The sequence below is a fragment of the Bos indicus x Bos taurus genome, chromosome 10 (genome assembly GCF_003369695.1).
Source record: "Bos indicus x Bos taurus breed Angus x Brahman F1 hybrid chromosome 10, Bos_hybrid_MaternalHap_v2.0, whole genome shotgun sequence".
NCBI lineage: Eukaryota > Metazoa > Chordata > Mammalia > Artiodactyla > Bovidae > Bos > Bos indicus x Bos taurus.
In genome coordinates this window covers 62,763,690-62,907,868 of record NC_040085.1, presented here as the reverse complement: position 1 = coordinate 62,907,868, position 144,179 = coordinate 62,763,690, and the positions used below count along the sequence as shown (strand labels likewise).

The 144,179-nt window shown below is 40.2% G+C and overlaps 1 protein-coding gene across 1 annotated transcript; it reads right to left on the bottom strand.

The window, feature by feature from the left end:
- Window positions 1-23,802: 23,802 nt before the first annotated feature.
- On the bottom strand, window positions 23,803-97,012 carry TMEM260 (transmembrane protein 260). The gene is given in 17 exon segments (XM_027554189.1): window positions 23,803-27,279; window positions 31,133-31,223; window positions 32,680-32,733; window positions 34,460-34,636; window positions 39,392-39,540; window positions 42,648-42,819; window positions 45,151-45,320; window positions 47,781-47,895; window positions 49,718-49,801; window positions 57,570-57,610; window positions 59,399-59,578; window positions 63,187-63,300; window positions 64,452-64,629; window positions 85,989-86,140; window positions 86,872-86,903; window positions 96,739-96,865; window positions 96,867-97,012. Coding segments are annotated over 17 exon segments (2,124 nt in total). The 5' UTR covers window positions 96,900-97,012; the 3' UTR covers window positions 23,803-27,024.
- Window positions 97,013-144,179: the final 47,167 nt, after the last annotated feature.

The following is a 144,179-nucleotide window of genomic DNA, read 5'->3' as shown; positions in this document are numbered from 1 at the left end:
TCAGCTCTCTGAACCCTCACATCCACATCTGAAAAGCAAGGTGGTCGACACCTGTAACAGGGATTCTCTTTGAAGTGTGAGATTGCCGGGACTATGAACACCACTGCTTGTTTAAGAAAATTCTTCTTAACAACACACTTGTATTAGTTCTATAACATAAACTTTCATTGAACATGAAACTAAAGGGCTAGGACAAGATATGCTCTAAGATCCAGAGGAGACGGTGTGTATTATTGTAGATGTGACCAGGTAAAGACAGTTTGGTAGCCGGGGAAGCCTGCAAGCTTTGTAATGACCATGACAGGATAGGATCTGAAATGTGATCGTAAGATAATCAGATGAAATGGGGCCCCAAACACCTAGATTCTATTAAGACCTGATTCCCACTCATTGGATAACCATATGACCAACTCAGCTCCCTCCCCTAAGCTGCTGGCGGCACCATGAAATGGGATTCTAGGGGGAAGGGAAGCAACCAGCATTCTGTCTTGATTTGGAGAATGACTCCTATTGTTCAGGCTAGATAAATCTAGCCTAAACAATAGGAGTCTTGCGCTTTGGGTTTGCTTGCACTTGGAAAATGGTGACCTGCCTCCCAGCAGCTTTAGTCGCGATACCCTGTGCCCTACTGGTCCAAGGTACTCTCCCTGGTACCTCTGCTTTTCTTCCCAACTCATGCCCATGCCCTTTCACCAAAAGGTCACTAACAGGTTTCACTTAGTAGTTCTGCATTTCAGACCTGGCTGCGTATCAGGAGCACCTGGGTAGTGAGTTAATAACACAGATTCCTGACTCCTGTCCCAGGCAGTTCTTCAGTAGATCTGGAGGGACCCAGACGTCAGCACGGATTATGAAGCACTCCAGGTGCTTTGGATGCCACCAGGCCAGTACAGTGATAACCACTGTGACACACTGCCAGAGGATGTTTTTAGGGGTTCCCAGGTACAGTGATCCAGGCCTGAAAACACAGCCACACATGGGCAAACCATCCAGACAGGTGACCCTAACAGTAATCTCAACCTGCCAACACACCATCCACAGGTGGGTGTTAGTGATGGCAACTCCATGTGGGTCAGGGTGTTTTGGCAATACTGAGGGTGCCTCTCCCCTGCCCTGGACACAGTGTACATCTCCCCTCGGGCCTCCCCCTTCCACCCCAGTGGCAAGTTAACACAGATGGAACAAACTTCCAAAAACAGAACAGCTCTGCGGGAAGCATTCTTGGCTATGGGAGAATTCAGTCCAATTTGCCACCAATATCAAGGCTGGCTTTTGATTATGTTGATGACAAAGACTGTAAACAAAACAGCCTTTCTTTACTAATTAATTCCCTTCGAAGAACTCTAAAGATCTTTAATTACACAGTTTGAAAAGCAGCGGTTACCCAATCGGGCTGATCAGCCTGTGCACTCCTCTCTCTGCCCACCCGAAAGAAATATTTTGTTTTCCCTGCTTCACACACCTAGGATGGGTTTGCAGTAAATCCTGTCAACTAAACGCCTGACAAAAGTGCTCTGATGTCAGGTATAAAGAATGCCACCTACAGCTTAATGTTTGAAAAAAAATTTCTGAGGGCTGCAAACAATGAAGGTTTTTGTCTTCTTAATGCCCAGTATGCAATCGAGTGGAAATGCTACTTCCATCTGTAATCTACAAATGAAATTAAAGTTGTTGAAAGACACAGGGTAAACCAGAAGCCTTTGTTTCTTTGCAGAACAGGAAAAATTTAAACCACTAAATGTTTTAGCAGATTTACTAAATTTCCAATTAAATCATGAAATCTATGATTGCAAAGCTTGGTGAGAGCTGTCTGCTCTACCAACCTCCCCCCCACCCCAGCATACATATGATATCACAAATTAAACTATTCCCCCATATTTAGCTTCTTTCTGTCCTGCCTGTGGGGAAACTGAGGGGCAGAATGGGGCACACAAGCTTGAAGGGGAATGTGGCCAGCACAGCAGTGTTTGAGGGCATGGCCCAGGTCGGTCTTTGGGGAAAAAAAACAGCAGTTTGCCCCATGTGAGGGTTCCAGGGCCTCCAGCTGGTGGAGGCAGCCTGGTTGGAGCAGAGAGTTCATTGGTGGAGAGGGAGTCAGATCTGCTATACAAGAGCACCCTCTGCCAGTTGGCACAGAGGGCTGGCTGGAAAGACCTGCGGTCCAGAGTTGGGGGTGGGGCTGCTGGAGGGCACTGGACTCTGCTTACAAAGCTGGCGGGGCTGGGGGACCAGGCAGGAAAGAGATTCTATCTTCAAAACTAGACAGAGCGCTCACCTCTGAAACAATAGCTGGTGTAGGCAAGGGTGATGCTGATTTTTCCAAGGGCTCTCCACATTAATCCGCCCCACCAAATGCAGCCACTAGGAGCCTGAATGGTCCTCCAGACACCCATTCAGGAGAAAATGACGGGTGATTTTTGCCCTTGTCTTGGGAGATCTCCCGTGAGCACCGCTGCTCTGGCTGACATGTGTTTGTAAAGATAAAACACCAGGCTACTTTGGGGGCCCTCCCAGGCTGCTACAAAGAGCAAGTGGTGCCAACTTGGCCTCTGCATGGCTTTTTAGAATTGAGTTGTTAATTTTTTTTTTAATATGCACCTCTTTCTGAAAAAGGATTTGAAGCAACATATAATAAAGGCAAACACAATAAGGTCATTCAACTAAAATTAGAAAAGCAAAGTGGTGGAAAGAAAGAAGAAGCAAGCATTGACTGTGAAATGTAATACAGTTACTGTGATTTAGCATCAGATTAGGCTTTGAGCTTCCTGGCAGCCATGGCAAAAAGGGACATTCAATTAGTCCATACAACCTACTAGAAGAGCAATTCTCCAAGAGAGGTATGCTTTTTTCTTGGCATTAAGTTTCTTGTAGAAGACTTGGTGGAGGAACTCTGAAAACATACAGTATGTTTGACAGTCTAGATGTGGAAGGGTAGAGCAATAAACAAGCAGGCAAAGTCCTACTGTAGGGGTATGATCTAACAGGACACTAGAAAAGAGCTTGGCATCCTCAGAGGGGTGGGGGGGATAGCAGGCGAGTTCTCTTTAGCTTAGTTGCTAAATAAGGTGCTAAAACAGATGCAATGTTTTCAGATGTAAGTCTCAGAAATCCCACCTCACTCTGGCCTAAATAATAAAGAAATGTGATTTCTTTGGTTCAGCTGCTCAGTCATGCTTTCCCTGTGCTACACCAGCATCACCATCGGCTCCATCCTCAGGCTGATAGCAATATGGATGCCGCAGCTCTGGGAGTCACACATTCAGGACAACCTTCACAGCAAGGCAGGAGATCATTTCTTCCTGTGACTTTCACTTAGGATGGAGGGAATTTTTTATTGCTGCTGTCCCCATCCCATTCAACAGACTTCCTTTTTCATCTTACTGGCCAGAATTGGCCCACATGCCCATTCTTGATTCAGTCCTGGCAAGGGGGATAGGGACACCCATAGACCAAGTAGGCCACTCCTATAGTTCTTGGCCAGGTGGGGAAGGAGGATTCTTGATCAAAATTGGGGTTGTGTTAGGTAAGAAAACGGGCAGGAGATTAATGGTTGCTGGAGTAGACAGCTAACACTGCCATTTTGGTCTTTAAATGCCCCTCCCTGGATGTCAAGATTGGTGTAGGTGAATAGTTATCAAGGCTGTTGGAAGGTCTGTCTGCTTGGTTTTCTCAGAAAAAGAGCATCCTTACTATTTTTGAGTCAAATTTAACGTTTCCCATACCTTCTGCCTTTACTTACTTCTCTCAGGTCTTTGCTCCCACTTGTATACATTAAAAAAAAAAAAAAAAAACCTGACTGCTCTTTTTCCATCCAATTTTACTCAGATAATAATCCATCTTCCATACTGGTAGAACAATCTTCTTAAAAAATAAATGTACTTTAGGACTCCCTGGTGGCTCAGTGATGAAGAATCTGTCTGCCAATGCAAAAGACACGGTTTCTGTTCTTGGTCCTGGAAGATCCCACAGGCTGTGGAGCAACTAAGCCCGTGTGTCACAACTATTGAGCCTGTGCTCTAGAGTCTGGGAGCCGCAACCCCTGAGCCCATGCAACCACGAAGCCCATGTGCCCTACAGCCCGTGCTCAACCGCAAGAGAATCACTGAAAAGAGAAACCTGTGCACCTTAACTGGACAGCAGTCCCACTTGCTGCAACTAAAGAAAAGTCTGAGCAACCGCAAAGACCCGGCACAGCCAAAAATAAAGAAATAAAATTATTGACAAATAAAATAGATGCACTCTATTACTCCTTTGTTTAGCAACTTCTTCGACTTCCTATCATCTACCACACAACATCAACAATCTTTGCATTAGCACATAAAAATGAAATACTTAGGTATACATTTAACAAATGTGTACAAGATCTGTATGGGGAAAGCAAAAAACTCTGATGCAAGAAATCACAGAAGCTCTAACTCAGTAAATTGAGAAATATTTAATGGCTCAAATATTTCCTAGCCTCATGGCTAGGAAAGCTCAATATTGTCAAGATGTGAATTCTTCCCAACTTGATCTATAGAGATTTAATGCAATTCCTATCAAAACCCCAACAACTGAATATTAACAAACTGATTAGAAACGTTGTATAGAAAGGCAAAAGACTTGGAAGAGTCAATGTAATATTCAAGAAGAGTTTTGAGGACTGATTCTCCCTATGTGTCAGATCCATCAAAGTCCCTATCTTAGAGAAGCCCATAGTCTATCGGAGAAACAACAATTCAAACACCTTAATAAATATTTCACTAAAGAATTCAGCTACTTTGTCTTGCTGATTGTAGTCCACAGGGTCAGAACTCTCCTTGCAGTTATGGGATGGCTTCTGAAAGCTTCCCTGTTTTCTTCAGATGGTGATGTTGCCACTACCTGATAGTAGAGAGATGAAATGGCTATTGCAATATTAACTGCCATGTGTATTTCCAATGTATTTTTCCACGTAAGTAGTGTGCCCATTCTACAGGGTAGCAAAAGAGACTCAGAGAAGTTCAGGAATTTGTGTAAGGTTGTTCTACCAGAAGACAGCAGAGCTGGTATTCAAACTCGGGGCTTCAGAAGGATGAACAGAATTCCTACCACCTGCTGGTGGCTTCAACCCACACAGAGACCCGCTTAGCTGGTATGTGAGAAGGGAGGACGGCATCATGAGTTGCCTGGGCTCAGAGCTCATGCTCTTGATCACATGCCACCTGCCAGCTCCTCACCCAGGACTAGTGCTCCTGGAAGAGGTGCCTGGAGACGCAGACCAGGAGCTGGAGTGGGCAGTCCCGACTCCATCCTCATAACCAGGGAAATGCATGGTCATCTCAAGAAAGCAAACGGATTATGGTGGTAAGATGTAAAAGTGCTTTGGGTAACAGCCTTAGTGAGGAATGTTTGAAGGCTCAGCATGGTTCATTGACCTCTGGAAATACCTCAGGTTACAATAAAATTACACCTGTCATTCTGAATGTGTAGGTAGAGAGCTATGTGGGAAGCTTTCTGCCAGTCTCTGAAGGCAAAGAAAGGGGATGGAGCCAGAAAGCAGCTCTGGGTGGGGTGTCCCTATGTAGAGACCATGGAACTGTGGACGTTGGGGATTTCCTGCCTCTGTCTCCAGCAGTGAGAGGGAGGAAGGCAGTGTCTACCTTATCAAGTACAGGGCCTGAGCCTGAATGGCCTGGGGGCCGTGGGACAACATTGAATGAACTGTGTACCTCTAAATGGAACTCTGAGAGGAAGGGCAGCAGCATACGAATGATTTAACAAAGGAAGAAGTGTTGTGATGCTGAGGTCTTTTTATCTTTCCTGCTGCTACTGCTGCTGCTAAGTCGATTCAGTCGTGTCCGACTCTGTGCGACCCCATAAACGGCAGCCCTCCAGGCTCCACCATCCCTGGGATTCTCCAGGCAAGAGTACTGGAGTGGGTTGCCATTTCCTTCTCCAATGCATGAAAGTGAAAAGTGAAAGTGAAGTCTCTCAGTCGTGTCCTAGTGACCTCATGGACTGCAGCCTACCAGGCTCCTCTGTCCATGGGATGTTCCAGGCAAGAGTACTGGAGTGGGTTGCCATTGCCTTCTCTGTTATCTTTCCTGGTATTTATCAAATTCCAGAACATGCAGAGCAATGTTAAGAGGTGACCCTGTGATGGGGACTTTCCATTACTACCAGGCTCTGAGGGCTCCAAACTTTCCAAAGGGATCTGTATGCTAAGCAACTGAGGCTCCAATGTGCGCTGTCTGAAAACATTTAGGAAAGATTGAGAGAGATGAAATACTTCTTCCTTTCTCTAAAGTAGGGATAAATTGAAGGTCAAGTTGAAGATCAAGCCTATGTTAACAGGTCCTAAAAGGATAGTCCATGATTGCTACAGGTAGGAGTGAAGAGGGCAGTGCAAGGGTTGATGCAGCCCCACCCAGCATGGGGACCCCTCCTATCATCCTGGGAGGTGCCGAGGACAGAGGATCCGGGGACTGTCTGGCAGTGGGGAAATTGCTAGATCATCTCAAAGATCCCCTTTCAAGTCTTGGCTGAGACATGCTAACAGGGGAAGCAGGCTGTAGGATGGCCAGGGGCTCTTCTTGTATCTTCAATACTTGACTGCCCTTTGGAGGGCAAATACCACCATGCATGACCGGGAGAAAAAACATAAAGGAGAGGCCCTTCTACCCCAGATATTTCTCTAACCTCATCTCATCCTCATTCCCCGATAATGTTCAAATTCCTGTGGTTGGCACGCCAAACCTTTCAGGAAATGGCTGCAACGAACCACTCCGTGCTATCTCCCTGCTACTTCAGTTCTCACTCCTGCGTGGGCATCACACAGACCTTATCCCCTAAACACAGCACATTCCTTCAAGCTTCTGTGCCTTTATCCATGCTGTCCTCTCAGCCTGGACCACCTCACTCTCTCTTACGGTTCAGTTTAGTTCAGTCACTCAGTTGTGTCTGACTCTTTGCGACCCCATGAATCGCAGCACACCAGGCCTCCCTGTCCATCACCAACTCCCGGAGTTCACTCAGACTCACGTCCATCAAGTCAGTGATGCCATCCAGCCATCTCATCCTCTGTCATCCCCTTCTCTTGCCCCCAATCCCTCCCAGAGTCTTTTCCAATGAGTCAACTCTTCGAATGAGGTGGCCAAAGTATTGGAGTTTCAGCTTTAGCATCAGTCCTTCCAATGAACACCCAGGACTGATCTCCTTTAGGATAGATTGGTTGGACCTCCTTGCAATCCAAGGGACTCTCAAGAGTCTTCTCCAACACCACAGTTCAAAAGCATCAATTCTTCAGTGCTCAGCTTTCTTCACAGTCCAACTCTCACATCCATACATGACCACTGGAAAAACCATAGCCTTGACTAATCGGACCTTTGTTGGCAAAGTAATGTCTCTGCTTTTGGATATGCTATCTAGGTTGGTTACAACTTTCCTTCCAAGGAGAAAGCGTCTTTTAATTTCATGGCTGCAGTCACCATCTGCAGTGATTTTGGAGCCCAAAAAAATAAAGTCTGACACTGTTTCCACTGTTTCCCCATCTATTTCCCATGAAGTGATGGGACCAGATGCCGTAATCTTAATTTTCTGAATGTTGAGCTTTAAGCCAACTTTTTCACTCTCCTCTTTCACTTTCATCAAGAGGTTTTTTAGTTCCTCTTCACTTTCTGCCATAAGGGTGGTGTCATCTGCATAGGTAGCCCCAGATCAGCCAGCTCTGCCTCTGGAAAGCCTTCCATTTCTTCTAAACTGGAGTGGTGCACTTCTGTGAACTCTCCATGCCCACCCCCAGGGCAGCATTTATTGCATTGCGATTACCCGTCACCCCATCTGTTTTTGTACTCCACTGGAGACTCGGCAGGGGCAGCACTCTCCCAGGTTTCCAATAGGCACGCAACTCCTGGTAGGAGGCCAATCACGTATTAGTTGGTTGACAAATGGAGGCTGAAAAGAGCAAATATTTGCTTAGTAAATGTGTAAACAAAACGTATTCATAATTCCAGTCACTATATTTAAGTTCCTATGTGATTAAGTTTTTGTTGTTGTTGTTTGATTGGGCTACACTGGGTCTTAGTTGCAGCATGAAGGATCTTTTTGAAAATAAATTTTTAAATTTAATGAATTTATTTTTGACTCTGCTGTGTCTTTGTTGCTGCGTAGACTTTTCTCTAGTTGTGGCACACGGGCTTCTTCTTGTAGTGGCTTCTCTTGCTGCAGAGCACGGGCGCTCGGGCACATGGGCTACAGGCGTATTTGACCATATTGACTCCAGTAATCATCCGTGTCTCTTCTCAGTCTGATTTCTTGGAGACTTGTCCAAATCATCTGCTAAACTCCTGTCTGCATATCCTCCCTCTGACTCATTCTTCCGCACTGAAAGTGGACTGTCGCCTCTACCATCTCGAGGCTACCATTCTTTGTCCGCTTCCTCTCAGTCGTGTTTGACTGTGGATCCCTCCCTCTGTGGAATGCTCTGTATCCTTGGTGGTTTGATACCATACCAGCTGTTGCCTCCTAGTCTCCTTTGAGGATACCACTCTCTTTGTCGTTCTCTTGAAGGTTCATGTTTCATGCGACTTGGTCCTAACCCCCTTTCTCTCTAACTTTATGCCCTGCTCATGGGAGATCACATCCATTCCAGGAGCTCTATATATCTATTATCTATCTACCTAACTATCTGTCAGTGGCTTCCAATCCTCATCAGCCCAGAACTCACTCCTTAGTGCCAGACCCACAGACTGAAGTCTTAATGGAATCTTATTCCTTTATCCAACAAACATTTTACTGAGCACCTCTTATCTGCCAGACATTGTTGCAGGTGCTGGATATATGTAGTGAACAGAACAGACAGAAAGTCTTGCCCTCATGAAACAAATATCTTACTAGACAAGTCAGAGAGTAAATTAACCAGGAAAATAAATAGTATGTGGAAACCACAGGCTTCCCTGGTGTCTCAGTAGTTAGGAATCTGCCTGCCAATGCAAGTGATATGGTTTTGATCCCTGATTCAGGAATATCCCCTGAAGAAGGGAATGGCAATCCACTCCAGCATTCTTGCCTGGGAAATCCCATGGACAGAGGAACCTGGTGGGTTACAGTCCATGGGGTTGCAATGAGTTGGACATGACTGAGCAACTGATGCATACACAAACATGAGAGCCACCGGAAAGTGGTTAGCAGAGAAGGGATGTCAGCTGCTCAAGTATCTAAAGGCTCAACCTGGCTGCTGTGTTACAAACAGACTGGGGGAGGTGGGGAGGCAGAAACAGGGGTGCCAGTTAGCTGACCTCTACCTTTGAATGGCGCACAGGCACCTCAGACTCAGAAATCCAAAAGTAAACATTCCCCAAACTTGCTCTTCCTCCCATGCTCTGCAGTTCAGTGAAGGACAACTGAATCCACCAAGGACTGGGGTGGGAACCAGGGATTTCTGACCACTCCTGCCCCTTCCCCTCATATCTAACTAGTTACAAATCCTCTTTTTTCTAGCTTATGAGTGCTTCATTCATTCCTTCATTCATTATTTCATTCGGTTACCAGATGTTTACTGAAACTTATATTTCAGGCCAATAAGGGGAGGTAAGCAATCAGATGTGTTCCCTGCCCTCTTGGAGCTTTGAGTTTACTATGAGTTTACTATGTTGAGTTTACTATGGGAAATAAATAATGCAAACAAAAGTAAGCCAATACTCACATGACTTCCTCTCATGATAAGGACTATAAAAAAAAAAAAAAAACTTGTTTCAACAAAGAAGAAAAATATGAGAGAAAAACTTAGATGTTGGCCAGTGAAGAGCCCCACAGGGAAGGCTAAAAGGGCTAAAAGGGATGGGTCATGTGAGAATGGCGCCGTAGCAAAAGGCACAGACTGGGAGGCTGAAAACAACAGAATTTTATTCTCTCCAAGTTCTGGAGGCTAGAGGTCAGAAACCAAGGTATCAGCAGGGCCATGCTCCCTCCAAAGGCTCTAAGGAAGAATTTTTCCTTGCCTCTTCCTATTGCTTTTGTCCACAGTCCTTGGCCTATAGACACACCACTCCAACTTCTGCCTCCATCTTCACAGGGTCTCATTCCCTCCATATCTGTATCTTTATATGCCTCTTCTTTTAAGAAACCAGTCACTGGATTTAGGGCCCACTTTTACCCAATATGACTTAATCTTAGTTAATTACATCTACAAAGACCCTACTTCCAAATAAGGTCACATCTTGACATTCTGGGTGGACAAGAATTTTAGGGCCCAAAATTTGGGGACATGATTCAACCCAATACAAATGGCAGGATCTTTTCCAGGCAGGTGGAGTAGCTTTCACACAGGCCCTGCATGGAGAAAGATGCTTGGAGTGTTTGGGGCCAGTATGGCTGAAGTAGGCATAAGGAGCAGAATAGATCCAGAGAAGCTTGGAGTGAGAGACAAAGCCAGATCACAGAGGAAAGGGGGCGGGGAAAGGGAGAGAGAGAGGGAAAGCCTGAGGCACCAATGATATGGAAGAGAAGTCCAAAGGATCAGCATCCTGGACAAGGTGGCCAGAACAGGATGTCACAGTTGGGACAGGGTTGGTTTGTGATAGCAGGAAGGTTCAAAAGTGGAGAAGGGGAAGACGGGCAGAGGCAGGTGAGTGTGATGGTGAGGAAAAGAGAAATCCTTTCTAATGGCTCCTTTGTGCATAACTAAACAGGAGATAGCTGGAAGGTGGAGGAAAGGGAGCTGGAGTTTGGAGGAGAGAAGAAACTTGTGATGGTTGTCTTGGGGACAGGGAAATCAAGCTTACCAGGATGGGTAGGCAGAGTTAAGAGCCTTTTCCATTAAAAAAAAAAAAAAAAAAAACGTTTTCCAGGTTCAAGGTTCTCTTGTATATGCCCATTTCTCTGCCTTTCCACAGTCACTTCCCCAGCTTTGGCCACATTATCACCACTCTGTGACTGTGACCGCATCCATCCGACGGGTTTCTCCTTCCTACCTTTCCCCTACTCCAGTCTGTTCCCAACATCGCTGTCACTCTGATCATGCTACACTCACATGGCATCACGCCCCAGTGTGGAATTCTTTTTAATAGTTTCCCATCGCCCTAACATACAACCTTAACTCCTCCATCTGAGTCTTCAGCTCCTTCATGGACTGGTCCGCTCTTGCTTCACATTCATCTTGCCACTTTCATTTCAAATTCTGCATTTCAAATATCCAGAGTTACTATAAATTCCTTGAATGTGCTACACACTCTGAGACTTTGCACTCACCATTCCTTCTTCCTGAAATTCTCTTTCCCCTCTGTTCGCCCCTCCTCTCCTGTCTGCCTGGCTAACTCTTCTCCCCTTTCAGTGGTCCGCTCCTCCTGCAGTTTTCATCTGTCATTCACCCACTCTGAGTTTGGGTAGGTTTCCTGCATAACCCTCTATGCTTCCCTTTTCTTTTTCTTCAAAAGCAGATACCATATAACAATGTAATTGCTTCCTTATTTCTATTTGGCTCTCATAAAACAACCTCCCTAAAGTACCACGCCTATGTTTTTCATGTTGCTTTCTGCATAGTATTTTTTTAAAAAACTATTAAAAAGGTAAATAAATGAAAATATTAAGATGAATTAACGTTTGTGCTGAAGGTTGTGAGTAACTCAAAGCTTTCGAGCAGATGACTGCTTCCCCTCAAGGCACGACAATGCAACTGAACTGCATGCTGGTGACATCAGGGAACCGCACTCTGCATGGCCATTGCAGCTCAGCTTCCTGTCTCACGCTCTGGTTCTCAGTTGGACTCCTGACTTTCCATCACAAATTGCATGCGGCTTTGTAAGGGTTCCCCACAGGATAATCTCTGCTGTGTCTTTTTGCTCTTTCCACCTCCTCCTGCAATCTGTGGTCTCTGTTATTTGGTTATAGGTTATGCTTTTCTTTATAAGTGGTCTTCCGGCTTCTTAAAGCCTTGGGACAGTGTGTGTATTGTAGTCTCTTGGGTCATTGGATTTTGAGTTCTCAGAAATTCTTTTTTTAAGCTGCTTTTTTCCTGTAGCAAAAACAGCTTTGTCCTCGTTCTAACTCTTGAGTGGTACTTCCTGCTCTGCCTCCCAGCAGTGGCCCAAGGATATACTCCCACTCATGCCCAAGTTGTCCTCAGATGGCTTCTCAAGTGACAATGGAAAAGAAATACAACGTGCATTTCTCTGTGATCGGCAGGCTTTCTGATCTTGTTGGAGGCATGTTGATTCCACTACTGCATGCAGATGGACCGTGACCAGTTTACATCTTTAACCCATTCCACTGATGATGCAAGAGTTTCTTTTCTCAGTTGTAGACTTCACAACAGGGGAGTCCACACCAGTTCCTGTGCCATTACTAGATGAAATAGGCTACCGTTTGCCCTTCTGCCCCATCTTCTAATAATGTACTGCTTACCATGTTCCAGATATCACATAAACAGATACAGTGTACTGACCTTTGTGGATTCCTCTATTGGTAGGATAGAGGAAATAAAAGAATTCCCATCCCCTCTTTCTTTGTGTGTTGATCTCAATACCTGTACATTCTTGTTGGGACAATCCTGCTTTATGAATTTGTCCGTTTCAGAACGCACATTTAATTTTGGCTCAGAAGAAACCATTTTCTCTTGTGTAGAGTTTGTAAATAAGCCTTTTCCAAAAAAGCATGTTTTCAGCACTGTAGTCTGTTTGAAATGTAGCAGACATAGCATATTGATGTTTGACATTTACTCCACTGCCTTCTGGAATGCCCTCCATACTGCAGAGGACGGGAAATGAGAACTATGTTTCCAGACACCAACCTTGCAGCTGGGGTTCTGGGACTGAGCTCTGTCCAGCCAGTCAGATGCACGAGGTTTGGAAGGCAGGAGTGAGACACAGCCCTCACTTCTGCTCTTTTCACTGGGAAGCATGGTCACTCACGTTCAGTTTCACTGTGTCTGACTGCTGCTCTGCGTGTTTAAAGCTGTGGTTGGTCAGTTGTTTCTGGTGTGGATTCTAGTGGACACTTGGGTGGTTCTGGTTGCAGCAGATACACGGGCTTCCTAACCATGATGGCTCCCCGATGGCAGCAGCGGTGTTATGGTTCTGGGGTTGGGGCAAGACATAGCTCGCTGCTCTGCCGGAGAGCTTCCTGGTGGTAGAGGCTGCAGCTCTGTTGGTGACCCGGCTCTGCAGAGCAGTGTTGAAGTCATCCTAGAAAGGATCAACCTAGAGCCTGTCTCTACTAATTTGTGAGCTATTTAATGTCATGTACTAAGTTCCTTTCTGCTGAAGCTAGTTGGAATGGATTCTGAATTTTGCGAGGGGACTCTGACTGATATACCAATGGGAGCAGTTATTTGCAATATTAAACATAGCTTCTGCTTAGAAAGATTTTAGGGCGAGAGAAGCAGCTAAGAAGAGAGGCAAGAATCAGGCTTTTTGTTGGCAGCTGCAGCTATGTAGGAACCAAATCGAGGCTCTTGCTGTTTTGGGTTTGTATATATCTCTCTGTGCCAATAGGGTTTTGAGTGATGGATGGGTGGGGTACAGAGCTCTGGAAACCCTAACTTTCAAATTAAATTGAATTTATCCTGAAGCTCACCCCCAAATGTATAAGCTTTCAGGTCGAATTCTCCTGCCACAACCTTTCTAATGATGAGCAGCTCCTCCCATTCTCTCCCAGTCATCTCTCTCTTTCCTCCTCTCCCCTCCTGCAGGAGTTCTTCAGCACCTCCACCTAGTCACCCCGCTCTCTCTCTCTCACACACAAGGGAGGACTCCATTTGTAGAAACAGATGATATAAATGACAAAGTTTCCGAGGACAAATGATACAAGATCTGCAGTAGAGTTTGCTCCTGGGAGAAAGGATCGTTCTTCCTACATGAAGAGCATGAGGAAGGGGAGGAAGTAAATGATGCGGCAAAGAGAGTTAACAAGAGCAGGTCTAGGAGCAGGCAAGCCACTCTTCCTCTTATCTTAGGTTCAGGTTCTGTTTCTCTGCAATTTTAAGATTAGGCAATACCTGCTCAGGGTACAAAATTCAAAGCAAAAAAATAAAGGGCACATAACAAGTCTCCTGCCACCCTGGAGCCCAGACTCCTGGTTCCCCACTCAGAGGCCAGCTCTGTGGATTCTTCTCATTAGGGCACCTCTGATCTGGGGGTGGCACGGAAACCTCCAAAATGGTGCGGGAAAGCTCTGGGGTGAGGGAGGTGAGGAGGAAGCTCCGTGTTGGAGGCAAGGAGGGGTGATGACAACCAGGATTCCACACCCAGCCGACTGGTGCCTGGCGGAGATCCGATCCCACAGTGTGGACAGGGCACCTGCGGCTGCCCCCTCCCAGCCGCCCGATCCTCAGGAAATAGCCCAATTCCCTGGCAGGAGGCTGGCCTGTGACTTTTTCTTTTTAGCGTTATTGTCTGTTAGGCTATTTTTTTTAATGTTGTGGTTTATTCCCACAGCTTTCCCTTCAGCTGAAAATTTGAGTGCTTCTGGATGAATGTTTGTTTATATATGTCATGCTGCTGTCCTTTCAGGGCCAAATACGTGCATCTGAGGCAGGAGACCATGTTTGTTTTTTAAACTAAGTGGAACTGCCAAGCACCCTCCCCTAGATTATGGAAAGTTACCCTATCAGGAGTTTACAGAAGAAAAATCTCTGCCAGTTACAGCAGGTATTGAGAAAGAAGGAGGGAGGGAATGAGACAGAGACAGAAAACCTGAATAATCCTTGGCAATTCTGAGTGTGACACAGGATTCTCTTCTTTCTTAGCAATTCTGTGCCTCGTTTCTGATAATTTTAGGGTCTGCTATGTCTCTTGCTATGAGAATTAGCATCAGCAGCTTTCAAAATGACTTACCAGTTAACCCCTCCAGAAATCTTAAGACATTATTCTTTTCTTCTCCAAATTTCCCATCCCTAAGCCTTCTAATTCTCCTTCAAATTTCCATCTGTAAAGTTAATACAATCCAATAAGAAAATAATGTGCTCTTGAGACGTTGACATGCTCAGAGCCATTTTATCCTGCCCTAAAGCCTGGAAAGTTTGAATTTTCCTTAGGATAAAAAAGTAAGAAATAATAGAATAATTCACTGTACTGTAACAATTAAATCCAGCAATTTAACATTATGCATTGGTAAATATAAAGCTCACAACGACCCGAAGTCTCCCATGTATTGAACAGACAAAAACAAAGTTATAAATCTAAACCTCCTATTCTGAACCACATTCCTAAATGTAAATAAGCATCCAAGCATGCTGCTACATATCTTTAGAGAAGCAATTACAAACAAGCCTTATCAGTCGCTAAGTCACCAACGCACACAACGCTTATCTGCTATGCCCTCTACTGGATAGAGTACACAAAGCAAGTCACATTATTTCCAATTAATTTTTGGCATCCTCTCTCCGCATCTGTTTTAGGAATGCAAGGCGTGAAATTTATAGTAGCAGGTTTAATATTCCAGCCAGCCAAAATTATTTTGCTACAAGGACTTACCTTCGGTAGAATATTTTGGGCTGGCACATTTTTTTTTAAATGCATAGATTGCTTCTCCTCTTCTTGCAACCCACTGTCCCAACTCTCAAGCTGTCACCAAACTCAGTACGTGGCAGGAATAATTTCATGCTGAGTAAAATGTGTTTAATTTCACATCCTGTAAGAATAATTACTTAGCATAATGCCATTTAAAATGTATTTCTATCTGCAAATGCTAATGAAGCTACAAAAACCTGAATCATTTTTGGAAAGAATTAGGGAATTAAGGGTGCTTCGCCTTCAGTCCCTCTTCTCCCGGAGAAGGACCGCCTGAAGAGAGAAACCCGGACCACAGGAGTAATCCGAGGCGAGACCCTGCTGTCTTCAAACTGGGTTTGAGTCCAGTGGCTTTTCAGGGAAATTAATCCCACAGACCTCTCCTGAGCTCCCCCAAGGTGCTGAACCAGAGCTGCAGGCTCCCTGTTGATGCCCAGTCCTCACCCAGGTCCCAATGGACGGCCCCTAGAAGGGGGCTCAGGCTCAGGGCCAGTGAGGACCACCTACCCAAATGGCAGGTCTTTGGTCTTTGCCCTTAAAAATCTTGTCCCTTTGATCATCAGTGCGCCCAAGTAGTAAAGACCATTGTGTTAGATATTGCATGTCTTGAGGTTTAAAGCTTTCAATAAGGAATGAAATGACAAGGACTAAAATAAAAAAGGAGCACGTTGCCTTAAAAATGTTCTTTAAATTCTTTTATTGTGAAATCATCTTAGAATTATAGAAAAGTTGCAAAAATAGCTCAGAGAGTTCCTGTGTATCTGTCCCTCAACTTCACCTAATTTAATATCTAACATGACTTCAGGGGCTTCCCTGGTGGCTCAGTGGTAAAGAATCTGCTTGCAATGCAGGAGCCACAAAACATGCTGGTTCGATCCCTGGATCAGGAAGATCGCCTGGAGGAGGGTATGGCAACCCACTCCAGTATTCTTGCCTGGAGAATTCCATGGACAAAAGAGCCTGGTGGGCTATAGTCCATAGGGTCCCAAAGAGTCGGACACAGCTGAAGCAACTTGGCACATGTGACCGCAGTACAACAAAACCAAAAACCTGACATTAGTGCAATATTATTAACTACACGGCAGACTTGGGTTCAGATTCACTAGTGTTTCCACTAATACTTCCGTTCTAGAATCCAACCCAGGATCCCACATTCCATTTAGTTGTCACAACTCCTTAGTCCCCTTCAATCTGTGTCATGCTCTTGGTCTCTCCTTGTCTTTCAAACTGTGACACTTTTGAAGTGTCCTGGTCAGGTATTTTGCAGTGTCCTTCCATTTGGGCTTGGGTGCTGTTTTCTTGTGACCACACTGAAGTTATACATTTTGGGCAAAACTGCCATGGAAGTGCTGGCTCCTTCCCATTGCTTTGTGGATGAAGGACCTGTTCTCTTCCAGCAGTGGAGTGAAGCAATAGCATGTGCTGAGGGCCCAAGGGAGCCACTGCACCTCTTAGAACCTGGGGGTGGGTCCCAGGGAGTCAGGCATTGAGTCTAAAAGCACTCAGCATGCTTCTGTTACCTGACTTCTCCCTTCTTGGTTACCAAGCTAGCAATGCAGAAGTGAGGTTTCTTCTGTGTAGGCAGACAGCACTAGAGTTTTTTTTTAATCCAGTACTGTTGAGATCGGCAGAAAAAACAAGGTGTGGCCAAGGAGGGCTGAGTATTCTGGACTCTAGGCGGAAAAGAGGTGTGGGGAGAGGAGGACCAAGGGAAAGTGTGGGGAGAGGGACTGCTCTGCAGTCCAGTGCAGCCGTGTCTGGGTTCATCAGTGCTCTCTATGTCCTAAGAATGAGACTTGGACATCTAAATGGGTGGGAAGCTTGTTAAACTATGTTGAAGCGGTGGTGGTAAACATTTTTCAACCAGCATTTGTAACAGTGAGAGATTTGCTCTGTTGGGTTAAATGTAGTGGTGGTGCCCAAGGATCCTCTGTAGATTTTCTGCTTGCATTTGGTTTTCTCCCTCTCTAGATTGGAAGCTCCCTAGGGGACGGGCTCCTGTCTCTCTGGTTCCTACCTCTCCCCACTCCTCACCTCTCACCCCACCCTCAGCCCCACTGAAAACCTATTATCCAGGCCTGGAACACTGTAGGAACTCAAAAAGTGATTATGGATGAAATGAATTTTTAAAAATGAGTTGTAAAGCAGTGAGTGGATGAGGTCCTCATTTAGGAAACACCCTGATGGGCACTCCACTCCTTCCTTATTGGAAGTCTGTGGCTCTGGCCCCAAGATTCATTTCTTCATCTGTTCTGCACTTCTTGGTTACACTCTTAAAATTACCAGGTTTCCTTATAATTTAAATGACACATTTGTAATTATTATAAAATGACACATTGTAATTTAAATGGAATTGCTTTTCAGATGCATGTTTACTGAGAACTTTTTAATTATTCAGGAGAGAAGCAAAGCAACAGGAGGCTTTGAAGACTTGTCCTTGGTGTGTAGTGGGGATGAGCTCTGGTATTCGCGTGCATTAATGAGGACCCGCAGCACTATGAGCAGTTGCTCTGCGCTGGGTCATCTTCAGTGCATGCCGTCTATATCAGCCCATTTCGTCCTCACAGACACACCATGCGGTAAGTGTGCTATGACCCCCTTCTACAGATGAGGACGATAAGGCATGCAGACACTTGCACTAAGTCATCCAGCTCCAGAGTGCAGAGCTGGGAGTCCAGCCCTATCCACTGGGTGTTCTAATGCTGTCTAAAAAAGGCCTGTGCTTTCTGGAATAGCCTGTCTCCTGGACAGGTGAATGGAAGAGTTGGGAAAGACTAGGTTTCTGCTCTTTCAGGCACAAGTGTGCCCATGTGTGTGTATGCCCGTGTGTATGTGTGTGCGTGCGCTGCTTCATGCAGGCAAGGAGATCTTGAGTTGTCCCTCCTTCTGTGGGAGGTCCCAGTGAGTTCTTGCAGAGATTGCACACCACTGAGGGAGCTTTCAGATGAGAGCAAGGTATTTGTTCAGGTATTTCTTTAATCCAGCAGCACTATAATAAAAAAGAACATAAAATATCTATCTTACAAAATTTCAAGCAGGTCACATTTTTCACAAGATAGTTACTATTAATAAGCACAATTATTATGAAATCTCATGAAATTGCTTTAAAATAAAGTTCTAGTTTTGATTCTTATATGCTGCTGCTGCTAAGTTGCTTCAGTCGTGTCCGACTCTGTGCGACCCCATAGACGGCAGCCCACCAGGCTCTGCCGTCCCTGGGATTCTCCAGGCAAGAACACTGGAGTGGGTTGCCATTTTCTTCTCCAATGCATGAAAGTGAAAAGTGAAAGTGAAGTCGCTCAGTCGTGTCCGACTCTTTGTGACCCCATGGACTGCAGCCTACCAGGCTCCTCCGCCCATGGGATTTTCCAGGCAAGAGTGCTGGAGTTGGGTGCCGTTGCCTTCTCTGTGATTCATATATAGGCTCCCATATTTACCTTTGGACTTCCCTGGTAGCACAGCTGGTAAAGAATCTGCCTGCAATGCAGGAGACCCCGGTTGGATTCCTGGGTCGGGAAGATCTGCTGGAGAAGTGATAGGCTACCCACTCCAGTATTCTTGGGCTTCCCTGGTGACTCAGCTGGTAAAGAATCTGCCTGCAATGTGGGAGACCTAGGTTCAGTCCCTGGGTTGGGAAGATCTCATGGAGAAGGGAAAGGCTACCCATTCCAGTATTCTGGCCTGGAGAATTCCATGCACTGTATACTCCATGGGGTCTCAGAGAGTCAGACATGAGTGAGCGACTTTCACTTTCACATTATCTTATACAATTAGCTCATAGTTTTCAACAAGTTTAGGTTCTGTAGATCAACTATTTCATTGTTCACAAGGGGATATGTGAAAGGAGAAAAGTATTGTCACATAAATTCATGCAGCATGGCTTGTGTGGTCACATCAGGAGTCTTCGTCTTATGAGCACCACTAAATGTATTTGCCTGCCAAAGATGAAAAGCCAGACTACTTCCAATACTGACAGTAAATGCAGAAATGAAGCCATTCAATGGATATTAAATGGAATTACTTGTTATGACAATAATTATTATTGTTATCATTTTTACAAATCACATACATGACTTCAGAGCCAAATTTGAAATAAATCATCTAGACACTGAATTGGTAAGGCTCATAATTAGGAAACCAGATATTTAGTTCTTCGGAGAGGCTTCTGACCTCATGGACATTGGTTTTTAATAGATTGGCTGAACCAAATAGAACAATCATGAACACTGACTCTAGCTGGTTTTAGTTTCTGGGAGGAAAAGTCTAATTCCCAATGAACACTCCAGTGCAGATAGGACATAGTTCCTCCTGCAAAACATAGAAATACTATTCTGTTTTGAACCCTGCATATGAGCAGGAAGGAATATATAACGTACTGGGACATTTTTCAAATGGAACTTTCAGTAGCTGATTCAGCTGGAATGTAATTTATGCTAATAAGTTCCTGGGTTTCAAAGTGACTTTTTCTTATCACACTAAAACCTTTTAATTTGGATATATATTCCTAAGTCCAGAATGGTAGAAAAATTCTCTATCAAAAGCCAGGGATACAACTGGCCTGGTGTAAAAAGGAAGGAAAAAAAAAAAAAAGAAATTATATTCCAGAATTTTGGAGGAGGGCAAGAAAGAAGTTCGATGTATGGCTTTTAAACAATTTCCTACGACATAGTTCTTGATTTCACACACCATTTACCGCAGGAAAAGTTTATCACAATTTTAATATGACTGCATAATTTGGGGATTTCAGTGTGACACAGAGTTGAGAGTAGAATGTAACTAGTTTCATTTAACTGTGATGGAAGAAGGGAAAGTATACCAGATTGGGCCAAGAAGCGTGTGCTCTGGCTCCTATCTAGGTTAGTCGCACTAGTTACATTAGATGATCCCTTCCCCAATCTTCTTGGCATTAACATTCAATAAATTTGGATAAATTCTCTGAGTCCAGTGGCTTTCAGATTTATCCCTTACTGTGATCCACAATAAGAAGTACATTGTATATTATGACCTAGTTCACCTACCTTTATAGATTTGTATGTAAATGTTATATCTATATCTCACTATATTAATATCACTCATAGTAAGATATGCTGGACATAAACCACACATACATATATGTGAAATGAAACAAAGTTTTATAAAACAATAGTTACTCTCCTTACCTCTGGTGCATTATGATATCTTTTATTCTATTTCATTAAGAAAAAGCTTGTCAGTTTCCACTAAACTGACTTTATGACCCAGTTTGACAGTCACCTTAACACACAGAATTGGTGACGGTCATATCACCTTAACTAGGCAGTCCTGCACGCTGAAGAACTGCCTCCAGTTGAATGCAGATAACTGCAGAACTCTGATTCCCGAAAGAGAAATTTAAAAATTCTGTACATACCAGTCTACATATTGAAGGAATACGCTCTAATTTTAGTGAAAAATTATGACACACTAAATAAAAACAATGCCTAACTACTGCTAAGTCACTGCTAAGTCACTTCAGTCGTGTCCGACTCTGTGCGACCCCATAGACGGCAGCTCACCAGGCTCCCCCATCCCTGGGATTCTCCAGGCAAGAACACTGGAGTGGGTTGCCAATTCCTTCTCCAATGCATGAAAGTGAAAAGTGAAAGTGAAGTCGCTCAGTCTTGTCCGACTCTTAGCGACCCCATGGACTGCAGCCTACCAGGCTCCTCTTTTCCTGGGGTTTTCCAGGCAAGAGTACTGGAGTGGGGTGCCATTGCCTTCTCCAATGCCTAACTACAAGTACTCTCTATTAAGCTCTGCATAACTGAACTTTGGTTTTTCATTTTTCTATAAGCGAAATTATTTTTGAAACTTCTTTTCACCTGTTAGATTGGCTTTTAACTCTTCAAGCAGAGGAATCTAGTGTTTTGATAAATGAGTCATCTTTTTTTTAAAATTAATTTTTATTGGAGTATAGTTGTTTTACAATATGGTGTTAATCATCTTCTGTTTATAAACAACACTTTTAAAAGTTCCTGTGGCTTATGCCAGAATATTTTAAAAGAGCCTTTGATTTTTTTTAAATATTAACTTTTAAAAGCACTGTTAATAATAAAACACTTATAGGGAATTCCCTGGTGGTCCCATGGTTAAGACTCTGTGCTTCTACTGCAGGGGGGCCTGAGTTCGATTCCTAGTCAGAGAGCTAAAATTCTGCAAGCTATGTGGTGCAGCCAAAAAAAATTATACAATGCTTTCCTTCTACTTTCAAAACCCATTTGGGGGAAAATACCATAACAAGATTTTAGTCCTTGCATCTTTTACCCTGTCCTCTAATCCTCTGTTGCAGTTTTGTTAGAATGCCAGGGATTTCTTGTGTCTCAGACAGTACACAAGGATGTGGGGTAATAAGTGATTCATTTAGGTTCCTTCACACTACAGTCTAAGGGAGGGAAAATTGAGTCTAACTTCCCAAGCATTGTTCCCTCTGTGACTTTAGTCACACTTTAGTTATTTAGTTGCTAAGTTGTGTCCGACCCTTGGAAACCCCATGGACTGTAGCCCTTCAGGCTCCTTTGTCCATGGAATTTCCCAGGCAAGAATACTGGAGTAGCTTGCCATTTCCTTCTCCAGCGGATCTTCCTGACCCAGGGTTTGAAACTGTGTCTCCTGCATTAGCAGGCAGATTCCTTACCATGGAGCCACAAGGGAAGCCCCTTTAGTCACACATACTTATGCATATAAGTGACAACCACAGGTATTAAGGGTATTTCCAATGGTTCAACCATTAGGGAATATTTTATTTATATGAGAAAAGCTCCGGAAAGATTTTCTTTAAAAGGTTACATTATTTTAAAAAAACTCCTTAAACATGTATTTATTTGGCTGTGTTGGGTCATAGTTGAGACACTCAAGACCTTTCGTTGCGTCGTGTCATCTTTTCCAGGCGTGGCACCTGGGCTAAGTTGTTCTGCAGCATGTGGGAATCGTAGTTCCTCCACCAGGGATTGAACTTGCGTCCCCTGCATTGGAAAGTGGATTCTTAACCACTAGACCACCAGGGAAGTCCCCAAATAACTCCGTTTCAGATCACATTTCTAAAACAGAAGATGGTTATGGTTTGCATATTTTAAAAAAGGACAATCTCCATTTACTAGTTTATCATATGTAATATATAAAGAACTTGCCAATATAAAAATTATACCTCATCTATTCTTACCATCTCATACGACTTATAACAAATTCTAAACAACATTCTGAATGGGTTAAAACTTAGATATGGCTTATTTCTATTTATCTTTTATTAGACCTTTGTTTAACATAAACCTCATCTAATGGCACCAAAAAGACCTGTGACTACTTGGGTGCTCTGTGAAATTGGAGCATGTGGATGGCAACGTGGTCCATTTATTTGCCTTTGTGTTCGATTTATATCTTGAAACTTTCTTATCAACTTTTAAAAAATCATCACATTATCTGTGCTATTGAAAATTAACCCTCACCAATAGCACTTGGGATCAGTGGAAAAGATCCAGATAATTCCATTTACAGGGCAACAATTTCAGGCTCTATGTTTACAGTTTTGGAACCTCTACCTGTCTCTCCCCACCATCTTTTTTTTTTTTTTTTTGCAATATGATACAAACTAATCTTTCCAGTATATGCAAATATATACTACATTGTTGAAGAGCAATCAGAATTTTTTCTTAAGAAAAATCCCTTTCTCAAGATATATTCCGATTAGTTTACTTTCCAATATCCAGGTAAGCACATCGTGCTATTCCTGAGGCTTTTTTTTATCGTCCACGCTGATCCAAATCAAACAGACCTTTAGAGTGTGCTGACAATGACGTCTTCATTGAATATGATCGCTGCTGAGCTTCAGCTCCCTGTTTGCTCTGTAAGTCTGTGCCAAGATCTTGGCCTTTAGATGTTCCCAGAATCCCTGGAAACATCAGTTATTTGTTTCTAAGTGTAAGTCTTAGGATGGGCTTGCATCCACAACAAGATATGAGGATGAACAAAGCAGTGTGAATCTCCTACTGGGTTAGACTTTCTTTACCGTTTTACCACAGGGCTCAGAGCCAGTTAGAAGAACAGAATTTTAAGTATTATTCCTCACTGGTGCTTTCACAAAATATACCAGAATTAAAACAGAATAAAAGGATTTGCTTTAATAGGATCCATTTTTTTCAATCTTTGGTATTAACGTTTTTCTTAAATGTTAAAAGTATTAATATTTCTAAATTCTGAAAGATATTGATGGGAACTCTGAAAAATGACTCACATTGTTTAACTTTCAAAATACGAATTTAAAAAACTACTCTTCATATCCTAGTCTGATGTCTTAAAGAAATCAGCAGGGTATCATACAATAATCCTAACACTCAAAAAGAGCTTTATTTAAGTATCATAAAGGGTATAAACATCCTGGTGCTATCATTAGAAATTACTAAGAATGCAGGCAGAAATAACATTTCACTTCTATTAGAAGACTTCAAAATAGGACACAGGTCATTGATTCCCTTCTCTTTTGGCTACATTTTGAATCACAGAACAAAGGCATTAAAAAAAACAAATGGATCCTTTGGAAAAACAAAGAAGAAAGTCAACAGCAAGAAGCAAGTATATCTCCCATCAGCGGCAACAGGGCTGGGGAGGTTTGTTAGCGAACATGGAAGCCACTACCCCCTTCTCCACTGGCCCTCTGGTGTGTGCCAGCCTTAGTGCTGGGCAGGAGGGCACTGCAGCCTGTGGAGAGGCAGACAGTGCTTCTGGCTCCAACTTGCTCCTTAGGCCAAAGTCCAGGCAGGAGTTGGCCTTGTGGGGTTCCTGTCATCCTGCCAACCCATGGCACTCCAGGGACACTGCTAGGGGAATGCTGGCCAAATCCTGCATGAGAAGTCACCTTCTTCACATTCTCTTCCATGTCAGGGGTTAGACTGAAGGAAACCCCTTCTGTCAGGTTTTATGGTGTTTGTGCACTAGCCCAGGAGAAGGAAGGGAAAGAAAAGAAAGCAAATGGTTTAACCTCACAAAATAGAAAGAATTCTTCAAAGTAGTTGATCTTGGAATGAAGCCCAACATCCCCAAATCTCAGCTCAGTTTGCTCTTTTGCCATTCACTGCTGGTTTTTAGAAATTTAAATAATTATGACCCCATCTACAGTGGGCCATCGTATCACTGCTTTCTCAAAGAGAGTGGTCCAAAGTCACAGTTGCACAAATACAGAATAATCTAGGCAGCATCTGACAACAGTCAATATGCAAAGCATATTCAGATGTATATGAGGCATCATAGCGTGGACAGACATTTAAAATGCAGATATTTAAAGAGGCCCTCATTTGCCATACTTATGGCCATAAGTAGGAAATATTACTCCAAAACAAGATGTGTGGGTAGATGCTGAAATGAACATTTACATATTATTCCGTATACAGAATATAGATTTCAAAAACCAACGTGATCATCTCACACACACACAGTGTCTCTTCTGAAAAAATAAAGACAGTGCATTTCCAGGGAATGAGTATATGAATTTTACTGCACTGTTTAAAAAGAAAAGTAGAAATCATAATCTTACATAATTCCTTCAAATGGATCAACTGAGACAATTTCTCAATGCTTCCTTAAATTTTTACACCACACTGAACTCCAACAGGTTTTTTGTTTTAAGGTAAACCAGGTTTTTGGTTCTTCCCTGTGGAGAAGTTACTTTCAAGTCAGTGAAAGTTCTTGGCCCATGATTAAAAGTCTTTGCCAATTAGTACTCAACAACTTCAATTCATTTTTTTCTGGTTCAAGATGAGTAGGAGCCTAATAAGGCTGTGATAAAAGGGCAAAAGGCACTGAGAGCCAAAAGCGGATTAATGAGCTCCTCCATTTATTTGTCTTCCTAACAGCTGAACTGTTACAACTATTGACACTCTTCAAAAGGTTCCGCTCTGAACCCTGTCCAGGCGCTGCAGGCTCCGATGGACATCTTCAAATCCAGAGAATGGAGGGGCAAGGGCTTCCCCTGTGTGGTGCCAAAACCAACAAAGCCCCATGGATCAGGTAATGAAACTTCAGCTTTTCCCCCTTTGAGATTTATTTACTGGCAGCTGACAAGGGGCAAATTCAGCTCGAATTGTGCAGTCAAGGCCCTGTCAAGCTTTTAGAGGCACCCTTGTCTTGAAGCACCTTCATGACTGGCATTTCACTCAAAAGCCCTCGGCACTGGCCCTTAACAGCTTATGACATCACAAAGGACACTCCAGACAGATGCCTACATGGCATCCTGCAGCATTTTAAAAGAGAATTAGTGGTTTTAATTATGGTCGTAGTATGAAAGGGAACCATGCAAGCTCCACAGGAGACCTTTGATCAGACCCTTTCGCTAGTACAATGCCACGGAACTGTGACTATTCCTGGTAAGGGGCCTTTTCTTGCTGAATGACTCACCAGTGATCTTTGAATGCAGACAAGCTTCTAGCCCTCCCTCTTCATTAGTGAGCATTTCTATACAGGGGCCTATATAGTGCTTGGAGTTTAGGAGCTATACAATTGGGGGAAAAGAATCCCTACAGATTCAGGCCTCTACTTAGGAAGTGCTGAAGGACTCTGAGTGACTTTATTCATTAAAACAGGTTGCTATTAATTAACTGTCATAATAAAATAAAGAACTATTATTTGCATTTCTTACTATGTTCTCTTTAGTAATATGTATAAAAGATGCTTGTAACAGAAATGAATTTATTGAACCACTTCCCCACACCCCTGAACCCCCACTGCCCCCCCTTTTGGCAGCAGGAAGCCTCCTAATTATTGGGTCCAGATTTATGAGTCCAAATAGAAGTAAAACATGAATATAAAATTAATTAAGGAAAGACAAAATCCTTTTTACTTGCCAGTTTAAGCAACTGAAAAAAAAAAAGCAAACAATTAGCTTTACTTTTTTAGTGATTTCAGAGAATGATCGAACACAATAAAACCTTAACTTTTTTCCAAAATATCATCTGGTTGGTATTTAGTTTGAAGTGTGAGATTATGTAACAACTACAGCTACTCAAAAAAAAAAAAAAGAAAGAAAACCAATGCCCCCCCCATCCCCCGTACCCCAAACAGTACTCTAGCTTGAAGTGTAACAAGATTTATTAAAAAAAATAATAATAATTTCATTTCTGGGAGCCAGAGAATGTCTTTGGTCTGGTATTAATATTTTAAGAATTTAATTTTAATACCAATCCCAATAAGCAGGGCCCTTAAGATTCATGGTCGATATTTTAAGTATATGAAAATAGTTCATTCTTTGCTAGAATTTAATCAAGCAAGTCATTTGATGAAAGGTTGTGTAAGTAGGAAGATTTTTCAAAATATTCTCACTGAAATGCTAATTCAGTAACACAGGCTAAATAGAATTTGTGGAAATAGCACATCTCAGTTTCTAACTCCGCCGTAAAACAGTACCGTTACTGTTTTACTTATAACACCATGTTACTTATATCTGGGAGATGACCTAGTCTTCCGTTTTTTAATGCCATTTCTTTTCTTGGAGGAAAAACTTTTGGACTTGGGAATTTTGGAAGCTGAAAGCTGAGCCGGTTTTTCACAGTTTGCTGTCTCAGCCATTTTTCATATTTCTCAGACTTCGTAGTTCCTTTCTTAGGTGCTTTAGAGCAACTGAAATATCGGCCAGCTGGGGATCATTCTGGGCCTTGCGAGTGTAGAGACGGAAGTGTCTGATGGTTTCAGATAACAAGACTTCAGGGTCTGCACTTCTTTCCTGAAGGCGCAGCATCCGTTCACAGGAGATGGCGTAGTTCTTGTGCCAATTCACCGGGTGTTCCTTTCGTAAATAGACAATCTCCTTATAAAGCTGGAAGACAGCAAGAATACTGACATTCCATTGTTATCCCTTGACTTTTTAAAAAAGACTAGAAAACACAAAGGAATTAATAACACAGGGAAAAATAAATGCAAGCAGCCTGTAGTAAAAATCTAATCGTTGCTAGGCCATGCAGAAAATGCAAGGATGATACTGTAATTATTACAGTAGCAGGAGGCAAATGCATTTCATATAAAGCTGTTTCTGGGGTTTTTTGGATGTTGCGGAGGGAACTTTAGACGCACTGGGTCAGGACAGAATGCTCTTCCTCCAGAGAGATGTTCTGGGAAAGGGATTTGGTTCTAATTCATGGAAAGCTATTTACTCAACAGGCAGAAAGGTTGAAACTCTAAATTTAGCTATTAAAGAAAAAGTAACTTTCTTTAGAAAACTGCGTGGAAAAAGAACTTGAAGAAATTTCAATTTTGTCCCTCATTTTTACATAAAATTCTCTCTACATTATAAACAACAGTATTAACAATAGTAGCAATAGAAAACCTCTAACAAATCCAGCATCCAACAGGCTGGGCATAATATAATTTAAGTGACATCCTTAAAGTGAGATGTTGAAAATCTCCAGTGTCCTAAAATAACAATTTTCATAGTTAAAACTCTGCCCCCAGGAATTCAGAATTTTGTCTTTCAATATCAGATATAGTGTTGATTGGATAGAATTAGAATCTTTAATATTGAGTTTTCTAGAGGAAAAAGATAAAAAATTAACAAATAAACCAAAAAAGTAGATGCAAATCTACAAAACAATATTATGCTTGCTTATTGGGGAATTTCACAACCTTCTTGGGGATTATCAAATTGAAGTCAAATCCACAGGCACAGGACAAGTAATGATGCTTTCTCCAGGGACAAGGGCTTTTTGAATTAGAACTATACTCATTACATCATTCGTTGAAAGGGACCCAATTATATTATCTGTTTCCCCAACTCCTACTCTAGAGTAGACAAATGCATATCCAGTCTTTTTCAAAACAACATCCCCATGAAAAATTCCCCAATCTGTATTTTTTATGTCATTTTGATATTTAATAACTCTTAGTCCCGAAGTTGCCTTTTAAAGCTATTTTCCCTTTGCCTTCACTCCATAAAATAGGAAAGAGTCACCTCGTACTTTTCATAGACTTCAAAGCTATTAAGTCAGCATTTTATTTTCTTGGTAAAATGTCCAAAGCTTCTCTACTTTTTCTCATAGTCTTTTTTATTTTCCCTATCTGCTGCTCCTCTTCCTGAGCCTCCCTCCAATGAGGGACATGTGTAAAATGCATGGCAGGCTGCCCTGCACAAAGTCGGTGCTCAGGAACTGCTCAGGTTGTTTTCTTAGCCGTTTTCAAAATCCTGATTAGATTTTGCAGTGCAAGATGGATGCCAGCAACTCAGTAAGCACTTTCCAATGGCTCAAGAGAATAAGAGGCTCACTCACGACCTCCCTGCTACGTCTTCGGACATCAGAACAGCCATACTACCCTTTTCTAAAACACTCTGATCCTGGTGTCTCATCAGCTCATTCTGGATGGGCCATTAGTCACATGTGCTGTATCTTAAGAAGCTAACAGTCATTTTTCATCATGTGGGAATTGTATTTCCTCCTCTAAGCGTGAATCTTTGTGACACTAAGTTCAGTGGAACATATTCCAGTTTGGGGGGCATCTTCAGTGTATCAACTGTATTCCTAAAGATAACAGATCATTCTTGCTTTCCCAGTACACCTGAACTTAATGTTCTGGATAACTATTGAGCAGGACAATGTAAATAATAACAAAAATATCTTCTATACCTAACAAGAATGTTCTTGAAAAACCTGTGCGAGGACGTGATTTGTGTTGACTCATCAAGTATTTGAGCTCCTTTGTCTTGCAAATGATGTCACATACCTGGAGACACACGTGAAGGAGATACCTATAGACTATGTTACAGACTTGTGTTCACTGAACAGAGTAATGCCTGCAGGCCCAAAGGGACAATAAATCCATGAATTGGCTTTAGTGGTGGGCTAACGACTGACCACGGAACAGATCACTGATGAGAACATAAAACAGTACTAAGTCTCGGATTCCTCCCAACTAAATACGACTTGTTTTTCACAGAATCACAGGGTATTAGAGATGAAATGGATCTGACATGGCCAGGATGTGAGAGATTATCTATAAAATTTACAATCCACTTTTTTTTTTGAAAGAAAAAATAGAAAGGCCCACAGTTAACAGAGAATGGTGGAGCAGGCCTTGAACAGGGACTCCCTGACTGCCAGTCAGAACTCCAGAACACTGCTTCCTGTATCTAGTCCCTGGCTGTCCTTGATGGGCACCTCGGAGGTGTCCACCTCTATCCCTGTGGTTTCCTGCACCACATGTGTCTGGCTGGCTTCCTCTGATCTTTCAAGATGACACTGCAGTGACATCTCCTGTGGCAGCTTTCCCTCCCTTCTGCGCCAGCTTTCCCTCCCTTCTGTGCCACCTCTCCCCAGGAGGCTGTGCTCATATGCCTCTCACTGTCCCGTGGCACCCCTGCACAGCTCTTGTATTTCTCACTACTAACAGGACTTTATCTTATATCTCCCTCTCTGGCGTGTGCCCATTTGACAGCAGGGCCAATGCCTGATCATCTCCATCACAGTATTTGGTACAGACTGGGTGCTCCATAAATGCTCTGTGAGTAAATGAATACATGAGTAAACCATGGACCAATAAGCACACAACTGAGGAGTAAAAGCTGTCACACTAATTGGACACCATGCTATTTTGACTCAGTCCCAAACAAATGCCTTGGCTGAGTAGATCCACAGCAGCCCAGAGACAGCATAAATAATCACTTGCTAGACATACAGCTCCTGGGCTCCGTTCTCACTGGGTTTTGCCAGGATGTCTGTTTCCTATACTGCAGGCTCCAAGACCATCTCAGAAGGCGGGGAAGAGGCCAGTGCTATAAACCACAGAAAAGCAGGGCCTTGTTAACACAGTGCTACAGCAAAGCAAGCCTCTGGTCTGTACCCTCGTTCCCATCACAGAGGACCAGCTAAGCAAGAGCCTTAGCGTGCCTGGCTGTCTGGCTTCCTGGGGTTATTCTCCACGACCCTTTCTCTCTCTCATGAAATCTCAACCAGCCATGGTCCGATCGTTTCAAGTGTTGCCAGGGTCATGACTTTTGTATAGAGGGCGACCCATCAGAACTGCTTTTTAAGAAAATAAAGCCATCATCTTAGTTTCCTATTACTGTTGTAACAAATCAGCACAAATGTAGTGGTTAAAACAGCAGTTAAAACAATATAAATGTATCATATATTTCTAGAGGCTCTAGAATCTGTTTGGTTTTTTTTTTTTTTTTTGCCTTTTCTAGCTTTCAGAGGCTGCCTGCACTTCCTAACTTGTGGCCCCTTCCTCCATCTTTCAGGCCAGCTACCTGGCAATCTTCAAATCTCTTTCTGACCTCTGCTTGCAATGCCATGTCTCCTTCTCTGACTCTGACCTTCCTGCCTCCTTCTTCTAGGGACCCCTGTGATTATATTAGGCCCACCTGGATAATCTAGGATAATCTCCCCACCTCAGGATCCTTAATCACACCTGCAATGTGCCCTTTGCCGTGTAAGGCCACATATTCACAAGTTCTGGAGATGAGGACATGAACTTCTTACATTATTTTGTCAACCACGGTCATTTACTTTAAATATTATTTGAGAGACACATGACTGTTTTTCCATTTGTACTGATTTATAATGCCAAATAAAGCTGGAAACAAAAAAAGTAAAAACTCTGTGATACACTCTCTTTACATCCCAAACAGTCACCACTACCCTCCCACCAAATGTATTTATATATGTAAAAGTGCAACATACGTTATAGGCGTGAGTGTAGAGTTGAGCTTTCACATTTGAAGGCAAACTTGCACTTTCTGCCAGGTTAAAGATGAAGAACGGTGTTTTCATCCTGGGAGTGGGAGGGTGTTCACATCAATTTCACATTCAAAACTAAATCGGCCAGACTTTTCCATTGATGAGGATCATACAGAACCCTTTATCGTATTCTTTTCACTTCTTTCATATTCACAGAAGTTTACTCTGAACCAACAGTAGCCCTCCCCCACCCCAAGACGCTGCATTCTGTTCATCATCACTGTTGTGCATCACCTTCCCTCCAGATGTACATCTTCACTGTGCAAGAGCAGCTGGGAGGGGAGACTTGCTGAGTCTGTCAGCACATCCCCGAAGATACCCATCACGACGGCTCATGCCGTGTGTGACCAGTTCTTCAAAGGTGGCTGGACTCTTTGACCACATGAACTCATCCGAATTGTATTCAGCACTCCAATTAAATCAATACCTGCCCGAATAATGACCTGCTTTCTTCATGTGATTTCTCCCCAAGCTTTCCCACACTGTCACACTGAAGAATCGTGCAAACATTTGGTATATCTTTGATTAGTCCCTCAAAGCAAGTATTTGTTCTTATAACCGGGTTGATAACTTGAAATATGCAATTTTCTGACATTTCCAAAACACTACTACAAACACTTTTTTGTAATTGTTATTTTGTCAAGAACCATATTTCTTGACAATTAAAAAAAAATCCTCTTTAAACATATTACACCCTAACTCAATTTCTGGTGCACTCAGCCCCTGGCCCAGAGTGGGCATCAATCCATTTTTCCTAGAGGAAGTACTTCATACTTGGTACCCCTGTCTGCGCCACTTAGGCCTTTTACATTTTAGGCCAAAGTCTGTTAGTTAGTGTTAGGTATTTTGAATATTTTAAAATAATGGCAGGAACACAGAGAGACAAGAGCATCACTGTGAAGTGTTCATTTCACATAGGAACAGGGAAGTCCAGCATCTAGCACGTGAACAGTCAAATCTCTTGGAATATGTCTGTCTGCTCCACTGACAATAGGAACTGTGTTGTATTCCAATGTGTAGCCTCCAAGCCTAGCACGGTGCCTGGTTTCTAGGAAGTTTTCAATAAGTGCTTAAATAACTAACTAGCACATTACACATGGGACAGGGTGGTAATTATCAATCTCTCCTTAATCAATTACACTGACTTTGGTTTAGTGGAGGCGGGAGAGCACAGGAGTGATGAATGTTCCAGTCAGAGAGAGGTGAATTTTGGACTCTATTGGTAGAGCTGTGCGGCCTACAAGTAACCTCTCTGCCTTCAGTTCGTTCTTTTTGTAAAATGGGGTAAGATTGACTTCTCCACAGGTTGTTGTATGGATGAAATGAGATTATGCCTTAGTAACAATTAGTACAATGCCCCAAACAAAATAATCGCTCATAAATATTACTTTTATTATCACCATGCCCCACTGCTCCCCAAATGAAAACTGCCACAAGCTACTTCTACTACATTAAAAGTAGACTGCAAACTGAAAGTATAAGTTAGTCACCTTGCTTGCCACATCTCTTCATTGGCCACAGATTCCCAGGAAGAAGGATCAAACCTGTAGTTAGAAGAAAATGGTAACATTTTCCTGCCAGTTACCTTTATTATTACGGACATGTCATTTTTGTTTTATAATCTTACAAGGCAAATAAAATAGGTTGCATCTTGAAGAACAGATAGAGACCAAAGTAACAAACTTATTTCCTTAGAAATATTTGATGGTTAGGAATCTGAGGTTTTGGTAAATGCATTTGTAATTTGCATGATGAGCCCCACTGCCTCACAGGAGCACACTAAAGCTCAGTGGGAAGAGGCTGGAGGCTTCCCGAGAGCTGTCAGGCGGGCAATGGGGTAGGGGTGAGGCCTGGGTCCTTCTGTGGGCACAGCTGAAAGCCATAGAGCTGTGAGAAGAGGGGACTCCTGGCTTTGATAAATCGTTGTTGGAGCTAGGATGCTGCTCAAAGAGCACTGGCTAAACCGTTTGCCGATTTTTTCCCACTTAATTAAAATTTCTCTTAGCATGTATCTACTTTGACAAAATGGAGGCAGTGAGTGATGCTGTGTATCTGTACTGTCATCGGCTGTTTGGAGAACAGGGGATTTTCCAGCTTTTCCTCACAATGGTCACAGAGTACTTTGATATACAACTACTTATCCAGCTCTGGCTGGAGCACAGCAGTGGGGTCTGTTTGCTCATATCGACTCAGAAATCTTCGGTACCATTTGTTCATATGATTTTGAGTGTTGCTCTTGAATACAGGCTTATAGCTCAGTTGGTAAAGAATCTGCCTGCAATGAAGGAGACCCCAGTTTGATTCCTGAGTCAGGAAGATCCTCTGGAGAAGGGATAGGCTACCCACTCCAGAAGTCTTGGGCTTCCCTTGTGGCTCAGCTGGTAAAGAATCTGCCTGCAATGCGGGAGACCTGGGTTCGATCCTTGGGTTGGGAAGATTCTCTGGAGAAGGGAACAGTTACCCACTTGAATTATAAGCAGTAATTATCTAATCTTTGCATAATTCATTATTTAATTTAAAAAATAGGCAATAGAGAGCCTATCTTTAGATGGTGACTCATTTTCCATATGGGAGAGAGTCAACTATAGGTAGAGATGCTTCCAGGAAGACTAATCAAAACAACAGAACGAGGCTAACGGCAAACAGTTGTGAAGAAAAAGTTACTTAAATCCCAGTCTTCCTACAGAGAAGTGATCTGCCATTCTTTTTTTTTTTTTTCTTGTTTTGGCCACACCATGTGGCATGTGGGATCTTAGTTCTCTGACCAGGGATGGAACCTGAGCCCTTTGCTGTGGAAGTGGGGAGTCTTAACCACTGGACCACCAGGGAAGTCCCTGATCTGCCATTCTTGAAGAAAACAAATAAAAGTGACAAGTTTATGTGGGTGGAGACTATTAGGGACAACAGAATGAGCTTTAAAGCTCTGCTTCAGTTCACGAATCTCTCCCACTTTTAGGGTCTGAGGTACAGGATGACGGACCATGTGGCATTACAAGAGCTGGATGTGGATGGTGGCACATATCTAACTATGTGGTGCCCACTTAACCATCACTGCCTTTCCTCCACCTCTCCATTGTTCTTCGAGCCTGAGGACAAGAAATATAAGTTCTCCTTCTCTATCACGGTACTCTGTGGGCAGCAAATAGCAATATTAACTACTAATAAAAAACAAAAAAAAATCTAAAAAATTAAAAGGCATTTCAAAATTCAGTGAGTTTTTTAGGCACACAAAACAGCTACACACTGATGGCAAACAACTGCCCTCCATACCTTCCATAGCTTTCAGTCCAGTTGTAGATATTTCTCGTAAGTTTAATCCACTCCTCAGGGTTGAATACAATCTCTGAAGAAACTAATTTGTCACAAGAACCCCATGGCCAAAGTGAATAATTCTTTTTCCAGGTTGGGTCGCCTTCGTGAATTCCTATGCAAACAAACGTTTCTTTTCTATTGAAGACAGAAAAATATGTATTATCAGCTTAAGGTTCTAAATGCCAAATACATATAACTCAGGAAGGGTCATTTTTTACTCTAAACCTCAGTTACCAATAAACTATTTGTGAACATTTTGGTTTCTTTAAATCTCTGCCAGTAGATTGCTTTAAATTTATATTAGTGGGGGAAAAAAGCTGTCTGGAGATTGAAGGGAAGCACACAGACATAAATAATAAAACCTACCTGTTTTTGACACAGAAATCAAAAGAAATCAGGTGGGGACAAAGGGACAAACACAAGGAAAGAGTCTGTGGTTCTGTCTCATGTGTAAATAGACATATTATTTGCTACCTTCTAAATTTTATAGGTGGAAACATGTCTTCGTATTAGTAGTACTACTAATACTAGTAGTCTTTCTGTCCTCCAATTTCCATTGCATTTTACTTTTAATCTCTTTTAGCATTATTTTATTGAACCTACGATTTTCATTTACAAATCCTTCTGAGTAGCCCAGAAGTAGCCTGAGGATAGGCTCTTTATCTCTAAATTAATTCTGAAATCTAAACATGGAACAACTATCTGAAGACTCTGAACAGTAAATGGTAGAAAGAAGATTGAGGGAAGAAAGCAGAATTCTGAGTTCCACCAAATCCGTGGTGAGTTTACTCCTGTTCATCTTCCAGGATTACCTGGCCTGAACTCAAGGAAGCCTGAAACCCAAAATACATACCAAGTGAGAACAAAAAGATCTCAAGAGAAGCCTTCCTCTTGCTTTTTTCCTGACTCCAAGGAGCAGGAAAAGGAACTTGTAAGGATTGAAAGAGCAGAGGAAATCCCCAGAACTTTTTCCTTTCCCTCTTTCCCTGGGCACCAGACAGCACTGTGCCAGCAGCAGAAGCAGCAGCACAGTGGCAGCTGGGCAGGTTCCTGCAACTCTGTGGAAGTGGACGCTGCTCGCTAACCAGAGGAGCCGTGGTTCCAAAGATTGGGAGCAAACTCCCATTACTCCTCCACTGGATGGGCTTCATACAATTTTAGAAAGACAGAATGTGTGTCAATGAACTTGAAGCTAGATCAAGAGAAATTGTATAATTTAAACAAAGAGGAAAAAATACTGAAAGTATAGAGTCTTAGGTACCTGTGGAACAATATCAAAAGGTCTAACACTGGAGTCATCAGAATCCCAGAAGAAGAGAAAAAAGGTGGAGCAGGAAAAGTACTTAAAGAAATAACGTCAGAAAACTTCCAACTTTTGTGAAAGACATAATCGTTTAGATTCACGAAACTTAGTAAATCCCAAGCAGGTTAAACTCAAAGAAATTCATGCCCAGATACATCATAATCAAATTGCTTAAAATTAAAGACAAAAAATCTTGAAAGCAGTCAGAGAAAAACAACACATTTCACACAAGGGAAACAATGATTTGAATAACTGCAGATTTCTCAACAGAAGCCATGCATGGCAAAAGGATATAAAATAACACTGTTAAAGTGATGAGAGAAAAAAAAGAACTATCCAACCCAGAATTACATATCCAGAAATATCCTTCAAAAATGAAGGTGAAATAAAGACTTTTTTGGGTAAAGAAAGACTAAGAGAATTCACTGCTAACAGTCTTGTTCTGAAAGAAATGCTAAAGGACTAACTTCAGAAGGGAGAAAAATGATACAAGATGGAAAGCTCGAACACCAGGATTGAAGGAAGAGCAACAGATCTGGTAAATATCTGAACAGATATCTAAGACTACTTTTTCTCTTAAATTAAAAAAACATATGTTGAAAACAAAAATTATCACATGTCTAATATAACATGTTTGACAACACAATCAAAAGTGGAGTAAAGGAGCTTACACGCCAGTAAGATTTCTACAGTTCACTTGAAGTAGTAAATTGGTTTAGTCACTAAGAGATGTCCGACTCTTGTGACCCATGGACTATTGCCCGCCAGGCTTCTCCATCCCTGGGATTTTCCAGGCAAGAGTACTGGAGTGGTTTGTCATTTCCTTCTCCAAAAGTAATAAATAGATTGTGATAGTTAAATATGTCTGTATACTGTAATTCTAAGAGCAACCACTGAAAAAAATTTACCAAGAGACACAGTAACATGGAATGCTAAAAAAAAATCAAATTATCCAAAAGAAAGCAGGAAGGGAAACAGTGGAATGAAAAACAGAAGACCAAACGGAAAACAAGTAATAAAGGGATAGATGTACATCTAAAACATGTCAATATTTACATTAATGCAAATGGTCTGGATATAAATGAAATGATAGACAAATTGTCAGAATGGATAATAAAACAAGAGTCAAATATGTGCTATCTACAAGAAACCCACTTTAAACATGACGTAGGTGGCTAAAAGCATAAGAAAAAAAAAAGATATGCCATGAAAACCCTAATCAAATTAAAACCAGTCAAAAACCCCAGAAGTATTTTTCTTTTTGTAAATACAGAAAAAGGTGCAAATGCAATTAAATGAAGAAAGAATATAAATGTTTTCAACAAATGATATTAGGACAAATAACATTCATAGGCAAAAATATCTTTGTTCTAAGCAAGCCCCTTGTAAAAATTAACTCAAAAGTGATTTTTGATCTGAGATATAAAACATAAAACTGTAAAAATCTTAGAAGAAAACATGAGATAATCTTTGTGACCTGGCATTAGGCAAGAGTTGTTTGACAGGAGATCAAAAAGTATGATCCATAAAAGAGAAATATGATAATTGGATTTCATCAAAATAAAAATTACCTGCAAAAGACACTTTGAAGAGAACAAAAAGACTAGGAAAAAATATCACATGTTTAATAAAAGATTTGCATCTAGAATAGACACAGAACTCTCAAAACTCAATAGTAAGAAAACAAACAATCCAATAAATCCAATAATCCCACTCCTAGGTATGAAAACATATTCATACACAAACCTGTACATGAATGTTTATAGCAGCTCTATTCACAAATAACTGGAAACAGCCCAAATGTCCTTGAATAGATGAATGGATAAACTGCAGTACGTCTATACAAAGGAATATTACTCAGTAACAAAAAGGAATAAACTATTGATACACAACAATAACTTGGAAGGATCTCAGAGGCATTTTGCTAAAGTAAGGGATGCTAGTATCAAAAAGTCACATACTTTATGAGTCCATTTATATGACATTCTGGAAAAGGTAAAACTACAGTAACAGAAGAGGCCTGGCGTGCTGCGATTCATGGGGTCGCAAAGAGCTGGACACGACTGAGAGACTGATCTGATCTGATAGTAACAGAGGATAGATCCGTGGTTCTGAGGGCTAGGGGTCTGGGCACAGTATAACAACAAAGGAGCAGAAAAAGGGAGTTTCTGGGGTCATGGATTTGTTTTGTATCCTAACTGTTCTATCTACTTGGCAAATTCTTTCTTAGTCTTTGAGTCTCCAAAGTTCATCCATACCAGTATTATCATGCTTACCAGCTGATACTATAACTTATCTGTTTCACATTTAAGGCATCACTTGACATCTGTCTCAAAGATGGTAACAGCAGGGATCACACCCATCCATCTGCAGCTAGTACAGGTGTTGGGACATTTTTAATACCCAAAGTTTATTAAATAAATGCTGAATGAATGCCCCTCGGCAGAATTAATTGCTTCCTCATCCATGGTCCCAGAACATTTGGCTTACACTGTCAATTAAGTCATCCATTTAGTAAACACACATTGAACATTTACTGTGTCTTACACTTTACAAGGCTTTGTTAGTACAGAGCTTACACCATTATGGCTAACTGTATTCATATCTATGTATATATACAACTAGATTGTAGTCTACTTAAATCTGGAACTGAGTCTCACTTTATTGCCTAATACAAACGGATAGATAGTAGGTTCAATTAGTGTTTAAGACGTTCAATTAAATAAACTGCACCAAAAATGCCTATTTGGAGATGTTGTTAATATTTTATTCCAAAATAGAACAATTAATTATTACTCCACAGCACATTTATACCTATTACCTTCATATGACTTCATGAGCCACAGTAAACTTCAGGCTCTGAACACCAAAGTACCACTTCATTATGTTCTTAGTAAGGGACAGTTTAACTTTGGAATTTATAAAAATTTCTGAAATCCTCTTTATAAGAGAATAGAAATTATGAAATAAGTTTGCTTCTTCAGGCTCTGGACAATCCCAAGCATTTCAGGGACAGGAAAAATATTCAACAGTATACCACTGAAGGAGTTATTTATTCTTGACCTTAACTATGAATAATTTTATGTTCTGAAGTATAGAATTCACAATTCTCATATGTTATCTCAGTCAGCATAACTGTAGGTGTTTTTCTTATTTATAAAAATGCCTTATCCTTTAGAAAAAAATCCTTGAGCTATTTTTATATAGTGATTATTCCCAGAAAACATTTGCATTAAACTTAAAAGGGGGCCATGGTGTTGATCAGGGGGAAACTATAATTGCTTGCGATCTACCTGCAATGATTTCAAGTAGGCAGGCACATCTCCAATTTCTCTGAATTGTACTAAGATCTTATTTGCTATTCTTGCTAATCTGTCTTTATTTTTCCTTTACCCAGAACAATAACATTTATTTCTGCCTGGTCTCATTTATGCACAGATATTCAATTTAATTACAAAGATAATCTCACCGGTGACAGGGAAATAGGTATAGAAAATTGGTCTTTTGGATGAAGCACAGCTGCTACATAAACAATTTTAGAAAAGCTTAAGATTTTAGAAAAGCTATTATATGAAAAGAATGCTTACTGTTTATTTACTTCAAGAAAATGATAAAGATTAAATGTGACCATTCCACTAGGTAATATTCCTTCTACAGGATTCCACCGGTTCCCAGGAAACTTGACGCCTGGTAAATGCTTTGCCATCTTGGGTAGATACCACTCATAAGTCATCATCTGCCAGAAAGATAACATGTGATATCATGCTTTTAATATGTTTCTTTAAAAAGAACCAAGTTTATCAAGGATGGTGAAAAAGTTACCAAATGTGGAGTTACTCATTAAATATAAACATAATTGAAAAATACATACAAATGCAACCAAGGTATGTGCCACTATTCTTCTAATGACTCAGACCTTAGATTTTATGTCTTAAGTTATAATTATCAGCTATCAATAAAATCAGCACCTAGTTTATGACCAGAAGGACCTCCTGTTCTTATACCTAGGGAGTGTACTGAACTTTGAGAACCAGCTTAAGCATCACTTCCACTAGGATGTCCTCCCCAGTTTTCACAGCAGAACAAGATGCTCCTGTAGCACGATGTACCTACCTTGATTATAGCTTCTAGCCTATTCCTCACTAGACTGAGAGCTCCTATAGGAAAGAGACTGTATCTTTTCACCTCCTTGCCTCTGCACCTAGCACAATGCCTGGCACAGAATAGTTCCCAAACTATGTTTGCTGAAGCTGAAATGCCTTTTTGATGGCCAGACTAGACAACCTAGGCAAAATAAAGAGATGTGTCATTACTCTGTTCTTTCATTCATTCATTCAGAAAACAAAAACAAGTAGTGCTTGACCTACAGTGAAGAAGATATAATCCCTGCCCTTGAGAAGTTCAATCACATAACCTAGGCGTCAAAGTTAAAAACCCCTTGGCTAATAATCTGAATTTATTAATAGCTCCAAGTTAATTACATGTCCTTACATATTCTTTTGGTTAAAATAAATCATTAGTATTAATTTTTTTTAATTCTATACTTAATGTATACTTCATCCTACAATTTTATATGTACAAATTTCAGTTTTTAAAGAAGACTTCATTAAAGTTTGGATATCATCACTTGAGCAATTATGTTTATGTTTTACCTGTCTCTACAAGTCATTTAAATAGAAGTGACAAATTAATTTTAATCTAAGTATGTAGAGGGTGCTTCCCTGGTGGCTCAGTGGTAAAAAATCCACCTGCAATGCAGGAGACATGGGTTTGATCCCTGCATTGGGAAGATCCCCGGGAGGAGGACATGGTAACCCACTTCAGTATTCTTGCCTGGAGAATTCTATGGACCGAGGAGCCTGGCAGGATGCAATCCACAGCGCTGAAAAGAATCGGACACGACTTAGCTACTGAACCACAACATATTGGAAATACTCAAAAAATACTTACTGAATTAGAGTTTATTTCCCAATAAGTTTCAGTATTTGAGAATCAAAAGTCAAAGTCAAAGTCGCTCAGTCATGTCCGACCCTTTGTGACCCCATGGACTATACAGTCTCTCCAGGCCAGAATACTGGAGTGGATTCCCTTCTCCAGGGAATCTTCCCAACCCAGGAATTGAACCGGGGTCTCCTGCATTGCGGGCAGATTTTTTACCAACTGAGCTATAAGGGAAGCCCCTATTTGAGAATAGTAACATTCATTAAATAACCACTTTGTACTAGGACCTTACTGTTTCTCATTCAATTCTCATAATAACCTTAGGTGAGAATAATTATTTCTGATACTGTTGATTGCCCACTCAACAGCCAATCCTTCTTTTCAGCTAACACAATCCTGGTTTTAATCAGGGAGTTACAGTCATTCTCCTTTGCTAGTGAGTAGTTTTTGGAGTAGTCATGTGACCCAATACTGGTTAGTGGGGCCTGAATAAAGGTCTGGCAGGGGCATCTGGGGCACATGTTATTCCCAATACAGACAGAGAGAGAGAGAGAGAGAGAGAGAACTCAGAAGAAGCACTTTGCATGCAATGTTTGGAACCAGGCATCCTTCAATTCAAGAGACCTGCAGAAAAGCTACCCTAGAACACGGCCATCATGGAACTGCCTGTATTATCAATCCTAAAAGCTCCTTTCTCCAGACTACTTGTTTTGTGAGATTAAAAATCCCATAGTTTAAGCTACTCTTAGCGATTTTGTTTCTTACATTCAAAAGCATCCTAACTTACTTATCTAATGATTATTTCCATTTTATAGACAGGGAAACAGAAGTTCTGAAAGGAAAACTCTTTAGCCCTAAGTCATACATCCAGGAAGTGAGAGGATAAGGATGTGAACTCAGGTTGAATTAACTTTGAAATCCAAGCTTCTCAACCATAGTACCTGTATTTAAAATCATGGTATACCATATTATTAACAAATGATCTAGCTTTTGTCAGATTCTAGATCATTTTAATCAAGACCAAATGAATCATTAGTGTACATGACATAAATGCACACTGCTTATAAAAATGTGTGATTTTCAAATTTCCCTATATTTGCAAATCTGTTTAAAGTGTTGTCAAAATTTTTAATTATTTATTAATTGAATGAAATTTATTCAATAAGTATTGTTTTTTCAAAAAATTTTTAAAATCAGTATTGCCTATAATTTGCTCAATCAAACTAATAGTACTTTTTCGAGGTTAAGAATTTCTCTTTTCCTGATGACTGTTCTAAAAAGAGTAGAGATAGATTTGTTCTCTTTAACTATTTATGGCTTAAACAATAAATCCTATAGTTTAAATACATTTTTTTTAGTTCCAGAAGATTGTTTTAATAGACCTTGAAATTTTCACAAGTCCTTTCCTAACATACTTTTGTCATAATATCTACAAAATTTACAAATTCTATAACAGAATTGTGGTTAATAATTTCTATTTTGAGTGAAATGTTTACTTACTTGCAGTATGACTTATTTTATAGTCAGCCTAATTTATTTTAATCTCTGGACCAGGGGGCAGTGTTAATTTGAATGGCTGAGCTGATTGGATGTAAAAGAACAATTTAAAAATAAATTTACAACACAGTATTGTCATGGTCTGCCATGTGAACTAGAGACCTAGGATGTTGTTTGAATCTGAGACATATTAATTCTTAAAACACTCAGTTTAAAAAACAAAGAAGAAACACATGACTTATCCTATTAGTTACAATAAAGGAAAGAATGTGATATATATTTTACCTCAGAGTGATCATGAAAACTGTACTCATGCACTGTTAAAAAAAAGAAATAGTTCTTTAAAATACACATTTTAAAACAATTGCTACTACTATATTTTAAGTATATTTCTCACATACTTACTTCCTGATCCACTAATGAAATATCTGGCCTCAGTCCCTCACAATAATGCATGTAACGGAGAGAATTCCCTGGCAGATCTCCTCTGAGTAAGATAATTGCATCACGAGGCATGGAGGATAGAAGGTTCTTTGCAAATTTATCGATCACATAGTTGGTCCTTTGGTCACAAATGCTAAATAAAAGGATTTAAAAATATTAAAATAGCAACACATTGTTTTGGTTTTAATAAGACTAGGCTTATTCCCCACTCCATTCCTTTCCCATTATACAATCTACACTTAGTGTTTTAAATATTCTAACATATCTTCTAAGAGGACACATATATTTCAAAGGGAACACTACTAACTGGAGAAAAAATGTAGAACTAATTGTGCTAGTGAAAAAAATCAGCGTACTGCTTTACTTCTGGAATTTATAATCATTTCCATAAAAAGGGAACAAGTTAGTACTCAATAATGAGTACATTTTACCCCTAAAAACATATTCACTTTCACTAAGAAGAAGTAAGGTGTCTAATTCCACTTGGAGTATAACGTAATTTCATGTTAATTCCATTTAGTTCAAAGGGATTTTCAGAAACGCAAAAGGAAATTTGCCAGTTTCTGGCATACATTTGCACATTTGTCTGACTCTCTTACATGTAGAGGTTGATCCTTTCTACCACTTCCCTGGACCACTGGCTCTCTGTGTTCCTCTCTCCCTTCTAGACTGAAGCTGATTATCACTAGGGGATGAGCCCAATGAGAAAGAAGGGAAGGAATAATTTGCTGAGATATTTACTTCTCTTCAGCCATTATTTACTGTTGCCAACAATAGCAGTATAGCTCTTTTCGATGATGAAGTGGACTTTATAACTTCAAAGGAAAAACTGGCATGAATTCTCAGAGCCTTCCACAAAAAAAGAAAATGAATACAAGAGAGAAAAAGCATCAAATAACTGAACAAGTAATGTCCTTCCTCTTATTATCAGGTCCATTACATGTAACGGTGATAAGAAACACAGCCTAAAGTTGAATCATTGAGTTAGCATCACAAAGCAAATTAATACTTCCAGGAACAAATACTATCCCTGCCTTTGTAACTGATGATGCAAATGTTTCCTACTGTGATGCCCTACTTTGCAGGGTGATGCCTCACCTTTTGCCACCCAGCAAAGTTCCATTCACCTGGGGGCAAAAAAGAATCCAAATCAAACCAAGCCACCCAGTCTGTGCAGGCATCCCTGGTGTGGAAACTGAGTTGCCCTGAAGACCTGAGCCAGGAGAAGAATGGGATAAAAGAGGGGTGGGAAACACACTATGGGCCTGGCAAACCCTTCCCGAGCCAGTTATGGAGTTGTATCAGGAATCTGCCTCCCCTTCCCGAGCCAGCTGTGGAGTTGTATCAGGAATCTGCCTCCCCTTCCCGAGCCAGCTGTGGAGTTGTATCAGGAATCTGCCTCCCCTTCCCACAAGGCCTCCTGGTGACACAGAGTCCCTAGCATGGCTGCTCCTCAGCATTATAAAGTACCAATCAAATCTCACTATAACAAAACTCCAGCAGACTCTTCCACTTCTGTAAAGTCTATTCAATATTACTGCAAATAAATGAATTATCATCTAAGTCTTTACATCTTTTATGTTTGACTGACATTTACATTATAATGGTCATTAAGCAGATTTTGAAAAATACAAACAACACTAATAATGCATAAGGGTTAAGAAACTTTCAGAACTTTGAATATTCAAAATATTTAATATACACTACTACAGAATATACTAGATAAGGGCCAAGGATTACTCAAAAGATAAATTCTTTGAAGCACAAAGTGAATTATTTTAGGGCATACAAAAAAAGCCCAAATTGGGACTTCCCTGCCAGTCCATGAGATGGTTGGATGGCATCAATGACTCCATGGACATGAGTTTGAGCAAGCTCCAGGAGTTGGTGATGGACAGGGAAGCCTTGTCTGCTACAGTCCATGGGGTCACAAAGAGTCAGACACGACTAAGCGACTGAACTTAACTGCCAGTCCATTGGTTAAGACTCTGTGCTTCTACACAGAGACTGCAGGTTTGATCCCTGGTTGGGGAACTAAGATCCCACAAGCCTAGTGGTATGGCAAAAACAAACAAAAGCAAGACTTCAAATGTCTTTACTCTCCATCTAAGTGGTATTTTAGATCATGGAATTTTACATATACGCCACAGAGCTTGCTCAAACTCATGTCCATGGAGTCACTGATGCCATCCGAGAGTCTACAAAGTAGCTCTAGGATCCCTTTTAGTGGAAAATACACAGGTAGTTTACACGCACCACTTGAACGCCTGTTTGCAATGCCCTGAAACTACATATCACTCATGCTGAGATTCTTATTCAAAAGTTTAACAACCACTGCATTCAGATCAAGCTATCTCACTTTGAAAGCTAGTGGAAGGTAAAGATAAAACAAAGCCCTAGAATCTAAATATCCCAACTGCCTCTGGCTGGAAAGCTACTTTTCATAAAAATAACCATGTATTACCTATAGTTAGAATATATTTGGCAAGTTACAAAAAGAATTGCTGAAAGCCATTCCAGATACTGAAGCCCGTTGGTGTTGAGCACTCGGTTACTCTCAGATACAAGGGCAGCCAAACCGATGCCAGCAAGGACAGCCACCACTGCATTGCTCTGCATCCAGAATCGTTCCACCTGTGAACGAGGCATGGGAACAGTGCGTCCAACTGACTGTTTTATGTAATCAATCAGGTATTTATATATCTTAAAAATATACTGCATGCATCTAGTTGCTTATGCCTGTGTCATTTATGTCTTCTTAACTGACTTCCCCAACTCAACTCCACGTGACTTGATTTTTCCATTTTCAAGCATTCTTCCTTCCCTGTCTGACATGTGGATCTCCCTTTTTGGATCCACAAAGTCTTTTCTATACTGCATACTTAATCTTGAATTCTTTATCCTAATGTGCAAAGTTGAAGAGGTGGAGAAATGCTTTTGCTTAACTCCTGATGTTTCCTTCCATGAGAAGCCCCACCAGTATAACACTCTTTCCCTTCACTTATTTCTCCTAGAAGGACTGTAGGGACTGAGCTGACTGGACAGTTTGGGAGTTGGGCCTGAAGAGCTCTCCTCTTTCCTCTCTCTTTCTCTTGGAAGTGAGTTGCCCACAGGAAGTACTTGTCCAGGGGCAGACTCTGGGGTGAGGTGAACTGGGGAGCAAAGAGGCCCATCCTGAGCAGCACTGCTTGTGACTAGACTGTTCAGGGATACAGGATGAGAAGGCTCCAGTGCCCACAGGTATTAACCACATTCTCCAACCCCATCGTTATTGGTAACAAAGGTGATTCTCCCACCCAATGTACTGGTTTATCTTGTTCTCAACTGATTCAGAACTCAGGTACTCAAGGTATTATTCATCAGGTCTCTCGGAAATATACACACATGGTTGGTTTTGGCTGCTATCTACATTTACATAGGTTCTGTTATAAGGAGAAGAAATACTCTAATCTCAGATATCGTAGTCAGGGAAAATTGAAATATACTTCCTGTTTTGCACAGGTGTGGACTGGTGAGGTAAGAAAATAAGGGAATATGTTGGTAGAGACCCTAAGCACAACCCATATTTCTTTGCTATTTAAAAAAGTTCCAGAAGAAATGTGAAAAAGAAAGTGAAAGTGTTAGTCACTCAGTGGTGTCCGACTCTTTGCGATCCCATGGACTGTAGCCCACCAGACTCCTCTGTCCATGGGATTCTCCAAGCAAGAATACTGGAGTGCGTTGCCATGCCCTCCTCCAGGGGATCTTCCCAACCCAGGGATTGAACTCATGTCTGCTGCATTGCAGGCAGATTCTTTACCAACTGAGCCACCAGGGAGGCTCAATCCCCTAAAACATTAAATTTAAATACAATTTCCAACTTCTCATCCTTCAACATGTAAAAAACCATTGAAAACACTATAACTAAACCAGAAAGGCATATCCCTAAGACAGTCTTATTAGAAACCTAAACTTCAGGATACTGCTCAGTAGCCATAGCCATTGTATAACCAAATACCACCAACATCCCCCTCTAAAAAAATTAAAAACACCATTAATCCTAAAAAAGAACCACCAAAATTCAATACAATACCACAACCAACACCACCACTTACAATTAACGTGAAAGTGAAAGTGAAAGTGAAGTCGCTCAGTCATGTCTGACTCTTTGCGACCCCGTGGACTGTAGCCTACCAGGCTCCTTAGTCCATGGGATTCTCCAGGCAAGAATACTGGAGTGAGTTGCTATTTCCTTCTCTACAATTAACATGAGCCCCCCATAAATAGGTGAAGAAAACTCCACAAAACCAATCACAAAAATAGTACTTAAATATGATGGATGTTATCATTATTCTTACATGGAATTTACCACAAGTAATGATATGAAAAACCATCATTGTTATTCAACTATAAGAACACTAATGACCATCATTCAGAATCACACCCACTAATAAAAATCATCAACAATGCATTCATTGATCTCCCCACACCATTAAACATTTTCATCAAGCTATTTTAAAAAATTCCAGAAGAAATGTAGTGGTTCCTATTAACATATCTCCAAGCACACATATAAAATGACTAACTTAAATCTACCTTACATTTATTTTTCTATTTAACTATTGTGCTAATGAAACAATGCTTTCCGCCCCCCCCAAAAGAGGCCTTAGCCTTACTTATTCAATAATTTAATTTTGATTTGTGATCATGTATACACAATATCAGGGCTTCACTGATAGCTCAGTTGGTAAAAAATCCACCTGCAATGCAGGAGACCCCGGTTCAATTCTTGGGTCATGAACATACCCTGGGAAAGTGATAGGTTACCCACTCCAATATTCTTGGGCTTATCTTGTGGCTCACTTGGTAAAGAATCCTCCTATAATGCTGGAGATCTGGGTTCGATCCCTGGGTTGGGAAGATCCCCTGGAGAAGAGAAAGACTACCCACTCCAACATTCCAAAGAGTTGGACATGACTGAGTGACTTTCACTTCACTTCACGACAATTTTAACTATTTCTAAGACTGGTTGCCCTTCTACAAGATTCATGAAAGACAGATTTGTACATTCTTCACGAACTTTCTGGTCAAAGGATATATCTAGGCAAAACTTACCACACCCATGAAAAGCGGTTTTGAAATATCTAAATTTGCCCTCCAGGCAAAGAACAATGAATAAATGCAAAACATTCCAGTAAAAAGCCATACTAATGATGAGCTTTGTCTGTCCCTATAAAAAAATTAAAATATGTCAAAAATTACTTATGTGACATGAATATTAATAATATTACAGTTACAAGCTATAGGAAAAATATTTGGAACTAAAAACCTTTCCATTTTTAAATAGGAACAAAGAAAGACCTTAGGCTTAAAAATGTGAGTTGGAACAGATAACCAGAACATAGTAATAAGTCACACTGCACTACATATTATAAGCATAACTTGGAACTATGCAGCAAAAAATATGAAATTAAAATCTGCAGAAGAAAATATAAATTACTAATCCTATTAAATTTAAGCTTAATTAAACATATGCAAAACAAAAGAATAATTTCATGCATCAAAATAATACAAATTTTAAAATGACAAATCTCAATGCTGGTGAGAATGAAGTTGTATGAGGACATATGTTAGTACAATGTTCAAGGAAAATTAATTTGATAATATATCAATATATCAAGAGCCTTAAAAAATATTCACATTCATTGACCCAGTAATTTGCTATGTGGGCATAAATCTTTAAGAACCAGAAATACTGGATAAGAATTAATCCATAACAATGCCTTGGTATTTATTTACAGTAGTGGAAAAAGTGGAAGCAATCTAAGACTCTTAAATAGGAAAACATATAAGTTAATTGTCCCAGGTTTTAGAATGGACTATTATACAGAAATTTAAATGATCTTAAGTATTTGTCCCTTCTTTTCTTTGGAAGGAATGATGCTAAAGCTGAAACTCCAGTACTTTGGCCACCTCATGCGAAGAGTTGACTCATTGGAAAAGACTCTGATGCTGGGAGGGATTGGGGGCAGGAGGAGAAGGGGACGACAGAGGATGAGATGGCTGGATGGCATCACTGACTCGATGGACGTGAGTCTGAGTGAACTCCGGGAGTTGGTGATGGACAGGGAGGCCTGGCGCGCTGCGATTCATGGGGTCGCAAAGAGTCTGACACGACTGAGCGACTGAACTGAACTGAAGTATTTGTTATGGTATGGAAAAATGCTCACTATAATGTTAAGGGTTAAGGAAATAAAACAATAAGTATATATTCAAATATACATTTATATAAGAATATACTCAATAGACTAGAAAGTCAGTAAACGAGAAATTAACAGAGGTTCAGTTCAGTTCAGTTGCTCAGTCGTGTCCGACTCTTTGCGACTCCATGAACCGCGACATGCCAGGCCTCCCTGTCCATCACCAACTCCTGGAGTTTACCCAAACCCACGTCCATTTAGTCGGTGATGCCATCCAACCATCTCATCCTGTCGTCCCCTTCTCCTCCTGCCCTCAATCTTTCCCAGCATCAGGGTCTTTTCAAATGACTCATCTCTTCTCATCAGGTGACCAAAGTATTGGAGTTTCAGCTTCAACATCAGTCCTTCCAATAAACACCGAGGACTGATCTCCTTTAGGATAAACTGGTTGGATCTACTTGCAGTCCAAGGGACTCTCAAGAGTCTTTTCCAACACCACAGTTCAAAAGCATCAATTCTTCAGCACTCAGCTTTCTTTATAGTCCAATTCTCACATCTATACATGACTACTGGAAAAACCATAGCCTTGACTAGATGGACTTCTGTTGACAAAGTAATGTCTCTTGTTTTTAATATGCTGTCTAGGTTGGTCATAACTTTCCTTCCAAGGAGTAAGTGTCTTTTAATTTCATGGCTGCAATCACCATCTGCAGTGATTTTGGAGCCCAAAAAGATAAAGTCAGCCACTGTTTCCACTGTTTCCCCATCTATTTGCCATAATGATATAGTGACTATCTTAATTCAATTAATGAACATGGAAAAAATAACAGAAAAAGGAATTACTTTACTCACTTTCTTGTTAAACATATATTTGCCCAAACTGCAAGGGCTTGAATGTTGAATGAGAGTTGGGTCCTCATATTTGTCACTTGAGAACTGTAAGAGACAATTTAATTTATTATTGGCAGAAAACAAATTTGCTAGTTCCAAACAAAGCATTCTTTACATACTATACCTGATTATACAGTAAATAAGTCAGATTTTCAATTATTTTGTGTTCTTTTAAATTTGGGAGAAAAAATACCACAAGAAAGAGCTAGATAGTCGTAAGATGTTTTTCAGCTGTAACACTGAATTACCAACTTACACTATTTGAGCTAAGAACAAATAATTATTTGGTATTTTTGATATTGGTCTACTATACTGATATTATACACCAGTTTGTATCCCAGATTAGTTTGATAAGAAGTCATGTGAAATTGAAAACAAAATTAATTCAAATAATTTTCTGGAGATCCAATCATGGAGAAAAAAGGAAAGAGAATTGATCTCCAACCATCCTTTTTGAGGTTATCTCCTTTCTTAAAAGTCTTCCTTGTTTTCTGTATTATTTGGTACAAAAAGTGTTTAAGCAATCTCCAAGAAACGTTATTTCCCCCCTATAATTAAATTCTTTCATTAACTAATACATTTTCCAAGTATTATCTGAGTTTTCAAATAGCTCTGGCAATCTCCAATTTTTAATAAAAAAATGACTCTAAACACTATCTCAAAGAACTTTCTTCTCCCTACTGGCAATTTTATTGGAATAAATGTAATGCCATAATTATGCAAACAACACAATGTGTATTTTATTAATGGAGACTCATCTACTATGAGAAGATCAGAGCAGATCAGTCGCTCAGTCGTGTCCGACTCTTTGCGATCCCATGAATCGCAGCACGCCAGGCCTCCCTGTCTATCACCAACTGCTGGAGTTCACTCAGACTCACGTCCATCGAGTCAGTGATGCCATCCAGCCATCTCATCCTCTGTCGTCCCCTTCTCCTCCTGCCCCCAATCCCTCCCAGCATCAGAGTCTTTTCCAATGAGTCAACTCTTTGCATGAGGTGGCCAAAGTACTGGAGTTTCAGCTTGAGCATCATTCCTTCCAAAGAAATCCCAGGGCTGATCTCCTTCAGAATGGACTGGTTGGATCTCCTTGCAGTCCAAGGGACTCTCAAGAGTCTTCTCCAACACCACACTTCAAAAGCATCAATTCTTTGGCGCTCAGCCTTCTTCACAGTCCAACACTCACATCCATACATGACCACAGGAAAAACCATAGCCTTGACTAGACGAACCTTTGTTGGCAAAGTAATGTCTCTGCTTTTGAATATGCTATCTAGGTTGGTCGTAACTTTCCTTCCAAGGAGTAAGCGTCTTTTAATTTCATGGCTGCAGTCACCATCTGCAGTGATTTTGGAGCCCCCCAAAATAAAGTCTGACACTGTTTCCACTGTTTCCCCATCTATTTCCCATGAAGTGGTGGGACCGGATGCCATGATCTTCGTTTTCTGAATGTTGAGCTTGAAGCCAACTTTTTCACTCTCCACTTTCACTTTCATCAAGAGGCTTTTGAGTTCCTCTTCACTTTCTGCCAGAAGGGTGGTGTCATCTGCATATCTGAGGTTATTGATATTTCTCCCGGTAATCTTGATTCCGGCTTGTGTTTCTTCCAGTCCAGTGTTTCTCATGATGTACTCTGCATATAAGTTAAATAAACAGGGTGACAATATACAGCCTTGACGTACTCATTTTCCTATTTGGAACCAGTCTGTTGTTCCATGTCCAGTTCTAACTGTTGCTTCCTGACCTGCATACAGATTTCTCAAGAGGCAGATCAGGCGGTCTGGTATTCCCATCTCTTTCAGAATTTTCCACAGTTTATTGTGATCCACACAGTCAAAGGCTTTGGCATAGTCAATAAAGCAGAAATAGATGTTTTTCTGGAACTCTCTTGCTTTTTCTATGATCCAGTGGAAGTTGGCAATTTGATCTCTGGTTCCTCTGCCTTTTCTTTTTTTTTTTTTTTTTCTCTAACACCACAGTTTAAAAGAATCAATTCTTTAACATGTAACACTTGGTACTGTTTGTCTCTTTATTTAGCCATTCTAATAGGTATAGAATAGTATCTTATTGTGGTTTTAATTTTAATTTAATTCTATCTTATTTTAATAAGATAGAATAGTATTTTGTTATGATTTAATTTTCCTATTTATCAATGATGCTAGCATCTTTTCCTGTTTATTGGCCATTCATATATCTTCCTTTTTTTTTTCTGGATCATAGAAAAAGCAAGAGAGTTCCAGAAAAACATCTATTTCTGCTTTACTGACTATGCCAAAGCCTTTGACTGTGTGGATCACAATAAACTGTGGAAAATTCCTCTGCCTTTTCTAAAACCAGCTTGACCATCAGGAAGTTTACGGTTCACATATTGCTGAAGCCTGGCTTGGAGAATTTTGAGCATTACTGTACTAGCGTGTGAGATGAGTGCAATTGTGCGGTAGTTTGAGCATTCTTTGGCATTGCCTTTCTTTGGGATTGGAATGAAAATTGACCTTTTCCAGTCCTGTGGCCACTGCTGAGTTTTCCAAATTTGCTGGCATATTGAGTGCAGCACTTTCACAGCATTATCTTTCAGGATTTGGAATAGCTCAACTGGAATTCCATCACCTCTACTAGCTTTGTTCGTAGTGATGCTTTCTAAGGCCCACTTGACTTCACATTCCAGGATGTCTGGCTCTAGGTGAGTGATCACACCATCGTGATTATCTGCGTCGTGAAGATCTTTTTTATACAGTTCTTCTGTGTATTCTTGCCATCTTTTCTTAATATCTTCTGCTTCTGTTGATTCCAGCATGAGGCCCATTTCAAACTATCCTTCAAGAGGAACGAAGTCAGTCTCTTGTAGAGATCTGTTGCTTAAATGTAAGCTTTAAAACATGGTCACTGCCTAGGGTTAGATTAAATAATTTCCAGTATGTAATCCAACAAGATGGCAATTTAAAGATATGCATGGAGAAAGAATGCAATTTGCTTGACTGGAAAAGGTAGATGATTAGGTTCTATCATGTTCAAGAATTTTCTAGTAGGTTAATTATGAGTTGCCTTTCTTAACACTCCTGTCCACCTGAAACAATTAAAGACTAGAAATTCTCTCCCTCACAGAGTGCTAGGATTATATCCCCATTCCACATATGATTTCCTTGGAACAACAGTGTGGGTGTGCGTGGGCGTCACTTTTGTCAAGTCTTTTTTTCTGCGTATGTGACCTAACTGCTATTACTTCAATGTAAAGGAGACCTTTGAGTTCCCCCATAGATGACTTTTACATGCAGCTAATGAAAGTTAGATGTATGGTCTAGGATTACTCTTGAGGCGTCTCTGGAGTTCATGTGGGGTTTGTTAAGACAAAATATATCAATGATCCTGAACGTGATGACAGTTTTGGAAGGTAGGTAGAAAACAGCAAGCTGGGAGTCTTGGCTTGGAGAAAAGCCCCAAAGGAGAAGCCTACGGACACTGATAAAGGTGTCTTTATCTTTAAAAGGGGAACTGAGCTTCTTGCTGCCTTCTCCCCAAAAGAAAAGAAAAAGGAGCCACAAGTCTAAATGGTGGCAGGGAGGTATTTTCAAGATATAGTATTAAGTGAAAAACAGCAGGCTAACAAAACAGAGTGCATATTACGATTCCATTTTTAAAAACAAACAAAAATATAAAAAATATTGGAAGGATATAGACAAGAATGTTAATGGATTAAGAACAGTAGTTATCTCTGCATGCTGGAATTATAGGTAATTTTAATTTTCTTGGTTTTCTTACCTGTATTTTCTAAATTTTCTATTAATAATTACGTATCATTTATTTAGAATAGAAAGAAATTTAGAACTTCCCTGGTGGCACAGAGGATAAGAATCTGCCTGCCAATGCAGGGGACACAGGTTTGATCCCTGGTCTGGGAAGATTTCCTATGTCTTGGAGCAACTAAGCCCATGCACCACGACTGAGCCCAAGCTCTAGAGCCCACAAGCCGCAACTGCTGAGCCCATGAGCCACAACTACTGAAGCCTGTGCACCTAGAGGCTGTTTTCTGCAACAAGAGAAGCCAGTGCAATGAAAAGCCCGTGCACCACAATGAAGGGTAGCCCTCACTCACTGAGACCAGAGAACGCTCGCACAAAGCAATGAAAACCTAGCGCAGTCAAAAAGTTTAATAAAAGTAATTAAAAAAAAAAAGAACAAAGTATGGAAGGAAGCAAGAAAATTAGCAAATGAACAAATTAGAAATTCTGAGAACATGTGAGCTACCTCACATATAGATTTAAAATATTATCCCCATATTTTTAAAAGTTTTCAAGTTGTCCTGTGAATTCTGTATTAATACTGAGGAGATCACTTTAGTGTCAGGTAAACCTATTCATACTTAATTTTATATTGAAATACTGTAAGAATATTACAAAATTGCTATAGATAATTTTCAGTTATCTTAATCTCCATAGGTTTTAAAGCAAATATTAACCCATTTTTCAAAGAACACTGAGAGATAATATAGATGAAAATATATTAAGCTGGTTCTAGTAAGGCTGGATTTTTAAAAATGTGTCAAAACCAGAGCTTAAGGACAGCTTAAAGGAAGTCTTAAAACATTAAATAAATGAATATTTGAAGAATTAAATGAATATTGTTGTTCAGTCGTTCAGTTGTGTCTGACTCTTTGTGACCCCATGGACTGTAGCACACCAGGCTTCCGTGTCCTTCACCAACTCCCGGAGTTTGCTCAAACTCATGTTCATTGAGTTGGTGATGCCATCCAACCACCTTATCCTCTTTCATCCCCTTCTCCTTCTGCCTTCAATTTTTCCCAGCATCAGGGTCTTTTCCAATGAGTAGGATCTTTTCCAATGAGTTGGCTCTTTGCATCATGTGGCCAAAGTATTGGACTTTCAGCTTCAGCATCAGTCCTTCCAATGAATATTCAGGACTGATTTCCTTTAGGATTGACTGGTTTGATCTTGTAGTCTAAGGGACTGTCAAGAATCTCTTCCAGCACCACAATTTAAAAGCATCAGTTCTTCAGTGCTCAGCCTTCTTTATGGTCCAACTCTCACATCCATACATGACTACTGGAAAAACCATCAGTTCAGTTCAGTTCAGTCGCTCATTCATATCTAACTCTATGATCCCATGGATTGCAGCATGCCAGGCTTCCCTGTCCATCACCAACTCCCAGAGCTGCCTCAAACTCATGTCCATCGAGTCGGTGATGCCATCCAACCATCTCATCCTCTGTCATCCCCTTCTCCTCCTGCCTTGAATCTCTCCCAGCATCAGGGTCTTTTCCAATGAGTCAGTTCTTCCCATCAGGTGTCCAAAGTATTGGAGTTTCAGCTTCAACATCAGTCCTTCCAATGAACATCCAGGACTGATCTCCTTTAGGATGGACTGGTTGGATCTCCTTGCAGTCCAACGGACTCTCAAGAGTCTTCTTCAACACCACAGTTTAAAAGCATCAATTCTTTGGTGCTCAGCTTTCTTTATGGTCCAACTCTCACATCCATACATGCTAAGTTGCCTCAGTCGTGTCTGACTCTGTGCGACCCCATAGACGGCAGCCCACTAGGTTCCTCCGTCCCTGGGATTCTCCAGGCAAGAACACTGGAGTGGGTTGCCATTTCCTTCTCCAATGCAGGAAAGTGACAAGTGAGAGTGAAGTCGTTGCTCAGTCGTGTGCGACCCCATGGACTGCAGCCTACCAGGCTCCTCCGTCCACAGGATTTTCCAGGCAAGAGTACTGGAGTGGGTTGCCGTTGCCTTCTCCAATCCATACATGACTACCAGAAAAACCATAGCCTTGACTAGACAGACCTTTGTCAGCAAAGTAATGTTTCTGCTTTTTAGTATTCTGTCTAGGCTGGTCATAGCTTTTCTTCCAAGGAGTAAGTGTCTTCTAATTTCATGGGCAGTCACCAAATGCAGTGATTTTAGAGCCCCCCAAAATAAAGTCTCTCACTGTTTCCATTGTTTCCTCATCTATTTGCCATGAAGTGATGGGACCAGATGCCATGATCTCAGTTTTTTTAGTTTTTTGAATGTTGAGTTTAAAGTCAGCTTTTTCACTCTCCTCTTTCACTTTAAGAGGTTCTTTAGTTCTTTGCTTTTTGCCATAAGGGTGGTGTCATCTGCATATTTGAGGTTGTTGATATTTCTTCTAGCAATCTTGATGCCAGCTTGTGCTTCATCCAGCCCAGCATTTCACATGATGTACTCTGCATATAAGTTAAATAAGCACGGTGACAATATACAGCCTTGATGTATTCCTTTCCCAATTTGGAACCAGTCTGTTGTTCCATGTCCAGTTCTAATTGTTGTGCCTTGACCTGCATACAGATTTCTCAGGAGGCAGGCCAGGTGTCTGGTAATTCCATCTCTTGAAGAATTTTCCACAGTTTGTTGTGATCCACACAGTCAAAGGCTTTGGCATAGTCAATAAAGCAGAAGTAGATGTTTTTCTGGAACTCTATTGCTATTTCTATGATCTAATGGATGTTGGCAATTTGATCTCTGGTTCCTCTGCCTTTTTTAAATTCAGCTCGAACATCTGGAAATTCACGTTTCATGTACTGTTGAAGCCTGGCTTGAAGAATTTTGAGCATTACTTTGCTAGTGTGTGAGATGAGTGCAATTGTGTGGTAGTTTGAACGTTCTTTGGCATTGCCTTTTTTGGGATTGGAATGAAAACTGACCTTTTCCAGTCCTGTGGCCACTGCTGAGTTTTCCAAATTTGCTGACATATTGACTGCAGGATTTTAACAGCATCATCTTTCAGGATTTGAAATAGCTCCACTCTAATTCCATTACCTCCACTAACTTTGTTTGTAGTGATGTTTCCTAAGGCCCAGTTGACTTCACATTCCAGGATATCCGGCTCTAGGTGAGTGATCACACCATCGTGGTTATCTGGGTCATGAAGAACTTTTTTGTGTAGTTCTTCTGTGTATTCTTGCCACCTCTTCTTAATATCTTCTGCTTCTGTTAGGTCAATACCTCTTCTGTCCTTTATTGTGTCCATTATTGCATGAAATAAAAACCACAGCTTTGGCTAGATGGACTTTTCTAGGCAAAGGCAAAGTAGTGTCTCTGCTTTTTAATATGCTGTCTAGGTTTGTCATTGCTTTTCTTCCAAGGAGCAAGTGTCTTTTAATTTCATGGCTGCAGTCACTGTCCACAGTGATTTTGGATCCCAAGCAAATATAGCCTCTCACTGTTCCCACTGTTTCCTCATCTATTTGCCATGAAGTGATGAGACTGGATGCCATGATCTGTGTTTTCTGAATGTTGAGTTTTAAGCCAGCTTTTTCACTCTCCTTTTTCACCTTCATCAAGAGGCTCTTTAATTCCTCTTTGCTTTCTGTCATGAGGGTGGTGTCATCTGTATATCTGATGTTATTGATATTTCTCCCCACAATATAGTTCAAAGCAAAATAACAAGAAAATGATTGTTTAAATTGTGCTAAATGCAATGTTCTAATATGTCTCCAAAAGCAAGAAGATATAAACAAAGAAAAAGTTATTTATAAAGCCAAAATATATTGGGTAATTTTGTATTCAACTGAAAGTTGAAACATTTTCATTTTATAGATTCTATTTAGTCTCCTAATAGTCTTATTCACTGTTGTATTTAGTGCTCATTTCAAGCTTTATGTTATTGATGGGATGCTAGAATATTTGACATTATACACAAAAACTGTTAACCACAAAGATGAGAACTACTTCTCAGATGTACTGCTTCACAAAGTGATAAACTCAGAAATCCCTAAAATCATTTAAAGCAATTAATAAAGAATTCATTTAAAAATAGTTTAAAATATTTCATACTCACAGCAATATTTCAGACATACTGGATCCTATTTCAGATTTGGCCTGAACATAAAGAGAAAAGTTTATTTGGACAAGTGTTAAACTGAAACTTTGGAAGGCTATTGTATTTCAATTACCCTGATTTAAAAGATACATGTTTTAAATATATGATGCAACTCCTCTTTCATTCAAAGTGTTTATTTCAGAGTCTATTTGGATTTTTTAAGAGAAGCCAGTGAAAACTAAACACAGACATCCCTTAGGAATCATTTCAGAAATAATAATTGGCTAAAAATCAGTTAAACTCTTCCAGCAGGAATGATTAACACATTAATGAATTAACAGACTTTACACTTTCATTACAAAGTCTCTTTACGCTCTTTTTTGGGCACTTTGATTAGAGCTCATTATCACCTGCCTATAATTTCACAATTATGTGTGAATTATACACGTTTTCAAATCTGCAATGGCCCTTAAGCGATATTTCAATGGAATAACCAACATAAGTAAACCAGAGTATAAATTTAAAGCACCAAACCTTCTCAGTCAAAGAATAATAACTATTCTTTTATTAAATGATTTTTTAGGAAATATCTCTTATATATAAAAACATATATAATCTATATTTAGGGGATAAAGAGTTTTAAAAAAAATCTATAGACTCATCACTCATTGAAGAAACAGAACTACACAAATACCATATTTCACAGAACCCTCGAAAGGGGCTTTTTTACCCCTGGTGCTGCTGCTAAGTCGCTTCAGTCGTGTCCGACTCTGTGCGACCCCACAGATGGCAGCCCACAGGCTCCCCCGTCCCTGGGATTCTCCAGGCAATAACACTGGAGTGGGTTGCCATTTCCGTCTCCAATGCATGAAAGTGAAAAGTGAAAGGGAAGTCGCTCAGTCGTGTCCAACTCTAGCGACCCCATGGACTTCAGCCCACCAGGCTCCTCCGTCCATGGGATTTTCTAGGCAAAAGTACTGGAGTGGGGTGCCATTGCCTAGTGGTAACTATTACCTTGAATTCTGTGTTAGTTATTACCCTACGTTCTAAAACTATACAGTGTTACTACCTTTTATGTATTACTGAGTAACAGATCATTAGTTTTTGCATGGTTTAAAATTTTGTATAAATGGTATCCTTTAACATTGTAGTCATCTGAGATTTGCCTAATTCAAGTAAGACACAAAAAGCACAAATCATGAAAGAAAAATCAGACCTAACTGTGTATTTAAAAACAAAAACCCATCTGTATATCCTTGCACTTTTCAGATAACCATTACTCCCAAACGCATTTAGTGTTTTACCCTCAACTATGTCTTAGGGAAAGCAAAGTCTTTTGAAATTCTCTGGAACAGACTGTTTCCTTTGAGTGAGATCATATTTTATGAAGTATTAACATATTTAGGTCTCCCACTAAATACTAACATGAACACTGTTCATCAAATATTTGAAAAAAAAAAAGTTTCGGTCAAGGTATATTAAAGTTTTTGAAGTGTTTTTCCTCTAATTGTTTCCAAATATTTTTAATCATAGACCAAGGGCCCAAAATGATACCCGATGATAAAAAGACTGAAAAGCTTCAGCTCCTGGGAGCAGTGTCTTTTGACTGCTTGTTATCTTGAAAAATACATTCAGGATACACAAAAGGATGATGCCAAATTAAGTGAGTCAGTTTTTTTGAACTCATGTGAAAGGCTACATTCCAAGGGGCAAGTCTGCGAGATAAATAACAAAGAAAATTCTACATGCTGTCATGTGTCACTTTTTTTTTTTTCCATTCATGGTCCAGGCAGAACACTGAAGTTTTGCCAGTTATTTCCTTAAAAGTGTTTGAAATACAAATTTACCAGACTGAATGTTCCGTATTCTTCCCTGAGAAAATGTGTCAAAAATCCTAGCAATGTCGTCTGGTCTCCCCAGGTCCAGCGAGCTTGATTGAGGTAGGATGAGACAGGCAGGTAAATATAGGGCAGCAGGCCAGCAGAGAAGCACAGACTCAACTTCAACAGGGAGCCTGGGGAGAGTTCCTGCATTAGAGCATAAGGAGTCACATGTATCACAGTGTTTATTTTAGTCAGATTCATCCTGGAACTTCAAGAACATATTGAGGAAAACATCAAATATGTTTACTCAGAGCTGATCTCTCAATTTATATCAAGTCACCACAGAAGATGATGTTAAACCTTCTGATTACTGTGGATTACTAGGAAATTGCATCAGCCTGAACTCCTTTGCATGGCAAGTGAAATCTGAGTGAAGCAAATAATATTAGCAAAGACATGATCTTCATGTTTATTGCATCCTCTACATTTAAAACCATGTCATGACATGCAGCATCGCACAGCTGAGACTACCCACTTGGAAGTGATTTCAGTGTTGATTATGGTGTTTGACCATTTTCAAAATTGCCCAAGATATTGTTCTAATACTGATTCACTTCATTATTATCATCAGGAGTAGGCTTTAACTATACACTATATTATGACTGCACATTAATAATATATTCTTTCTACAAGAGTTTTGGCCATTTCATGGAAATCCTTAGTACAAATGAAGCTAGTCTTTAAGTAACATTCAAGTTCATCCAAATGCTATTTTTTTCCCCTCAATTTACATAGGAAAGAAGGAAATTTGTTGTTGTATGCAACAATCTTGCCTCAAACAGAATATATTTTTCATCTGCAAGTTTCTTCTTTGCTTTTTCTTTTTTGGCCATGTCATTGGCATGTGATTTTAGTTCCCCCACCAAGGAGCAAGCCTTGAAGTAACTGAAGCACAGAGTCTTAACCACTGTACTGCCAGGGAAGTCCTGCTTCTGCATGTTTCTAAGACCAAGGAAAACTCTGCCTAATTTTTACAAAGATTGAGTCCAAAAGAATTCTACAGTTGCTTTAGTAATTGGAAGTGTCGCCTCTTACAAATATCGTGAGTGGAAATTGCCAATTTTTTCTCTAGGAAAAAGGGAAATTCATAGGTGACAATGAATATGAGAACCAAGATTTCCGTTCCCCAGAAGTAGAAAAGTAGTTGACTTACACTAGCATTTTCAAATAAGCATTCTTCATTGAAAATGGAGTGTTTTTATTACAGTACTGATATTGTTTGACATTTCTAAAGCGGTAATGAGATTCATACAAAATGATGGGATGAAAAAAATGGAAGAAATAACTAATTGAAGAATATGCCTTTGCTATTCTTAAAAGTAGCTTTAAAGAAAGTAAATGTTTAGATTCTAGCAGTTTCTGCACACTATAAAGTTCAGTTTAGAATGGCAAGACATAGTTGCTGCTGAATTTTCCTTTTGTGTGGGAAATAGAAAAACAAACACATGAGAACTATTTCAGAGCATGCAGGAGAGTGGCTCTGAGTCCTAGCTGCATGTACACTGGAATCACCTGGGGATCTTTTAAAACTATCAGTCCCAGGGCCTCACACCCAGTCAAATAAATCAGAATTATTCTAGGGTGGTGAGAGCACACAAAGGCATACACACACACAAACACCTATTTACTTTCTTAAATCTTTCCAGATAAGTAAGCAGTTGGGGTTGCAACCAACTAATTTCCTTCTCTGCCTTAGATCACCTGAGCAGTCAGATCCAATTCCCTATCACTTCACTGGTAGATCTTATTTTCTAGACTCTGCTCTTTAAATAATAAAAATAAAAGGTGCTCTGAAGAGTCACACTTTCCCAAATTTCATCATTCATCAGAGGTTGATCTAAGTACAGGGTAAACAGGCTCTCAGATCAGGTTCCTAACTTGTCAGCTCTGGGTCTTGTATGTTTTACATGAGAATATGGCTCTCCCTCCAGACTTAAAACAAAAGATTTGCTTTTTAAGTTCATGCCAGAGAATGTATTTCTCTGATATCTAGATACACCTTCCCTGATATCAGAAGCCTGGCTAAGGGTGACGCCATCAAGATGGCAACATAAGTAATCCCAACTTCAGTCCTTCCCACAAAACACCATCAGCAACTACCTGTAGACAAGATACTGCTGTGAAAATCCCAGACACTGGGGTTGAGGCTGAAGTCCTGGACCACAGAGACGGAGAAGGACTGCACTTGAAGTTTTGAGGGGCACTCTGACTATATCACTCCTCCCCTAGGCCAGCACAGCACTGCATTGGAGGACTCCCCTTGGGGTACACTTTTTCCAGTGGGAAAAGAGCCCCCAGGGTGGAAATCCAGCTCCCCAGGCATTGCAGGATGCTCCCCAGGCACTGAAGGATGCTCCCCAGGCATTGCAGGATGCTCCCCAGGCACTGCAGGATGCTCCTTAGGAGACTCATTCAGCTCTCATTTGCGGGGACCACTGCAGCGGTGTGGGGTGGGGGTGGGGTGGGGGCATAGATCTTTGGGGCTCAACCACTGGGGATCAGACAGAGATGGAGAAGGGAAGCAGGGCTTACAGTGACCGGTTTCCAGTCTTGGGAGAACAGATTCCTGTTTGCAGCAGTGCCAGAGCAGAGGTTGATCAGCCAGCAGTTCTGTGCATCTACAGAGCCAAGCCAGTGGCTGATCCTACTCTAAAATAATTTTGATTTAATTGATGTGGGGCATATATTAACATGATGAAAGTCACATATGACAAGGCCACAGCTAACACAATACTCAATGGTGACAGACTGAAAGCTTCTCCTCTAAGATCAGGAATAAGACAAGGTGCCCACTCTCACCTCTCATGTTCAACACAGTACTGGAAGTCCTACTCAGGGTAATTAGGCAAAAAAAAAGAAATAAAAGGAATCCAAACTAGAAAGGAAGTGAAATTGTCTCTGTTTGCAAATGACATGATCTTAAATAGGAAATCCTAAAGATTCTATGCTTTTGAACTGTGGTGTTGGAGAAGACTCTTGAGAGTCCCTTGGACTGCAAGGAGATCCAACCAGTCTATTCTGAAGGAGATCAGCCCTGGGATTTCTTTGGAAGGAATGATGCTAAAGCTGAAACTCCAGTACTTTGGCCACCTCATGTGAAGAGTTGACTCATTGGAAAAGACTCTGATGCTGGGAGGGATTGGGGGCAGGAGGAGAAGGGGATGACAGAGGATGAGATGGCTGGATGGCATCACTGACTCGATGGACGTTGAGTCTAAGTGAACTCTGGGAGTTAGTGATAGACAGGCAGGCCTGGCGTGCTACAATTCATGGGGTCGCAAAGAGTCGGACACGACTGAGCTACTGAACTGAATTGACTGAAAGATTCTATCAAAAAGCTATAAAACTTAACAAATTTAGGAAAGTTACAGGATATAAAATTAGTTGTGCTTCTATATACTAACAATGAACTATCTGAAAAAAAAAAAACAAACTATTTCATTTATAATAGCATAGCATCAAATATAATAAATAGCTTAGGAATATATTTAACCGAGGAGGTATTAATGAAATATCTGTATACTGAAAACTATAAGACATTGATGAAAGAAACTGAAGAAGACACATATGAAAAGATATCTGATGTTCATGGATTAAAATAATTAATATTGTTAAAATGTTCCTACTACCCAAAACCATCTATAGATTTTATAATATCCCTATCAAGCCTTGTATGAAACTAATAAATAAATAAACTCCATGTTTTCTGATGCCATAAATGTCATATTGGGCATTTTTACTCAAAAACATACCTTCTCTTTTAAAAGCCGAAAGAGAATCCATGGTATTATGCACAAAACATAGAGTACTATTGTGTGCTGATTACATAAGCTAAGGCCACAGCATAAAGCACCAATTTTAGCTATCTGAAAAATAATAAAAGCAAATAATCCAAGTTAAAAATTCACTGAAAACTAAGAAAGCACAATAGTAAAAAGCTATTCTTTTTATTAAAACTAAACATTTATACAGTAAGCCAGGTTAACATCAAACTTTTAATGCAAACAATCATGCTTTAATACTCACTAATTATCTATCACCATTATTTTATTAATATTTTTCATTCTTATCAAATCACTGCAGTCTGACCTTAAATTACTGTCTTCAAACTAGGTTTTAGGAAGTCCTATATGATGACAAGTTCTTTAGAACATAGTATAGTGAAATCTAGAACTAAAGTTCAGCAATTCTTTGTCTTACATTTTCTTCTATTAAATTAATTAAATATAACACTGTTATTTAGAAACCTGGTTCCCTGCGGGTGGTCTTTTTGCTATTTTTGAACATGTGTTATTTTCATAATCATAAAAGGGTTTATTTTAAACAAAAAATAAACTCTAATATCATCACAGGCTTGTTTATGGAAACCACAGATAAACCTTGATGTTGTTTCTAAATTCTTTAATGACAAAGGCTGCCCATATATTAAGATAATTCAGAACTCTTCAATGTGTAGATGGTAAGCCCTTAGAAGACAGGGTTCCTGTCTGCAAATTATTTTGATGATAGCAGTGGTCTTAGAAGTCATTATAATCTCTTCAGAACCACTTCATTTTACATCTGATTACTTTCCTTTTAGTGAAAAAAAGTACAAATTATTTGATCTTTTGTGAAACTAGAGAATAAGCCAATGAACCATAATGGTAAATAATTTAAGGTGGTCAACCTAGAGCTTGGCATCTTAAGATCACACACACACACACACACACACACAACACTGGATTAGCTAACAAGCCTTTCTTTCCCATAAGACTCAAAGGGGATTTTGTAATACCCTCATTCTCCAAAAAACTTTTGAACTCTGGGACAGAAAAAGAATTCTCATGTTTTATAAAGGCTCTCATAGTTTACAGTAAAAAAAGAGTGTTTTGAGAGTGCTTTTTCTCTCAACATGCCTAGATTACCTTGACAGTAATCAGAATAGATAAACAGTATCTAAACCAAAGTTAAAAAGAAACAGAGCATCTGTCTAAAAATTAAAACAAAAAGTGATTTCACTTTGATCAAAATAGGTTACCTTTGATCTTTCTTGTGCAGTTGCTGCCTCCTCAAAATGTACAGTAAGAGCCATAAGCAGGCCCACAAACAGATTGTTTAAGCTAAAAACCTCTGCTGCAATGGACCACTGCCATGTTAGACGAGAAAATGAAAACACCCCCGCAGCAAGGATTCCTCCAGCATATGAGCCAGAAAGCCTGCAAATACAGATAACATGAAATCTTCTTTCCCAACAAAAAGAACTGACTTTATTTTCCTTTTTATAAACTGTAGCAGCAGAAATTATGACAGCCGCCCAGCACTATCCCAACACATTAGATGGTTAATACATTACTTCATGTAATAATTCCTTTCAACAGATTTTAATTACAAAGTCCATACATTAACCTATTAAGAAACAAATGAACAAACCTGCTTGGTATCTTATGAACTGAACGAGGTTTAGTTCTCTGAAGTACTCTTTAGGATTCAAGCCATTTCAGAAAGCCTCAAGAGACAGAAACTGGAGAGATAACAAACCTGTGCCATTTTTCTTGTTATATCTAAGAAGAAAAATGATCATGACTGATTAAGACTGAAAAATTAATAAAATGGCAGAGTACCTGTTTGGTAGAAACAGACTTAAAGACTTAGAGAATGAACTTATGGTTACCAGTGAGGAAGGATGGGGTAAAGGGATAGTTATGGAGTTTGGGATGGACATGTACACACTGCTATATTTAAAATGGATAACCAACAAGGACCTACTGTATAGCACAGGGAACTCTGCTCAATGCTATGTGTCAGCCTGGATGGGAGGGGAGTCGGGGGGAGAATGGATACATGTATGTGTATGGTTGAGTCCCTTACTGCTCACCTGAAACTATCAAAATATCACAACATTGTTAATCAGCTATATCCTAATACAAAATAGAAAGCTTTTAAAAATAAATAAAAGAAAAAAAAGGAATATCTGTTCAGGAACACTCACTCTCACTTCTTGTGGTATGTTTGGGTCTAGGTACTTTCTACATTTATCTCCCAACATATGGCAAAGTATGTCTTGGTCACAATATTTGGTGATTTTAAGATCTTGTAAGCTAAATTCTTAGTTTCTAATGATTTATTCTTTACACAAAGTCAAAGTTAAAAATGATATTTTTTTTTTTTAAAGAGAAGGGTGGGAGTGTGAATTTTAGTAACACAGAAGAATCAAAGCTACACTTGGAAACAAATTCCTCACTCTCAATGCCAACAGAAGTCCACATTTCAAATTAATTGAGGAATCTGGATCTCAATTTAGAGATTTGTTTTGAGACGTCAAATCATAGGTCATTACTTTTTAGCTGCATTGTTTTGCATAAAAATTATGGAGTAATTGTATAGGTTTTAATCAACCTTAGTAGAAAAAAAAGCTAACAAATTTCAATATCACCAAACCTGTTTTTCTCTGAATTTCTCTTTACAATTTTCCTGTTCTCTTTCCCTTATAAAAATCATCAGTTTCCTGTTTCTTGCAGAATACTCCATTCTCCCAGTTTTCCTGATTGAATAACCTAAAGTTATTTCTTCCTTCCAAATTCCTTTCCAGATTCTTTTCCATTTGTATTCCTATTGCCTTAGATTCAAAGTAAGAGTTTCCTAACTTGCCTTACATTTTTCTAATCCTTCTGCAAATATACCATCAGATTAAACTTTCTAAAGCATACTCTTTGTGAATACTCATTATTCCTACAGGATGAATTAGAATCAACCTGGAATCCAGGCTCCCAATAAACTGGACCCCCTAGACACTAATTACCAACATGACCTCCCACCAAGTAGTCAAGCTCCTTAAAATTCCCTAATAAGACTTGCCTATTCCTAGCTCCATACGTTTGCCCATGCTGTAGCCCTGAACTGAAGGTCCTCCCTGCTCCTTTATTAAAACTCTACTCTTTTCTCAATTTTCTCTTCAATTCCCAGGTTTCTAGCTCATCTCTGCATATCAATGATTTTTACATTGTTTTTTGAAATGTGAACTGGAGCTAAACTTCACTTAATTGGAAGCATCTGGCCCCAAGCACAGAAAGGAAACTTAGCAAATAAAAGAATGAATTAATCTTAAAGTATTAGTAACAATTTAAAGAAACTTCTAAGTTTCAGCTGTCAATATGACTTTGGAAAGTCAACAAAAGATACAAGATTCCTTCTTTTACTTAAAACATAAATTAGCACCCTTGGAGAAATGGCTGATTCCAGGATTGGAAAAGCTCAAGTAGCAAACGAATTAGAAACATCTTGGGACACAAGGTAAGGAAATGCTCAAATAGAGGCATGACCAAAGAGTATATTAGCCAGCTTACAGGACTCTCATTGGCCAAACTGGGGAAAACTTGAGCATAATTAGAGTAACAGACTGTAACCCAATGAATAAATAAGAATCTATGAATCTAAAAAAAAAAGCTATGGATCTGTAGTGATATAAAAAGTTGGGTGAGAAGGAAAAGTCCATGGAAAGTCAACTAATAACTATAGAAGAAATTAGAAGAATTAGAAATCCCCACTTGACAACCATCATAATAATAATCAATGGATACCAAAGTAGAGGGTAAAGTTTGGAGTAACAGAAATATGCACACTGTCTAAAGGTATTTCCCTGTAAATAATTACAAAAGAAGAAACTGTCATTACAGTGGCAAACTGGACTGACACAGTCTTAATCACATCATCAAAGTTAACAGCCCAGTAATGGGACAAAAATCATCATATGCTTCTTTATCTATTCCAAAAAAAAAAAAAAAAGAATACAGCATCATTTCTATGGTATTCCTGCCAAAAATGCATTACCTGAATTTAAGCAAGAGGACAGACAAACTCAGACTGAAGGACATTCTACAGAATAACTGACCTGTGTGTATCAAGAAGCGTCAAAGTCTTGAGAAAAAACAAAACCATCATGAGGAACTGTCCCAGCTTAGAGACCAAAAGGATGACAATAGAATAAAAGGTATTATCTAGGACTTTCTTCTACTATAGTTCAGTTCAGTTCAGTCGCTCAGTTGTGTCCGACTCTTTGCAACCCCATGAACTGCAGTGCGCCAGGCTTCCCTGTCCATCACCAACTCCTGGAGTTTACTCAAACTCATGTCCATCAAGCCGGTGATGCCATCCAGCCACCCCATCCTCTGCCGTCCCCTTTTCCTCCTGCCCCCAATCCCTCCCAGCATCAGGGTCTTTTCCAATGAATCAACTCTTCGCATGAGGTGGCCAAAGTACTGGAGTTTCAGCTTTAGCATCAGGCCTTCCAATGAACAGCCAGGACTAATCTCCTTCAGAATGGACTGGTTGGATCTCCTTGCAGCCCAAGGGACTCTCAAGAGTCTTCTCCAAAAGCATCAATTCTCTGGTGCTCAGCCTTCTTCACAGTCCAACTCTCACGTCCATACATGACCACTGGAAAAACCATAGCCTTGACTAGACGGACTTTGTTGGCAAAGTAATATCTCTGCTTTTGAATATGCTATCTAGTTTGGTCATAACTTTCCTTCCAAGGAGTAAGTATCTTTTAATTTCATGGCTGCAATCACCATCTGCAGTGATTTTGGAGCCCAAAAAATTAAAGTCTGACACTGTTTTCACTGTTTCCCCATCTATTTCCCATGAAGTGATGGGACTAGATGCCATGATCTTTGTTTTCTGAATGTTGAGCTTTAAGCCAACTTTTTCACTCTCCTCTTTCACTTTCATCAAGAGGCTTTTGAGTTCCTCTTCACTTTCTGCCATAAGGGTGGTGTCATCTACTATAAGCATGTGGAAAAAATTGGATCAAGTCTGAAGATTAGGTAACAGTGTTGTATCATTGATAATTTGTTTTGAGACCTACACTGTGTATATGTAAGACAATGTTGGTTTAAAGAAACGTATCTTGAAGCATTTAAGGGTAAAAGGACATCATGACTGCAGCTTATTCTTAACTGGTTAAAAAGCAAAATAATACATACATATCCACTGAGTCAAGGATAAAGCAAATGTGGTAAAATATTAATATTTGGGAACCTGAGTAAAGGGCAAACAGTGAGCCATTCGTGCCACTTTTTTATAAATCTGAAATTGCATCAAGATAAAAAGTTTAAAGAAATCAGCAAATTTCCAAGCTAATTTGCTAACATTTGTTGAGTTTCTTGTTAGCCACGTTTCAGGTATTGTTCTATTGCCTTCTTTATATTCATTTAATTTTCACAATAACCCTATGAGTAGATGGTGGTTTGTCTCCATTTCTCAAATGAAGAATTTGAGGCTCAGGGAGGCCAAATAATTTTTCCAAGGCCCTACAGTAGGTAATTAAGTGGCAGAACCAGGATTAAAATTGTTAGTCTAGCTATTTAAAATAATTACATTATCAGTAAGAGATGGCTATTTTAGTTTTAATGTCAAATCATTTATCCCAGACTAATGATATACTTCCCCAGTGGCTCAGATGGTAAAGCGTCTGCCTACAATACAGGAGACCAGGGTATGATCCATGGGTTGGGAAGATCCTCTGGAGAAGGAAATGGCAACCCACTCTAGTACTCTTGCCTGGAAAATCCAATGGACGGAGGAGTGTGGTAGGCTACAGTTCATGGGGTCACAAAGAGTCAGAAACAACTGAGTGATTTCACTTTCACTTTCACTGATATATTGTACATTTAGTTAAATATGCACCTCTGAGTGAAGAACAGAAGTTTTGTCAATTATTAGAATTGTATTTGTCTATGTGTTATCTAAACAGCACACTACCAACCTGAATTGTACACACCTCTGAAGACTGATATTAACCTTTTTTTTTTTTTTTTTGAAAGGGCAGTTAAAGTTTAAAACCAGCAAACAGTTAATTAAAGAGAACTGATATGTACAAATCCTCAGGAAGAAAACTCATGACTCACTAATCTACAATGATTTTTAGCACATTATTATGCTCAGGAAGACATCCTAAAGCGTTTGAATTGTTGACATTATTGGAATTATGAACTATGTTAACTGCCTTTTCAAATATTTCATATGGTTTTAGAAATTGAAGACAGTATAAGTAAAATTATCAGTGGTAAAATTTATCCAGTCACCTTATACTATTACAGATACTTATGTACATTAGCATTTTATTGAAGACTAATCCTACATCAGCAGTGTCTAAATTCTGAATTTTTCTCACCTCACTTCTGTCCCATATCACCCCCCCTGCCAAGGACAAGATTGTTTCACAATGAATAATCCATATACTCTTTCACCTGATTTTTCTGGGTATCAGAGAAATAATTTGTGAGACTGCTGAGTAAGATTATAGAAAAGAAGGTAACTGATTATAAAGCCAGTAAAGAAAATCAAACCTATAATCTTGATCTTTTTAGCATCTCAAAAGAGCTTGCTTAGAAATCAACTCAGTCTATAGACTGAAGACAAGAGTAGTGGACCTTCTCTTTTCTTTTGCTACTCATCATCTAAAATCCTTTCATATGCTTGAGTGATACAAGCTTATGAGGCACAGCCCCTCTTATTACACACACTGAAATATAGGATATTTTTCTAGTCTTCATTGCAGCTAGAGCATGGGTATATGACCTGGGCTCTGCCTGTCAGAATCACCTGCTCCATTCTTTGAACTGGAAATTCATGAGGCCAAAGAGCAGGTATGGAGACAGAATCAGACATGGTGGGTGGGACTTGTGCATCATTTTCACAGACAATAATGGCAGCACCTTCAGGGCTAGTGCTCAGAACCCAGGTCAGGGTCGGTGATGTGAGCTGGGGTACCTGGGGCCCAGGGATGGCAGCCACGGTGGTTTCACCAGCACACACATGCCTGGGACTCTGAATATTTTGGGATCAGAGCCTACTAATCCAGCCTTCCAAGAAATTCTGCAAGCTTTCCAACTTCCTTTTTTTTTAATTCTAGATTTGAATATTTCCTCTTTTAAAAAGCTTTCAGTTCAGTTCAGTTCAGTTCAATCGGTCAGTCATGTCCGACTCTTTGCGACTCCACAGATTGCAGCATGGCAGGCCTCCCTGTCCATCACCAACTCTCGGACATTACTCAAACTCATGTCCATTGAGTTGGTGATGCCATCCAATCATCTTATCCTCTGTTGTCCCCTTCTCCTCCTGCCTTCAATCTTTCCCAGCATTAGGGTCTTTTCAAATGAATCATTTCTTCACATCAGGTGGCCAAAGTATTGGAGTTTCAGCTTCAACATCAGTCCTTCCAATGAATATTCAGGATTGATTTCCTTTAGGATGGACTGGTTGGATCTCCTTGCTGTCCAAGGGACTCTCAAGAGTCTTCTCCAACACCACAGTTCAAAAGCATCAATTCTTCGGCGCTCAGCTTTCTTCACAGTCCAACTCTGACATCCATACATGACCACTGGAAAAAAACACAGCTTTGACTAGATGGACCTTTGTTGGCAAAGTAATATCTCTGCTTTTTAATATGCTGTCTAGGTTGGTCAAAACTTTTCTTCCAAGGAGTAAGCATCTTTTAATTTCATGGCTGCAGTTACCATCTGCAGGGATTTTGGAGCCCCCCAAAATAAAGTCTGACACTGTTTCCACTGCTTCCCCATCTATTTGCCAAGAAGTGAAGGGACCAGATGCCATCATCTTAGTTTTCTGAATGTTGAGCTTTAAGCCAACTTTTTCACTCTCCTCTTTCACCTTCATCAAGAGGCTCTTTAGTTTTTCTTCACTTTCTGACATAAGGGTGGTATCATCTGCAGACCTGAGGTTATTGATATTTCTCCTGGCATTCTTGATTCCAGCTTGTGCTTCATCCAGCCCAGTTTTTCATGATGTACTCTGCATATAAGTTAAATAAACACAGTGGCAATATACAGCCTTAACGTACTCCTTTCCCTATTTGGAACCAGTCTGTTGTTCCATGTACAGTTCTAACTGTTGCTTCCTGACCTGCATATAGATTTCTCAAAAGGCAGGTCAGGTGGTCTGGTATTCCCATCTCTTTCAGAATTTTCCAGTTTGTTGTGATCCACACAGTCAAAGGCTTTGGCATAGTCAATAAAGCAGATGTTTTTCTGGAACTCTCTTGCTTTTTCTATGATCCAATGGATGTTGGCAATTTGATCTCTGGTTTCTCTGCCTTTCCTAAATCCAGCTTGAACATCTGGAAGTTCACAGTTCACATACTATTGAAGCCTGGCTTGGAGAATTTTGAGCATTACTTTGTTAGCGTGTGAGATGAGTGGAATTGTGTGGTTGAGCATTCCTTGGCATTGGCTTTCTTTGGGATTGGAATGAAAACCGACCTTTTCTAGTCCCGTGACCTAGTCCTGCTGAGTTTTCTACATTTGCTGGCATATTGAGTGCAGCACTTTCACAGCATCATCTTTTAGGATTCGAAATAGCTCAACTGGAATTCCATCATTTCCACTAGCTTTGTTCATAGTGATGCTTCCTAAGGCTGTTGACTTCACATTCCAGGATGTCTGGCTCTAAGTGAGTGATCATATCATTGTGATTATGTGGGTCATTCTTTTTTGTACAGTTCTTCTGTGTATTCTTGCCACCTCTTCTTAATATCTTCTGCTTCTGTTAGGTCCATACCATTTCTGTCCTTTACTGAGCCTATCTTTTCATGAAATGTTCCCTCAGTATCTCTAATTTTCTTGAAGAGCTCTCTAGTCTTTCCCATTCTATTGTTTTCCTAGATTTCTTTGCACTGATCACTGAGGAAGGCTTTCTTATCTTTCCTGGGTATTCTTTGGAACTCTGCATTCAAATGGGTATATCTTTCCTTTTCTCCTTTGCCTTTTGCTTCTCTTCTTTTCTCAGTTATTTGTAAGGCTTCCTCAGACAACCATTTTTCTTTTTGCATTTCTTTTTCTTGGGGGATGGTCTTGATCCCTGCCTCCTGTACAATGTCATGAACCTCCATCCATAGTTCTTCATGCACTCCATCAGATCTAATCTCTTGAATCTATTTCTCACTTCTACTGTATAATCATAAGGGATTTGATTATAGGTCATACCTGAATGGTCTAGTGGTTTTCCCTACTTTCTTGAATTTAAAAGCAAAAAGCTTTATTGAGATATAATTCATATACTGTATAATTCATTTATTTAAAATGTACAATTAAAGATTTTCAGTATATTTACAGATATATGCAACTAACATTATAGTCAATTTTATAACATTTTCATCACCTCAAAAAGAAACTCTGTCTCCTTTAACTCTCTCTCCAATCTCACTGCCAGGCTTAAGTAACCACTAATATTCCTTCTGTCTGTGAACTTCCCTCTTCTGGGTTTTCATATAAGTAGAATCGTATAATATGTGGACTTTTGTGTCTGACTTCTTTCACTTAACATGATGTGTTCAAGGTTCATCCAACTTGTAATGTGTATCAGTATTTCACTTCTTTGTACAGCTGTATTAATATTCCACTACATAGCTGTTCCACATTTTGCTTATTCATTCTTCCACTGATGGACATCTAGATTGTTTCCATCTTTTGCCTGCTACGAATACTGCTTCTGTAAATATGTGTGTACAAGTTTTTGTGTGGACATGTTTTCACTTCTCTAGGGTATACACCTAGCAGTGGAATTGCTGGATCCTAAAACAACCAATTTAATCATTTGAAACTGCTAGACTGTTTTCCAAAGTGGCTACACAATTTTATGATCCCACAAGCATTGGATGAGGGTTCTGATTTTTCCACAACCCAGTAACACTTGTTATCTGACTTTTTGATTCTAGTCATCCCATTGGGTGTGAAAGGGTATCTCACTGAGATTTTGATTTGCATTTCCTTAATGGCTAACAATGGTGAGCACCTTTGCAATTGCTCATTGGTCATTTCTACATCTTCCTTGGAGAAATGTCTTTTCAAATATTTTGCCCATTTAAAAAATTGCTGTATCTTTCTTATTACTGAGTTGTAGCATTCTTCCCAACTTCCATTCAATATGCTTCTTTTCTGCTAAACACAGCCAATCGCTTGCCACTGAGAATTCTGACTAAAACTATCTGCCTTCCTTCTTTATTATTTCTATTGTCTTCAAGAAAAAGTGTGTGAGGAAATTCTGAAAATAAATGCTGCAGTTGTCAAAGCTTTGTGGAACATAGAAAAGAAGGCAGTATGCCTAAGGGCAAAAAGTTATGCATGCATCCATATAGAGAATATAAAACATTTTGGAGGCCTCATTTTATTAATACTATCTCTAATTTCCATAAAATAATGTATATAGGCTATACTTTTGAGAGTCTCTTTGCTTCCAACAGTCTTTTATATATCAAACTGTACATGTTCCTTCAAATGCACAGGTTTGAACATACTGCCTTTAAAAGCTTGTTCCGTGCTAAAACTCAGAATCAATCAACATTTACTAACCATGTAACATGTACAGTCTAGTGGGTTAAGAAAAGTAAAGATAATTTGAATCGTCTGCTCTGAGAAAACTCTGCAAGCTAGGGAGGGCTACAAAACAAGGACTTGTAAATAGCAAATAAAGTGTAATAAGCACTCAGCTGAGGCTGGAGACTGTAGAAGCTGTGGATGTGGGGTGGCAGCCTTGGTCCACATGGCTGTGGCAAGGTCTGTAGCAGCCTGACCTGGGCTGGGGAAGGTTATAAGGAACCAGGGTGAGTTTTACTAGGTAGGTAGGGCAGAAGGACCAGAGGAAAAGGTGTTAAAGCAATGAACTACGGGGTCTACACTGAATGGAGAAGGAAGCAGAGCCAGCAGGGGGCTGATGGAGGAGATCAAAAGGATGACCAAAGGGATCTAGGTCTCAGTTCAATGGAAGACAAGTGTAGGGGCACCAAGAAATTGAGCGAACTGAATGCTCAAATCAGGCAGAGAGTGGGAAGAGAGATGGAGGAGTTTAATAAAGCTGTTCTCAAAATCATAAGATACCCTTTAAAATTAAGCATTTGTCTCAAAAGACAAGCAGTACATGGTATATTAGTAAGTCTGCAGGGTGAGTGCAATGTAGGAAGAGAGGTGTGTGGTCTAGTGCCAGAATGTCACTAGCAGGCAAGCAAGCAGATGTGGCGTCCCACATCAGCCCACAGCAAGCTGAGTCTGTGACTGGCTGACAGGTCAAAGGATAATGTCAGCAATGGTGAGGATGAAGAGCTTCTGAAGACTTCAGAGACAGTCTCCAGTTCATTCACTGACTTTGCAGGTCGGCAGTCTTGTTACATTATTCACAGTATATGACAATATCTGTGCATGCTTTGTTTCCCCTTATTGAGATGGAAATAAAATGACTTGCGGGCAAGCTGATGTCGAGAACACTTTCCTGAAGGCAATTTTCAGGGTCACAGTGAGGCTCAGGATTGGCCTCACGTTGTCCCCATCTGCAGCCTCCATCCTCTGTTCTCACCCTAGTTCTCTACTGGAATTGTTCTCACTGGGGTCTCCAGCGACTGTCTAACCACCAAACAGGGCAGGCTCAAGGAACCTCTCTGCTGTGTTGATCACTGCCCCAGCCACACTCTACCAAGTTGACCATCTGGACTTCATATCCTCTGGTTTTCCTTTTATGGCTCTGTGTCTTCCTTTTATGTTTTCTCCAAATGTGTTTTCTCTTCTTGCATTTAACACCTTTCAAGCCAGTGTTTCTCAAAGATTTCATTCTCAGCAAATTGTTCTCACTCTACTTTGCCTGGGTGACTTTATTCACTATCTTGACTTCACCTGCCAGCGACAAACTAAAAACAAATCTGTCTCCAGCACCACCTCTCCCTTAGTTTTGAAATTAATCTCATCTCCAACTTACTGTTGTACCCTCACCACAAAGCCACCCCAACTCTGGATGTCCCACAGAACCTCAGGGTCAGTACGTGCAAAGTTCATTTCTCATCCTCTTGCCTGAAATAATTTCTTGTGTTCCCTTAGTGAATTTCATTATCTTCCTTGTTTAGTTATCTAAATTAAGAGCCCTAGGAGTCATCATCAGAGCTCCTCTCCCTTTCCAAAATCCTGCCAATTAGACTTCATCAACATTTTATAAAATCATATTCTTCTCTCTACCCATACTCACTTCCCTAGGTCAGCTCATCTGACTCATCACCTCAGGCTCACACAATGTTGTAGGTTTATGTGCTGCCTGCTTCCAGCCCTGGGCCCACCACTGCCACCAGAGAGAGGGATCTAAGGCACACCTGAAGTTGTGCTTTTCTGTTTCAAACCCTTCAAGGGTTCCTCTTTGACTATAGAACATATTATAAGCGTCCCATGACAACAGACACAGATTTTCATGATCTGGTCTCAGCCCACCTGTAGCTTCATTTTCAACACAACCTATTTTGAACTGTGTTCCAGCAACACTGAATGACTTCTCCCTGTGCTTACAGGCTGTTTCTCTTCCACCTCAGAGTTTCTTAGCACAGAAGATTCTCTGTATCTGGATCACGGCTTTGCCTTCACTTGGCCACTCCCACTGATTGATAGTTTACAACTCAGCACAGGCTTCACCTTTTCAAGAAGTTTTCAGAAGTACTTTCGCAAAGACTAGGGCAACCGCCCCTTCTCCAGACTCTCATTAAATTAAATTTATTAATAATCTTTTATTATTATTGATTATTAATTAAATGTATTAATAAATCGGAATACGGAGATTTTCTGTATTTCTTAGTAAAAACAATCTTGAGGAATAAAATATTTTAACTGTAACTTAATCAAAACATAGTTAAGAAACCAGATGTGAGGAACTTAAAACTCTAAATAAAGTATTAACAAAGCCAATAGAATTTTTTGGACTACTGATACCTGTGATGTAGCTAGACAGCTGTGTCAGTACATTAGCACATTTAAAAGTTAAAAGAATATCTCATTTTACAAATATTTAGATGATCTCCTGGAGGTGAAAATGGCAACCCACTCCAGTGTTCTTGCCTGGAGAATCCCATGGACAGAGGAGCCTGGAGGCCTACAGTCCATGGGGTTGCACAGAGTCAGACATGACTGAGTGACTGAACACACACACACAGAACAAAGCTATGCAACTTTTGGAAACTAAATGTTTATATAATATATTATATAAACATTTATATATATATATAATTTCAGACATACTTTACCTTCACTTGTTATTATTCTTTATTCATATTGCCTTTCACACTGATGTGTAAAGGGAGTTCCTTGTATTTTCTCAAATCTTTGTAAATCTCAAACAAAATACCTCAAAGTTTCCACTTTTTATGTCTTTTTGAGCCAAATATCAATGAATCTTTCATATCAATAAGCCACTGTGAATTCTGGATAAAGACATTAAATGTGCAAAAGACTTATCTAAGTGATGCTGCAAAAATCACATTGACAAATATGTCTGAAGGTGAATCTGGTCTTAGACTTGTTAAATAAGATGACTTAGCAAGCACTTTTATTGTCTGTTTATCAATTTTTTTTTAAGGCATGAATTCTATGAATCTGCTGACTTCTGAAAACCTCCAATTAATCTATTATCTGTTTTGATTGCTAGGGTCTTTGTTATTTTATGAGTTTGACCAATAATATTCCCAATGTGGGTTATTGAACAAATTAGTTGTAATTTGCTCTTTTGGGCAATAATTCTAACTAGAACACACACTCTACAATTTTTTTCCCCTGAAAAGGGTACAACATACCTTTGCAATTTTGGGGCAGAATTAGATTATATAAGCATAGTGAAACACTATGCATGAATGCTGGTAAATGAACTGTAGTTCAAATTTCTGGCTAAGCAATATTTCTTTTAAAAATATAGGGAAGGAATGTTTAATCTGACCTTGTTTTTTAAACATGAGTTTTAAGTGAAAATGTTATTCTGAACCCACAAAACAAGCTGTTTGGTATCATCCATAAAGTCAAATAAATAGATGGAGAGTAAATATAAATAACTCTCAAATAAGACAAAACAACTGTCTTCTACCTATAGATTAAACCTAACTCTTTTTTCAAAGAAAAATGACATAATCAAAAAACACCAAGGTGTTTTCACTTGGCAATCAAGGAGGCCTACTTTTAATTTTCATTTCATTCTTTTAAATAAATATGCTTGTACACCCATGGCGGATTCATGTCAATGTATGGAAAAACCAATACAATATTGTACAGCAATTACCCTCCAATTAAAATAAATAAATTTATATTAAAAAATAAATATGCTTAAGTAGTTGTTATTTTTTATAAAGCAACTGAAGAACAGATATATTTATTTACATTTAATGTGCTAAAAGTGATATCTTAAAATTAGCTCATTTAAATTTAAAAGACAAACAGTTTTCTACTGAAATTGATGAACCTGCTACTAATAGGAAATTGGAGGAAAAAAAGAAATTCAAATGAAGTTGTGAATAAAATGAGAACTGTTTTCAGCACAACTCACTAATAAATTGCAAAATAATCTAAAATATTTTCCACTTTAATTATGATAAATTTTATATATATATGAGAAAAATGTTTTCTATTCTCAATCTAGAGGCTCACAGAGCCTCACAGAAGGATATCAAGGGAGCTATTTCTTCAAGTAAAATACATATTTTACAATCTAACATGACTTATAGAAAGATAACATCTTATGAGGCCATATAAAGAACACACACTTTAAACATTTCTATGAAATTTCAGTAAGACAGCCATTGTATTTTAAAAGATGTCAACAATCAAAATCAAGTTTTTACACTATTAGAGAAGCATGCTTAATTTTCAAGGTCTCAGACTAACAGAATAAGGTAATAATACAGATGATTCAAAATAACAAATAACCTAAAAGTTACTGAAGTTTGTTTTGTATAAATAAATCCATATTACATATATGTGACACATAAAATGTACTTTGCAGTATTTTTGCAATAAATAAATTTTCCTTATTGCCTTTTACTTGGGCTAAGGCTAAAACCATGGAGTTCACATTCCAGGGGATCACAGTGGTCAGTCACTGAGGAAAGATATACCAGGAGTATGACAGATAGGATAAGAAGGGTTCCCAAGTATTTAAAATTTCACCCAGAGAATGGAAAAATTCTCTTCTAGGCTGCGGAATATGTGATGCTTCTCAGAGAATCCTAACAAATGTGAGGCTCAGAATTCTATGAGACCTAGACAAGAAAGGTACTGATTGTGCAATAGTTTTCTCACTGATGGAATGCTATTCATCTGTTGACACAATGGATAAATTGAGGGGAGGGGGTTACAATTCACACCATTGACACAGGTTTGCTATTGATGATAAGGTGTATTTTTCTTTCTGCTACACAGTATTTGATTTTCATGTGTAGTCACATGTTTGTCTAACCCGTAATCAAAAGACAAATAACAGAAAACTGAAATTCTTTCAGAACATACATTTGACGTGCTTCATAAAATTCATGAATGTATTTGTCTTCAGTGTGCAAAGAACCCAACATGGAGGGTACACTATGCTCCTTGAACATTTAAAACTCCTACTTGAAGTAAGTACAATAGAATCAAGTAGGAAGGCCACAATGCATCTGAGCATTCTTGTTAAAAAAATTATTTTTAGTGTCAACTCATATTGATGACTTAAAATGCATCAGATTACAGGGAAGAGATACAGTAAAGCAAGATACAATTAGTGGCAAATCTACTGCTCCCATCCTCCCAAGTTCTTATCTTTCTGAGTCTTGTTCATGGAGAATATACAAATGTTACCTCTGGCTCTCATTCGCAAAATCATCACCCATAGATTTCTCTCTTCAATGTACCTGGAGATGTCAAACTGGGAAACTAAGCTATTGACAGCAAAGATTTTCAGTTTCAGCTGAACTTCTCTCATTCAGTGGCAGTTCACTCAACACTCTTTCAACAAGTATGTACTGACTATCTAATATGTGCCAGGTGCTCTATGGGCAAATTATGCACACATGTGCTAAGTCACTTCAGTCATGTCTGACTCTTTTCCACCCTATGGACTGTAGCCTGCCAGGTTCCCCTGGCTTTGGGATTCTCCAGACAAGAATACTGGAGTGGGTTGCCACGCCCTCCTCCAGGGGAATCTTCCCAATCCAGGAATAGAACCCACATCTTTTATATCTCCTGGCAGGTGGGTTCTTTACCCTTAGCACCATCTGGGAAGCTGGGGCAAATTATAGTCAGTGGGTATTTGGAGAGCAGTAGAATCTAAATGTTTTTCTTGTCATTTTCAAGTTTAGACCTAATGAATATCAATCAATAATTTAGGGCCTGGTATATTAAAGTTCTATCTCTAAAGCCACCACCACCATAAGTAAAAAAATGTAAAACATTTGCATCTTTAATAAATTTGCAAATAAGCCCATTTTCCCGTATTTTATAAAAATTTACTTTCACTCCAGGTGAAATCCTACCAAGGTTTATTCTATTCCATGAGACTCTATCAATAGGAAAAAGATTGTTCTACCCCGAATTTTCAGCTACATAAATATCAACTACCAGTACGCTGAAAGGAAAAGTACAAAGTATTAGTCTTGATTTTAAAACCACCAAATAAAGTTGGGAAGAAAATGGGAAAGCTTTCATAAAGGAAAAGGGCACAAGTGAAACAGAGGGAACAAGATTATGAATAGTTCTCATAAATAAAATACAATCATGCAATTTCCATTAGAATTAAAATTTGTAAACTAATAAATGATGAAGCTATTGGAGGCTTAGAACAACTCATCTCATCAATTTATACCCAAATACCTAAAAGAAGAACAACTTAACTGAGCCTGATAGGAATCACCATCATTTACTTTACATTTGACCAAGTGTCCATAGTATGCCAAATAACTTGCACTATGCAAGGCAATATCCTCTTAAGGTACAACCTAGCTTAAAATAACTCCCAAACTACAGGTTTTCATCAATCTTGCTTGAAATGTTTAAAACCATGCAAGGCCTCAGGATGAGCTTATTACTCAATCTGGATAGTATATTTTGTATTTGGTAGCAAAACTGAAATTGGTTAAGGTATAGTTCAGAATTATTATTCTCAAAGTCCTTTTTAACTGAAAACTTAGAATTTTTAAAATGTTAAGATTCTAAAGGTAAATGAAGTAAACTTAAAAGATCCAAATAACTAAGATCAACAGAATGGGGATATTCAACTATTTTCACTAAAAACACTAACCAACTTACTAAACAAAGTTGTCTTATTATGCAACGTTATAAAATATATAGTAATATTTCAATTTGTTGAGTGTTTTCTACTTTTTATGGCTTTGAAAAGCAGGAAATCTATGAGTTATGATTTATCATTTTATTTGCAACTTTAAGAAATGTATACATTTATTATTATAGCCATAATGACAGATGACTAGTTCCAGTGGCAAAAATCTCGGCAGGAAACAGATTTAGCAATTTAAATGTTTTATAAGTTTTTGTAATTGGGGAAACTTTTCATAATCTGACATTTGTTAAAACCACTTATTAGAAATTATGCAGCACAGTAGCTGTGGAAATATGAGCTAGCTTCACAATTATAAAGTCAGCCTATGTAGCCCTTTTCTATTGTATATAGTGGCATAAACCCCACGGCGGCCTATCAGCTAACTGGCAGGCAGGGGGCTGCTCTATTCAAAGTGAGAGATACAAGCTGCAGGGCAAAAACCTGGCAGCTCCCATCTGACCCCACAATCCCCTACTGGTGACAGCTCCAAGCTCCATGGCAAATTAGGCCTTCTCATATTACAATTGGAGAAGACAGATTCCATTAGCAGTATCTGAAATTGAGTGGAGAGCTGCACTGTTATCAGACTTGACTCATAAGCACTGCTATTAATCAGAGCTATGATAGCATTTATATATTTCAAGCTATCTGCTGCCGCTGTGATATTCTGCTACAAAGGGTTGATGGGACTTAGGAAAGTGAACAATAGAGCTTTCTGGGAAAAGCAGAGTAAATCAAGAAAGTCTATGACTTCCGCACATTCTGAAGGGATTGTGGTTTACATAAATTTTCTCCCAATTGGAGATTGAGCTCTTCCTCATCTTACACATGGGATTTAGTTGTCACTCAATGGTAACAGCTGTGAAAAGGTGAAGCGGCCCACCGCTCAGAATATTGCCTTTGCTTTTAAAGCAATTAACCCATGAACAGGAGGATACCTGGTGATATCAAAGGGATTAGGCCAGGCAGTGCATTATTAACATTTCCTTGAACTAATTCTAACTCTGACTAGCTGTCAGAAAAGACTCTACAGTCTTAAAAAAGAGTTTTTGCCCTGCTTTTTTCCTTCAAAATGAAGTGCTGCTATTTGAGCCTAATATGGCCTTCTACTTATAAGAAAATGCAAATGAACCAAGCTCTTAATATGCTTAGCCAGTCTGAGTCAATGCAATTTTAATACAAGTATGAGAGAAATATATGATCAATTAACCAGGGATCAAGACAGATATTCTCCTGAAAGGAAATTAATGCTCCAGTACTTTCCATTCTTCTTCAACTACAAAAACTTGGCGACTATTTGTTACTTATGCATAGTTACCTCTGAAATTAGGAAGAGCTTCACATTATTCTCTATGGCAATAATCTAAAATACTCTTTGAGCTGGAAAATCCAAATGTCTCTTAAGCAGGAGATTCTACATACTCTAAGGTATGGCATTTTAATTTTCAATTCTTTATTGAATGGAATCTTAGCTGAAACCCTAAGAACAGCAGACACAGTGCTCAGAATCAAGTGTTCCTATTCCAAAAGTTTAATCAAATTAATTTTTAGTAGTGGCAGAATGTTTAGAAATGTTTACATAACTTATAAAAAATAAAATATTGCACAAACAAAATACTGGCACAAAACAATCTACCAGGAGATATTTAAATATCACTGAAATTGGCTGTAAGTTCTTTGTAGTAAGCAGGCAGAGTTTCAAGATACCTTTAATTATAATTAATATTCACATATTCTAGGGAACCTGCTTGATATTAAGAGATCTGATTTCTTACTGTAAAACCTTAATGGAGTTATAAAGTTTTTTAATGCAAGCTTCCTGAAACAGTGCCTTTTAGAAAAAGAAAAAAATTTATTAAAAAAAATTTTATTTAAGAGTAACTTTGCCTTTCTCTAAAATAAGCACTGAATTTGATTATAAAAACTAAAAAAATTTTGCTTTCAATTCAAATGAGTGCACAACAAATGTTGCTGAATGAGTTCTGCTACAGTTCCATTTGGCCCATACTAGTTTGAAAAGGATATGCTGACTCTCAAGCCTGTTGAGAACCTATTCCCTGCCCTGGAACTTATCAAAAAAATAGGACACTAGAGATGCTTTCATCTGAGATCATAAGCAATTTAAATCTTCCCTCAAGTAAAGGATTGTTATATGATACTATCAACAGAGTCCATTCTCTGCCAGTGATACCAGAACATATACAATGGAAGCATGTTAATGACAGTGAGTTCAGTACTCCTTCCTTACTAAGTACATGTCGATAGGATCTAGTTTGAGGTTTTTAGAAAATAAGTTTGAAATTCATGTACTAAGCAAAGCTAAACAATGTTCGTATTAGTGATTTATAGGACCTATAACTTTTACGTTTTTGTATTAATAGGATTTGCAAATTTCAAATATGACACTTTTAAATACCCTTCTGTCAAACTAAAAAATCATTTACTTCATTGGCCTTCAAAGGAAAAAAAAAAAATCCCAGTTCCTCTAAATCACTTAACTGTAGTACAGAGTCTTAAATGCACAGATGTACACATTAATAAAATGAATACTATTTCCTATAAATGAAATGTATTAGATTAAACTCCTTTAACATAATCATGCTTTAAAATATCCCCTTAGGGGACAATACATAAATAAATACATGCAGAAATAACTGCCCCAATCTTACTATTCTTAATTCAGTAAAGTACAGTGACACATACAGCTTTCAATGTACTGTTTTACTCATATCCTTTCTACCTCAGCAAATATAAAAGAATTCTTGCCAACCATTAGGAAAGATTGACAAAAAATGCAGTGTTAATGACATCTTATAGGCTTTTAAAAGCAAAAGAAAGATGAAAGAAAAGCAAAAATTACATAGTAATTGGCAACAACGAAGTAACTGGTCTTTCAATCCAAGTCATGTTTACTGAAAAAAATGGAGCTTTTTACATCAACATATTTAAACAGAAATTTGCTTTTGAAATACAATCTTTGTTTAAAAGGTACAGAAGGTCTTTATGTCCACCCCAAGAGCTAAATATAGTGAATGCTCTGTGAACAATTACCTGAAAAAAACCTAAACCTGTTAAAAGAATTAATTTCCTGCACACCAGTCAGCACTAATCCTACATGTACAGTAATGTTCTCTTAAGTGATGAGGGAAAGAAAGAATACAACTGTCTCCAGGATCAAAACCCCTCAATATTCAACAAGAAAATGGAATGATGACTTGGTCGGTAGATAAATAAAGTAGTGAAATGTCTTCTGAATGAGTTCTGATGAAGGAGTCAACCTGTGAAGGAATATATTTACTGTACGCTAGGACTGGAAAAAAGCCGTCACTGTAATGGCTGCACAAAAACCGCGTCCTGCTGTTGGGTTTATATTCACAGAAGGAAGGTTTTAAAGGTTAAGTTCAGGTCATTTGACAAATGAAATTGTAACAAGCCAGCTGACATTGTATAATGTCTTCTTCCACTCGATCAATAGGCTACTGTTAGTCCTATTACCATAGAGATGGCTTGCTCTTTCCCGAAGGGCGGCCATTGTTTGACAAAACAGATTTGCCACTTGAACTAGGTTGTTCCCAAAGGACGTGTACCTTGTCAATTATCTGTATTCAAAATAATGAAGTATTTTCATATTAAAATTACATGAGAGATAATATTGTTAGGACACATCTCAGAAGAAAGTAACTTTTCCAAAGTACTAGATTACTAAAACTAAGCAAATATCCAGTCTATTAAGAGTTTTTGTTTTAAAACATGTCAGTAAGCATATGAATTTATCATTAAGACCATATATTAAAATAAAATGGTCACAGGTCTGTGTGCTGATCTAAAACCCATTATAATCAAGCATAATAATTATAGCTATTTTAAAATGCAGACAACTCAAAGGAAAATTACTGTCCCAAACTATTCGGATTCTGGAAAGACAAAGAATTTATATATGATTTTTGCAGTGGTTTTTATGTGGAAGGGCATCAACAATTAATATAACAAAAAACCATGGAAAAGTTTTAGAAAACAAATAGCTTTACTTGCTTTAAGAGACAGCTACAGCATTTAATATGTGTATATGTTGTAGAAATAATCTAAAATACAAATGAACTAGCAAAACAAATATTAGTTTAAAAAAAAAATGGCTTTGTCTTAAATATCTTATGAAAATTAGTAATTCATACATTTAATACAGAACTGATATGTTCTAAATTTCACTCTAGATATTTAAAATAGTTTTTCTCTCAATGAAAATAATGATACAGCCTTAATTATAAAATAAGACCAGAAGGAACAATTCTAATAATAATTACTCTAATCATTTAGAAAAAGTATTCATAATACTAATTAATCCAAGCAAAAATGTTAAACATTTAATACTTAAAGATATGGCTATCACTGAAAACCTGTAAGACTGAAATAAAAACAAATTAAATAATACAGATAAACGTTTAGGAATGATCAACAATTACAATTTTGAATCTGAAACTTTCCACAAATAGATTTAATAGTAATTTTTAGCCATAGTAACTTTTACCTTCTTACAAACAAGCAAAGGGAATTTAGAAAGAATTTAGTCAAAGGGCAGTAATATGACAAATGTAAATAAAACAGTCTCCAAAAAGGACTTTTGAAATTTTCTATTCAAATTATACTATATTTACATACAAAATTATTTGTTTTTATAATAAAATCTGCAATACTTTTTGAAAGAAATGTTTTAACTTGGTTTTTCCTTTTTAGAAAGTATAATTTGTAGTTTTGACTATAATCCTTTCAGGCGTAGGTTAGACTGAGTTAGTACTGAAAGCGAGAAACAGCAAAGACAAATACAGATTACCAAATCCTAAACTAATGACCTGTTTTTTTAAAAGTAGGGTAGCCTTCCAAACTAGGAAAGCCTTTCATTATGAAGTAAGTGGTGTCTCATTTGCTTGTTTTCCCTACAGCTATACTGTAACAAAGTGAAACCTTACTAAAACTACATTCCCAAATTGATTTCCTTAGTTAATAGCCTCATTTCAAAATGTATGCATGTGCATATTTAAAATACAATATAATTAGGTATTAGCTCTGGACCTGATAGGCAGCTGCCTATCAGCAATACTGTGAGTAATTAAATAATATTTACCATTTACCAAAAGAAGAACTTCATACTGTTAAACTGGCCCATCTGCATCTTCCTAAAATGACAAACATTATTAATTCTGCCTAAACAGAGAATTGTGATAATGAACTGGTGACACTTTCTCTCCACTGTATGAAGCAGAACCAACTGTGTAATCATTTGAGGGTCAAACACATATGAAATTACTGTAAATTGAGAAAGTGAAATCACATGAGTGATTAGGAAAACCATTTAAGCAACAAAAGGTGTTCTTTGGGGTTTTTTTTTTTTGTCATGTATGTACATGGGCCATAAGAAAGCTCCATCTCCAATTAGTTAAAATTAACTTTAACTAATCAACTACTTTACCTGAAAACGGTGAAAAAAAGTAAAGCTGCAGCTGCTGCTCCAAATAAGCCACACAGCAGATTGACTCGGTAGGCAACCGAACCAAAAGGAAATAGTAGAATTGCCAGTTTAGCCACCAGAGTAAACAAAGGGTAGCCAGGAGGGTGGGCAACCTAAGGGAAAATTAGCAACAGTTAGGAGGTTTCCATCTAGTTTTAAAGGAACAGTCACACTGGCTTTCATTGAAAAGTAGCCCTTTTCCCAGGCAAGTATAAAGATTAAGAGACAATGACTAAATGTTTGAATAGTGGTTTTCTATTGTAATCCTCTTGTGCCAATACAAATAAATATTTTCTTTAGTGGATTTGGCAGCGTCTATCACATGGTGTGTCACCTAGAGAAAGGGTGACATATTTCATTGTCAGTTCTTAAGCAGTTTGTTCTCTGGGTTCACAGTACATTAGGGTCATTTAAAAGGCTATTGAAAAAAAGCCGGTTCTGAAATATCGCATTGGTTAGAAAGTTGAAAGACCACACTGCTATCGGATTACCACCATGCTGACAGTCCTAAGGTCTTGCCTAAAGGGATCATACACCATAATAAAGTTTATTAAATAATAAACTTATTAAAACTGTTAACCCGATTTATTTTATTCTCCATAGCTTATACAAAATTTGGGGTGATAATAAGCCAGCTACTGTATATATAGTAAAGGCTTTGCTTTATAATTTAGTTTAATTGGATTTAAAACTTAAAGTAAATTGTCACGTACTGTACTTATAAGTTACTAAAAACTGGGGTTTGAAAATAAATTAATCTACTTTACTCCATGCTTAATTAAACTTTCTTAATTCCTAAAACTGTTAATGAGAGCATTGATTAAACAATAAAACTAATACTTACTCCAAGCTCATGTGCGGCTGTGATCAGTTCCCCTGTGAAAAAATAATGTAAAACCAATAATTACTATTAGAAAATGACACTCCTCCAAAGTTTTCAAAATCCAAATGCTTGCATTGGGGTTTTGCATTAATTTGACTGGATAAAACTGTAAATCTGTAGAGATTTAACAGCATGAAATAGTCTCAGAGTATTTTCTCCCTTAGGTCTCATTGAACAAACTATCTTTGACAGTTTTTAATAACTGGTCAGTGGAAATATAGGTGAATTCTAGTTTCTAAAAATGCTTATTTTAAACAAGCTCCTACTATAGGAGGGAATAATATCCAGTATCTTGCAATAACCTATAATGAAGAATATGTAATATGTATAACTGAATTACTTTTCTGTACACCAGAAACTAACACAACATTGTAAATCAAGTATACTTCAATTTTTTAAAAAAGCTTACTTTCCGTCCTGAAGGTTGTTTACACTTGCAAATATATAAAAACTCTTACAGAGCATTAGTGTAAAACGCTGTTATCCCTCAAGAATTTAGTGCAAAACTGCCTGTAAAAATGCAACCTTATATGTAAAATGAGCAGAAGCTGGATTTGAACAGTCTATAAAATGTGCCTTTCCGCCCTAAGCTGGCATTTAGATACCTTCTCTACATTCATTACCCTGGATATTTTTAAACAATTGCCAAATGCTTATTAACTGCAGGTTATTTTGGCAAGCTTTGATTACCACAGCACATTTTTTTTCAAACCATTAAATCACCATGTCATTTACATAGTTCTTTGTAATTCCTCAACATTAGCAATTACTTCTAAAATTATGATGTAGTAATTCAGTGCCTATTTGATAGTCCTTTTAGTATCCAGGGACTATTTCTGACTCATTCCTATATACATAATACTGTACAGTTTAAGAAATCAATCAATATTAACTGATTTATGAAAGTTAAAAATTATCAGAAAATGTATTAATGTCTATTTTCTATCCTTCAGTGGCTATCAATGTCCTTCATTTCTAGAACCCTGATCATATTTTAGACCTTTTCTCTTGTCCTGGGCTATGGCAGTAGCTTTTGACCAATATTCTATTTCAATTCATCTCCCTACTGAAATCACTAATTACTGCCACCCCCACCCCCACCCCCCGCCCCGCCAGAGGTCAAGATTGTTTTCTTAGTCTAAAATTTCTCAATGGCTGCTCTCTGCCCACTGAATGAAGTTGATTTCTCATTGTGACACCTAAGCCCTCTACGGCTTCTGGTTTCTTTCCCAAGGCTTATGTCCATGAAACTTAGGCTCACCTCTGTCAGATCGGGCTCCCCACTGTTACTCTGAAATGGTCCTCTTTTGCACCTCTTATCACTCACTTTCTCACCCAGCATTCTCTCCTAAATCCTTCAAGGCCTGGTTCAATTGTTACCTTCTCAGTGACACCTTTCCTTACACATACCCCTCCCCAGCTTCACCCATTAGAATTAATCACTTCTGCCTCCTTCATAGAACCTGCCTGAACCTATTTAGCACTTCTTTAGATTGCTTTCTATTCTGGTTAGTTGTTTTCATTTGTCTTTTCCACTAAGTTATCCATTTTAGGGTTCTGTCAAGAAGACATCGGCACCTCTCCCTCCTGTGCCACCCAGAAGAGTCCCGCACATAGAAGATGACAAAAAGACTCAGACATCCCCATCAGGTGGGATAATTGCTCACTTCAGAGAAGCCCCACAAGGGCATGAAAGACAGATACTACTCACTTAAGTCACATGCTTAAGGACATCTTTGAAGTCTTCCAGAAAAATTCAAGAACATCTTAGAAGACAAAAGCCCTTTTTGTATCTTACACAAATCATTCATGGTTTTAAAATGCTTAAAATAACCTTCCCTTTGTAGATACTGTTACCAAAACTGTATTTATCATTTTATATTCCAAAATGGGTTTGCTCTTATGTGTTCAGTCCCAAAAGGTTTTAATTAATTTCTGATTCTTACATTTCTGTAAGTGCAATGAAGCACAGTTCAGTTCAGATTTTCAAGGCCACTATTCATTCTCCTCAAATAAAAATGTATTTAGAATTACATCTAACATTAAGAAAAATGCCCTATTTTCTCTTACCATTGAAAAGTCAATATACTGTTATTCTTTGTGGGAGTTGTTGGTAGAAAGATGAATCTTGAATGTTACAAACCTCCATCACCAACTCTTTTCGTATGTGAATTAAAATCTAAATAGAAAAGATGCTAGTGTTCAAAGTCTATTATGTACCCTTGATAAAAAGCTAAAGAGAAGCACTACTCTTAAAATTGAACATGATACAAAGAGAAATAATTAAAAAAAAAAAAAGCCTTCTGGCACCTTGCTTTCCCTCAATCAACCCTTTACACTAGGGTTCGATGGGTCAGTGGTAAAGTGTCCACCTGCAATGCAGGAGATGTGGGTTTGATCCCTGGACCAAGAAGATCCCCTGGAGAAGAAAATGGCAACCCACTCCAGTATTCTTGCCTGGGAAGTCCCATGGGCAGAGGAGCCTGGAAGGCTATAGTCCATGGGGTTCAACAGAGTTGGACAGTACTTAGCAACTAAACACAATTTGTCAAATATAAGTCCTACTATACCTGTATCAGAATTACCTGGATGCCTTTTAAAAATGAAGATTCCTTGACCATAACCTAAATCTCCTTACACAACACCCTTTGGAATCAGGGCCAATGTTTTCCAGGCAATTCTCAAGTATCAATATATTCAAGCTTGAGAACCACAACTTTGTCTGGGACAAAAATGGGTGGCAAACTCAGAGTAGTTAGTAGATGTTTCACCTTTACATAACCCAGATCCCTCTGTATGTTAAAAATATATAAATATACATATAAGCTAATTTATTTTTCCCAAGAATAACAAACACAAGTGAAGGCTAGATTCCCAACCTTTCCTCTAAATGACCAGGAATGCTTTTGCCCATAAATCAACAATGTGTATCAAGTGGTACAAAAAGTAGTTTTGGCTAGGCCACACAATGTGATGGATTCATGAAGTATAATTTAAGACTTATTAGGAAGAAGAGTATATGCTTTATGTTGGTCTTGAGATGCATTCTGTTTATTGGTTAAAAAAAAATTCATAAAACATGAAATCTAAAGAGAACAGTACATTAAACACATAAGCAAAATTATCAAAGATGTGATTTACAAATTTTACTGGCAACATTGGAAAAGTTTATTTAGCATTCTCAAAAAAATGAACATAAAAATATTAGAAGCAACTACTATCCAGCATCAAATGAAACAAATCAGAATACCTAAAAAATCTGATAACTCTAAGTGAATAGATAACTTTATTCTTTTGGGAAAAAAATAAAAGACATTATTAACGAAAACAAAGTAACAATTGTAATGGTGTGGGGCAGGCGCCAGATATAGCAGCCCCACTTAGCTACTGGTCAGCACCATAGTGGACCCTCCCCCTCTTCTGTATAAAAGGAATCCAAATTTAGGTTGTTTTGTGTGTGTGTGTGTATAAACTTTTTATTTTGTATTGGGGTGGTGGTGGTGGTGGTGTAGCCCTCATAATTAACAAAAGAGTATGAAATTGTACTTATACAGTACTTAGGTGTAACCTCAAAAATGACAGAATGATTTCAGTTCATTTCCAAGGCAAGCCATTCAACATCACAGTAATCTAAGTTTATGCCTCTACCACCGATGCCAAAGAAGCTTATCAGTTCTATGAAGACCTAGTAGATCTCCTAAAACTAACACCGAAAAAAGATGTTCTATTCATCATTGGAGATTGGAATGCAAAAGTAGAAAGTCAAGATATACCTGGAGTAACAGTCAAGTTTGGCCTTGGAAAACAAAATGAAGCAGGGCAAAGGCTAACTGAATTCTGCCAAGAGAATGTACTGGTCATAGCATATACCCTTTTTCAACAAATCAAGAGACTACTTTACACATGGACATCACCAAATGGTCAATACTGAAATCAAATTGATTACATTCTTTGTAGTCGAAGATGGAGAAGCTGTATACAGTTAGCAAAAATAAGACCTGGAGCTGACTGTGGCTCAGATCATCAATTTCTCATAGAAAATTCGCTAGTGGCTCAGATGGTAAAGAATCCGCCTGCAATGTGGAAGACCTGGGTTCAATCCCTGGAGTGGGAACATCCCCTGGCAGAGGGCATGGCACTCTAGTATTCTTGCCTGGAGAATCCCCATGGACAGAGTCCATAGGGTCGCCAAGAGGTGGACACAACTGAGCGACTAAGCACAGCACAAAGAAAACCGGGAAAAACACTAGGCCAGTCAGGTATGACTTAAATCAAATCCCGTATGAATTCGCAGTAAAGGTAACGAATAGATTCAAGGGACTAGATCCAGTTAACAGAGTGCCTGAAGAACTAAGAACAGAAGTCCACATATTGTATAGAAGGTGGTGAACAAAACCATCCCAAAGAAAAAGAAAAGCAAGAAGGCAAAGTGGTATCTGAGGAGACTTTACAAATAGTGGAAGAAGGAAGAGAAGCGGAAAGCAGGGGAGAGAGGGAAAAGTACGTCCAATTAAATGCAGAGTTCCAAAGAATAGCTAGGAGAGACAAGAAGACCTTCTTCAATGAACAGTGCTTAATAATAGAAGACAATAACAAACGGGGAAAGACGAGATCTCTTTAGGAAAATTGGAAACATCAAGGAAGCATTCCACCCAAAGAAGGGCACAATAAAGGATAAAAATGGTAGAGACCTAATAGACCCTGAAGAGACCAAGAAGAGATGGAAAGAATACATGGAAGAACTGTATAAAAAGATCTTAATGAACTGGATTACTATAATGGTGTGGTTAGTTACCCAGAGCCAGACATTCTGGAGAAAAAAGTCAAGAGGGCCTTAAGAAGCACTGCTGCTAATAAAGCTAGTGGATGTGATGAAATTCCAGCAGAACTATTCAAATCCCTAAAGGATGATGCCATCAGGTTTTGCATTCATTATGTCAGCAATTTGTCACCCTGCTGATTTAACTTATATGCAGAGTACATCATGCAAAATCCTGGGCTAGATGAAGCACAAGCTGGAATCAAGGTTGCCGGGACAAATATCAATAACCTCAGATATGCAGATGACACCACCCTTATGGCAAAAAGTGCAGAACTTAAGAGCCTCTTGATGAAGGTGAAAGAGGAGAGCGAAAAAGCTGGCTTAAAACTCAACATTCAAAAAAGTGAAGATCATGGCATCTGGTCCCATCATTTCATGGCAAATAGATGGGGAAGCAATGGAAACAGTGAGACTTTATTTTCTTGGGCTCCAAAATCACTGCACATGTTGACTGCAGCCATGAAATTAAAGGACACTTGCTCCTTGGAAGAAAAGCTATGACAAGCTTAGATAGCATATTAAAAAGCAGAGACATTACTTTGGCAACAAAGGTTCGTCTAGTCAAAGCTATGGTTTTTCCAGTAGTCACGTACGGATGTGAGGGCTGGACCATAAAGAAGGCTGAGCACCGAAGAATTGATGCTTTTGAACTGTGGTGTTGGAGAAGACTCTTGACAGTCCCTTAGACTGGAAGAAGATCAAACTAGTCAATCCTAAAGGAAATCAGTCCTGAATATTCATTGGAAGGACTGATGCTGAAGCTGAAACTCCAATACTTTGGCCACCTGATGCGAAGGGCTGACTCATTAGAAAGACCCTGATGCTGGGAAAGACTGAAGGCAGGAGGAGAAGGGGATGACAGAGGACGAGATGGTTGGATGGCATCACCAACTCAATGGACATGAGTTTGAGCAAGTCCTGGAAGGATAGGGGAAAGGATAGGAAAACCTGGTGTGCAGTAGTCCATGGGGTCCCAAAGAGTCAGACATGACTGAGCAACTAAACAACATCAGCAAATCTGGAAGACCCAGCAGCAGCCATAGGACTAGCAAAGGTCAATTCTCATCCCAATTCCCAAGAAGGGTGGTACAAAAAATGTGCTAACCATTGGACAATTGTACTGATATCCCATACTAATAAGGCCATGCTTAAAATCCTGCATGCTAGGCTTCAGCATTATGTGAACCAAGAACTTCCAGATGTCCAAACTGGGTTTAGAAAAGGAAGAGGAACTGAAGATGAAGTTGCTAACCTTAACTGGATTATAGAGAAAGTAGGGGAATTTCAGAAAAACATCTCTTTCATCAACTACACCAAAGCCTTTGACTGTATGGATCATGACAAACTGTGGAAAGCTCTTAGATGGGAATACCAGACCATCTCACCTGTCTCCTGAGAAACCTGTATGTGGGTCAAAAAGCAACAGTTAGAATCCTATATGGAACAACTGATTGGTTCAAGATCAAGGAAGGAGTACGACAGGGCTGTCTTCTGTCACCCTGTTTGTTTAACCTACACGCTGAGCACATCATGAGAAATGCCAGGCTGGATGAGTTATAAGCTGCAATCAAGATAGGTGGGAGAAACATCAACAACCTCAGATATGCAGATGATACCACTCTAATGGCAGAAAGTGAAGAGGAACCAAAGAGCCTCTTGATGTGGGTGAAGGAGGAGAGTGAAAGAGCCAGCTTAAGACTAAATATTAAAAAACCTAAGATCATGGCACCTGCCCATTACTGCATGGCAAATGGAAGGGGAAATGGTGGAAATAGTGACAGATTTTCTCTTCTTGGGCTCCAAAATCACTGCAGATGGTGACTGCAGCCATGAAATCAGAAGACAATTGCTTCTTGACAGTTAAGTGATGATAAACCTAGACGGTGTATTGAAAAGCAGAGACATTACTCTGCTGACAGAGGTCCGTATAGTCAAGGCTATGGGCTTCCCAGTGGTCATGTACAGTTGTTGAGAGCTGGACTGTAAAGAGGGCAGAACGCCAAAGAACTGATGCCTTCAAACTGTGACGCTAGAGAGGGCTCCTGAAAGTCCCTTGGATGCAAGGAGATCAAACCAATTTTAAGGAAGATCAACCCTGAATATTCACTGGAAGGACTGATGCTGAAGCTCCAGTATTTTGGTCATCTGATATGAACAGATGACTCACTGGAAAAGTCCTTGATGCCGGGAAAGATTGAGGGCAGAAGAGGAAGTGAGAGGATGAGATGGCTGGACAGCATCACCGATGCAATGAACATGAACCTGGGCAAACTCAGGGAGATGGTGAGGGACAGGGAGGCCTGGCATGCTGCAGTCCATGGGCGTAAAGTCAGACATGACTAGGTAACTGAACAACAACACCTTTTTATTTTGTATTGGGGTGGTAGTGGTTTAGTTGCTAAGACATGTCCTACTCTTTTGTGACGCCATGGACTGTGAGGCCTGCCAGGCTCTTCTGTCCATAGGATTTCCCAGGTAGTACTGGAGTGGGTTGTCATTTGCTTCTCCAGGGGATCTTCCCAATTCAGGGGTCAAACCCTTATCTCCTGCATTTGCAGGTGGATTCTTTACAGCTGAGCTGCCAGGGAAACCTGGTATAGTGGATTAACAACGTTGTGATATTTTCAGGTGAACAGCAAAGGGACTCAGCCATATGTATACATGTATTCATTCTCCCCCAAACTCCTCTCCCATTCAGGCTGCCCCATAACATTGAGCAGAGTTCCATGTGCTATACAGTAGGTTTTTGTCGGTTATTCATTTTAAATACAGCAGTGTGTACTTGTCCATCCCAGACTCCTTATCTATCCATTCCTCCTGGCAAACCGCTAAGTTCCTTCTCTAAGCTTGTGAGTCTGTTTCTGTTTTCTAAGTAAGTTCATTTGTATCATTTCTTTTTAGAGTCCACATACAAGGGATGCCATGCAGTTTTTCTCCTTCTGACTTACTTCACTCAGTATGACAATCTCTAGGTCCACCCATGTTGTTGCAAGTGGCATTACTTCATTTTTAACGACTGAGTAGTATTCCACTGTATATGTACCAAGGTTTTTTTTTTTTTTTTTTGAAGTGCTAGTCTGTCATCTTTTCAGTCTGCTAGCTTTACAATTAAAGTGGTTATTCCTTGCTCCAACAACTGTTTTCCCAATTTACTGGCCTGCTGTACAGAAAGCAAAATGAGCTTGGTAACATAATCATAAATTTTAAATAGACTTCATCACTAAATACATGATGATAGATTTAAAAGAATTTAGAGCATAGGCTAGTTAAGAGAGCACGCTCTAAATTCAATCTACTTGGGTTTTTTTCCTCTTGACTACCTCTATCTTCTACTTGTGTGATTCTGGACAGAGCTTAACCTTAGTTTTGTCATCTATAAAATAAATGAGTACCTACCTCACAGGGTAGCAGCTGGGAGAATTAAAATGGCAACCTATGTAAAGCACTTTGAACAGTGCCTGGCACATAGTAAGTGCTCAACAAGTGTTATTATTATTCATTCTAATCTCATCCTTCAGGCTCAAACAACCATAGTCAAGAACTATCAATGCTTTTTTTCAAAGGTACAGATCTATTCAACCTGTAAGTAATACTCTCCAATATCAAAGCTCTCACAACTATAAAGTTATTTCTATTATTTAGTATAAAACTTGAAAATAACTCCATTCCCCACTATACTAATGAAACACTGCTCCTATTCAATAGGATCTGAAAGAAAAAATAAAGGTAATGATGTGTAAAAGGAACATCAGGGATCTTCAATGTGGTAGGCAGCCTTGAAGATGGCCTCTAAAACTCCCAAATTCCAGTATTCTCACTGGATAACCCTCTGCCGCTGAGTATGGGCTGGACATACTGACTCACTTCCAAGAATAAAACAGGGCAGTGGTCTGCCACTGCCAAGACTGGGTTACAAAATGACGGAGCTGTAGGCAGAGGTGCCATCTCTCTCTCTCTCTGTGAAACCCCCACATCAAAGAGCTGGATGAGGTTTAGAATTTAATCCTTGTTAGGTTGAACCTTTGAGTTGACTGCACCCCAGCCCACACCAGGACAACAAACTTGTTCTGGATAAGAGTACCCACTTAAACTGCACCCAGATTCCTGATCAACAGAACATGTGAGAGAATAACCGTTTGTTGTTTTAAGCCACTCAATTTGGGGGTATTCTGTTATGCAGCAACTAAGGTGTTCAGTTTTTTTCAGTCTATAGATTCACTACCCCAAGTTTCAGCACCATTCTGACAAAATCACTGATCACTATTAGGCAGTATTAGGTGATCAGTTTGACAACAAAATAAAACCTGCATCTGCATCTCATCCCAAATACGCAACCGATTATTCATGTGATTTAAATAGCCCCGAGTCACGCTTTTCGATAGAATCAGCTTTAAGCCGCAACTGGTTTCCACTATTTTTAAGTGTTCTCCCGCAAATAGTCTGCAAGGCTGGTTGCTTTTCAACGTTCAGATTTCAACTAAAATATCACCTCCTTAGAGGCCTTTCCGGACTAGCCATCCGGATAGAGCCACTGCCTACCCAACTATCAATCACATTTTCCTCTTACTGTCTCCAATAACTTCTCCCAATACGTTGTGTTTATTCAACAGTTCGTGTATTGTCTCTGCCCGCATTACAACACTCTCCATGAAACTTGCTCGCGGCTCCTGTCAGCCCTTTTGTCTGGTACACGACAAAGACTCTGCAAGTAACACTGGTATCTGTGGACGAAAAAGGAATGGAAAGCTAGGAAGATGATCTGGAGAAGTGGAGCGGTCAGTTAAGTCCCATGAGGAGAAAGCAACCAGCCCTGTCTCGAAAGGCTGAAAACTACAAGAGACCAGAACTACAGGAAAATTACAGAAATATAAACACACAAACTGGTTTTGAAACGCAAAACCCTGCGGGGGACCCCGGCGGGAGGATGGAGTGGGCGAACTGACCAAATCTCGTGGAAACGGTCAGAATCAGGGAGGGCAGGAGGGACGACCTTGAGAGTACATTACCCGAGTCGCCCCCTGGCAGCGAGGGGGGCAGCGTGAGAGTGAACACGGCGGCCACAGCGGCGAACACGGCGACGCCGCCGCAGAGGCCCCCAGCGCCCCGCGCCCCCACTCGGGCTGCCTGCCCCCCAAGCCGGGCCCCCGCCGTCGCCATGGAGACCCATGGGCCAGAGGGGACCAAGAAAGGAGGACACGGCGGGCCCCAGAAGTCGGGGCGCCAGGAGCCCACAAGGCGAGAGGCGAGCTCGGCACTAGGCGGCCGCGGCAGCTTCCGGGTCGGGCCGGACCGCACCTTTCTGCGCCGGCGCCGGGGTAGAAAATGCGGGATCTCGTGGGACCCAGGCCCGGGCAGCCGTCAGAGTGCCCGGGGTGTACAGAATTATAGTGTGCTTTCCACTGGCGCATCACAAGGGACAAACCTTGTTTTAACAGAGGAAGCCTGGGCCGCCGTCGCTATGGCCTCCCCCACTTCCTGGCCACTTGGTCGGGTCTGACAGAGACGGGAGCCGGGTCGCCAAGCGGGCCGAAGGAAGGGTAGCGACTTCCCCCGGAGGTGTGGGGTGGAACTGCACGAGGGGCCCCAGCCCGCCAACCCGCAATGTGCGCCTAGTTAGTCAACATACACCTAAATCACATGTTTACTGCGAGTAATTATATGCCCGTGTGCTAATTGTTAAATCGCCGAGTTATTTTCAGAGAGATTAAAGAAAGCTAATTGGTCTTTTTTTTTTTTTTTCTTTTCTTTTCTTATAGCATGAGGAAAACTTGGGAGATGAGTTGAAAAACTTGAGTTTCTGAGGTAGTACAAATAATTTATATCATGATAAAATTGTCTCCTACATTGATGAGGAGGAGTGTTTCTGTGAAGCTTTGACCATGCGGTGGAAAATGAATTGAAGTCACTGCATTTTCCAGTTGGCTGCAATACCAGAAAGAATGGGGACTCTTACACCAGCACAGAGAATGGTTCTTGGTAAAGTCTTTAAGCTTACTTTATATAGTATTGTAGCAACTATTCTGGAGTGGGAGGGGAGGTGGATATCTCCCTGGAACGCATCTCAAAAGACACTGATCAGTGATGGTCTAAAACGTGTTATAAGCAAGCTGACAGGAACATAGAGTCTCAAACGTAGAGTGACTTAACACACCTGTGTAGACTGGCAGCCATGGCGCCAGCATTACCTTGGCCTTTCTCAGGTACTCCATAAGGCTGTCTCTGCAGGATTGCGAGTCCCTGGAGAACCGGTAGGAAGCCTCTAAAATGCTCCCCGTAATCTGACTCCCTGTATTCACTCCTTTATGCAAATCCTCTCCCCTTGAGTGTGGGCAGGACCTAGTGACTCACTTCTAGCAATAGAATAAAACAAAAGTGATGGAGGTCACTTTGGAGATGAGGTTATAAAAGACTGACTTTTCATCTTTCTTGCACTCCCCACCATGGGCACTACCTCGCTGCCCTCCCACTTGTTCACTTTGATGAAGCCACTTAACCAGGTTGTGAGCTGTCTTATGGAGCCATCCACATGGCAGGGAACTGAGCATCACCCCCGGCCAGACAGCCCACGCAGAGCTGAGGCCCTTGGTCCAACAACCTGTGAGGAACTGAATCCTGCTAATCCCTCCTAAGGGATCCATCCTGCCCCATGGGATCCTTGAAGTAATGACTTGCCTCCGCCAAGGGCTTGATTGCAGCCTTCGAGAGACCCAGCTAAGTCTCACACAGATTGCTGTCCTGCAAAAACAGGACAGCAATAATAATAAATAATAAATGCTGTTGTCCACTAAATTTGGGGGTCCTTTGTTGCTCAGCAATAGGTTACTAAGACAGCCTGCCTTCCATTTCTTTTTTTTTTTTTCCTTTATTTTTCTGCTCTGCGTCTTTGTTGCTGCACAGGCTTTTTTTAGTGGCCAGGAGCAGGGGCTACTGTTTTGTTTGGGGGCTTGGGCTTCTCCTTGCAGTGGCTTCTCTTGTGGAGCATAAACTCTGGGGCTCCCTGGCTTCGGTAATTGTAGCTCAAGTGCTCAGTAGTTGCAGTTCACGGGCCCTAAAACCTGGGCTCAGAAGTTGTGATGAGTGGAGTTTAGTTACTCCAAAGCATGTGGAATCTTCACAGACCAGGGATGTCCCCTGCATTGCAAGGCAGATTCTTTCTACTAGGGAAGTACCGTTCCATTTCTTTTCTAAAAGAACATGCTAGTGAGTAATACTGACTGAGCCAAGCATATGCTTCTTTCCCTTTTTATCCATTTCATCTTTTGCTCATGAGCTTTATAAAAGGGTAACTTTTTATCATGGCAAATTCCACAAGAGCATAAGTATTTGCCCATATTTGAGAGGTAGAGTTCAGTGTTGGAGTTTGAATTTGGGAATTGTCACATAAGAATGAGATGAATGCATAAGTTCACAGAGCAATAATGTAGGGAGAACAGGTTGAGGTCAAATATTAGTCAACATCTTCATTTAGGGCATGAAAGGAGAAGAAAAGAGAACAGTGGAAGAGAGGAATGCACCACAGGGAACTAAGGAAAAAATGACATCGGTGATGTTTACCTGGGCAGGTTGTTAGAGAGAGGAGAAGGATGGTGAGGAGAGCCACATCTAGGTTTATGGGGCTTAAGTTTATCAAGTTGGAGAATCCTGTAAGCAAAAGGATACAAAACTGCAGATACGAAATTAACTATGGGCATTGGAAGGAGCTTGTACTAGTGACAGGCTGTTAAGTTTTTTTTTTAATTAAAGTATGGTTTATTTACAATGTTGTGTTAGTTTTAGGCATACAGCAGTTTTTCAGATAAATATATTAGTGTGTATTCTTTTTCAGATTCTTTTCTGTTATATGTTGTTACAAGATATTGAGTAGAGTTCCCTGTGCTATACAGTAGATCCTTGTTGTTTATCTATTTTATATATAGTAGAATGTTATGTTAATCCCAAACTCCTAATTTATTCCTCCCTACCCCTTCCCCTTCGGTAACCATAAGATTTGGGCTGTGAAATATAAGCTTTGTTAGCTTCATGGCTAATCTCTTTTGAGGATGGAGAACAACCAGTTCTGTGTGTATCTGTGTCTGACTACCTCTCAGTAAGCATGCTGACTCCTCTCCACCCTGAAACTGTTTCTCCTTCAGGTATCAGTGAAAGCACAATTCTTTGTCTTTCCTTTTACCCTTGGCCTCTCTGCCTTGGATCACTTCTATCGAGCCTCCACCTAATGAGAGTGCACCAGGCCTTGGTTGTAGACTTTTCTTTCTCTTTCTGCCTTCTTTCCCAAGATAATCTTATTGAGACTTTAAATAGTAACTCTAGGCTGATAAAGGGCTTCCCCAGTGGCTCAGCAGTTAAAGAATTCACCTGCAATGCAGGAGACGTGAGTTGATCCCTGGGTGGGGAAGATCCCCTGGAGAAAGAAATGGCAACTCACTCCAGTATTCTTGCCTAGGAAATCCCATGGATGGAGGATCCTGGTGGGCTCCAGTCCGTGGGGTCACAAAACAGTCAGACATGACTTAGCGATTGAATATCAGTAATCAGGTCCTAACTGTGGTCCTAACTGGTTGACCTGCCTCTTGAGAAACCTATATGCAGGTCAGGAAGCAACAGTTAGAACTGGACGTTGAACAACAGACTGGTTCCAAATAGGAAAAGGAATACGTCAAGGCTGTATGTTGTCACCCTGCTTATTTAACTTCTATGCAGAGTACATCATGAGAAACGCTGGGCTGGAAGAAGCACAAGCTGGAATCAAGATTGCTGGGAGAAATATCAATAACCTCAGATATACAGATGACACCACCCTTATGGCAGAAAGTGAAGAGGAACTAAAAAGCCTCTTGATGAAAGTGAAAGAGGAAAGTGAAAAAGTTGGCTTAAAGCTCAACATTCAGAAAACGAAGATCATGGCATCCGGTCCCATCACTTCATGGGAAATAGATGGGGAAACAGTGGAAACAGTGTCAGGCTTTATTTTTCTGGGCTCCAAAATCACTGTAGATGATGATTGCAACCATGAAATTAAAAGACACTTACTCCTTAGAAGTAAAGTTATGACCAACCTAGATAGCATATTCAAAAGCAGAGACATTACTTTGCCAACAAAGGTTCGTCTAGTCAAGGCTATGGTTTTTCCTGTGGTCATGTATGGATGTGAGAGTTGGACTGTGAAGAAGGCTGAGCACCGAAGAATTGATGCTTTTGAACTGTGGTGTTGGAGAAGACTCTTGAGAGTCCCTTGGACTGCAAGGAGATCCAACCAGTCCTTCCTAAAGGAGATCAGTCCTGGGTGTTCTTTGGAAGGACTGATGCTAAAGCTGAAACTCCAATACTTTGGCCACCTCATGAGAAGAGTTGACTCATTGGAAAAGACCCTGATGCTGGGAGGGGTTGGGGTCAGGAGGAGAAGGGGACGATAGAGGATGAGATGGCTGGAAATGGCTGGATGACATCACCGATTCAATGGACATGAGTTTGGGTGAACTCCGGGAGTTGGTGATAGACAGGGAGGCCTGGTGTGCTGCGATTCATGGGGTGGCAAAGAGTTGGACACGACTGAACGACTGAACTGAACTGATGTTTTGGGCAAATCATGGTCCCAGAGCTTGAATATGTGGTTGTGTGGGTTTGGAAGGACTGGATTCATCCTATCAGTGTCTTCAGCTGTCGGGGGCAGGGGTGGTGGTGGTAGGAATCCAAGCAGTGGGAAGAGTGATGGTCTCCCAGTGGTCCAGAGGACAGAGGAGGAGCAGAGATGTATATCTGTGACCACAGATTCATAGGAGCATGTCATGAAACCCCTCAGCAAGGAGTGGGAAAGTGATGGAAGAGACCAGGGTGAATTTGAGGGAGATTCCTTTAGTCAGGGTGAGAAAACAGGCTCGTTAAAGAAAGACCAAGAGTGGCCAGTTTTCTGAGGTAGTCTTTCTTAAACCTGGCTGATCATCAGAAACATTTCGAAGTGCTTTAAAAAAAATGTAAATTTCTGGGCCCACTACTGGAGATTTTAATTAGTAGTTCCAGGTAGGTCTTGGGTATCTGTATATTTTCAAACCTTCCCAGGTGAACCTGTTGATTAGCTTGGTCTGGGGCCCACTGATCTAAAGTTACAACCCCTCAGTTTACAGATAAGGAAGCAGATTCTAGGGAAGTTAAGCGTCTCACCTGAGCCACACAGCTGGTTGATAGAAGTGGAACTGGGCTTTAATGCAATGTTCTTTCCACAATACTCGACCCTCCTGTCACTATATTGAATAGGTAAAATCCTTCCAGGGGAAAAACTGAAATATAAGGTGTTTTGGTATGCAGTTATCAAATAGTATTCATCATTTTAAACTGCAAGTAACCATAGTTATGCACAATAAAGTCAATGAACAATCTGTCTTCACAACTTCATAGTGTTAGTTCTAACTCCAAGTGGAATGTAAGTGGCTCAGAAGTTGGAACCATATGTTTTAAAATTTTTATATCACCAGTGTCTCCCATGTTAAATAATTGCAATTAGTTTTAAAAAACCAGCATATATTCAGTGGTGAAAGCTCTATTGTGGTAGGAAAACATTTATTTTTGTGCAAATCTCAGAGTTCTTTTTTTTCAAATCTGTCAAAACTTTGTTGCTTTTGAAATTACAGCTTATTTGGTAAATAATATAAACGCAAGAAGGAGTAATACTCTTCTTCCTTTTTAAAGGCAGTTTTGACAAATGGGATTGAGGAAACCATTCTGTAGATTGAAGAATTCTGAGTTAACGGCGCCGATTTTTCACTTTTGGTAGCGTTATGCTACACTCAGCCTGCTTCTCATATCACCTCTCTTTTACAAAGAAGGAAATTGAGGCCCAGAAAGTTTGAGTAAACCTTGATCACACAACCGATGAACTAAGGAGTTTGAAGCCCGTGCTCTCTCCATACACAACATCACACTGTGAAGTTTGTGTTCATTTTTCCTGCCCAAGGAGTGCAAGTCACAGGAATACAAGGCTGAGGAACTCTGAGAGCAAGAGAAAAAGCAGGACCTGCCGGGGGCCTTTGCTCTCACGCAGATCACTCTGATGCGTGTTCTCAGAAGCCAGTGAGGTATTTGAGGGGCTCCTGGCCCTCCCTGATAGAATCTCGGGGTCAGGAGTAGGACAGGTAGTGCCCCTTGAGGTTTAGAGACCATAGAGGCTGGCTGCCCCAGGTTTCTGGAAGAGGAGTCTGAAGGAGCGACTGTTCAGAGTTGCATTGGAAGAAAGATGGCTCATTGGTGTCTACGTTGATGGGGCTTTGTTTAGAAGCTGGAGAGGCTTCTCATATAACTTGGCTTAAAGCTGTACTGATATAGCAAGTGCACCGCCTTTATTTAGATTCTAATTTTATTTAGCGTGGCTCTTTTTTTAAAAATGTATATTTTTTAATTTATTTGGCTGTGGTGGATCTTAGTTGCGGCATGTGGGATCTAGTTCCCTGACTAGAGATCCAACCCGGGGCCCCTGCATTGGGAGCACAGAGTCTTAGCCACTGGATCACCCTGGAAGTCCCTATTTGGGGTGGCTCTGAAAGGGCCTTCTCAAAGAAGTGCCATCTTACTGGCTTCTGTGAGGTTCTTGTAGCAAGCCCTTGCTTGGTAACATTTATTGCAGGGGAAGAGGGGCCTGAAACCTTCCAAGCTACTTCTCTGTGACTCCATTGTGCTAGAGAACTAAAAGAGCACTCACCACCACCTCCCAGCTGAAAAGGGGGCTGGAATACTGTCTATTCCACATCTGAAGTTCATAGGAAGAAGCATAGGGAGGTTAAACTCCTATGTGGATCTCTCCAGGGGCAAAGGAAGCCTGATGCACTGGGAGATCTCAGACAGTTCTCTGGGCTGCAATCTCTTTATGGCCGGTCTGCTATAGGGTGGCCTCCGGAGCAGGACCTAAGATAAATCTCCATCTGTCCAGGCCGACTCAGCCACATAATGCTCTGAAAGTGGTCCTGGGCTGTCCTCTGGTCAGAAGGGGAATGTGAGCCCCAGAGTTTGTGGTCACAGAACTCTGGGCTACAAGGACCTTGTTGCAGACTTTGCAGAAGCAACTATACTGATGCCCAAAGAAGGAAGTTGTGTTGGGTCTCAGGTTGTTCAAAGGCCTTGAAGCAAGAGGGATCAGTGATGATACAAGGGGGACTAAGGGGCCACTTCTTCTGGGGGAGAAGTAGAGATGAAAGCACCCTGTTCCAATGTGGGAGCTGCAGGGGGAGGAGGTGCTGCTGAAACATGCTAGAATCACCCTCCAGCATGACTGGCCCCCAGTGGAGACCGAGACTGTGCTCCCATCACCAACGGAGCATCCAGGACTAGGGGAGGGGTCTTCTGACAGAGTCAAAGTGTGAATTCTTCCTAAGTCCCTGCCACTATGCATCCATGCCCTGGGGCCGTAGTGATGGTTATTTTATAAATCAGAAGAGTTATTGCCTGAAAACATAGCTTGTAGATGAACAGGGAAATATTTTTACCATTGAACCTAAACAAGGCTAATTCAGATACAAAAAATGAACTCATCCAAAACAGTATGCATTAATATTGAAGGTAAAGTCTCCAGATCCACTTTAATCAACTCCACAAACATAATCCAGCCTTACCAAGACACTTAAAAGGACACTTGTAAAATTAGATGCCAAAGGCTTTTTTTCCTAGGTGGTTTATCCATCTACCTTTCCCACATCCTAAAGAAAACATTCTGAATCTTACAGCACTAGAGCACACTCTAGTGGTGGTGAAGCACAGCAACCACTTCCACACTGTTGGATTTATCCACTGCGAGGGCACACTAGATAAACATTCCTTGTTTGGGCAAAAGGTTATGTAGGCTTGCCTCAAAACAGCTAAGGGAATTAATAGAACATTTACAATGACTCCAAGCCTTCTAATTCTCTAAGAATAGGGCAAGTTCTGTTTTATCCAGTGTTCAATGCCAAAGGCAAACAAATAACAATTATTCAAAATCGTAAAACAATCTGAAATAACACCTTACCCAGTGAGGTTTTAGGAAAGCTTTTGTTTTTTCTTCTTAAATCCAAGCCACATGCAGACTTTCTCCTTGGAGATTCTGTTTAAAGAAAGGAAAGGAAGCAGATAATAGATATAATACCTAAAACAAACTCCCTTCAGCCATGACTGTGTTATTACAAACTCGAGTGAGTACCATTATTGCAGATAAATAAAAACAATGGACCAGAACCAATTTTACATAAGGAAATATTCAATTTGTTGCAAGCCTTGGTTTAGACTTTGATCTGTCAAATGATGGTTAATATAAATAAGAATGTCTGTCTTTGCTTATAGATAGCATTCTTAGAAAGGAGCTCAAATTCATTTAGCCAAGTAACAATGTTACCATTTTTTATGTGTGTGTCTCTCAACCAAAAGAAATAGATTCACTAGTTTGAAAGGTAAATTATACTCTTAAAATCAAACAAACACAAACTGGCGGAAAAAATACAACACATATAAAAAAAGAAAAACTTTTTTAAAAGCCAGAAGCTTTGTGTTCTATTGTGTTTAGACTTAAAATATGGAACTATTTAGAAAGAATTAAAGAGATTATGTTTATTTGATTTCAAGTTATCTCAGCAAGAAACACATTTTTCCTACCTCTTTGGAAGAACAGCAGGTCAAATGACACATTTGTGAGTGCCTGCTTGAAATATTGCAGCCACGCTGCAGGGTCCACCTGACCTGAGCACCATAGATTGAGGGAACAAAGACTCGTGTTTTAAATGTTCCTTTAAGAGCCTTTCTGGGGAGTGGAGGGAAAGTGGGAAGCTGTCACAGGCCTTGCTTTTTATTTTTATCCTATGACACTAATCAGTTTAATTATATTTCTAACCCATGACTTTAGGATCATAATTAATTTTTCCAAACGCAAACATTATATAGCATAATTCTGCAACTTTGCAAGAATAATACAGTCAGTTTCAAAGTCACCTACATCCTTAAACTCCAAAGAGTTTCCCAATATGTGCAAATTCATTCCCTGCTTTGAGTAGGTTTTGCTTGTGAATCTGTTCAATAGCAAAGGTAGGTCTTTTATTCTCAATGCTAAAACAAGGAACAGAATGGGTTTATGAAAGAAGAGATCTGGGATCTGAGAATGTAATTCACCTTATTACTTGACTAAATTAAAATCGTATCCATGTCAGGATCGGTGGGGCTGCAGTTCCCTTATTAAATGGAACAATTAATATTACCCGTGTCTGAAGATCATGCTTGAGAGGACTTCTCTTGACATTTCGAGAGTTATCATTCCAAACACAAAGCAGAGCACAAGCCCTATTTAAGGTGTAACTTAGTATAAGGACTTGTGAGTCAAATGTTGAACCCTTTAGAACTACAAACCTTTGTTTGTGGCCTTGGTAAAGAAATTCTCACATCGCCATTTAAAGAGATAGCTTGCCAAGGCCTAAATGAAACGCCAGGACCTAAAATGAAAATGGTTTGACCTCGCTGCTACACTTGATACTTCCAAGGCTGATTTCCTCCAAGCTCCCCTTTCTTTACCTCCTTTGCCCTAGGCTTTCATAAAGCCAGACAGAGAAAAAGGAATTTCACTTCCCAAATGCTAGAACTGCTGGTGCAGAACGTAACTAAATATCAGCAGCTGTGCCAGGGCACCTGGGGCCATATAAGGAGACTGACAAAAGACTTAGTTATGAACAAGATCCCAGTTCTCTGCTCATCATGGCTTCATGTGCTTCAAGAAGGGCAGGAAGAATCGGAGATTTGCAGCTACGCTCTTTTTTAAAAATGTGTATGAGAGACATTCTTAGGAAAAAGGATAAAACAGATATTCCTAAAGCAACAAAGTGGGACAGACGTAATGTCAATGTTTCTCCTGACTACTGCTTCCAACTTTAATGCGTAAATATTCTATCACCTGGGGATTGTGTAAGATACAGATTGTGAACCAGTAGGTCAGGGGTAGGGCCTCAGAATCTGCATTTCTGACAAGCTCCCACAGGATATTGGTGCAGCTAGTCTGAGGACCATATTTTATTTTTTAAGTTTTTTTTTTTTTTGATGTGGACCATTTATAAAGTCTTTATTGAACTTGTTACTCATGTGTGCTACATGTGTGTTACAACTTTTGTTTTATGTTTTGGTTTTCTGGCCATGAGATATGTGAGAGCTTCCAGACCAGGAATTGAATGCATACCCATTTCATTGGAAGGCAAAATCTTAACCACTGGACCACCAGGGAAGTCTCTGAGGACCTCATTTTAAATAATTAGGGGCTAGACCAATTTACTGGCCTTTCAAATACTTGCCCCTCAATACTATTTCAAAGAAGTTTCATTTAAGAATTCTTACTCAACTCAACAAGAGCTCTCCTGAAGACAAGCACTGCATATTCTAGCTCCCTGGTAGATCTCTTAGCACCTAGCATGGCGCCATCAGCAGAACAAAAAAGATGAAGTAACTAAGTTTCAGAAGCAAACCTTTCCAGAGGCAATGCAGTACAGATACAAGGAAGAAGACCTAGGTTCAAGGACAATTTGTGATATCGGCAGAAAAGGTATCAGAGAGCCCTCTTGTCTTTACAGTCTCTCATGAAGAATGTTTGAGAAGAGCATCTCTGGTCTCTCTACTTCTCTTTTCAGTGTTTATGGTACTGTCCTTCCAGGAGAGCAGCAGTTAGACCAGGAAAGGATGAGGTTTGGGGGCAGGCAAATGGCCTAGACTGTCTATGACTGATTTGAGTGTACTCACTTCTCAAAGCGGGATGAGCATACCTATCTGCAAGTCAGATGTTAAGGCCTGGAAAGAATCCGTGTAGAGTGCCCAGTGCAATGCCTGGGGATAATAGTTGCTCAATAAATATCAGGTACAATTAACTCCCATCAGGGCTTGCTCTTATCCAGTTTTCAAACTTGGCACCTTGGCAGCTGCACATAAGAATCACCAGAAGGAGTTTAGAAAAATCCCGATTCCGCCTCCCCACTTCCACCATACTGCAGTCCAATTAAAAGATACTCCCTGAGGGAGTCAACGAGGCAGGGTATTTTAAAGCCTCAGGTGGTTCAAATGTTCAGCCTAGACTGAGAATCACTCATCTACCTGTAAGCTGAGGAGCCTGGTAATAGGCACTGGCTAATTAACCTTCCCCAGGGGTGGTGTAGAGAGAGGAGGAGGGAGAGAGGCTGCCCCTCTCCTCCCATACACACCCCTAAGGCTTCTCTTTCTTCTTTTTGATCTTACCTGAACAGCAATCTGCCAGCCATCAGTGCTAATCAGCATCTCCCTAGTTATATTTCTGCTCTGGGGACATCAGCACTGCACAGCTCCATCTCTTTGGATATTTGAACTAGGACTACATTGTTTATTTGTGATTTGTGATTATCTTCTCCTTAACCCAGTATGGTTATTATATAGTCACCTGTGTTTTCTGAGGTTTCTCCAGCCAATGAAATCAAATGGGCTTTGATTAAAATAGCAGAATTTTCTGCGGTCTCTCCAGCCAATGAAATTAAATGGGCTTTGATTAAAATAGCAGAAAAACTTGCCCCAATATTTAGCACTTGGGAGATCACTCCACAAACATCTGTTTCCTGAGGATGGGGTTGGGGGTGGTGCTCATGTGTGTTCTGGAACAAATCCAGTCTATTACCTTCCTTGTTCTGTTGCATTGTATCTGAGACCTCAAGCTACCTCAAAGGATTGTGAATAGTAAATAAATAACATACCTAAATTACATTAGCCTAGTGTTTGGAACAGAGTATGTTTTCAGTACATGTTAGGGTTTTTCTTTACCATTAATAGGTGACACATGCTGGGCTCAGCCACCCGACAAGGCCCCATTTGGTTGGCAGGCCCCTAACACTGCTGTTTCTCCCCCATCAGATTGTTTCCTCATGATGCTCCTACCGTGATCTGGAGACCACACTGGGGCTTATGGCAAAGATGGGAAGAGTCCCAGCCTTTTGGGAGATGAATTTTGTTACACTGTTCTTATGGCAGCACTACTTGGGTTCCAAAGTCTCACTAAGCTTTTACTTTCTTCCTTTTCTCTCTCTGACCCAGGCGCAAGTCCTTACCTTGTACTCAGAAGTGTATTCCGCCCTTTATTTCTTAAATGTTTTTACCAGATCATACTTAGCGGCCCGACTTCCTCTTTGCCCCACCTGCACTCATTAGACATTGCTGGACACGCAGAACTGAATCTCTGCAGGGAGCACAGCTTGGGTCAGGCTGGGATGCTGATGCTCTTTCCCTCTGCAAGAGGAGTAGGGCCTGTGGGGGCACATCGCCATCCCCACCCTCTTCCACCACTAGCTAAACAGTAACTGTGCGCCGGTTAGGTCATTCAACAAGTGATGGATGCTGGACCCAGACCTGTCCTTGTGATGTTCTCTTTGAGGAGGAACAGGATGTACAGAAAGGAGTAATTAGCATTTAAGTTTGTGTTTAGATAAGGGCTAGTGAAGATGGACAGAGTATGATGGCTACAGAAGATCTTCGCAGACTAGGAGTTGGCTTGACAGGGGCTGGTCAAAAAGATGTGACAGATGAGATGAACCTAAGAAAATAGTTGAAGCAAGAGCCATAGTGTACCAAGGGGCAGGGAGAGTGGTTACCCCGGGGTGCAGGTAAAAGGAAGGTGTGTTCTCTGGAGAAAATCTAAAAACAATAAAACCAACTAAAAGTCCACTCTTTATTATCACGGTGTATCAGCAATTCTAGACAATACAAGACTGTCTGGTAGTAGTCCTTTATTGCCCAACAGTACGAGCTGTGTGCTTTGATATTACTCTCAAAGAAATCCGTAGTCTTTCTTAAGTGTTGGATTTCCCAATTCCTTCTGTCAGATAAGTTGTGTTTTATTTTCAATCTCTCACCTCTTCTTGAAAAGTCTAGTGTAAAAAGTCAGATCATCATTCGAAGTTAGAATGAAAATGTGATGTCAGTGAGAGGACTGTGTATGTAAACAATATTCAGGGAATGGGCAATGGGTCTAGAATCCTAGAATTTTTCTTTCAGTTTTACTTTCGGCTCCCCTATATAAACCTGCTGTACTATCCAAAAATCAGTAAGCCCATGGTGTTGTGGATAGCAGGGATGTAACCCCATGTGAGTAGGTGTCCTTTCTTTATATTGTTCACTTGTGTCCCCAAAGCATCAAGGTTGGTGCTTGGCCAGAGGAGATACTCAATAAATATTTGTTGTATTGGAGGGAAAAAGAAATCGTTCAAGTGATCCAAATAGAGGTTAAAGGCTTTGTTCAGCTGATGCAAATCTGGCCCTGAAGACCCAGAAACTCTTGAAAATGAAGCAGTATTGGAGTCTTATAAATTGAGAAGCAAGGAGTATGTGACCTTGTGGTCTAGCCTAGCTTGCAATTTTCTTGATCTCTAACTGTTGCAAAATTTTCCTTGCAGCAAATGGTCAGAGATTACTCTGAGTGTTCCTGATTCTTGCTGGAGATCACTGAGCAGTCTCATCCCAGCAACTATCAGAATAGTTCTTTCAAGAGCTGTTTTTGTAAGCTTAGAGGTTGTCTGTTAATCAGAGTCATGAATGGGGGAGGTAGCCACAACGGGATGGGCTGGAGAAAATAAAAGGGATAAAAGGGAAAGAAAGGAGGCAAAGTTTGAAGCAAGGAAAATGAAGTCTGTTCTAATCCTTTTAGAACCAAATGAATGACTTGCCTCTTTAACCCCTCAGCCATGCATTTGCACTTGGAAAGTTGCTAGAAGTATATGTTAGGTTATTTTTTGGATCCACATATATATCCAAAGCAGCTGGTGCAGAATATCCTCCTATGAGCTCTGATTTCACATAGGAAATTGCTACTTCTTTAGCTTTCAAAGCCTGTGTTTTAGCAGTCATGGTGAATTAAAGTCAGATTCACTAGAGGCATTTTAACATTTCCTGAGCGATGAGATCAGGACTTGGGGTCCCCACCAAACACTTCAAATGTACAGCTGAGAGAGAGAGAGCAAATTAGCCAAGTTCTACCAAGTTTTAAATCCAGTCTAATTTTGTGGTTGTGTGTAACTTTGATCTGTTTTAGGAACACAGCCTGCACTTCTAATCTGGGCCCCATGGTCCTGCTAATAAGAGATGCAAAATATGTGTCCTGTTCATAAGAGATACTGAGAAAGAAGGGGTAAATCGATCAGGGCAAGACTACCACCATCACCCCTGGGAAAAGCACTTCAAAGGCATTGCTGGTGATAGGTCAGCATTGTACCTTTAATAGGAAAGAGCCTTCTGTAGCTTTCAAAAGTATTCAATTTATAATTAGGACTGTGTTTTAATTGGGGGTTGATAAGGGAAAAGAGATAGGCAAAAATGCTATTTTATTTTTTAGGAAGACCTCAAAAACCACACCAGCCTTTTCTTCTTTTCAGATACTTGTTGAATGAATCTTCATCACTTGTAGATGTATTTGGTGGTATCAATATCAGCTTGCACTGGCTCACAAGAGCCAGTTATGAACATTTCTCTCCCACCCCACTCCAGTATTCTTGGGCTTCCCTGGTGGCTCAGATGGTAAAGAATCCGCCTGCAATGTGGGAGACCTGGGTTTGATCCTTGGGTTGGGAAGATCCCCTGGAGGAGGACATGACAACCCACTCCAGTGTTCTTGCTTGGAGAATCCCCATGGACAGAGGAGCCTGGCAGGCTACAGTCCATGGAGTCGCAAAGAGTTGGGCACAACTGAGAAACTAAGCACAACACAGCACTCTCCCACTTCACATTCAGTAAAATCAAGTTGGTAGCTTTCAGTCAACCATGGTGGGAGTACTTGTGGAAATCGCAGATGCTACAAATCAGGCTACTCCAGCCCACCAGCACACCCCTGCTCCTATCCATACATCTTCCATGAACCAGCTTAATACTCGTTTCCTCTTAAAGCTTGAACTCCAACTCAACAAGGACTCTCTGCCTGCCATGGCTTGAGAGTGTGTGTACAATCTATTCCATTTATTTAAACCTAAGCAATATATTGTGGCTTAGGATATTTCAGAGTTGTCTTCTTAACATTTTTCCATTTAACCTTAAATGATTCTTCATGTGGATTGTAAGCTCCATTAGAGCAGGAAGAGTGTGCTATCTATTTACCACATGGGGTTTGTCAGCATGAAAGTGAATGGGTGGTGCTCAAGATTGTTGTTCAGTCACTAAGTTGAGTCTGACTCTTTGTGACCCCATGGACTGCAGAATGCCAGGCTCCCCTGTCCTTCAGTGTCCTGGAGTTTGCTCAAACTCATGTCCATTGAGTCAATGATGTCCTCCAACCATCTAATTCTTTGTCACCCCCTTCTAATCCTGTCCTCAATCTTTCCCAGCGTTGGGGTCTTTTCCAGTGAGTTGGCTCTTTGCACCAGGTGGCCAAAGTATTAGACATTCAGCATCAGTCCTTCCAATGAATATTCAGGTACGTTTCCTTTAGGATTGACTGGTTTGATCTCCTTGCGATCCAAGGGACTCCCAAGAGTCTTCTCCAGCACCAGTTAGAAAGCATCAATTCTTCAGAAGTCAACCTTCTTTATGATCTAACTCTCACATCCAGTCATTATTGAATGGAAATACCGTTCAATATGGAAATACCCATATCTTTGACTATATGGAACTTTGTTGGCAAAGTGATGTCTTTGCTTTTTAATATGCTGTCTAGGTTGTTCACAGCTTTTCTTCCAAGGAGCAAGCATCTTTTAATATCATGGTTGCAGTCACTGTCCACAGTGATTTTGGAGCCCAGGAAAATAAAGTCTGTCACCATTTCCATTTTTTCCCCATCTACTTGCCATGAAATGATGAGATCAGATGCCATGATCTTAGTGTTTTCAGCTCAAAACAAAATATATTAAAGAAATTAGCTCCTTACTGATAATTACATGCTAGAAAAACCGAGGCAGTTGAATGGAAAATGAATACATTCTAAACACATAAAATCATATTTTCAGATGATAATTTAACCATATAAATAGCTGTTGTAATGCTACTTCCAGTTTGTTAATAGAACTGATTTATGCTTTTTAAAATTCAGTATTTCTTTATTTCTGTCATTACAGTAAAAATTGGTTTTTGCTTTTTGGAGACTTTGACACGCCTTTTGTGCTTATTACCACATTGTTTGGTCATGAAATCTGAACACTGGTGTGTTGGTTGATCATGGCAGATGTCCTTCACTGCTGTTGAACACATTCCAAGGCAGGGAAGCAAAATATGTCACAAGGTACCCTCTTTTTAATCTATTGACTCGCTAATCAGTTCTTAAATGGCCATCAAATCTTTGCTACTAATTGAAAAAGTGATGTAAGTCGTTATCTGTATCCCCTACCCAACTTCACATATAGTCATGATTTCTACTCAGTGTTTTTGGGGTCAGGATATGTCTTAATACCAAGAAATAAAGCTCCATACGTAATGTACCAGTAATGGATACACATGTTTTAAAATATATTTTAATACTAATGTCAGATTATTTAGGTCTAATCTGCCCTATTGATTGGACCTAGTATCAGTGGAAGGATAAAGATTTCTATCCCTACATTAACACATTTTATGGGTTGCAAAGCCACTTTTTCTCCACTAAAACATAAGGTCGTGAACTAATAGTATCCTCACTTTCTGAGTGTTTCATTTGGCTTTAAAAAACATTTTTAGAAAAGATTAATCTGCAGAATAGGCTTGTGGAAGAACTGGATAAATAAGACATCTGAGTTTTAGGAAATGTTGCTCTTAAAGTAATGTCTGCTCTTCAAAATATTTATGTTAAATGGAGTAGTGTTAAATGGAGTAAGTGTTAAGAAGCACTCTGCTCAAAGCTATTTATGTAACTGTGCTGTCACAGATTAGAATTGTGACTCGAGGCAGTCTCCCCAGAACAAAACAAGACTAAAAGGGAAGACTGGATTTTTCCATATCCTTTTTCCTTCTAAATGGCCAAAATATCTATCTTATGGTCATTAATAGTTATAATACTATATGATTTATTTTACTGATTTCATTTTTCTTTTCATTTCCCCCTCTATTACATGAGTCTTCTCTATGTGTCCATTTTTATATCAGTAAATGACAATTTTATGGATTAAAAGAAAAGCAGGACAACAGTATAATTAGCACTGTTTCCAAAAAGAAGATGGTCTCCTCTCCTCTGTGCGCAGTTACTCCCAATCTCCCACCTGACATTACAGAAAATTTTCCTTCTTTTCTGTTTTTTTCCTTCCCAATTTCCAGGGTTCTACTATATTCTACTAGTTTCTTGTCTCTCCAGAATGGCCCGTTTGCTCTTTTCAGTGGGGACTAGGAACTGGATGACCTGACTCTGTTTTACCACTGGTCCTTCCTATCTGCTGCTCAGGCTTCTGACAGCTGGTTCAGGACTCACATTCTTAGACCACCCGAGTCCATCTCCCAGGAAAACCTGGGGCCAGGTATGTCTGTGCTTTATCAATTTGCTCTGATTGTACCAGGAAGAATAAATTGCAAACTTTTTGCATCTGAGGTAAGAAAAGGCTACTGTAGGGCCATTACGAGAGCTGAAACAAGTTTCAGGTGTCTAAGAAATTTTATTTGCCCTGTAAGAACTTAGTAAAACACTGGGTTTTAGTTTTCAAGGCAAAGGAAACCCTTTACAGTTTTCCCCAGAAGTAGTTTTCCCAGTGAAACCATGGAGATAGAGACACATCCTGTGATTTGCCCCAGTAGCTTTGTGTTGCTATTTTTCTCTGAACTGTTGTGTAGCACTTTTTCTCTTTTCTCCTAAAGCATCTGTCAGCAGCGCTTTCCTCTCTGTCCCCATTCCCCGGGCATTTTCTTTCCTCTACTCCTGTTGGATCACCTATATCTGGTCTTGCCACATTCAAAACCTTCTTCTGCATAGCCACCTGAGTGATCTTCACCAAACAGAAACTTTATGTGTTATTTCACTTTTAAAAACTCCTTACATGTAAGTTCTAGCTCCTTAAAATGGCAATCACGGCATGGTTGCTTGAGAAAATAAAAACATGTGAAGCAGCTCACCTATGATGTTTTCAACTGTACATAAACTGCTCACAGAACAGTAATCAGCTTCCCTCTATAACCTTGTCTAAAACAGGCAAGGATGCTTTGCAACCACTGCTGCTGCTACGTCGCTTCAGTTGTGTCCGACTCTGTGTGACCCCATAGACGGCAGCCCACCAGGCTCCCCCGTCCCTGGGATTCTCCAGGCAAGAACACTGGAGTGGGTTGCCATTTCCTTCTCCAATGCATGAAAGTGAAAAGTGAAAGTGAAGTCTCTCAGTGTATCCGACTCTTCTCGACCCCATGGACTGCAGCCTACCAGACTCCTCTGTCCATGAGATTTTCCAGGCAAGAGTACTGGAGTGGGGTGCCATTGCCTTCTCCAATTTGCAACCACAGAGGCAACTAAATATCCCCTTTTTCCAGCTAACATGGAAAACTTTACCACAACAGTGTTAACTCTGATTTAGTCCATCCAGCTCCTTGATCACATTTTCAAATACCCAACCACTGAATAGCCCTTGTTCTGGATAGCACACCATCCAGAACAAGTCTGCACTTTCTTACTCCTTCCTTAGACCTGCTCTGCAGAAGCCAGAGTGAATCCCTCACAACTTCCTTTTACCTTCGCTGATCATTCTCTCTTGCTGCAACGAGCCTGATAAATTTGCCTTTTCTGCCCAGGTTTAGGTTATCAATAATTTTGGTCCATGGGCTTTAACACATCTCTCCCTGCCACAGCAGATGCTCTCATCACAGCAAGCCCACATGCAGTTTCCCAAACTTGTGTCATTTAGCGCAGGCGGCTCCCTTGGCTTCTAGGAACTTTTTTCTCCCTATCTCCACATATAAAACTCTTTTTTAAAATTTTTTAATTTTATTTTATTTTTAAACTTTACATAATTGTATTAGTTTTGCCAAATATCAAAATGAATCCACCACCGGTATACATGTGTTCCCCATCCTGAACCCTCCTCCCTCCTCCCTCCCCATACCATCCCTCTGGGTCATCCCAGTGCTCTAGCCCCAAGCATCCAGTATCGTGCATCGAACCTGGACTGGCATCTCGTTTCATACATGATATTTTACATGTTTCAATGCCATTTTCCCAAATCTTCCCACCCTCTCCCTCTCCCATAGAGTCCATAAGACTGTTCTATACATCAGTGTCTCTTTTGCTGTCTCGTACACAGGGCTATTGTTACCATCTTTCTAAATTCCATATATATGCGTTAGTATACTGTATTGGTGTTTTTCCTTCTGGCTTACTTCACTCTGTATAATAGGCTCCAGTTTCATCCACCTCATTAGAACTGATTCAAATGTATTCTTTTTAAGGGCTGAGTAATACTCCATTGTGTATATGTACCACACTTTCTTATCCATTCATCTGCTGATGGACATCTAGGTTGCTTCCATGTCCTGGCTATTATAAACAGTGCTGCGATGAACATTGGGGTACACGTGTCTCTTTCCCTTCTGGTTTCCTCGGTGTGTATGCCCAGCAGTGGGATTGCTGGATCATAAGGCAGTTCTATTTCCAGTTTTTTAAGGAATCTCCACACTGTTCTCCATAGTGGCTGTACTAGTTTGCATTCCCACCAACAGTGTAAGAGGGTTCCCTTTTCTCCACACCCTCTCTAGCATTTATTATTTGTAGACTTTTGGATCGCAGCCATTCTGACTGGTGTGAAATGGTACCTCATAGTGGTTTTGATTTGCATTTCTCTGAAAATGAGTGATGTTGAGCATCTTTTCATGTGTTTGTTAGCCATCTGTATGTCTTCTTTGGAGAAATGTCTATTTAGTTAAACTCTTATCTTTTCAAAATCCAGCTCCCATGTCAACTTATGTGTGAACACTTCTAAGAACCAACATTCTTCCTTGGGTCAAGTTCCCATTGTTTGGTGTTGATACTCAGCCAGAGCCTATGATGCTGCTAAGTCGCGTCAGTCGTGTCCGACTCTGTGCGACCCCATAGACGGCAGCCCACCAGGTTCCCCAGTCCCTGGGATTCTCCAGGCAAGAACACTGGAGTGGGTAGAGCCTATGATGGAGAGGTTCAAAGTCTGTGGACCTTGATATCGGGGAAGACCAGATTCAGGTTCTGGCTTTGGCAATGCATGATGTTGAGAAGCTTACTTATTACTCAAATCAGGGCTGAACTAGCAAATGCTATTCCCCCAACAAATTCTGTTTGATTATTACCACCATCATTGACACTTAAGAAATGACCCTGAAACCAAATGCACACATATTAACAGTCTTGGGGCTGAGAACACTACATCTTTTCTTATTTGGAGCTTAATAAGAGAATGCCCAAGATGCCTAAATAAGTCGTGTTCCTTTTCTTTGTTTCTCTAGTTTGTAAACTGGGAATTATCAATTTGATTTATTCTAGTGCACAGGTGTAAAACAACTATGAAGAATTGGCTCTTAAGAGGCATCAGCAGAGGGTCCGAGGATTACACCCAGGTCTTAATCCTCAAATTCTGTCCTGACCACATGACCAACCCAGAGGGTCTCCACCTGAAAATTTGTGATAATACCATCTTCCTCTGAGAGTTAATCGATGAGCTGTGTGAACTTTCTAAATCAATGGTTCTTGACCTGTGGTGCACATTAGGATCACCTAAGGAGCTTTTGACGGAGAAGGCAGTGGCAACCCACTCCAGTACTCTTGCCTGGAAAATCCCATGGACGGAGGAGCCTGGTAGGCTGCAGTCCATGGGGTCGCTAAGAGTCGGACACGACTGAGTGACTTCACTTTCACTTTTCACTTTCATGCATTGGAGAAGGAAATGGCAACCGACTCCAGTGTTCTTGCCTGGAGAATCCCAGGGATGGGGGAGCCGGGTGGGCTGCCGTCTATGGGATCGCACAGAGTCGGACACGACTGAAGTGACTTAGCAGCAGCAGCAGCAGCAAGGAGCTTTTGAAACCTGCCTGGATCTACCCTCTAAATTCTGGAGGGCTACCTGGGCATGAATAATGTTTTAAAGCTTTGTAGGTTTAATTTATGGTCAAGGCTGAACATCACTTATCTGGATCTTGGCAGGAAAGTTCCTCTAAAAACATAAAGCATTTACTAGGACTGGGGAATGGATAATAAAACAGGTGTGGAAATCTATATCCAATAAGTGATTGATAAATGATCAAATTTTATGAAGACACCAGGCACACCTTCATAAGGGTAGTACTCCTTCAAACTAAAAGGAAGTAAATGATGTATGATTCACAATGAAATCCAGGTGGTAGAAATTTAAGACTTAAACAAATTTGGAAATGTATACTGTTGCATAGATCAGGGAATGTTGAAATGAAATGGGGCCAGAAGCTAATTACATGGAAATATTCCTATTTGCACATTTCTCCAGAAGGCAAAGTAGAGATTGCAACCAGTATATCTATACAAGTGACAAGAATATTAAGTTTTCTGTCATTCCCTTAGTACACTACCTTTCTCAGCATGTATTCTGTCCTAGTTCTTGTGAAGGTGAGAATAATATCAAACTCATTAATTGTCTACATTTTAGATACGATAAGACTTTAGTGGATGGTGTTAATTAAACTACAAAACAACTCCTCTTGCTGTGGTGTGCATTCCAAGTTAGAGCAATTAATTCACTCACTTAAACTGATCAAGATTTAATTACCATCACTCTGTGCAATTACTCCATAATTAAAGTAATTTGGTTCATTCCACTTGCTGACAGTGTCATTGAACAGCCATTCACAGAACCAAAAGAAGTGATAATTAACTTAAAGAATAGCTCAGGGCAGTTTTACTCAGACAAGTTCACTGTTAGTTTTTCCTAAAATACCTAGAATGAGATAAAGTGTGGAGAGAAAACCTGTAAGAATTTTAAAACAAAAATAATGATAAACAATACTTGAGGGATTTTTCTCTCCCACAAATGAAGTCCCCAGCAATTTAAATAGCCAGTGTTATAACCTAACCATAAATTAGTGTCATGGGCAAAACAAACAGAGCTTGAAAAAAATTAAGCACTTAAATATTGGTTAGGGCTAGTCACTGTGGGGGATTAGTACCTACTTGGGGGTTGGTAGGTGTGGTACAAAAAGAACACCCAGAATCTTTACAGAAGCACTTAGAAGGAGTTAGAGACTGGCAAGACTCAAGTTTGAAAGCAGCAGCTTTGGCGCACACACACACACACACACACGAAGATCAGGAAGATGAACAATTGTCTCTACTCAACCAAAAGAATCATTGTTTTATGGGGACTTCCCTTAACACAAGTCTCGGCCTTCTCTTAGAAAAATTCCTCCTGAAATCCTTTCTCTTTTCTGATCCCATTTGAAAATATTAGAAGGGTATGATGTTAAAATATCATTCAGAGGATAAAATATATACCCTCAGAATTTTACTCACAAATTAGTTAAGTCATCTATTTATTATTAAATTTTCTCCTGAATATAAGGAAAAAAATTTTAGGAATCTATGTAGTGATAAGAGAGGAGAGTGAAAAAGTTGGCTTAAAACTCAACATTCAAAAAACTAAGATCATGGCATCCAGTCTCATCACTTCATGGCAAATAGAAGAGGGAAGAGTGGAAGCAGTGACAGATTTTATTTTCTTGGGCTCCAGAATCATTGCAGATGGTGACTGCAGCCATGAAATTAAAAAATGCTTGCTTCTTGGAAGAAAAGCTATGACAAACCTAGACAGTGTATTAAAAAGCAGAGACATCACTTTGCCAACAAAGGTCCATATAGTCAAAGCTATGGTTTTTCCATTAGTCATGTATGGATGTGAGAGTTGGACCATAAAGAAGGCTGAGCACTGAAGAACTGATGCTTTTGAACTGTGGTGCTGAAGAAGACTCTTGAGAATCCCTTGGACAGCAAGGAGATCCAACCAGTCCATCCTAAAGGAAATCAGTCCTGAATATTCATTGGAAGGACTGATGCTGAAGCTGAAGGTCTGATATTTTGGCCGCCTGATGCGAAGAGCTGACTCATTGAAAAGGACCCTGTTGCTGGAAAAGATTGAAGGCAAAAGGAGAAGAGGGCGGCAGAGGATGAGATGGTTAGGTAGCATCACTGACTCAGTAGACATAAATCTGAGCAAACCTTCACAGGAGACAGTGAAGGACAGAGGAGCCTGGCATGCTGCAGTCCATGGGGTCGCAAAGAGTCGGACACAATTTAGGGACTAAACAACAACCACAATGATAAAACTAAGGTTTAAATAGGATAATCTCCGAGTGAGGGATTAGGCTCATAGGACTTCATAGCTAGGTGTGGTTGTGGGAATTAAACTGACAACATAATTTGTAAATGAGGAAATGGTTGCCTAGAGCGGTGGTGTGGCTTGCCGGAGGGCAAGTGGCTAACTAGTGGCAGAGCTAGGACTAACTCAGGTCTCCTCACTCTAACCCGGGATACAGTGGTGAAAGTCAGATATTTGAATTAAATGTAAAACTTCAAGTTTTCTGAGGAAATATGCCGAAGCTTCTGTGTGTTAAAGGCACAGGCTCTTCAGCCAGACCACTGGAGCTGGACCCCAGACCCACCATTTCCTGACCTTTGTGTACCCCAGTTTCACCACAGGTAAAAAAAGGGGGTAAAGACAGCACCTCCTCACAGAATTACTATTGTATTAAATGATGAATTCCAGCGGAAGGCTTAGCAGGCTGTCTGGCTCATGGCACCCAGTAGACAGTGGCTACTCTTCTCACTCTCCTTGGTGAAGAGAGGCTATCTCAGCAGCCAAGTGCTGCCTCTGTGCTGGTGTCTCTGGCTCACTCCAGCTTTGCTATTTTCTAACATAGACCCCTGAGCTTCTCAATGTTCTGACACTTCTGGGTTGGAACACAGTGTACTAGGAGAATGTGCCAAACAGAAACCTCAGATGTCAGGTCAGCTTACTCATAAAATCATTAAGCCAGATCCACTGATACGGCCACAGTTCCAGCCAGGTTTATCCACTGATTGAAAAACCACAGCTGTTTTACCACCAACCTTAATGGGCCTCCTAAGTAATGAATTCTCTTCATGTAACTGTGCATGCATGATCGGTTGCCTAAGTCATGTCTGACCCTTTGCGACCCTGTAGCTTGCCAGGCTCCTCAGTCCATGGGATTCTCCAGGCAAGAATACTGGAGTGGGTTGCCATGCCCTCCTCCAGATGGACTATTTAATCATGACTTGAGTTCCAAAAGTATTTCCTGCTATGTATAAAAGCAAAGTTCTCATTGAAGTACGTTACTTCCCTTTTTAAAATGTGTGTGTGAATGTAAAATGCCAGTGTGGAACTGTACACATGGGTACAGTGTGCAAGAGCACTGAAGGTAGGAATTTAAGGACTTGGTTTCTGGTACTGATCCATCCTGATCCATCCATGTGTGACCTTAAGCAAGTCACTAATCTCTCTTTGCCGTAGTTGATTCAACTCTAGAAAGAGGAGGTTGGATGAAATGCCTTCTGTATTAGTCAGGGTTCTCCAGAGAAATAGAACCAATAGGATATTTATTTATTTATTATAAGGAATTGGTTCATGTAATTATGGAGGCTGGTGAGTCAGCAGGAAAGTTGATGGCATAGTTCTCATCTGGAGGCAAGCAGACTCGAAACCTGGGAAGAGCTCATGCTTCAGTTTGAGTTTGAAGGCCAAAAAAAAAAAAAAAAAAAGCTGCTCAGTTCTAAAGCCTTCAGACAAAGAATTCTGTTACTTGGGGAAGGTCAGTCTTTTGTTCTGTTTAGACCTTGATTGGATGAGGCCCACCCATATTATGGAGGGCAATTCAGTTTACTCAGTCAACTGATTTAAATGTTAATTGTATCTGAAATTTCCCTCACAGAGACATCATCATGTTCTACCAAATACCTGGATACCCCATGGCCTAGTCAAGTTGACACATAAAATTAACCATCCCACCTTCTGAAGGCTCTTCCAATTTAAGCCTCAGTGATACAAAATTATATTTATCACTAGTAAATAAGAAAAAATCTCTCTTATAAGCAGAATCGGTGCTCTGTCTCTCTAGCCATTCCCTGCATGCAGAAAGGCCAACAATTACAGTAAGGCTGCTGCTGCTGCTGCTAAGTCGCTTCAGTCGTGTCTGACCCTGTGCCATCCCATAGACGGCAGCCCAGGAGGCTCCCCCGTCCCTGGGATTCTCCAGACAAGAACACTGGAGTGGGTTTCCATTTCCTTCTCCAATGCATGAAAGTGAAAAGTGAAAGTGAAGTTGCTGAGTCTTGTCCGACTCTTAGCGACCCCATGGACTGCGGCCCACCTGGCTCCTCCGTCCATGGGATTTTCCAGGCAAGAGTGCTGGAGTGGGGTGCCATTGCCTTCTCCGTACATTAAGGCAGGTGCATATAAAACATGACGGGGAGGGAGGAGGAGCCCTTAGTTCCGAGTAGGGCACTCTTCATCAAACAGGTAAATGGCTCAAAAGTAGGAAATATTTCCTTCATTTTTTATAGTTGGTATTAAATAATACATATTTATTAAATTGAAAGATATAAAATGAGTAGAAATTAGATAGTTTGGGGAAGGAAATGCTTTGAAACATTGAAAATGGTATGAAATGATCTGGTCAGTAGGATAAGTTGGACTGGGAGAAAGAAAGTCTGGCCACTAATGGCTATTGCGTATTGAGATGTACTGTTGTATACAAGACATACTGGAACAAAGACTTAATCTGAAAAAGAGAAAGTAAAATACCTAAGTTTTTCATATTGATTATGTGTTGAAATAAAATATTGAGTTAAACATAATACTAACATTAACTGTTTCTCTTTTATTTATTTATTTTATTTTTGGTCGTTCTGGGTCTTCACTGCTAAGCGCGATGAAGAGGGCTACTCTCTAGGTGTGGTATGCGAGCTTCTCATCGTGGGGGCTTCTCTTGTTGTGCAGCACGAGTTATAGAGTGCAGGTTCAGTAGTTGTGGCTCGAGGGCTTAGTAGCCTCTCAGCATGTGGAATCTTCCCAGACTAGGGATCAAACCCCTGTCCCCTGCATTGACAGGTGGATTCTTAACCAGTGGACCACCAGGAAAGTCCAAAATTTTTATTTAAAAGATCATTTGTGCGCATTCATATGTGATCAACCATGGGCATGAAATTTAGTTCTGCTGACATAATACTCTAACAATATGTGTTTCATTTAGATTTCAAATTGAAAACGATACACAGAAGCATATGGGCCTGTTTTTCTTCCTTTCTTCCTTCTTCCCTCCCTTCCTACCTTCCTTCCTTCCCTGCAAAGGAAATGGGTATATCTTAGCACTGACTTTTTTTTAATTGGAAGGGAAAAGAGCAGGAGGGGAGACTTGAAACTTTTCTAGAAGATAGCATTTCCCCAGTGATTAGTTTATTATCTGTAATAAATAATAAACTACAAGAAACTTATATCTTCATCCGGTTGACTCAGTTGTATAGCCCCTCATAGCATGGACTTAAGTACTGATTTGTATCAGGAAACTCGTGTCCATAGATATACTAGTCCATATTTTGAAGGCTTCAAAGAAAATATTTTAGAAAATAGAAAAGACAATTCCACTGAATCTATTCAATAAGCTTTCACACAAGAGTAAGGCACCTCTAGTAATAGGTGGATGTGGACATAATTCACACTAACCTTGCACATTTAATACCATTAATTTGTCAAAACTAATAATATTAATTCATTCAAAAATGAGATTAAACCCAGGCACCCCTTGCAGCCCATAATCCGTGACTGATGGCTCTGTGACACGGACAGCACAGCGCCTCCAGCAGAGCGAGCCACACACGTGTGGCCGATTGCGATGGGAAGCCATCTAGTAGCTCCTGTCTTCAGCTAAAGCATTTTTTTAAATTGCCCCTCTCTCTGCACTCCTTGAATGTTGTATTTTAGCAGCCAAACCAACGATTTATATTTAATGCCAACAGGGCAGAGTCACACAATTATTTTTCTAAACAGCATTTAATGAAAATCAGCAGGTATGAAGAGCCCGACCAGGCTCACAAAATGATAGTTGCTGCAGTTGACTTTATTTCTGACCGTGTAAATCAGGTGTGGACATCATTTAATGTAGCCATCCAAGGATGGTGCGGTGTGTTCTGTAGTGTCACTCTGAATTATGAAGGACATCCACTTGTCCCTTTTCTCAATCCCTCGATTGCTTCTTTGCAACACCTGTACTATTCTCCAGTCTTTTCTCTGCTATTATTCATTCTATAAACATTTACTGAGCACCTACTATGAGTGAGGGATTCCAAGTAGGACTGGGTATATGAAAATTAATAAGAAAGGGCAATCCTTCCCATGGAGCTCTTTGCCTTTTGAGAGGTACTGTGGTACCTGGAAAAGAGCACAGGTACTGAAGTCGGGTGGCTCCAGCTTCTATGTTCCAGGTGCTGGAATTAGGATAACTATCTATTCAACCTAGGGTAAATGACTTAGCCTTTCTGAGCTTCTACTTCCTCCTCTATCTCCTGTTTCCATCTCCTATAATGCTTCATAACATGGTCATGAGGATGAACTGAAAAAAACAGATGTAAGACAATTAGTACAATGCCTCAGTTCTGTTCAGTCACTCAGTCATGTCCGATTCTTTGCGACCCCATGGATTGCAGCACGCCAGGCTTCCCTGTCCATCACCAACTCCTGGAGTTTGCTCAAACTCATGTCCATCGAGTCGGTGATGCCATCCAACCATCTCGTCCTCTGTCGTCTCCATCTCCTCCTGCCTTCAATTTTTCCCAGCATCAAGGTCTTTTCCAATGAGTCCGTTCGTTGCCTCAGGTGGCCAAAGTATAGCAAATGCTTAGTTTTTAAATGATAGCTAATATTGTTTTTAATTATAATAAAGTACTAGCAAAGTACATGAGTGAGGTAGATACTCAATAAATATTCACTCCCTTTTTTCTTGTTATTTAAGATGATAATTTTCTCAGTTGCCAGCCTTAGAGAGGGATGAAGGGGGAGAAATTTGTCTGGGCACATTCCCTCTTCTCGTGCTCCTCTCCCTCCCTGGTGAGTCTCTACACCCCTGTGTCTTCTGTTTAAAGCATCTATTTTCAGGAAGAAAAATCTAAACTTTCTCCAGGCTGAAATAGGTAGGTAAATGACTGTCAAGGGGAAAGAAACTCTAACAGTAGCCTAGTTACCAGGCTATATCTAAGGACGCTTTCTGCTTTTACTAGATGCCAGGCACTGGAGATAGCAAAATACCTCTACCCTCTGATTCTAATCACTGGTGGGGTCATCACAAATGGTGTATTCTTGTGATATTAAAAAACAAGTAAAAAAAAAAAAAAAGAGGCTTTTGTGGTCCCATATTCTATAGTGAAAAGTGAAAGTGAAAGTCGCCCAGAATACTGGAGTGGGTAGCCTTTCCATTCTCCAGGGAGTCTTCCCAACCCAGGGATCGAACCCAGGTCTTCGACATTGTGGGCAGATTCTTTACCAGCTGAGCCACAAGGAAAGCCCAAGAATATTGGAGTGGGTAGCCTATCCCTTCTCTAGGGGATCTTCCTGGCCCAGGAATCAAACCGGGTCTCCTGCATTGCAGGTGGATTCTTTATCAACTGAGCTATGAGGGAAGGCATAATCTATAGTAGGTATTTATTAAAGTATTTTTTCCAATCAAAGAGAGTTTTCTAAGACAATTCCTGTGATAGTTGTTAAAAATAAGCTTGTGAAATTACATAATAATAGTACCATTTATATGTTCTGTGTAAGTATATAGTGAGGAATTTTTCATTAAATCCTTCAGAACTTCTGGAGGTAAGTAACTTATTGCTTTTTACAGATGAGAAAACTGAGGCAAGAGAAGCAAAATATCTCTTCTAATTGAAAAAGCTAGGATTTCCAGGCCCTTCTGAATGAATGCAGAGGTGGTGTTCTTTATACTGTCCTAGGAGTCATTCTTACAAAGCTAAGTGAAATTCAACTTTTATTTCATGTTGTGTTATGGATGAACTTTTCTTTATAGTTACTTTTACTGATAAAGCAGATCACACAAATAAATCTGTTGGGAGCAGCCGAGACTCAAAAGCTACCTGTTATGTCTGGCATGGCTGATGGAGGGGATTGTGCACGGCCCTGGAGGGAGAACTCATGGACAGTGTCCTGCATTGCTGTGTAATTTTAGTAAGCTCAATTCAGTCTATCGTTTCTTTTAGGTAGGAATTAGGGGCAAGCCATGTAGAGAGTAGTGTCCATAAAGATACCATAGAGACTTCCCTCGTGGTCCAGTGGTTAAGAATCCTCCTGCCAATGCAGGGAACATGGATTCATTCCCTGGTCTGGGGAAACTCCACATCCCACAGGGCAACTAAGCCCTCTCGCCACAACTACTGAAGCCCAAGCACCCTAGAGTCCAGGCTCCTCAACAAGAGAAGCCACCACAATGAGAAGCCCACGCATCACAACTAGAGAGTAGCCCCCACTCACTGCAACTAGAGAAAGCCCACACAGCAACGGAGACCCAGCACAGCCAATAAATAAATAGATATTTTAAAAAGAGGTATCATGGCATGAAGGTTCTAGGTTAATGTGGGGTGTATGGTTAGAAGGAAAGTTATGACCAACCTAGACAGCATATTAAAAAGCAGAGACATTACCTTGTCAACAAAGGTCCCTCTAGTCAAAGCTATGGTTTTTCCAGTGGTCATGTATGGATGTGAGAGTTGGACTATAAAGAAAGCTGAGCACAGAAGAATTGATGCTTTTGAACTGTGGTGTTGGAGAAGACTCTTGAGAGTCCCTTGGACTGCAAGGAGATCCAACCAGTCCATCCTAAAGGAGATCAGTCCTGGGTGTTCACTGGAAGGACTGATGTTGAAGCTGAAACTCCAATACTTTGGCCACCTGATGTGAAGAGCTGACTCATTGGAAAAGATCCGGATGCTGGGAAAGATTGAGGGCAGGAGGAGAAGGGGACGACAGAGGATGAGATGGTTGGATGGCATCACCGGCTCAATGGACATGGGTTTGGGTGGACTCTGGGAGTTGGTGATGGGGTCGCAAAGAGTTGAACATGACTGAGTTGCTGAACTGAACTGAACTGATGGGAAATAGTTTGGAACAGGGATGCATGAGATTAGGTGAGTGAAGACTAAAATGAAAGGACAGACTGGGGCTTGATTTTTAAGGGTCTTGATTACCAGTCTAAGGGATTTGGGTGTTACCCCATAAGAGTAGGGCGCAGTTGGAAATGTTTAAAATAAAAAGTCATAAATAAGCTCTGAGTTCTATACCACCTGGGCAGCAGAGTGGAGGATGGAAGGAAGCTAGAGGTATTGGAGTCTGAAAGACCCATTGCACCTTGAATCTGATGGGCTACCTTAGACCTGCCAAAGACCTGGATGAGAGTTTGCACAAGGTACATGAAGAAGACAAAAATATATTCAAAAGATGTGTGGAAGTAGAATGGTGGAAGAGAGGGAGGCAGCCTCCTGATTCCTGTTTAGAGTTTGGGGATCATGTAGAAGGCTCAGGATAGCTCGGAGATTCTAGACCAGAAATAACAATCAGATTTCCTTTGGAATGCTAAGAGATTCTGAGGTGGAGAAGTGGCTTAATGATTTTGCCACAGGCACAGGAAGAGCAGTGGCAGCACACTTGCCAGGCATATGTCATCCTTTCCAGCCTAAATGAGCGGTTTGCCGTGGAGAAGGCCTTTATCTTTGAAGGAAACTCATAATATTGCCTAATAACGATGTTTTATTGGTCATCTTCAGCATGAATGCTAAAAACCAGAAGTTCCAACAAGATAATGCAGAACCAACACGTAACTATCTGCAAAGCTGAGTTAAAGATCAGTACCAGGAAATATCAAAAATATTAACCAAGTAAGAAAATATGTTACAAAGTTACCACCAAACCTTTTCAGGCAAGGTAAATGTAAATTACAATGTGCTATAAATATAAATATTGGAAAGCTAAGAGCTGACTCCAAATCCTTCCAGATATTTTGAAAAATTGACTATAAAAGACTCATGCATTCCTATTATACAGAGCGAAGTAAGTCAGAAAGAAAAACACCAATACAGTATATTAACGCATATATGTGGAATTTAGAAAGATGGTAACGATGACCCTATATGCGAGACAGCAAAAGAGACACTGATGTAAAGAACAGACTTTTTGGACTCTGAGGGAGAAGGCGAGGGTGGGATGATTTGAGAGAATGGCATTGAAACATGTAGTATTATCATATGTAAATTAGATCGCCAGTCCAGGTTGGATGCATGAGACAGGGTGCTCAGGGCTGGTGCACTGGGATGAACCTGAGGGATGGGATGGGGAGGGCGGTGGGAGGGGGGCGTTCAGGATGGGGAACTCATGTACCCCCACTGCTGATTCATGTGAATTTATGGCAAAAACAACCACAATATTGTAAAGTAATTAGCCTCCAATTGAAAAAAAAAGACTCATGCTGTTGTTTTGCTCATATTCTCTTAATCTCGTGGGTAGGAGAGAGAGTCTTACCCCAAGGTTCCAGGGAGGACTGAATATGTGATACTGGACAGAACAGATGATCCTGACAGCAGTTTTCTTGTCCCGTATACTCACAGCCTGGGGAGGACACCACATACTATGCAGCGCCACACACAGGTTGCAGAGTGAAGCAGCAGGGGCTGTAGGAGGCTGGCTCTGTAGTAACAAGAGGGTGGGATAAGTCTGGTTCCCACAGGAGGATTGTTTGAAAAATGCCACAGGCTTGCAGAAAGGTGAAACTCATTAGGTGGAGGACCATGTAGGGAGCAGCTGGTCTGGCTGCCAGGGGAACTAGCTGGATAGGAAGCCTGTCCCCCCGAGGGGGAGGGAGGCATATCTGGCAAGAGCAGGAGAACTGAGTTAGGACTTGGCCTGTGAGGCGCAAAGAGATCAAGGCAGCACATGAAATTTTAGTGCTTACAATCTAAGAGGTTAGCCACTGGCCACGTGTGGCATTGAACACCTGAAATGTGACTAGACTACACTGATATGTGCTGTAAGTATAAAATATACACTAGATTTTAAGTATTTATTACCAAAAGGTAAAAAATATCTCATTAGCTTTTTTATTGATTACATGTTGGAATGGTAATATGTTGGATATACTTTTAGGCAAAACATATTATTGAAATTAATTTTACCTGTGTCTTTCTACTTTTTAAAAAATATGACTACTAAAAAACTTAAAATTACATATGTGGCTGGCATGTGTAGTTCATACTGTTTCTGTTGGACAATGCTAGCAGTACAACTTCCTCTAGGAAACTGAGCAGCTTAAAATACCTCAGAATAGTGGACTGGAATTTTTATAGTATGGAAAACTGCTTTACTGATGGAGAGACTCATTATAGCTTTTTTCTCTAGTTCAGTTCAGTTCAGTCGCTCAGTCGTGTCTGACTCTTTGCGACCCCACCGACTCTTTGCGACCCCGTGCACGCCAGGCCTCCCTGTCCATCACCAGCTCCCGGAGTCCACCCAAACCCATGTCCATTGAGTCGGTGATGCCATCCAACCATCTGATCCTCTGTCGTCCCCTTCTCCTCCTGCCCTCAATCTTTCCCAGCATCAGGGTCTTTTCAAATGAGTCAGTGCTTCGCATCAAGTGGCCAAAGTATTGGAGCTTCAGCTTCAACATCAGTCCTTCCAATGAACACCCAGGGCTGATCTCCTTTAGAATGGACTGGTTGGATCTCCTTGCAGTCCAAGGGACTCTCAAGAGTCTTCTCCAACACCACAGTTCAAAAGCATCAATTCTTCTGTGCTCAGCTTTCTTTATAGTCCAACTCTCACATCCATACATGACCCCTGGAAAAACCATAGCCTTGACTAGATGGACCTTTGTTGACAAAGTAATGTCTCTGCTTTTTAATGTGCTGTCTAGGTTACCACTCCTCAAACAGGCTGCCTAGCAAATAGGGGCTCTTTTATCTGTCTTAGACCAAATCTCACCCTTCATTGATTAACATTCTTAATTCAGTTAGCTGAAGTTCAGAAAAAGAGGTGTTATTGTTATTGGGCTGAGTTGTAGGGATGTTCTATATCACCACACATGATCAAAATAATTTTTGAGTCCCTTGTAATGTTTGTGCTAGTCCAAAAATCAACAGCCGTCTCCTGAAACTAATTTATACAAGTTGAAAAAGCCACAATTGGTCATTTTGTCCTCAAAATTGGAACCAGGAAGCCAAAAGCATATCACATTAAATAAAGCAGAGTTATGGCAATTGCACATACTCAAGAAAAAAAAAAAGAAAATGTTATCTTTAGAGGCAAGAATCTGTTCAGAGAATACTTCTCTAGCTTTTAATTGAAATGCCCTATTAAATGCTAATTTTGCAGTTTGCTGCTGTGATTATTGTGTCAGGAATGAAATATAGTCAAGGAATTTGGTTTCAGTATAAACAACGCAACAGCTTGCTGAGTGTTAGAAACAGCTAGTATGCATTAGCAGTAAGCCAGAAAAATCTCCTAAAGTAAGAACAGAAGGATGAAGTTTTTGGATATTGACTATTTATAGATCATCCTACTAAACTAAGGCTTCCAACCCAATATGACCTCAACTTTTTGCCCAGAACAGTCCCCAGCTCAGGGAAAGGTGAGCTCTGCTCCTTTAAGTTTCTGGAAAGAAAAAGAAATACTCATTTCAGTCTTACCAATAAATAATAATAATAACAGCCTCTAGCTATTACTGAGTTAGGCGTTGGGCTAGGAATTATAGGTATATCAACTAGGGCTTCCCTGATGCCTCAGTGGTAAAGAATCTGCCTGCAGGCCAGAGACACATGAGACTTAGATTTGATCCCTGAGTCAGGAAGATCCTGGAGGAGGGCGTGGCAACCCTCTCTGGTATTCTTGCCAGGAAAATCCCATAGACCGAGGAGCCTGGCAGGCTACAGTCCACGGGGTCGCAAAGAGTCAGACACAACTGAAGCAACAGAGCATGCACGTACAATGAGGCTTTACAGCAAATCTTCAAAGTTGATAAAGATTAGATCCCCATTCTGTAGGTGAAGAAATGAAGCTCCGAGACACTGGTTTATCTCTGAGAAATGCCTAATTGCAAATACTAGAACACTTGACACCTTGTGGCTTATGCAAGTTGGAATTTACTTGGCCCATGCAACAAGGTATTGTGGGGAGGCCATCTAGGGTTACTGCATTGGCTCAAAGACCCTCTTTGTGTCTTTTCTCTCTGCCATTCAGAGTAAGTTGGCTTCTGTCTTTGGATTCATCACTGCTGTGTGATTACTAGATCTCTAGCAGGAACAGGGGAGGATAGAGAGGTGAAGGACCCTGCCAACTGAGACTTCCCTTCTTATAATAATTTAAAAATTTCCTCAGAATCATATCCAGCATCTCATTGGACAGAACATGTCTCATGGCTACTTCTATCTGCAAGAAAACTCAAGGGCAGTATTTTTTGTCTGAATAATGAACTTAAAGCTGGATTCTTTAGCAAGAAGTAAGAAGAGACTGATTAGACAAGTAATTTAACACCTGTCACTTTGGGGTTGGATTCCAAGGTTATCTCAGTCCAAAACCCATACTCAGGTCTTAAATGTTTTGCAGGCTCCTAAGGACCCTACCACATTCCCACGCTTGACTGGCACAAGTTGGCACACAGGTTTTGTAACTTCAGGCACCATGTTGAAATCCTACCAGAGAAAGTTTAGTGTCCCACCTTCCTTATAATCTCCCTTGGATGATGATGAATGCAGCAACAGTGGCTATATAGTTTAGCTGTACAATATTAAGATAGTATCTGTTTGCTACTGCTGCTAAGTCACTTCAGTCATGTCCAACTCTGTGTGACCCCATAGTGACCCTGGTGGGGCAGCCCACCAGGCTTCCCTGTCCCTGAGATTCTCCAGGCAAGAACACTGTAGTGGGTGTTCTGTTTAGATATTTTTTTTTTTTTTTAAGGCAGGAATGCTAGGACTTCCTTGGCAGTCCACTGGTTAAGACTCTGCTTCCAGTGCAAGGGACACTGTTTCAATCCCTGGTCGGAGAACTAAGATCCCACATGCCATGTGCTGTGGCCAAAAAAATTAAATAAATAAATAAAATAGTCTTTTTTTTTTTTAAAGCAGGAATGCTAAGTGATTTTTTTTTAAGGTTTGGAAACTTTCTACATAAAAAGATTTTTCTCTAGCTAGATAGAGAAAACAATTCCAAAACTAACTTTTGTTCCTTATTTTGTCTAAGCTTTTACTAATAGTTTTTAGCCCCAAAGAGCTGCCTCAAATCCTTTGCCTTTGGGTGGCAAGTTACTGGAACTAAGCTTCACATTTTTGGTAAAATAGCATTTTCTTCTTAGGAGACATGGGATGCTATAGATAAAAACAAGAAGTATTTTAATAATTAGGAAACAAGTGGGTGATTATTGTGAGCCTGTGAATGCAAACATGTAGACATGGAAGCTGTGGAAGAGAGATTTTTTTCAGAGATAGCAGTTGATGAGTTAGACCCTGGATTGCAGAACTCAGGCAGGAACAATAGAAATCACCATAAATATTACTTTCTTCTAAGACAGCAGCAGAATCCATTATAGGGAAACTCACGGATTAGTCAGACCTTCTGTGGCTGTCCCAGTTTTAAGTATCCTGTCCTGTTGCAGATCAAATGCTTGATAGTGTGTCCTGATTAGTCAGTCATGTGTGAAATACGGCCCCTTAGCTGATGATAATTGGGACATTTTCAATTAAAATGACCTGAACCTCTTCAGGCTCAGTTTCTATGAGGGATTCAAAGTTTGGCTATTCCCTCTTCTTTGTTCGTTACTCTTTTCCTTTTGTTGTAATAAGTTCCCAGGTGTAAAAGCTGTATTTTCAGGTCAAGGCAGTTCTGCAGTTCAGACCACAGAGTTTGCTGTGGCCACAGTGCCAGGCAATCTTTTTTTTTTTTAATTTTATTTTTAAACTTTACAATATTGTATTAGTTTTGCCAAATATCGAAATGAATCCGCCACAGGTATACCTGTGTTCCCCATCCTGAACCCTCCTCCCTCCTCCCTCCCCATACCATCCCTCTGGGTTGTCCCAGTGCACCAGCCCCAAGCATCCAGTATCGTGCATCGAACCTGGACTGGCGACTCGTTTCATACATGACATTATACATGTTTCAATGCCATTCTCCCAAATCTCCCCACCCTCTCCCTCTCCCACAGAGTCCATAAGACTGATCTATACATCAATGTCTCTTTTGCTGTCTCGTACACAGGGTTATTGTTACCATCTTTCTAAATTCCATATATATGCGTTAGTATACCGTATTGGTGTTTTTCTTTCTGGCTTACTTCACTCTGTATAATAGGTTCCAGTTTCATCCATCTCATTAGAACTGATTCAAATGTATTCTTTTTAATGGCTGAGTAATACTCCATTGTGTATATGTACCACACTTTCTTATCCATTCATCTGCTGATGGGCATCTAGGTTGCTTCCATGTCCTGGCTATTATAAACAGTGCTGCGATGAACATTGGGGTACACGTGTCTCTTTCCCTTCTGGTTTCCTCGGTGTGTATGCCCAGCAGTGGGATTGCTGGATCATAAGGCAGTTCTATTTCCAGTTTTTTAAGGAATCTCCACACTGTTCTCCATAGTGGCTGTACTAGTTTGCATTCCCACCAACAGTGTAAGAGGGTTCCCTTTTCTCCACACCCTCTCCAGCATTTATTGCTTGTAGACTTATGGATCGCAGCCATTCTGACTGGTGTGAAATGGTACCTCATAGTGGTTTTGATTTGCATTTCTCTGATAATGAGTGACAGGCAATCTTTATGAATGGAGGATCTTCTTGGAGTTGCTCAGATCGATCAGATCAGTCGCTCAGTCGTGTCTGACTCTTTGCCACCCCATGAATCACAGCACGCCAGGCCTCCCTGTCCATCACCAACTCCCAGAGTTCACTCAGATTCACGTCCGTCGAGTCAGTGATGCCATCCAGCCATCTCATCCTCTGTCATCCCCTTCTCCTCCTGCCACCAATCCCTCCCAGCATCAGAGTCTTTTCCAATGAATCAACTCTTCGCATGAGGTGGCCAAAGTACTGGAGTTTCAGCTTTAGCATCATTCCTTCCAAAGAAATCCCAGGGCTGATCTCCTTCAGAATGGACTGGTTGGATCTCCTTGCAGTCCAAGGGACTCTCAAGAGTCTTCTCCAACACCACAGTTCAAAAGCATCAATTCTTTGGCGCTCAGCCTTCTTCACAGTCCACCTCTCACATCCATACATGACCACAGGAAAAACCATAGCCTTGACTAGACGAACCTTTGTTGGCAAAGTAATGTCTCTGCTTTTGAATATGCCATCTAAGTTGGTCATAACTTTCCTTCCAAGGAGTAAGCGTCTTTTAATTTCATGGCTGCAGTCACCGTCTGTAGTGGTTTTGGAGCCCAGAAAAATAAAGCCTGACACTGTTTCCACTGTTTCCCCATCTATTTCCCATGAAGTGGTGGGACCAGATGCCATGATCTTCGTTTTCTGAATGTTGAGCTTTAAGCCAACTTTTTCACTCTCCACTTTCACTTTCATCAAGAGGCTTTTGAGTTCCTCTTCACTTTCTGCCAGAAGGGTGGTGTCATCTGCATATCTGAGGTTATTGATATTTCTCCCGGCAATCTTGATTCCAGCTTGTGTTTCTTCCAGTCCAGCGTTTCTCATGATGTACTCTGCATATAAGTTAAATAAACAGGGTGACAATATACAGCCTTGACGAACTCCTTTTCCTATTTGGAACCAGTCTGTTGTTCCACGTCCAGTTCTAACTGTTGCTTCCTGACCTGCATACAAATTTCTCAAGAGGCAGATCAGGTGGTAGTCATCAGCAAACTCACAGAATGTTTTCTCTGAAGTTATTGTACCTGGTTGCAGATATGCTGATCAGATGGGTGTAGTTATAGCTTCCCCCCAAGATAGAATAAATAAGCAAAACATAAATTAAAGCAAAAAATAAGCAAAAATAAATAATTATTTTAATTTAGAAGTTAACCTGATGAAATGTTTGAATTTTTTCATGTAAGAGCATGAGAATGCACATTTATGGGCTGTGTGGCTATTAACTAGAGTATTACAACCACCATAGGAATTTGATTATTAATTCATGCTTACAAGTCAACTATATTCATTTGAGATTTGCTTCTGATTTCATTCAGATTATGGTATTTTATATTAAAAAATGCCTACATTATCTTCATATAGGGCATGGAAAATGCCATTTTATGATAAGCTAATAAAATTTTATTCCACAGTGGGTTTTTTTTGTTTGTTTTACTTCAGTTTTTTTTTTCCCCCTTTCCCTCCCACCCTGGCATTCAGGAACTTTGATATTTTAAAATGCATATTTTAAAAGGTACTACAGTAATTAAGGCTTTCTTTCCCACTGTCTGCTGAAAATTACAATGAACAAGACTAAAAAGAGCAGTTAATCAGTGCTATGGTCTCATCTTCTGGCTCATCAGTACCAAATTTTCACTCCAGCTAATAGCAGTTTGGGATGTTTCTTTAAGTTGGAATATAGCTGAGGGTTTCTGGAGACTCTTTCTCTAGTCAGAACCACACCATCTGAACACACCCTCATCCATAATCCAAGGGTGGGCTCAAATGGGACTAGACTGTGTGAAATGTTTTCATTTCCTATTGACTGGCTGTGTACTTCCCTTGTGTTAATCCCTTGTTAATGGACACTTTCTTTGAGCCAGCTGAGATCGGAGTTGTGTTGTCTTTGTGATTCTAGCAGATTTTATTACTTGGATATCTTTGTTTTCATTATTTTGAGATTTTGGGATTTTGTCTGTTTCATTGATATTGATTCTCTCAGTTAGAGATGGCCTGGTCTCCCACTGTTTCTGTTTGTGTTTGATCTACAAACAGTGGGAGGGAATCCTTAGGCTGCAAATGTTTTAGTTCTGTGCTTCAACTGGGAAAGGTAGGGTGAGAGCCATTAACAGCTTTCTCAACAGAAAACAGATGAACGTGGCTTTATGCCTAGACGGGGGACTTATATTTTGTCATTTAAGTGATCTCAGGTCATTGTTCTAGGGCATTCATTTTAGAGGGCAGTGTGGAATTTTGGAGAGCCCTGATTTTCTGAGAAATCCAAACACAAATACACACAATTCCTTTATTTATTTGCTCTGCCTGTTCCTAGCTATGACTTTGGGCAAGTCATTTTACTTTTCTGGGTCTCAGTTTCCTTATCTTTAAAATGAAATTACTAGACTGGATAATCTTTAAGTTCTTTCTCCCCTCGATTAATAGATGGAAAAGAAGTAACATTTCTTGATCTGTTACTTAATGCTCAGGTTATTTAAATATTTTGTTTCAATGATGTATAGTTATTTTGCTTAGTAGCAGCCCAGTGTGTAAGTATCATTATTTTGCAGATAAAGTAACCGACTTAAAATGTGGGTACATGGTGTATCCTCTAATCTATGCTGAGATAGACTTGGCTCTATAACTGCTTAGGGCTTCCCTGGTGACTCAGTGGTAAAGAATCCACCTGCCAGTGCAGATGACATAGGAGATTTGGGGTCGATCCCTGGTTCGGGAAGATCCCCTGTAGAAAGAAATGGCAGCTCACTCCAGTATTCTTGCCAGGAGAACACCATGGACAGAGGAGCCTGGCGTGCTACAGTCCTGGAGTCTCAAAGAATCAGACATGACTGAACACACACACATACAGTATAACTGCTTAATATGGATAAATATACTTTCTCTCCCTATCAAGATTATAGAGAAGAGAGAGAAGAGAAAACACCCGCTGAACACTTTCTTCAGGGCTTGGTTTCAAATAAAATGCCTGTTGAATTAGTTTACTTAGTAGTTTATAGGTGAAGATAAGGGACCTCTTTAGCAGCATCCCAAGCAAATGGGGTCATGACATTGAAAATGCGCTAGCTGTGTGGGTGCAACCAGGTTGACTTCAGCTGGTTGTTGCAAGACCCGTAATGCCCCCTCATTGGGAACTCTAGCTGTTTATCACCTTGCCATCCAACCAGTTGCCAGAAAGATGGCATTTTCTGCTCAGGATCCCTTTCCAGGCAACCTATCCTTTCACTTTTGTGCCTGTTAAATAAGATTAATAATTGACTAAGAAAAGAAATAAAGTTTTTAAAAATGCTTATTAAGTATCAGCATTAGTAAGGATTTTTTTTAAAACACTGAAACATGCTCACAAATGTACTTTATAATTGCACAATTAAAAAAGTAATCTCAATTGGCTAGAGGTTTTACAATAGCTGTAATAAAAATGCTATCTCAGAAGGAAGAATATTTTGATATTTCCTTTGTTATCAGTGGCAGTCTGGACTGGATGTCACTGTCTGTGCCGAGGCAGGTCCTGGACCAGGAGCCTTTTTTCCAGGAAGGTAGAAGAGATGATGGGAAGATCCAGAGACAAGTGAGTTTAGTAATTTGGATCCCTTTCAAAGTGATATGCTTTACATTTTTGATCAGTATGTTGAAAAACTGAAGGCTTAAAGTGGCAAGGTTGGGAAACACCAATTGCTGGTATCAACGATTCTGCTCTGTCCCCAGATTTCAATTCCCACCCAGTAAAACAAAACTCCTGCAGTTAATGGAGCTCATTCTTCTTATAAGACAGTTTGGAAATCATTGTCTGCCCCTCATAGCATGCCCTATGGGGGTGGGTAATCATTTTAAACATCAGGCTATTTATCAAAGAATTCCTTCCAACCTGTTGCAATTCTTCACTTCCTTCCATTTCTAGAAGGAAATGCCTTCCATTTCATGACCATACTTTAGATGGTCATGAGCACCTTTTTGCTGAGCTTCCCTTTATCCAGCTCAGGGGCACGGCCATTGGGGTTTTTTTACCCTCCTTCCCCCAACTACCCTTCCATGGACCGACTTGTCAGGAGGCTTGAAGACTCTACCACGGGAATTCCTCAGATGATGATGTCTCTATAGGATGTCTGATTCACATCAGAATCCCTTCAGGAACTGAAAAGAATCCCCAGTGCCTAGGCTGTACCCATGCCAGTAACTCAGAATCTCTGGGCTTGAGACTTAGCAAGAGTAGTTTTATATGTTCCTCTGGTGATTCCAGTGTGCAGCCAAGGTTGAAAACCAGGGCTTTAGAAGGACTATGTTTATAAAGCTGTTACTTGGAATTTGAAATATACTCATTTGGATATATTTACCCGGAATTTATGATATAAACTGACCATTGAATTCTGACCCTCAGAATTATCTGGGGGAATATGTTTTAAAAATGTATTTCCACCTCAGGCTTTTTCTTTATTAGAAATTAAGATTTCCAGCACTCACTCCAGTATATTTGCTTCAGTAGTGCTTGCTAGGGGATGGAAATCTGCATTTTAAACCTGCTCCCATATGATTATGCTGTAGGTAGTTCAAGAAACCCAGCTTAAGATGCTGTCACAGAAATATAGAGAGAAGAGTCACATGTAGTCCCTAACCTTGAGGAGAAAGACAGCAACATGTTGTAATAAGGACTGTGGGAGCCAGAGCTCAGGATCAAAGCATAGGGCTCCTAGCCCAGGAGCAGTAGTGTGATTCAGTAGAGTAGATTGCCCAACTCACCAAGCTTGAACTCTGCCCTTTTACCTAGGAAGGTGCCATGTGAACAAGCCACAGCCTTTCCAGAGGATTAACCCAAGACCAGGGCAGGATCCATAAAACATGACTTAATCATTCCCCTAACTAGTCACATTCTGGGCACCTTGGTGCTTGGTTTCTCCAGTCTCATCCCTTCCTTCCTATGTGGAGAATTCTGTCAGTTCTTCAACGTTCAATTAAATAAGTCACCCTCTGGATAAAGTCTTTCCTGATCCTTCCAAAGCCCAGTTGGTGCATCCTATTGGCTCTCACAGCAGTTCTTGCCTGCCTCTGTGTTTGTCTCACTGTGTCACACGTGTCTCACCATGGCCCCCAGGGCATGCAGTGCCTGTCAATCTCTTATCACCAGCACTTCACCAGGGGCTGTCACATGGCAGGTGCTCAAGAAATCTTTGTTGAGTAGAGTCCTGAAGGCAGAAACAGACAACTACTGGACCCCTCCACAAAAATGGTAGTGAACATTCTGAGCAGCGGGAGCGAAATGAGAATATACTCCCCCAACCCAGATCAGATCAGATCAGTCACTCAGTCGTGTCCGACTCTTTGCGATCCCATGAAATGCAGCACGCCAGGCTTCCCTGTCCATCACCAACTCCCGGAGTTCACTCAGACTCATGTCCATTGAGTCAGTGATGCCATCCAGCCATCTCATCCTCTGTCGTCCCCTTCTCCTCTTGCTCCCAATCCCTCTCAGCATCAGAGTCTTTTCCAATGAGTCAACTCTTTGCATGAGGTGGCCAAAGTACTGGAGTTTCAGCTTGAGCATCATTCCTTCCAAAGAAATCACAGGGATGATCTCCTTTAGAATGAACTGGTTGGATCTTCTTGCAGTCCAGGGGACTCTCAAGAGTCTTCTCCAACACCACAGTTCAAAAGCATCAATTCTTCGGCGCTCAGCCTTCTTCACAGTCCAACTCTCACATCCATACATGACCACAGGAAAAACCATAGCCTTGACCAGACGGACCTTTGTTGGCAAAGTAACGTCTCTGCTGTTGAATATGCTATCTAGGTTGGTCATAACTTTCCTTCCAAGGAGTGTCTTTTAATTTCATGGCTGCAGTCACCATCTGCAGTGATTTTGGAGCCCAGAAAAATAAAGTCTGACACTGTTTCCACTGTTTCCCCATCTATTTCCCATGAAGTGATGGGACCGGATGCCATGATCTTCGTTTTCTGAATGTTGAGCTTTAAGCCAACTTTTTCACTCTCCTCTTTCACTTTCATCAAGAAGCTTTTGAGTTCCTCTTCACTTTCTACCATAAGGGTGGTGTCATCTGCATATATGAGGTTATTGATATTTCTCCCGGCAATCTTGATTCCAGCTTGTGTTTCTTCCAGTCCAGTGTTTGGGGGTAGGATTATAAACATGCATAATCCTACCCCTACTTCCAGGAGTGATAGGAGCCATGGAGTGTGAGCATTCCCTTGTAAGGACCACTGCATATAGCATGCTGATGTGTGTAGTTCCTCCAACACTCACCGTTCCAAGAATGTGTGTGTAATAGGAATAGCACAACACGGCTGTATACTGTCACCCTGCTTATTTAACTTATATGCAGAGTACATCATGAGAAATGCCAGGCTGGATGAAGCATAAGCTGGAATCAAGATTGCTGGGGGAAATACCAGTAACCTCAGATATGCAGATGACACCACCCTTATGACAGAAAGCAAAGAGGAACTGAAGAGTCTCTTGATGAAAGTGAAAGAGGACAGTGAAAATGCTGACTTAAAATTCAACATTCAAAAAACTAAGATCATGGCATCTGGTCCCATCACTTCATGGCAAATAGATGGGGAAACAGTGGAAACAGTGAGAAACTTTATTTTCTTGGGCTCCAAAATCTCTGCAGACAGTGACTGCAGCCATGAAATTAAAAGACTCTTGCTCCTTGGAAGAAAAGCTATGAAGAAAAGCTAGACAGCATATTAAAAAATATAGACATTACTTTGCTGACAAAGGTCCATATAGTCAAAACTATGGTTTTTCCAGTAGTCATGTATGGATGTGAGAGTTGGACCATAAAGAGAGCTGAGCACCGAAGAATTGATGCTTTTGAACTGTGGCATTGGAGAGGACTTTTGAGAATCCCTTGGACTGCAAGGAGATCAAACCAGTCAATCCTAAAGGAAATCAGTCTTGAATATTCATTGGAAGGACTGATGCTGAAGCTCCAATACTTTGGCCATCTGATGTGAAGAACTGACTCATTGGAAAAGACTGTAATGTAGGGAAAGATTGAAGGCAGGAGGAGAAGGTGACGATAGAGGATGAGATGGTTGGATGGCATCACCGACTCGATGAACATGAGTTTGAGCAAGCTCCAGGAGCTGGTGATGGACAGGGAAGCCTGGCGTGCTGCAATCCATGAGGTCGCAAAGAGTCGGACACGACTGAGTGACTGAACTGAACTGAATTGTGTGCCTGGCCTGTCTCTAAGCACTTATACTAGTAACTCATGGGCTCTACTTGTCAGGTGAGGAGACCAAGGCACAGAGTGCTTACTTAACTTGCCCAAGGACACATAGCTTGAATCAGCAGAATTGTGATTCAAGTTCAGGTGACCCGACTCCAGAGTCTATGTTTATAACCACCACATTCTAGTGGTTCCCTCTAAATACCGAAAAGTGTTCATTTCATGGCAGAGAGGGTCATCACTTGTGGGGGACTCAATGTTTTCATTTTACATTTTCATATCATTGGAAATCATTTAATCCCATTTGCTAGTGTGTCTATGGCAGTGACTCTTCATCATCTTCAGGTATTTAATGCCTCCCCCAAATCTATATTAATTCACTAAGTTGAGACTTTCAGAATTCAACATTTTTACTTACCTCTTCAGCTGGTACATGAGAAAGAAAAATGACCATGCAGAATCCTTTCCAGTACTTCATATGATTTTGTAGAATAAATTATTTTAGTTATTTAAGCTTAAATAATTTTTAGTGATAATTGCCTAATACTCTCCACGGAGCTTGCCTTTTTACACTTTTCATTACTTTGAGGTATCCACTAAAAAGGATTTAAAATTATTGCTTAGAAGGCTCTTTCCCTCAACCAAGAGTAAAGGGCATTATACATCTAATAACCTGTTAACTCACCTTTTCCATTTAACTTTTCAGAAAAGTTTCCTTGTGCTTAATACTTGCAAGCAGTCAAATAAAGAAAAAAAGCTTAGATATTGATGATTTTTAGGAATCAGTGCAAGTGAGTTCAGGGAGAACCGGCAGGAGCACAGCCCAGCGGAAAAAAACTCTTCAGAAAGGCAGATAAGTGTGCTGACTCTGAAGCACCCTTGGCTGGCAGTGGGCTGGGGCAGAGGTCTTGGCAGAAGCCTGCATGGGAGGCCTGTTACCAGAGCCTGCATCTGATAGCTGTCTCCTGTGGCCCTAAGCGGCCCACTCTTCTTCCTCAGCAACCAAAGAACCACAGACTTAGAGCTTTTGTGTTTGTTAGGAGTTGTGTACCAACTCTGAGTCTTTTGTGATGATTTAAAGACAGGAGGGAAGGAAGAAGGAAGGGAGGGAGGGTGGAGGGAAGGAAGAAGGAAGGGAAAAGAAGGGATTCAGGAAGGTAGAGAAATACACCACCCCCCAAAATAAATCAACTACACACATTCACAGATGGCAGAGAGAAATGGCAACTCTCCTAAATTCTGCATTTTATCTATAATGACTGAACTTCTAAACTTTGCCAACAATTAGGTAGAAATTTGTATCACTTGGTTTTCTTTTCCTTTTTAGTGTTAAAAGATAAGACATAATGGATTCTTGGTCTAGAAGTTTTCTGGGGTTGGGGTAGGAGGACAGGGATGGTCTGGGACTCCCTGGGAAGCACAATGAAGCAAACATTGCCCAAGTGTTCTGAATTTGCCTCCTTGAAATAGTTGAAACATTTCACATTTGATAGTGAGAGTAGCATTAGTGCTCTAAAACAAAATTCTAGCAAAGAAACTCTGACTGCATTCCTCCAAGGATCCACTTAAATATATATGTATTCTCATAGTGACAACAGGGGAATTTTGAAGGTAAATACAAAGATTACCTTCTCTTAAACTGACCTCACAGATTATGAATATTCTTTTGAGGGCAAGAAGGTTATTTACCTCTAATATTCATTATCTTTAACTTCTTTAAAAAAAAATAAGGCTTTATAAAGAGCAGTTTTAGGTTTACAGTAAAGTTGAGAGGAAGATGCAAAGACTTTTCCTATATTCCCTGTACCCTCATTGCACAGTGTACCCTACTGCAAAGAAACATTGTCCTTCCTTTGACTTCTTTTATGAGAAAAAGAAAGATACCTCTGTCTTGTTTAAGCCTCTGTTTGTTTTTTTGTTTGAGTTTTTTGGTTCATGCTATTATTGTGGTTAAAACTAAACTAAGAAGATATATTTGCTTTTTATACCTGTTTATGGTTCTGTTTTCTATTAAGTTACACAAATATGCTCTTTTTAGATGGGAAAAGCTGAGAAAGATTTTCTTAGAGACCTAGAGCTAAAGAACCTATTGATACACTGAAGTATATCTAATAGCTCCATTTTATACAAAATAGACAAACAATAAAAACAAAACAACACATTTGGCTAAAGAAATAAGGCATGAAAAGGCTAAATAAAAGAAATTTCTGAAAGGATGTGTGATTTGACAGTTTTAAATTTCCCTTTCTTCCATCAGCAAGTCTCCAGAAGAAGAACCCATTCTGATACCCTGATGCTTAGTAACAAACATGACAATGCATCAGACTGACCTTCTACTTCTCAGCAATAGCTGGTGAAAGCATCAGTCTCAACTATTTCATGATATTTTTTTGTAATCAGTGCAACCCAGCTGCTGTTTCCTCTTGCACCAAGTGAATTGAAGCCCTCAACTGGTGCACATCACACTTTTAGATGTGTGAAAACCTGATACCTGTAACATAAATCACCATTCCTTTCTTTCCTGGGACCATGCACATGATTCAACATCCATATTAGGGTTGTCAGGAGCATGCCAGCTCAGTGCTGGGAAAATAATCCAACACCTCTCCCCAAAACAAGATGTCATTCTTCAAAACATCTTTAAAAAGACCTTTACACTTTCTGTAAGCAGGTGGATGTTTGAAGTAACGAACTGACTAGCTTCTAAGAATGAGTTTTCAAAAGAAATCCAACACAATTGTCACAATTATTGTTTATATTTCTTTAGAAAGTCGATGAGCAAATAGGATATTCTGCAGCAGAGAGTCCTGGGGTAGATCAGCAGGATCTGTGGGACCTAATTTACTTCTCTCACAAGGCAAGGGGTATCTCATTCTGATCATGAGTAGGTGCCTGTAGGATTGAAACGAGAAGGGTATTTTGAAGACTCCTGCCATTTACTTGAATAATGTAGACTTGGGCTTAGATCTGGCAAAGAATTCAAAAAGAATAACCAGCAGTTAGAATGTCTGGTTTTTAATTTGTGCTTATCTTTTTCTGGAACACTTGTGGTGAATATGTGGTCTCACTCTTTTCCTTTCATACTCCTGGAAAACATTGATGATTCTTTGCACTCCTGCTTACTGAGTTCAAATTTAATTTGAGGCTCCTTCTCAGTTCAACACCTAAGCAGCTCCTACCAATCCATCGGCTATGCCATAAAAATGACTGTTGGTCCCCTGCTCTGGATGCTTGAAAGTTTTGTCGAAGTTATATATTTTATCTAATGTGGTTGGATGGGATCCATGCCCTTCCTGGTGCCTTCAAGTTGGCTGAAGTTTCCAATCATCTAGGTTTAAAACATGTTCAGGATTTCTCCTCCCTGGTTTCTAGTTTCAGTGTCTTTCAAGTAAAGTATTGATAAAAACATTGTAGATACCTATAAATTAACCTAAATTCAGAATTCCTTTTTATTTTTGTAATGTTCTCCTTCAATTTAACTACTTTG